Source organism: Primulina eburnea, chromosome 9, assembly GCF_022965805.1.
Source record: "Primulina eburnea isolate SZY01 chromosome 9, ASM2296580v1, whole genome shotgun sequence".
NCBI lineage: Eukaryota > Viridiplantae > Streptophyta > Magnoliopsida > Lamiales > Gesneriaceae > Primulina > Primulina eburnea.
The window spans coordinates 32,480,082-32,595,610 of NC_133109.1; the positions used below are offsets into that span (position 1 = coordinate 32,480,082).

A 115,529-nucleotide genomic window follows, 5' to 3' on the forward strand; every position below is an offset into this window, starting at 1 on the left:
TGTGTGTTTGTGTGTGTAAAAATGTTAACATGACTTGCCATTTAGTTTAGGCTAAGTTTTCCTCTGTTTTTAAAACAAATTTCTAATCTTTAAAATTCAAAATTAAAATAACTTATTTTCTTTTATTTTCGAGAACTAACTTTCACATATTTCGATATTATTTATCTTTTTATTATGTATTTCAATCCCTCCACCAAAAACTTCGATTATAATATAATATTATATTATAATTATAAGACACAAATATTTTATAATATTTAAATAGCCATAGATCATTAAAATAGATCGTCAGATTGAAACTTATATTAATTTGGATACAACTATAAAATTCGATTAATTACAAAAAGAAATTCATACTGTACACTTCACTTCTCAACAAGAAAGAAGGGTTTTTTTTAAAAATATTATAAATTAATAAAATAATTATAAAAATATAGCAAATGGGAAGAGTTTGTAAAAATATAACAATCCGGGATGGATTCATATTTTTTTATATTTTTTTTAAAAAAAAAAGAAAGTGGGGCACGGACCTTTTAAAAAAATATATCAGGGAAATCGGCGACGGTTTATGTAACATCGTCGCTATTAGCGACGGTTTACTTATACCGTCGCTTTTTGCGACAGTGTAAGAAATAACCGTCGCTAAATTAAATCCGTGCATTCCTGCCACGGATTCTGAGAAGACGTGTCACTCCGTGAGTTTTCTTTCTTCAAGTAGAAATACAGATATTCTTTCCATCATCGTCGAAAATATTGTTCTTCATATTTATTCTCGCAATTTATTTTTTTCATTCGATTTATATGTGCAAAATTCATCTTTTCTACTTCGATCATATAATAATATTATTTGTGGAATTTATGGTCCATTTCATTTGAAGAAATACGAAGAGGTAATGTTTAATTTCGTTGTTAATATTGTAATTATATATTATGAAGTAATTTTAATATAAATAATTTAATTTAATATAAGAATGAGTTAATATTAGTGTACTTAATACTAATGAAATTATAAAGTATTTTATTATGTTTTTAAAGTATAATGAGAATAATTTTTAAAATTTCACGTAATTTTAACCTCCGTAATTTATAATGCAATTAATACTATAATTATACATATAGTATACATAAAATGTCACGTAAATATAAAATCCGTAATTTATATACATATTCTAATTCCAATAAAACAATTAATATTATAATTATTGTAATTGTTGTAGATATAATATTATATCACGTAAATTAAATATAATTATGGTAATTATTGTAATTATTGTAAATATAATATTATATTAAGTAAATATAATTATTGTACTTAAAATAAGTATATTAATTAAATTTTTTAATTATTGTAGTTATAATATTATATCACGTAAATTAAATATAATTATTGTAGATATAATATTATATCAAAAAAATTTTAATATCGCGATTAATATTAAAAATATAATATTTAACTAAATTATCTCTAATCATATAATGTTAGTGAATAAAATTATAATTACATTAATATAATATAAATAATACAAACAAAATATTAAAAAATTAATTAAATTATTTTTTCAGACGTAATTATACGGAAATTGTAATAATATCAACGGACGATGCTAATATATGTGATAAATGACAAGTATTATAAAAAAATGACACAAAAAAATTACTTTTTAATATATAATTATAATATTATCAACGAAATTAAAAATAACATCTTCGTATCTCTTCAAATGAAATGGACGATAAAATCAACAAATAATATTAATATATGATCGAAGAAAAAAAAGATTGATTTTGCACATATAAATCGAATGAAAAAAATAAATTGCGAGAATGAATATGAGGAACAATTATTTTTTACGATTATTAAAAGAATACCCGCAGGCACGTGTTCTCAGAATCCGTGGCAGTAATTCACGGATTTACTTTAGCGACGATTATTGATTAAACGGACGCGAATAGCGACGATTATTTTGTAAACCGTCGTCATTAGCGCCGGTTTTTTGAAAACTGTTGCCACTAGCGACGGGTTTAGATAAACCGTCGCCATTTTCTCTTATACTTTTTTAAAAAAATCCGTGCCCCACTTTCTTTTCCTTTTTTTTTTAAAAAAAAATATGAATCCGGGACAACAAGTCCCGGATTGTTATATTTTTACAAACCCTCCCAATTTGTTATATTTTTATAATTATTTTATTAATTTATAATATTTTAAAAAAAACCCCCAAGAAAGAATACCATTAAATTTTTTTTTTCTCAAAACAAGTCTCTTGAAAAGTACCAGAAATCAAATCAAACACGCACCTGGTGTGTGTATATATATATATATATATAGTAAAAATGTGACATTAAAATCAACAAAGGGCCCACTATCTTTGATCCATCCCAAGCCCAAATAGAAGACATGTTCATCAAAGACCCAGGTATTCTCCTATAAATACTATGTTTGAGTGTTCAGTTAAGGTCATTCACTATATTGTTTTTAGCAGCACCCTTAGCTGCTCCTCCCATATATCCCCAGTCTCTGACTTGAGCGTTGGAGGGGCTACGCCAGAACACCCTCCTGGCCCCCTTCTAACGGTCTTATTCGTGATTTCAGGCTCGGGACAATTTTGACACCTGCGCCTGGACTAGTGACACTTGCTGGAATCGGACCCTAAATTTCTCGTGAGTATCACTTGGCGTCGTCTGTGGGAAATCTGAGTTGAGACGTAGATATGGTAGGAAGAGAGGGAGTGAAAGAGCTACCTCAGCATCAACGCGTTCTCGGAGGGGACCCGAACCATCTAATGCTGAGACAATACATGAACAACCACATCTTGAGACGAGACAGGAACAACCTCGTCAAGAGACAAGAACCGAGCAACCCATTCACGAGACGAGAGTCGAGCAAACCCGTCCCAATGAGAATGCGAGGGCTCTAGTGTGCACGCTGGGGCGAGGGCTCGGTTGGGTGGGTGAGCTGCGATGGTGAAGCGTATGTGAGTTGCAAAGGAAATTATGCCGGAGAGAAGTGAAATGGAGTGAAGAAACGACTCTTATTTGCAGAGCCCAAACCAAATCTTGTCATTCAGGACGAGATTGCGATTTGATTTATTTCCGAATTTTCGGAGACTGCCGAGCTGCAGGAAAAAAATGCACAACTCGCACCCGGTAACCCGAGGACAGCACAACTAATCGAACTTCGAACTTGCGATTCAGTTCGACTTGGAAGGGAGAAACTGGTGATACCCCATGGATGAGCCCACTACCCTTGGCTCATCCCAAAGCCCAAATGGAAGACAGACTCATCAAGGGCCCATGTATTGTCCTATTAATATCAGGTTTGAGTGTTCAGTTAAGGTCATTCACTATATTGTTTTTACCACCACCCTTAGCTGCTCCCCCCATATATCCTCAGTCTCTGACTTGAGCGTCGGAGGAGCTATGCCAGGACACCCTCCTGGCCCCTTCTAACGGTCTTATTCGTGATTTCAGGCTTGAGACAATTTTGACACATGCGGCTGGACTAGTGACACTTACTAGAATCGGACCCTAAATTTCCCATGAGTATCAATACACATACATAAGCTATTATTATTATTTTTTTGAAAATAAGAAGTAGAATTATTTTTTAAAAGTTAGTCAAATTTATCAATAATTGCATGATATTAAATTAGATGGGGACATTGAAAATTTAGTCCGTCGACCCTTTAACAGATATTTATATGGGGACATTTGAAATTTAATAGGTGTATGTTTAACGAATATTTATGTATGAGAATTGAGTTAATTATATACATATTTATAATAATAAATAATAATTTTAACATAAAAAATTAAATATTTTTTTTAGAAAAATGAAAAAAATGATCCAGATTAAAAATTTCTCACATAAAAATAACTCATGAAAGTTTTTTGTGTTGAAAATTTTTAGGGGTAGGTTGTACGAAAGTCAGAAGTCAAAATGGCAACAGTGGGTAAATTAAAGAGGCGCATGCCTGGCGTGAGATCTAAGCTGAGTTAATGTGGGACCCAGGTTTTTATTACAATAACGGGGCCCCGGCTTCACAAACGGGGATGTTCTTACAAGCCACGACATTTGTTATAAGAATTATTAATTTTTATAGATCCCTCTCCTAAAAATAATTAGTTTAAGAGTTTTCATGGTTCTAAATGGGATAATTTATGTGTTAGTAAATTTTTTATGATACAATATGTTTTTTTAGGTACCTATATATGAGATTGTGTTCAAGATTTTCAAAAACTCAAAGATATGAAAACAAATTTTTTGAATTAGTAAAAGATGAAAACGCGTTTCATGTGTTATTTTTAATTTTAATTTGATCAAATAATATTAAATAATTAACACGAAATTTTTTATGATTTAGAAGAGCTGTTCGATTTAAAATTAAAGTTTTGTTTAAATTTTTTCTATGTGAAATATGAAGTGACTTGAAGAAGTTTTTAGTAGGATAAGAAGAGTAATTATAGAATTAAATATTTTGGTGTCCTCTAAGTCTAAGGTATTTATTCTTTGAGTGAGTCTCATGTGAGACCGTCATACGGATCATAATCTGTGAGACGGGTCAACCCTACCCATATTCACAATAAAAAGTAATACTCTTAGCATAAAAAGTGATACTTTTTCATGGGTGACCCATATAAGAGATCCGTCTCACAAATAATACCCGTGAGACCGTCTCACACAAGTTTTTGCCTTATTCTAAATATCTCACACTCAATAATATATCATACATATAATAAAAAAATAATTTATGTCTCACATTCATTCTGAATTTTCGATTTTAAACTTCATATAGACATTTTGAAAAAAATTTATATGAATTTAAAGCTAGCACGTTTATTTCTTAAAATTTGGTTTTCGTGTAAGAACGTGACGAAAAAAGAGGATTTTAGCAAGGATATATGGTTTTTGGACAATTTATCAATTTAGTCGTATTGTGACATAAATATCTTTTAAATGAAAAAAACATAAATAAACTTTAGGATGACTATTTTTCCCACAGGTTTGGAGTTCCACGGGAAAAACCCGAAATGGGGATGAGGATCCCTGATTTTTTCAGTTTGGATTCGAGAATTTTTTTAAATCCTCGGTATAGTTCGAGGCGGGTATGAAATTACTATCCACATCCCCGAACCAGCCCCGAAAATAATATCAATAATAAAATAATAGTAATAGTAGTATCAATGATATAATAATATATTAATTTTTAAAATATTAATAATAATATTATTATTGATATTAATATTAACAATAATAATAATATATAATAATAAGTTTTGGTTTGAGAAAATCTCCGAATCCGTCATCGTTTTGTCATATTAATATTTTTAAAATGAGGATATGGACGAGGATGAGAAGTTGATACCCGAAATTTCGAGTTTGAGGATTCTTCGAATCTAAAAAAACGGAGATCAGGATAAGTATAGAGGTAGAATGTAATTCCAAGATGAGGATAGCAAACCCACCCCACCTCACCTCGTTGTCATCTCTGCCCCCCTATGTAGTTTATATGCATAAAAAACCTTGTCTTACCTCTTTTATAAGATAAACACAAACAACTAATTGGTTGAACCATGTATTATATTTAAACAATTAAATATATTATAAAATACATTGACGCCCTATAATGTTTATCGACTGGAACACGATAAAGAAAACATTTTAGGTATTTTTATTAAAAAAAATGTGTTTGTCATTTTTTGTATTTTTATTTCGAGATTTTGTGTCATCCATGACATCATTTATTTTTAATTACGTTCAACACCGATATATATATATATATATATATATATATATATATATATATATATATATATATATATTTTAATTACGTTCCACACCGAATATATATATATATATATATATATATATATATATATATATATAGCACATATTTATAAACACAATAATTCAATATAAATATCGGAAAAGAGGATGACTTAAATGGAAAATTCCAGTTAAATACATCTCCCCATTAATTGGTTCTGCCGTACCTTTCGTCTATGTCTCCATCTTGTTAGGAATTTGATCGAAACTCAAGCTAAATTAAGCTTTGAATATTCTTGATCTCAAGCCAAAATTTATGCTTTGAAGCGTCGAGTTTGAATATTCAAATTGGAAAAATTGTCATTATTTTCAAAATATTAGTGAAATTATTATCTTGTCTTTCATTTTATTACAAATTATATATTTAATATTTTGTGAATTATATATTTAATATTTTGTGGATTAAAAAAATATGAATATAGTTTTAATACACGAATCCGAGAATCCCGAAATCACTAGAGTCGAACTCGAATAGAACAACAGATATGTTCAAATTCCAAAGCAGTCTCTCTTCACTGCATTGTTTTTATTTAAGTGGGGAGGTTCAATATAATAATAATAATAATAGAGCGAGTTTCATGTGAGACCGTATCACAGATCTTAATATGTGAGACGGATCAACCCTACACATATTCACAATAAAAAATAATATTCATAGCATAAAAAGTAATACTTTTTCATGGATAACCAAATAAGAGATCCGTCTTACAGATACGACCCGTGAAACCATCTCACACAAGTTTTTATCATAATAATAATAATAAGAAGGCAGTGTCCAGTGAGATTCAAGTTTGTCCCTTCTTAAGGCACGTATGATTATTTAAGTTAATTACCTTTATCGAGAATCTGTGAATATCAGTCGCAGTTTATTTGGATCGATTTCAATTTTGCAATAATAAATTCGTTCGTTTTTTTAATATTTGATTACAGATTTAAATAGTCAACTTGTTATTTTTTGAAACATTGCACTGGATTTTGAATTAAGGTTGTGAATGAATTGAGTCGATTAGTGAATTTTTTGAGCGAACTTGAAAAATATTTGATTTGTATTCGAACTCAAATCGAACTTGAACATGTTCGAACGTTTCTCGAGTAAATTTTTATTTTGTTCGACTCGCAAACATTAGTTTTTTTTAATGTAATACAATTATATATTAAATATATATGTATTTCGAGATTTTTGGACGTTTCGAGTTTTAGAACTTTCAGTTTTCAAACCTTATTATCTGAACAATATTACTAATAGCTCGCGAATATGTTCGAAGATTTCGAATCGAACATTCTTTCGGGCCAAACTCAAACAAAAAAATTAAAAATTTCGAGTTTCGAATTGAGCTCGAACTCGAATATAAGTAATTCCAGTTGAATTCTCACATTAAATTTTTCTCATGTTCGGCTCGATTTGGTTCGTTACACATCTGTTTAAAAAATTCATTTTAATATGATTTTGTTTTAAATATTTCTTCAAATTCAAATTATCCAATCTAAACATAACATAATTTAGAATGAGTCTCATTCTAGATTGTCTCACGGATCCTAATATGTGAGACAGGTTAACCTTACCAATATTCGCAATAAAAAGTAATACTCTTAGCATAAAAAGTAAATTTTTTCATGAATGACTCCAATAAAGATCCGTCTCACAAAATACGACACGTAAGACCGTTTCACACAATTTTTTGCCCATAATTTAATATACAAACACACATATATACTATCTATATTATTATTATACAAAAACTTTTTTGAGAGTATTTTATAAGTCAATTTTATGATATAGATCTCCTATTTAGGTTAATTATGGAAAAATATTATGTTTTATATTCAAAATATTCTTATTATTGTAACATAGGTATGATTGACATGTCTCACGGACAAACCGTCTCACAATAGACTTAGTAATTATTATATTATTAAATTTGAGGAACTTATAGTAACTAAATTTAGTATCGTGGTATGGTATGCTGTTTGATAAACCAACAATACTTTTCTTATTAAATTACGAAAAATATTTTATTTTAAAAAATCATAAAAGATATTTTAGTAAATTTGTATCTCATCTATATCTAACATATTTTAATGAAATAATTTTTTAATCTTTTTCAATATTTTTTATATTTTGAACGATCATATGTAACATAAAAAAATATTATATAAAACAATATTTATAATTTTTACATAATATGTAATTTTTTTTGAAAAATATATAATGCAAAATTTTTATATTGCGTAAGGACACTGATACACAATTATAAATTAATTTAACTTGACACAAGGTGTATATACATACATATTAATTTTCTTGTTAAATACATTTATCAAAATATCTAAAGATTTTAATAAAATTTTAGAATATCTTTTTTATGATAATTTTTGTGTTATGAGCAATATAATCATTTAAAAATTCAAAAAAATAAAAATAAAAATATTTTACTTAATATGTTAGTCGTAGATTATATACAAACGTACTAAAATTGGTTTTAATGATATGTTTTTTAATACAAATGAATATTTTTTATAATCTGAGAAAAAAATTATTTTAAATTCATAAAAATACAATAATGTCAGTTACTTTAATCCCCTTATATATATATATATATCAGTTGTCCAGTTTTGAACAAATGTTTTCTATGCTATCTATCTATATCATATCAAGAGAGGCCATAGACCGATAATTTTTTCAGTGGCATTTCAACTTAATTTCGAGAAAAACTATACAAACATGCAATGCCCTTTGTCAAACAATACTTAGTAGGTTTTTTGTGAGACGATATCACGAATCTTTATATGTGAGACGAGTCAACCCACCGATATTAAGCATAAAAAGTAATACGATCTTAGCATCAAAAAGTAATATTTTTTAATGTATGACCAAACAAGATATATGTCTCATAGAATACGATCAGTGAGATCGTCTCATACAAATTTTCGGCAACAATATTAGTCTATCATGATATTTCAACTTGTTTTCGAGAAAAACTATACAAGCACATAATGTGTATATGTCTGTCACCATTATTAATAAATAATAAAAAAAGAGCTTATCTTTTTTTTTTTTAAATCTAATGATGGAAAATATGTAGTTTAAATAAATAAATTCCCCAAGTTGCTCCACCAATTGATATATTATTGGCTATTACGAGTTGACTTTCTCGAAAGCGAGTTCTCCCCATTGTGTTTAAATGAACTACAACATAGACTCCCCCAAATACATTTTTTAATACAACCCATGTCTTTAATTTGTCCATCGAAAAATCTCATTCAGACAAAACATTCATTGATCCATAACACGTACTTAAAGTCAAAGCTTTAATTAGTCTTAAAATATAAAAATTAAATTATTTTTTCTACGAGTGTACTAGTGATTTTACTTGTTAATTCTTAAAATACAGTTTAAATCTTAACAGTGTCATTAAAGGGTTGGGACCAATAATTAAATTTTTTAAAGTGTTTATACACGCAATTAGTAGTTGATAATTAACAGAAAATGGCAATTAGATAATTACACAAAGTGAGGCAATTCAATCCTCTGGACGGCACACAGATAATGCCATCATATATATATATATATATATATATATATATATATATATATATATATATATATATATATATATATATATATATACACCACTTTAATTATATATTAAATTCTAATTAAGATGATATTTTCGAGTGGAGATTGTATAAAAAAATAATTATTTACGACATCATCATGATAAAAATAATGATAAATAACGGGTAAAAAGTATCCGGTAATCCGAGAATAAATTGTCGTGCCATTAACAGATTTACGCATTGCAGACTTTTTCAATTAAAAAGTAATAGGTTAAGATTTCTGTTGTTTAGGTTTTGATATATCACTATGAGATTAGAGAATTTAATGTGTCGAGACTCGTAAGTATCCCGTATCATATGATGAAACATTGTTCCATGTTGATATTTCATTCGAGAAAATAATTTTTTTTGTCCATTATTTCGTTCAATTTTGAGTTTTGATCTATTTAATTTTTGAAGTTCGGTTAATTATTTTAATTCAACTATTGACTTGAAATCAGAAAATTCATCATTTTTGATGTCACATTTTTCAGTTTCATATCAACATTTTCTCCCGTCATGTCTGCATAATTCATATATTTGAGGAACTTCATGTGATGGTTTATATATGTCGTGCGGTAGTCGGTTTAAAATCCAAAAAAATTATGTGTTTGTTTACATTTTTCGAATGTTATTTTGATGATACCCCGTAAGAGCCCGGGTCATGGATGACCCGGAATATCAAATGGATTCCCAAATTCGAGTAAGTCTGCAGGTGGATTATTCTGGAGCCGGGCAGGTGGAAGCCCATGCTCTACTCTCCGGGCAGTCATAGGCTCGGGCTCTTGTATAAATCTCTTGTATAAAGCATTCTACCCGGGCACCTCGATTACAGTGTCGCATTCAAGTGGTTCAGAAGATAAGATCTTGTCTCGAGAAGCGCACCCGACATAATCCTATTGATGTGATACGATGGGAAAATAGGACAGCTTGACAGGAAGTCAACATCAAATGCTATGAGTGGTAGGTGTACACACAAATCGAGGTCATTATTACTTCTCCTACTATAAATACCAGGTTCTCTCTTTACATATAGAGATTCATTCATTTACACCAATCACACAGCCATTACTTGGCTACATTGGTTTCTTGCTTGAGTACCCTGCTGACTTAAGCATCGGAGTGGCCACGCCGGACACCCCTCCGGCGCCCATTCACGAGTTCATTTCATTGTGTGCAGGTGACAGCCGAAGCCATCTACTTTGCTCATCTTCCTGAAATAAATTATTGATAGCAGATCCTGTGGAGCTCCCGACCCGACTCGTCCATTTCACCAGGATCGCATCATTGGCGCCGTCTGTGGGAACTTGAGCTCAAGACGTAGATATGGTTTCCATTCGAAGCAAGTCCGACCTTGCTCAGCACCACAGTAAGCCCAACTCTGCTTGGCAAACATAGAAGTCCGACCAGCTCGGCATTCAGATCTTATATGTGAATTTTATATGAGCTCGAAGCTCAGCAGTTGTTCCGGATTGACGAGGAAGAGCAAATAATCCAAATTCTCATATTACACAAGCTTGATCGTGACATTTGGTTGCAAGGTTTCATATATCTCGAAACTGGGTCTTGCTTGCTTGATTCTACATCACGATTTCTCCCATCTTTGCTATCGGGCCTTTTGGCTATCAGGCCTCTACATCTCTGTAAAAGGGGCTAAATGAAAGGAGAGTTTTATGGGTACTCTTGTCAATCGGCAGGTTGGAGCTTCTATACTTCTCAACCTTGGGAATCTATCAAGTTTATCGGAAAAGACTCATTACTACCTTCATCTATGGATGTCGTAGCAGGGAAGATTTAAAACTTTGTTCTTTATATATCTTAATATTACATTTGTTTTTCGCCTTATATTTAACTTATCAATATGCTTAAGGATGTTCAATGCTTGCAAACTTGCTATATTTTTTGAGTTGTTAACATCGGGCTCGGGATGCGCTACATATCTTCCTACATGCCTTGTCTACGGTTATAACTCATGTCCTTTTATTATTGGGCACTTTAGCTCGAGATGAAACTTCGACTTCCAGCTCCGTGCAGCGCCTCAGTGCATTTTGCTATGCTCGGTGATTATTCTATTTAATTGACAGTGGCTTACTCTACTGATCATTATCGATTATTGATAATCTATTAGCAACAACTGCTTGGTTTTCTCGATTTTGAATGCATCGGACCTCTAACTTCGCGGTCCATGATGGGGTCTGGTATGTCAACTGACTTGTGGTAGATTTTAATACAATCAACGGAGGAAATTTCAGCTAGCGCTTCTTTGGGATCCATTAATTGTATCAACAGCCACTCTACATGGCTTCCATAGCTCCCCCCATTGAGTTGCGACACACACAATTGGCATCACCCGAGAAACATGGTTATATCATCTTTATTTCTTGGATATCTCGATATTAGCTCAACATCTTAGGTGCTCCTTCGTTCCCAGTTCGTTACTGCTGAGTTTGGTGCAATTTCACGAAGATAAGTTGCATCCCTTTTATCTAATTAATAAAATCGAGTGTTATGCGTATTTATCAATTATGCTCAGTCATAATTTTTAACTGAAAGTGTTTAAGATATATCATAACTAGCCTTTCTTTATGCTTGGGATTTTATCGGTATGAGAGCTGGAATGTTTGGTGATGGATTTCTTATATCGGGCCATGTGATTACATTGGATTCCTACTCCTTGGTATGTTGGCTTGGATATTTCTACAGCTCGAACATACAATCTAGCAGTAAATCCCACTCTGTTTGGAAAACCTACAAGTCTGACCAGCTCGGCACTCAGATATTATATGTGGATTTTATATGGGGTCAAAGCTCAGCAGCTATTCTGGATTGGCGTGGAAGAGCATTTGCAATGCACTCAGTAGCATACAGCTGTGAGAAGCAGATTATCTTAAGTCCGGGAGATACGAGGCCCCGGCACATTCTCTTAAGTCCGGGAGATACGAGGCCCCGGCACATTCTCTTAAATCCGGGAGATACGAGGCCCTGGCACATTCTCTTAAGTCCGGGAGATACGAGGCCCCGGCATATTCTCTTAATTCTCGGAGGTACGAAGGCCAGGGCTCCGCACCTTGGTTATTGATAAGCCCAGGGCACTACACCCTGGCTCGGGGCTCCGCACCTCGACCATTCCAAGTCCCGGGACCTGCTCCTCGGCCCAAGGCTCCGCACCTTGGTTATTGATAAGCCCAGGGCACTACACCCTGGCTCGGGGCTCCGCACCTCGACCATTCCAAGTCCCGGGACCTGCTCCCCGGCCCAAGGCTCCGCACCTTGGTTGTTGATAAGCCCAGGGCACTACACCCTGGCTCGGGGCTCCGCACCTCGACCATTCCAAGTCCCCGGACCTACTCCCCGACCCAAGGCTCCGCACCTTGGTTATTGATAAGCCCAGGGCACTACACCCTGGCTCGGGGCTCCGCACCTCGACCATTCCAAGTCCCGGGACCTGCTCCCCGGCCCAAGGCTCCGCACCTTGGTTATTGATAAGCCCAGGGCACTACACCCTGGCTCGGGGCTCCGCACCTCGACCATTCCAAGTCCCGGGACCTACTCCCCGGCCCAAGGCTCCGCACCTTGGTTATTGATAAGCCCAGGGCACTACACCCTGGCTCGGGGCTCCGCACCTCGACCATTCCAAGTCCCGGGACCTTCTCCCCGGCCCAAGGCTCCGCACCTTGGTTATTGATAAGCCCAGGGCACTACACCCTGGCTCGGGGCTCCGCACCTCGACCATTCCAAGTCCCGGGACCTGCTCCCCGGCCCAAGGCTCCGCACCTTGGTTGTTGATAAGCCCAGGGCACTACACCCTGGCTCGGGGCTCCGCACCTCGACCATTCCAAGTCCCGGGACCTACTCCCCGGCCCAAGGCTCCGCACCTTGGTTATTGATAAGCCCAGGGCACTACACCCTGGCTCGGGGCTCCGCACCTCGACCATTCCAAGTCCCGGGACCTGCTCCCCGGCCCAAGGCTCCGCACCTTGGTTATTGATAAGCCCAGGGCACTACACCCTGGCTCGGGGCTCCGCACCTCGACCATTCCAAGTCCCGGGACCTGCTCCCCGGCCCAAGGCTCCGCACCTTGGTTATTGAGTAAGTCCGAGAGACAAAAGGCCTCGGCATCTTATCTCAAGTCCATGAGGCACGATACTCCGGCATTTCTTCTCATTTCTAGGAGACATGAAGCCCCCGATGCTTTTATAGAACAAGATTGATTATCTCTTTGGGAATCCAAGCATGACTGATCGGGACAGCGAGTATGACTCTAGCCCGACTATTTAAGGGATGTGTGATGATACCCCCGTAAGAGCCCGGGTCATGGATGACCCGGAATATCAAATGGATTCCCAAATTCGAGTAAGTCTGCAGGTGGATTCTTCTGGAGCCGGGCAGGTGGAAGCCCATGCTCTACTCTTCGGGCAGTCATAGGCTCGGGCTCTTGTATAAATCTCTTGTATAAAGCATTCTACCCGGGCACCTCGATTACAGTGTCGCATTCAAGTGGTTCAGAAGATAAGATCTTGTCTCGAGAAGCGCACCCGACATAATCCTATTGATGTGATACGATGGGAAAATAGGACAGCTTGACAGGAAGTCAACATCAAATGCTATGAGTGGTAGGTGTACACGCAAATCGAGGTCATTATTACTTCTCCTACTATAAATATCAGGTTCTCTCTTTACATATAGAGATTCATTCATTTACACCAATCACACAGCCATTACCACTACAAGAAATTTTACATTTGGCGACGCTGACTAACGTAGCAAAATGTAAGCAAAATACGTCGCAGAACATTTGGCGACGCAAGAACTCGTCGCCGATCTACGTCGCAAATTGTTCGTAGGCAAATGTCAATCGGCCATTTGGCGACGCGGAAAGTAAAGCGTCACTAACGGTGTACGCATTTCGCGACGCTTAACGCACATGTCACCAAAAGGTATTATCATATGGCGACGACTTCCTTGCGTCGCGAAATGCATTTTTGATTCAATTTTTCTATATTATTGTAATTATTTGGCGACGCGAAAACCTCGCCACCAAAGATATTAGATATTTAGCAACGCCCTTAGCATTACCTATTTTTCTATTTTTTATTTATCCTCATTTGCCGTCACTATAAAAGCATTGTCAAAATGTGTCATCGGTGTTATTTTTGTCTATTAAATATGAATATCAAATAAAATAATTATATATAACAAAATTTAATAGAGGAACAATTTACTATTCAATAATCAATTTTTTTTTAAAAAAAATAAACAAACTAATCAAATAATGTTTAAAAACAAAATTCCTCAAACACTAATTACATAATGTTGCAAAATAAATAAAAAAAACTACATAGTCGTTGTCGGAGGCGAGGGAAGCGATGGAGGAGATCAAGTCGAAGAGCCTGTCGGTGGATGCTGGAAAGAGAAACCGAAAATGACATGTTACAAGTGTTGCAATAATGCATCAAATTTTTGTTGTTGTTTACCTATAGTCTGTAGTCTATATATGCTAATTATTTTATGCTTCAGTCTATACTAAAATTCATTAAAATCACATACGAAGAACAATTATAAACATAAACAATAATCATGATCATCACCATTGTTACTAAAAAAATAATGGAAGAAAAGAAAATATGTTCTAATAGAAAACAATAAAGCATTTTGACGTCCGAGATCCAATATTCGACAAAATCAGCAATTATTTGCAACCGGTTTCAATCCATTATTCTCTCTTATCCAAGCAAAGAAGCTTGACCATGCCAAAAAGGAAAAGCATAAAATAAACAAGCTATTCGAAGGAATGACACTCAAAAACACCAATAATAAAACCCAAAAAATATATAAACCAATAAACATAAGAAACCAAGATACATATAAATCGAATTGGAAAAATTCACAAACAAAACAATTAGTATTCATGGCTCCCCTAAAGAAATAGTAAAATATACTTACATATTTTTATGTTGCCCAATCATTCTTCTATTTTCATCCTTTGTGAAACAATTGTTCAAAGGTGTCGATCACGCTCGGAAGCTCTCCCGTCACAGGATTGGGACATATATTCTAGTTCAATATATAATACAAAGGTCACATAGAAATTAAGAAAAAAAATGCCGTAAATTGAAATTCTTCCACAATGAACAATTAGAAAAAACAAATTAAGATTTGAAAGATCAGTCCCAAATATATGACAATTAACAAGTACAAAGAAATGAAGAGTTAAAGAAATACATGGGAAGTAAGTCTGATGAACATGAGCATGGGTGGCAAATGGGGAGACACAAAACTGTGGAGAAATGGAAAACAACCTATCTTGCAGTCAAGATTGAGCTTGATGATCTTATCCAGATAACTCGTGTAAATGTTGTGTAATATGCTTAGTTTGATACAAATTCTTTCTTTTGTCTAAATTTCCATGTTTGCTTGGCTTGAGGAATTTTGCAGCAAATCTAGTGCCCTTAGAAGAGAGCAACCAATCGGCCAGAAGTCAATCATGAAATCTTGACATATGAAAACATATGTGCTATCCTGTTAATCAAAAGTAATTAGCTTAATGTTGACCCAAATCAATAAATTAATAGTTTTTTTAAAACAAAAATATGATTATTTGTCATCTAGCATTGTCAAGTATACACCATACCAGAGAGTTGTAATTTTCTCAAGAATCTAACTGAAGTTACCTCATTTTTAAGAAGAAGAACCAAAGTATGGTATATTAGGTAGCCAATAATATAATATTTAATTGTGCAATAATTAAACATTGTGAGATGTGAAACCTGATTGACTATTTTTAATTTTATAATTACGAGAGAACTAAATATGGATGTTAAGAACTTCACTGATACATACAGAGCAATAACAATTACATAATCAAGAATCAAGAATCAAGAATACACACAGAGCAATAAAAAAAGCATTCTCTCTTAATATATTGTTATATTTTCTTACTAACCAAATCAAACCACTCGAGAAAAACATAATAATTTAGTCAATGGGAAACTTCAACAGAAATTCGTATCCACCATGGATTTGTTTCAATTTATTCATATATTAAAGGTTGTTGTCTTCGAGAAGAAGCCAAAATTTAAAACTGCATAAGTAGACCCGAAAAATGCTATGGTACAATATTTGCATCTACTCAATCAAAATTTTTAAAAATTGACCATCAAAGATTGGGTTACTAGAATTAAGCAGCTTTCTTCACCTCAAAAGACTCGATGTCGATGAACTCTCGCCCTGCCTCTTCCGATTAACAACAGTTTTCTGAAAATCTTTCACTTGAAGCCACTTCCCGATAGGAAAAAAGGAACGATGATGTTGATTTGAGATTCTATGAGGCGGGGGAGATTTTGGGAATTCTACGAGGCGAGGAAAATTGGGGGAGAATGGTGGGAGAATGAAAATACTTAATAAATAATATAAACATAATTAAAAAATTATAATTTCGTATATAATAATATAAAAGCTATTTGGCGACGCACAGAGGACAATGAGTTACGATACGAAAGGATACTCCATGTTTAGCGACGTGGAGTGTACGATGCGTCGCAAAATGTATCAATGAAATATATTTTCCCACCAAAATTTTCGGCGACTCTTGTTACGCGTCGTGGAATGATTTACCAGTTTTGCGACGCTCTAGGATTATCTTTCTGCGACGCTTTAACTGAGTCATGTTGCTAAAGGACCCAGAACGTAGGAGGGAAAATTTCCCGCCACGTGTTAGCGACGTTGAATGTGCTCTACGTCGCCAAATAGTTACATTTCGTGACGTATTAATTTTGTCCAGTCGCCAAATAACTCAAAATAAAGGTGGGAAAATGGGTGCATACGATTCAATATTTCAGCGACGTTGAACACATTATGCGTCGCCAAATGGTACCATATGGCGACGTTGAATGTGCGATGCGTCGCGATAAGTCAGATTTCTTGTAGTGTACTTGGCTACATTGGTTTCTTGCTTGAGTACCCTGCTGACTTAAGCATCGGAGTGGCCACGCCGGACACCCCTCCGACGCCCATTCACGAGTTCATTTCATTATGTGCAGGTGACAGCCGAAGCCATCTACTTTGCTCATCTTCCTGAAATAAATTATTGATAGCAGATCCTGTGGAGCTCCCGACCCGGCTCGTCCATTTCACAAGGATCGCATCAATATATATATGAATGCTATCGTGAATCACCTAATCTTTATGTAAATTAAAATGTTATCCTGAACTTTATGATTCAAGAACCAACCATTATAAACCTTTGCATGAACATTCGACATCTAAGTTTCTCAGCTAAAAATCACATCCGATCAAGAATCACGACATAAAAATAAATGATTAATATATAAACGATCACGAAATTCGAACTTATGTGAAAAAAAACTTGGTGTATGATTTGTTTAAATAAAAGTCCCCACGAATTAAATTGAACAACAAACTAACCAAAAAGATTAGTTAAAAAAATTTAAAAATGACACCAATAAAATAAGAACACCATTATGAAGCACTTGAATTTCTTTAAATTAGTGATATCTGTTCCAAGTCAAAACCACATTGTATTGGTTGACATTCTAAAATAATAACTCAGTGGCCGTTCTATTATAATCTCAAAAGTCAACCTATGTAATATCCCATCTCTAGTACTTTATATTTCATGATGAAAATTATGTCTTTAAAAATTATAAAAATGACTTCAGTGGGCTTTCATTCTCATCCTATCATCTCTAGCTGAATTAAGTAATTTGATCCCCTTACCCAATTTACAAACGCACTTGTCCTACGAAGCGAGGAGGATCGTGCATGGTGATTGTTAGTTATCTCATCGGTTAGATAAAATCTATCCCTGAAAGTTGCATATATGAATATGGACAATCATTCTCTCTTGAGCTAGCTTTTATGGTTGAGTTAGGTCAAGATTTCAATCTCAACATAGCATCAGAGTTTAAGTTTCACTGTTATGTATTGGACTGCTCATAGTTGGGCAACCAGTTCTGCCTATAGTTGGGTCATTTTTAAACTTCACGCTCCAGATGTTCATTTCTGGGCGTGAGAGGGATGTGTTGGTTGTCTGACCGACGATTTCGGTTGGGAATAAATATAGCAAGCTGACTAAGTCAAGTTATAGTAAATGGATGATGAGTTTTAGTATCGTTCCCACAGAGACTAATATTTAATTACTTGAATTTATGTCACTTAACCTTAAGCCACACATAAATAAAAGATTATATGTGGATTATTAATCTAAAATATTATATAAAATAATATCAATTAAAACAACGGATTCAGATATGTAGGAGGGATTCAAATTCAAATAAATAACGAAGACACACAACAGTACCAAACTCTACTATGTTGACACGTGTTAAAATCCAATTAATTATTTAATTCTTGACAATCACGGTGAAGTCCCGAATTTTATTTATTAAACGATTCCCTGAGTTAATAAACATATTTAAATCTGACAGTCCAATTATTTTTAATTGAATTTAATTAGATCTAAATGCATTAAATCTTCGTGGATTTCAGTTTTCACCTAAACCGCAAAGTGAAACCGAATACTATTCTAGTCAGTTTAACCATGTGTTGATGACGTCTTTGTTGCTATATTTAACCAATCATCTTCCTTTCACGTCTTTTTTTCTCTATTTGTGCCCCCCTTTCACGTCTTTGCCTCTTCTCCTTTTATCTCTATTCAATGGGCTTAATCCTCCAATTCCTTGAAGTCCATGTCAAGTTCAAAATTGTAGATATTATTGTAGAGATTTTATTTTTCAAGATCTGCAAAGGTTTTCTTTCAAAATTTCAATATTATCAAGGAATAAAATATAAAATATTTTATTTCATTTCTTTTATTATTTTGTTTCCTTTGAAATTTTGTAAAATCATCATATCTCTCAATTTAGGTATTTTTTCCTCTTCTATGTAAATTTACAATCATTATAAAATTAATTAAGATAAGCACAAAATTAGAGATAATAATTCTAGAAAAGCACAAATATTATAAAATAAAATCCCTAAAATCTCTATAAGATTTGGGTTTATCATTGTCTCACATCGATTAGATAAAAATATATCAGACTTGTATATATGGACCTTGGACAATCCTCCTCTCTTGAGTTAGCTTTTTGGAGTAAAGTTAGGTTCAAGTTCCAATATTAACGGTGATGTAAACTAAAAGACCCCTAGGACATTGACCGACGATTTACGAAAATGAAATTCTTAAAATTCGATAGGATTTGGACCTTTATCAGACATTCTAGACGAGTTATATGTTCGGTTAAAAACTCGATTCAATCTTGATGATAAGATACTTTTTAGCAGTTCGGACGTGATAGAATACCATATATACACACACACAAAAATTAATCTAATTGAGTATTGATGTGCATGCTCATACAAAATGTTAGAACCATTCAGAAAGAGATACCTAACATATATGTCTGGTAGTTAATTTGTAGTAGGGATATCAGAGTATAAAAGTTTTTAGCCTCGTGAATTCAAGTTGTTCATCGAATTTTCGTATGGTTTTAGTTTAAAATCGAAGACAAATTAGACATATGATGTTGTCATATGAAAGATAATTAAGATCGAAACATATCGGAGTATTATCGTCTGCAATATTTAAATTCCATAAAATCTAATTAGCATAATAAATATACACATAAATAAATAGTATATGTTCAAGTGTATACATACAGAATGATAAGGCCGTAGCAAGACAAATCACGGGCTTTCTTAGAAATGAATGGCTGAGGTGATAGTTTGGCTTAATGCGTATAATTCAATTAGGGAATGATTGATAGCGTTAGCCTAATACATGGTGGCATTTTTAGTTCCAAAAGCTAAGATTGTGCTGCTCAATCACTCATATATTTGCGTTGCTTATGTGGAAGACACATTTTTATGAGCCGGTCACATGGATCATTTTTTGTGGGACGATATCACATGTTGTATTTTGTGAGACTGATTTCTTATTTTGGTTATCAATGAAAAAATATTACTTTTTATGCCAAGAGTGTTACTTTTATTGTGAATATTGGTAGAGTTGACTCGTCTTACAGATAAAGATTCGTGAGACTGTCTCACAAGAAATCTACTATATATGGAAAGCCCAAAAAGGAAAATGATAGGTATAATATTGCTGAGTGAATATGCAAGAAAAAATACAAGTTTTGGAGTAGTGATCACTAGGTTAAAATCATGACATTCACCCTAAATGCTTCGCAACTCTGGTACGTGTATGAGTTGTATCAATTTAGGAGTGAGCACGGTTCGGTTATTGGTGTTTATATTTTAATACCCAAACCCGAAAATCGGGTTATTCGATTAGGATCCAAATATGACCTCATTTTTTTTAAAAAATTATTAAATTAAATTTATAGTTTTTAGTTAATTAAAATATACGTAGACTAACAAATGCAAAAATATTAGTGTATTAGCATCATCAAGAAATAACACCATTTTATTTTATTAAATATAAAATATTATCTATAAATAAAAAATGAAATCAGGTATCCGAATTACACGATCAGGTAATTTACTATGTATTAAACCGAACCCGAAAACATCATAACTACCAGATTTTATCTACATGATCAGATCAGGCCCACGGGATCAATGAGTTGGGACTCGTCCTCGATCTGTTCAAGCCTGTTAAGCAACAGCTCCCTTAATATTGCAAGTGCCTGAAGAAGTATCACGCAATTGCAATAAGAAGTATTACGCAATTGCAATATTAATCTCATTAAGCACTTGCTATATAAACTGGCAAAAACTGGTGTGAGACGATCTCACGGGTCATATTTTCCGAAAATAATATCTTATTTGGGTCATTCATGAAAAAATATTACTTTTTATGCTAAGAGTATTACTTTTTATTGAGAATATTGGTAGGATTGACCAATCTCATAGATAAATTCGTGAGATCGTCTCACAAAAGACCTACTCAATAAGTATTACGCAACAGCTCCCTTAATGTCATATACACAAAAACAATAAATAACTGAGGAACCCATTAGATGCCTAAATAAAAAAAAAAGCTTCTACGAATCAAGAAAGAGAGAGAATTATTCGAAACATACCTCGGTAAAAATTTACTGGAGCTTGGACGCCGACAGCGAAGATTGGGCGACGGGGTGGAAGGTGAGTTCCGTGACTAGCGATCGGGGGTGTGGTGCGTAACCATGAAGGGCAGATGGTGCAAGCTTTCGAGAAGAAGATTCATGAGCCTCATTTGATAATATTTGCAAAACTTATAGCACTCAGGGAGCGTCTCAAAAAGGTCCAAAAATGCAGGTTGCAACACCACCAGATATCTACAGACTGTTCTTGGCGTTTCAAGCGATAACCGGCCCCGACGAATATTTAAGTTACTCTGATGCCATAGCTTTGGAAATCAGGACTACATTGAGATTCTTGTTTCTTCCCACTCTCCTATTGTTTGGGAGCAAGGGGATTTTCCTTTTTGTTGGTAGACTTGTATCTAAAGAACACATAATAAGCTTACGTACAAGATTTGCGGTCAAAACAAAAGAAAAACTAGCATTGCGCCCAAAGTCATGCACGTCTATGGCATGATTGGATTTAATTAGAACTTACGCTCCAGCACACGCAACTAACAAAATATACATGTTATCCAAGAACATAAATAAATCGAAAATATGGAGAGTTGCATTGGACTTTGAGGGATGCAAGATGGAAAGTTTGAGTGGTCTGGTACGTTGACAGGGAACAGAGGGGGAGAGTGCAGAAATTAATTTGTATTAGCAACACAATGAATTATCAACTAAAACAATCCAAGAATGGGAGCCCCCAAGAAAGCAACTACTTTTGAACACTCCCATAAATATGGTCCGCTCAAGAACACGACATAATCCTTCCACAAGCAGTTAAACAAATGGAATAACAAAGTGCTAACACAATATATTAAGCAATCAATAGAAAGCATCTAACACAAGCTCAAATTAACTCCTCAGCCTCCTGGTACTTTTTTAGAATCCTGGAGCAGCTAGCCAAGGCCTTTTGCTGAAGGAATCCCATAGGATTGGCAAAACGGGTGTTGGAGCTGATGCCATTGTTGCGCGTAAGAATGACACGTGCACGATCACGTCCTTGGTTTGGCTCACTGCATTCAGGATCTGAACTCTTCACAAGTACTGCGTCACAATAGTCATCTCCACGGTCTGATTCTACCAACATAGTGTAGTTTCCAGACGAATCTGTGACTCCCTCTTTCTGGTAGGTCAGTTTGGAGTTGGCCCTGCTCCTGCACTCAATTCTAACAACAGCACCTGCCAAGTCCGTGCCACTTTACTCATAATATTGTATCCAGCGTATTGCAAGGAAAGAATACAATGTAAGCAAAATCTAAGAGGAAGAAACATGAAATTTCAATTTCATGTCGAGGGTACAAGCATATTTCAGAAAATTGTGGGTCATCTTTAAACTGCAATTAAAGCAAAAAACAGAATCTACGATGATACATTCAGCATGAGATTTTCTTTTTCTATTTTTTTTTTTTAAATTTATTCAGCAATAGATTTGAAGTAACCAACTTGGTGTAAGGAAATTTTGTCACCAATACATTTTGCTAACCTAAGGAACTCATACGCAACATTCGGACTTGTAAAATCCAACCACATCTTGCAATTCACCTGCAAATCCTGATTCATGACAATCAAAGTTAAGCACTTCGAACAGTATCACGTTACTTATGCATCAGGCACATCGATGGCTAATGAAAAAAAAAAGATCGCAAATTTTGGGGAGTAATTACCGATGTCAAACAAAATTCTCTAGAATTCTAAAAACCCTTCACATTCTATAAAATCCAACATCAACAGTACCAGATCCAACACGTTTTGCTTGCTTGCTTGAAGCATAGATCTAGGGAATTTAGTTGCGTACACAAAAAGAAAGACAGAAAGAAGCATGTTTAAGCAGCTACCAGCGAGATACTTAGAAGCATCGGTCTCAAAACCGCAGCGGCATGTATCACAGTACACAGAGCCCTTCACAAGAAGAGGATCCCCCGCGGTGACAACGGCGGGCAGAACACACAGAGCAAACCAAAGAAGCAGGTTCTTCACCATTTTTTTTTACGATAAATTTTCTTCCTGGAATACGAATTACATATGGATGGGCAGAGAACAGTGTGATAAAATGAATGAAGCGGTGTGGGCTGGCGTTGGTCACATGCAATGGATGAGAAAGAAAGCAAAAGCGCCTATCGCGGCGTTAATATTTTTATTTATTATTTCAGTCACTCTGTTTACCACATTGATTTGTGTCGGTCCTCATTCTATAGATTTTTTTTAATACAAGTGTTGTATAGATTTTTGTGATCTTTTCAACTAACTGAATGCTTCTCGAATTTCCCAGTTGATGCTTCCGAGCATATGGGAGATCAATGGAGCCTTGTGAGTCTCTAAATATGAATAAACATTGCATTTCACTTGCTCTTTCAGAGGCTTACTCCAATCAGCTGTGGGGATGGGGGGGACGTGTTCTTCCCGGGGCCCTTACAATTATTGGATCAATCAATATTTCCCGAAAGCAAAATTGAGCCCAGGCTTCTATAATTGATGGACCAGGCCGTTCTTTATTGTTATCAGCCGGGGGAAAAAATTCACTTTTAAAAAATTATATTTCGAAGAAGTAACTTTTTCTTGTAATAAATTGCCAAAAAAAAAAAAAAAAAAAAAGCGGAATATACATACATATATATATATATATAGATATATATATATATATATATATATATATAAATATTGTAAAATATTTTAAATATATGATTTGGTACTAGCTAGTCGAATTATTGAGGGGTAAATGAAAAAAAAATGAAATACATTCTTCTATTTATATTCATCAAATCAAATGTTTTCCCAAATTTTTTTCTTTCTTTCACGTCAACAATTAATATGAGTGTGATTTAACATTGATTGGTTAGGCCTTTAGCAGCTCTAAAGAGGTGACCGTATCTTCATCTTTATTAAGAAAATTGGTCATTTTCTACATATGAAAACATAAATACTGATGTGAGACGGTTTGATAGTTAATTATGTGATACAGATGGATCTCAAATCTGATCTGACCTATGAAACAATAATTTTTTTTATATCAAAAATATTAATTTTCACTCTAAATATAAATTGAGTCAATTCATCTCAACTAAATATATATGTGAAACCACCTCATAAACAACTTACTCATATGAAAATTGGAAATAAGTAGGTTTTACAAATGAGTGAGTCTCATGTGAGACCGTCTCACTGATCTTATTTGTGAGACCGTCTCACTGATCTTATTTGTGAGACCGGTCAACCCTATCGATATTCACAATAAAAAGTAATATTCTAAGCATAAAAAGTAATATTTTTTCATGGATGACTCAAATAAGAGATTCGTCTCACAAATACGACCTGTGAAACCGTCTCACACAAATTTTTACCTTTACAAATATATATCTCCACAAAAAAATGACGAGTGAGAAGTGGTCCGGTCCGAGTGGACCCATTTTAAATGGTGGTATCACAATCACAATTCTGGAGATATCTCTCACAATTAACTTGTTTTTATGCAAATTTAGGGTTTGGTACATGAAATTTATAACGAAAGAAAAATTGTTTTTGTCAAATAAAATTTCTTGTAGTTTCTGACTGAATAATGTTTAAGCTAAGTGGTATTGTTCAGAAAATTTCCAAGAAATTAATTCTTGTCGAATGTGATGTAAACGACCATTCAATAATTTTTGAAACGATACTATCTCAATTAATGATGAATCCATATATATATATATATATATATATATATATATATATATATATTTATATATATTTTAAAATCGAAAAATAATATATTTATGAAATATTGTATTAAAAAAACACCTGCAAGCATATAAAAAAGAGGCGGTCTCTCTTGAGACGGTCTCCGAATCTTTATCTGTGAGACTTGTCAATCCTACCGATATTCACAATAAAAATTAATATTCTTAGCATAAAAATTAATATTTTTTCATGAATGATCCAAATAAGAGATCCGCCTCCCAAAATACGATTCATGGGACTGTCTAACACAAGTTTTTACCTATAAAAAAATATTTGGGAAACATATGCTGAACACAGAAAATTAAAATTACGTACGAGTAAATCATCCCAACTCGAAGTATAAGCAACCTATTCAAACTAAACAATAAAATAAAATATACATGAAACATGTTTTTTTTTTCGTGGATTAAAATATGTAGTTTCGATATATTAAAATGAATGGTCAAACGTACGCGCACCAATTTATTTGAGAGATTTATTATTTACAATTTATCCTTGATTACTTTTGGCGTGTTTATAATAAAAAAATCTACATTTAAAAAAAATTAATTTTGATAAAATGACATTCACCGTACCCGGTCCAAGCATTTGCGAAAAAAATAAGATATAATATAAAATTAAAATTTTAAATCATAATTAATATTCACTAATGATATAATAAATTTCGTAACCAATACCACGTTATCTCTTCATTTTAAATTTGGATAGTCTATTTTTCAGAAGATAATGTATTTCAAAAATAAAATCGAACTTATTTTCCGTACTGTTAAATTTACTAGATATTTTTAAAATACGATGATTTTTTTTTTTGAATATTTATAAAAATATTGTAATATACTCAACAAAAGTAGGAACCAATGATATTAAAAAGAGAAAAGGTGACAAAATGATTAAATTAGAAAGTGATGCCTGACATCAACAACAGGTAATTCACAAATCGAATCCAACGGCCCATATTCTCTCCCACTCTCCTTATACCCAAGTCCATACCTCTCCTCCCAAACAGAGAGACACACACACACCCCTCACATAATCGTAGGTGTGAAGTGTGAACGATGTTGGGCGAGCATGGTCGCCGCCCTTCTTTCCGGCGGACCACGAGTATGTCTATGATAGGCGTCGATACTGCCAGCGTGGATGAGGATGCGGTATTTCCTCAGCCAGGATTTCGTTCTCCGGTGATCGAGTATGAGCGTCGCTCTGCGGCCGTGTTTTATCCCAGAATCGACGCGAAGTGTTCTGGAGATCCCCAAATCCAGATGGCTCACTTCTTGAAGAGGTGCGGCCTCTGCCACCAGAGTCTGGCTCCTGATACTGACGTCTACATGTATAGGTAAATTTAATCGTTAATAAAGTAGCAAAATCAATCAACGTATTGTTTTATTTAAGAATTCACCTCGATGAATAAATATCTGAGATCGATGTTCATTAATTGAAAGTTGAAACTCCTGTCAGCGAGCGAATTCATGGTTATTTACCTTAATTTCTTATCTTCAAATTCATTGGTTGCATAAACAAGCATATGGGAAATTGAATCTTAAACTGGAGTGGATCTTGAATTTTTTGTAGGGGTGATGTGGCATTTTGTAGCGTAGAGTGTAGACAGCAACGAATAAAACAAGACGAAAGAAAAGAGAGGCGTGCTGCGAAGAATATCGGCGGAGGCCACCACCATGAAGTGGTGGCTACCGCCGCCGAGGCCTCCGACAAGGTCGAGACTGCGGTGGCAGCTTGACTATGTAATTTGAAGCATGTATGTATGTATATGCGTGTCAGATCTAAGTCAACATACATATTTGATGGGTTAATGTATTTATATTTTGGTGAATTGGTTCTTATTACCATATCTAAAACATAAACTGCTGATATTGTCTTATTATTGGATTATTTTATTTCAAAATTTTTTTTTTTTTGCAACTTTTCACAATCTAATCATTATATTTAATTAAAATATTTATATTTTCCAAATAAAATTCAAAAGTGGTAATATTATTTTTGAACTTTTGTTCCCAAACCCTGAGACGAAATATACACTTTAATTTTTGATAGTTTCAGAGACTTAGTCGTCAAGCATACTTTCAACTTATTAAAGAAGAAAAAAATTGAAATTATATATTATTATTAATATTTAAAAAATATAAAATAATTTTTGTTACAAAAATAATATCGCGTCTCACTCGGCTCCATGAGTGACTGAACTTTTCCAAAGTTGATGGTAGCGACGTTTGTGGTCTTCTCCATATAATATTATTTATATTATAATTATAATATAAATAAATATAATTGCCAACGTATGGCTTTAACTCCATCGAAAACGACTCTTCACGAAGTCCAATTATTTTTACTAACAATAAATAATTAAAATCATTTATTAAAGGTGAAATCAAAATAATACTCTCACGTTAAAGTTTGAAAATCAAACATAATTCCCATATTAAATAACTTCAAACGAATTCAAACGTTAATTTGAAAATGTATATGTAATTACAATGGAAGAGTATTACATAAGCCCACAAAAAAGAAAAAAAAAGTTCGAATCTTCTCAAAAGCAGGTTCTTCAATTTCGGACCGCAATATTGATTTTTTTAAAAAAAATAAAAATAAAAAAAAGTTTAATTATAATTATAACTCGACCAAATATCATGAAGGAAATTGGGGTTGGATCTTTATGAGACCCATCACTTCAAAAGCACCATAAGGATGTAGACTTTTTAAAATATGTATAGTGGAGGGAAATTGGTGTCAACCTCGCTATCTCATGCATTCATTTTGTATTATTTAGGTTATCTTCAACTACAAAATCTATTTTGGTGTAAATTTTACATTAAAATAGTTTGATTTCTGCATCAAATATAACATCAATCTCCAACCTATTTACTTCAAATCTTACATCAAAAAGAATATCCTCTCCATCTTGAAGTGTTGTTACACCCTGCAGGGCACAAATGCATCAATACCCAACCGAAAAATAAAATAAAAAATTAAAAACGAATATTAAAATAAATAAATAGATTTCAATCCCAAAATAATCGCATATGATTTGGAAAATTAGATTACAATCCTTACTTGAAAAAGTATTGTTTTTCGAAAATGACAATTTTAGTCTTACAACTTGTTTTTTTAAGTTTTAGCTCAAAATATTTTCAAGTTCTAGTTAATTAGTCTTCGTTTTCGCTTTTATTTTTGTTTTATTTTTCATCGGAGTCCTAACACAGCCCAAAAATTTGTAATGTGTGACCTAAAACTATAGACATGACACTCATGAAGATTGTCATTGTCGTCGCAGTTAAATGACCAAATTTATAATTTTTTCATAAATATCTATTAATTGTGGAAGTGGTTTAAATGAAAGACACCTGAGATCAACAGAAGATGCATCGGATCCAGCATTAATATTGTTTAGTTCGGATATCCCATTTCCTAGTTCATGAAAATGGTTCTCCAGGGAACTACCCTGTGTTTGTGCTTCTGTAATATACTGAACCACTGTATTTATTTCCTGTTTTTTCCACCAAGAAAATAAATTAATTTTAATCAGTATTTTTTTTAAAAAAACTACATTGTTTTCCAATAATTTCCATTTACTTGGAATTACTTTACCTGTATAGTGTCGTGATAACTTGACTGTTCCCCGACCTTGCTTAGTAGAAATCTCTGAAATGACATTGATTTTATAATATTGTCGGGCTTGCTATTCTTAAAAATATAGAAGGAAATAATTTTGGACTTACTTTTCTTTGCGTCACTCGGCGCAACGCTTCCACAAGTCGCACCTCGCATGATTGGAATTCGGCCATTGATGCAAACTTCTCCGATTCTGGTTCAAATATACTTTTTTTTTCCCAAATATAAAGAACAAAAATTATATAAAAATCAAATATATATTAACAAATATTATGATCCTCATTTTCCTACTGCTATCTTTTCTCCGAAATACTTCCCATGTAAAACTTGAAATAATATACAGATTAATCTTGTGAAGATTGGAACTTGGACCTAACTCAACCTCAAAAGCTAGCTCAAGGAGTAAGGATTGTCCAAGACCATATATACAACTCTCAGATATTTTATCCATCCGATGTTGGACAACTAACACACCCCCTCATGCTCAGAAATGAAGAGCGTGAAGTTTACAAATGACTCAATTATGAGCAGAACGGGTGACTCAACTAAGGGCAGTTCAACACATAATGGTGAAATCTGAGCTCTGATACCATGTTAAGATTGGAACTTGGACCTTACTCAACCCAAAAGCTAGCTCAAGGAGAGATGATTGTCCAAGACTATATATATAACTCTCATGTTTTTTATCCAATCGATGTGAGGCAACTAACAAATCTCACGAAAAATTTGAAATCAGTAGTATTGCATATTTCGTTCGACGACTTTCAATTCGAGTTCCGTTAACTACCTAAGTTGTTCTTCAGCGCTCTGTAGTTGATTTTTCAAATTATGGATCTTCATTAGGATTTCCTGAGAAAAAAAGCACAAACAAAATCTGATTTAGTAACAATTAACTAATAAGGTTACTTCAAGAAAAAAGTTTAAATTATAAGATTAATTATAATAGTACCTCTGAATCTGAACCCGGAGTTGCAGGACTGATCACAATGTTAGATAATTAGAGATAGAAGAAAGAAAATTAGGAACCCAAAAAATTCAATTCATGAATTCATTTATAATATTAATAAATGTATACGCTATATAATATATTTTACTAAATTTAAATAATTTTTTTTAAAAAAAATTGATGAATATAGGGAACATTGCATACCTTTGCATTGCCATGTCCTTCTGATCAGTTTTGATTTTCATCAAAGTGCTAATTATATGCTGCAACAAATCACAATATAATTCATCCCAATATATATATATATATATATATATATATATATATATATATATATATATATATATATATATATATATATATATATATATATATATATATATATATATATATATATATATCATGTGTGCGTGTGTGTGTGCGCGTGTGTGAAGTTTAATATACCTCTTTGTTATGAATAGTCCTGCAATTATGAAAGAACAGATTATCAAATAAAATAATAAATATGAGTAAACTCAGGCTAAAAAAATTGTGACGAAATATATCCGAGTTCAAGAAAATTACCCTCCTCGATCCGGATCGGAGAGATTTAAATACCGGTAAATCACATCCTCAATCCTACAATAGTAGTTAAGAAAAAATCGTAAAACTTTAGCACAATTCATGTATATATCATAAATATATCCAATTGGGGCATGGAGCTTAATATATCAAGATAATTTCGAATACCTTTTCCTGCCGGAAAAATGGCTGAGACGGCCGGAAGACGAGAACATGATGAGAGCTAAATCAATGTCACATAACACAGCAATTTCATAAGCTTTCTTTATGAGACCATATCTACGTTTAGAGAATGTGACTTGCCTATTTGTGGTGTTCTCTATTTTCTTAATCGGAAGCTTACTTCTACCCATTTTTGTAGAATTTCGAAATTAGAATTTTGAAGTTTTAGTTTAAGAAATCGTATGAATCTATTCTTGGGAAAACTAAGAGGTTTTGCGTGTGGAGATGGAAAGAAAATTTATAATTGTTGTAAGGTAGTTTTTTTTTTCATTAAATTAGTTGTTAAAGAAACTAAAACGTTGGGAGGAATGAGAGGAGATGGTTGGGCAAATTTTGCTCCCAGCACGAAAAGTGGAGGGATAGGTATTTAAATATTATAATTTAACGAAATTTACTCTAATCTTAACAAGTAATCTCCTTAAATTTTGACCATGCACGTGTGCGTAGATATAATAACATCATATAATGTATAGGCCCTTTTTCTTTTTACGAGGATGAAACATGGATTAGATAAAGGTGAAAAGTTCATCTGAAAAAATGTTAGTATACGAAATCGAATTATTGACAATTGGTAAAAAACTTACCTATTTCACAAATTCGAACATTCACTTATGGACATCCCATTTTTTCAATGAGTACAGAAGATCTTTTATTCCGAATGTTCTATGAGGATTAATATTTACGGTTTAAAAAAAATTCTTATTGTCACGCCCCGAGACCGGGGTTAGTCGACACCGGCGTTATTCAACAATCACATAATTGCTAAACAACAAGCCACGTAGTATAGTATAAACCAAAACCAGTTTATATCATTAATACTATAAAAATGGAATCGTCTTTACAACAGTAACTCTGAAAACGATAAAAATCTGCGGAAGCGTTTACAACTTGAATCAAAACTCACAATAACATATTCTTAATTAAATTCTTCATGCGTCTACTATCAGCCCAAAACTGGCGTCTGATTCTTCTTTCTCTATTTCTTCTTCTGATTTATCTGGGAGGGTAGAGTAAGGGGTGAGTATTTTGGGAAATACTCAGCAAGTGGGGGCCGTTCGAGTACAATAAAAACAACATGCAATTTTCGAAATATACATACCATGCAAACATAATTCTTACCACGTGCGCATCATTAACCCGACACTGAGATTCATCTACTTTCAATGGTTTACTGATATCAGTTCCTAATTTTTACTCCTCTAAGGGGACGAGGCCGTATAGCGGTTATCTCCCCCACCGCATAAGGGTACGTATGGTTGGGATTCCCACCCATATCAAGTTGAATTCTCACAGTGTCAAAACATTTACATCATGCCAAAAACATCGTAACCAGAAGGGTGTAGAAGAAGAATTGTACTCGCCCGAATTTTTCAAAAACGAAAATACATGCATAACGAATTTTAATCTTTAAAACAAGCCCACTTACCTTAACTTTCTTGAAGAAAAACGTGAAAACTCCGGTGGCTGGACTGCGGCAGCGCTTCGCTGTGCTCGAAAATCCTAAGGAATTAGGGGAGGGGAACTCGAAAATTTGAGAGTAAAAATGGTGTGATTTTCGAGACACTGAGCCCTCTTATTTATAGGGGTTGACTGCTATCATGATCGTGTATCAAATCGCGTTTGAATTCTGAATCAAATCTTCATCTAAAATCGTGATCAAATCTACTTTTATTCTTTATCCTAAATTTCGAATTGTATGTATATATCCCAAGGATAATTTTCGAAATTATGCCTTGCCTAGTCTGCAAAATTTCGACTTTTGTGTCTAATTCCCAATATTCGGTAGATTTTTGACTTCCTAAAATAATAAAAATTATATTTCTTAAATCCCACAAATTTGTTTACTTAAATCCGAAATTTAGTGGTATTTTTCCACAAATAATATTTGGATTATTTTTCCTAAAATCCTGGTGGCTAAATCTTTTAAATTCTTCCCAGTCTGTATTTATCGCGTAGACTTTCCCTACTATTTTCGAAAATCCTTAACAAAATCTTCCCATATTTTCGAAAATCACATGATATTTTCTTCAAGATTTGTAATCCAAGATTGAGTTATCTTCCTGCTTAAATCTTTATCCCGGTATATCAAATCTTAGGTCTATATCTGGTAAAATTCTGTATATCTCAAAATCTGAAAAATAATATACACGATATTATTTAAATTCTTGAGTAAAATTATTGTACACGGTAGAATTATCCAATCAAAAAAATTACAACTACTATCACGATAAAATCGAGATCTTGGATTTTACATCTATCCTGAAATGAAATTAATTTTTTTTAAGAAGTTATAGAAACCGAGTGATCAAAATTTTTTTATACTTAATTTTTTTTCTAGAAAATTTGTAAATATGGGGATATCTAGTCTTTGCTCCAGCCTCAACAGTGCCGAAGCTAGGGACAACCACCCTTTCTAATAATATAATTTTTTTAACAACAATAATGCATTGTTTTTATATGTAGAACATAAAGTAAAAATGCTATCTTCGATCGATTTTACTATTTTAGCTTCAAGTCTCCACTGTGTGACAGTGACCCAAACTAGTGGGCATCCACATAAATTTCTTGTGCTTCTTTTATCTTCCTCTTCTTTCCTTTGTCAATATTATATTCTTCTTAAAAGTGAAAAGTGACTGACTTTACTTTGCATGTGCCCTTTTCTTTTTCCCTTGGGCTTTTTGGAGCCTCCAAGATTCAAAAAATGGCCATGGGCTTAGCTGCTAAAGTGGCTTCGTTCGAACATTAAAGATATCCAATATATAGATAATATATTAATGATTTATAGTAATTAGTTCATATTTTATCCTACATTTATATCATTCATAAACAGTACATCTGCAATCTGCCAACTTTACCTCCAATGAAAGTCTTTGTCCGTTTCCAACAAAATCTATAATTTTCGCCGACTTTTCTATGCTATAACTTATACTATGTGGAACCTTCATTGTATATAAAATAAGAAATATGTATGTTCAAGATGATGGTATACATGAATAAAATACATTATACAAATATTATTAGATCATTAAATTATAACTTCGGCTAAATGCCGTCGCGAGGATCGAAAAATACAGAAACATATCTTTTTTGTTACATCTTGGGGGAAAAAATACAGAAATATATCTGTCCCTCGATTATTAGATTATTATAATAATTATTACTATTACATAATATGGCATGCATTTGGGTTGTCATCACTGAACATTGTAACGTAGGGGTCCTCAAATCTAGTGCCAATGTTATTGCCTTCTGTTGTTTTTCTGACATAACCAGGCGGTGCCTTCTTGTCATAAGCCTGAGCGGCGTAGGGCTGAGCCACCAGATTGTAAGGCACATACGGCCATACCTCTGCCTTCTTCCCCGTTGATTTTGCCTTCTTCAACACTTTGCTTTGCTCTATGTATCCTGTCACTGTTACTTTTTGTTGTTTCCTGTCTATCTCCACAGTTTTTACTCCTGTGCTCGAGTTCAGTCGCTCATATAATTAAAACCAGAATAAAATTTGAAACTACTGCCTTGTAAGAATTAATTAATTACCAGTTAAAGAAGACATTGCATTCTTGACTTTAAGCTCGCAGCCATCACAGTCCATTCTGACCTTGAGATTTATTGTCTGCAACTGTTTTCTCTTCTTCTTGTGTTTTTGTCCACTGCTCATTATATCAGATATGTACTCCAAAGTTCCTGCAACACCCATTAAAATCTGGTCTCAACAAACAAAAACTAGTTGCTTAATATGTTTGAAGCCAAGAGATTATCTTCAAGCTTGAAGATTAAAAATTTGGAAATCAGAGGGACAATGTAAACAATATGAGTTTTAAAATGATTCTTCAAGTAAGGATTTGCAAGTAAATTTCCCTCGAGTTAACGGGTTCTAACAATCAAATTCAAGGGAAAATGGAAACTAGGGACAGGGAAAAAAATAATTTGAAGAAACATCAAAGCTGCTTTTATAATTTCTAGACTTTGTGTTTGTTTAGATTAGATGCGAGAGGTATTGTTACTCCACCACCTCCTTATATAGACACGATCGCAAGGACTCACGAGTGGAGTGACCATCGTTTATATTAAAAAAATTATTTATAATTATCTAATTATATTTCTGAAGATTGTTGATAGAACTATCGAACGAGTCAACAAGGTACGTATACGTCTATCTGTGACTTGACATTAGCTCGGGCCGACCCACATTTTGGCATGTGAATATTCTCGATCCAATCCGAGCTAACCTAATACATTTTTTGAATACGAATTTTGGTAGTAAACATACAAGTAGGTCAGAATACAATTAAGTTTAAACACAATTAATATTACTATATCAGCATTTTTCTGATGAGGGAGTATTTTAAATGTCTAAGAAGTATGGGAATTTTTTTTTGACAATTAAGATTAGGAGAAATAAAAAAAAAAAAATAGGAAATCAAATTTCTTAATATTTTCTCATAATAAAGAATTACTTAATGTTTGGGTCTCTTCCGCCTCCATGCATCAGTGTAGATAAAGAGCAGTAAATATTTAAAACTCGATGGTCAGGCAACGAATTGATCTGGAGCGACCTTCTAAACAAAAAGCACTCGGACGAAATTAAACTTATAAAATTATTTTAACTACTTACGTGACCAAATCAAAAAGTAGAAAAATTTAGAGGCCTGCTTTTCTTTCTATGACGTGGAATCACAGCCGTTACCTTTCGATGCACATTGGGTAAACTCTCAAACTAACGCAATAGCCCGCAAACCATGTTAGGCAGGTAAAAAACATTTGATAAGTTATGTTGGACAAACTCGTCCGAGAAAGAGTTGTGAAGAAGAACCGAACTCCAAATCACTAGACAAACACTCAACTACTTTACCAAGAGAAGTATAACTTTAGTAAGGTGTGAGATAATTAATTCAAGTCCGTGATTTGTCTTTTATTGTTTGTAGCAAGTAGCGTTTATAATAGGTATCGTCATATCTATCGTGTTGTTTTGATCTATTGGTTAATTTATGTGTTCAAGAGTTTCAAAATTTGATATCGTAATTCGTAAGAATCGAATGTTCGTTATTCAGAACATAAATGACAGATTTAATGTATATCATATTTCATGTATATTATTTGTCATACGCTAAATTGGGTCAAAATAACTGTACGGCCTACTCAGCATTTAATCATTCACTAGCATTAATTCATTTGCCAACCTCTACTGTTTGTACAAATATTATATGAATTCTTGAAATAAAGTGTCCAAAAGTAGGACTCTCTTTTATCCACATACTAAAGAAATGGCTTTTGGAGATGGAGAGGTGCATAGTGCCAAAACTCAAAAGGCTATCATGTATTCTTTTTACTTGAACTTGTAATGACTTTATTTCATTTTTTTGTCATTCACTCACTGTCGATGTTTAGGCCAAAACCCCTCCCACTATCCCACTGATCTTAACTATTACTCTGGTTTAATTAATTAGAGTAAATGTACGTTACTCTTTTGTGGTGTCTAAATCAGATTAACAATCCGGAAATATATATATATATATATATATATATATATATATATATATATATATATATATATATATATATATATATCACTTTTATAATTTGACACCGGAAATCATTGACGTTACATCATAAATTGTTGATTTGTCTAATGTCATATCAGCAGTTGGATCAAAATAACCAATTTAGCATACTAAAACCAAGTTTTTAAAACTTAGTGAACAAAAACCCAAAAGTAATCAACAAGTTAATTGGGAAAAAAAAAATCATTTGACCGTAAGATCAAGAAGTTGCTTTAAAGTAACATTTCAGCTCATGAATTATTCTGTTCGAGTCGTTGTTGAACTATTTTAACTAAGTAGCCGGGCCGCATGTACAGCTAGGTTTATTGCAAACCAAACGTGGAAGTGAAGATATATAACTTAATTTAAGTTCAAGAAATCAAGCATTTTGAAGGAATTGGATCACGTAATAATTATTTGTAGTGGAAATTTATATTTTATATGCATGCATGTGTTCGGTGGTCAAGTCCATCGCTTATCTATCACAAGTAATAGTGTCCATATATATATATATATATATATATATATATATGTGTGTGTGTGTGTGTGTGTGTGTGTGTGTGTGTGTGTGTGTCTTGTCATGTGAAATTTCGATATAGTTTAAAACTTCTCATGACTGTTAACTCTCAAAGTTTTCAAATTTTGAGCATATATATATATCCCACCCTAAAAACAAGTACTAATAAGGGTGCATGTGTTTAATATTAGAAAACTTGAGAATGTGTGTTCAAAATTTGAAAACGCGAGGAGTTTGTATGTCATTTTTTTCATGTAGAGTTTTTAATTATCTCGGGATTTTAAAAGAGAGTCATATACACAATTAACCCATAAAAATATCTAACATGTTAATTAGGAGCAAAAGAAGACGTAGTTAGTGTTGATATGTATTGGATTATGGAGGTCAGATTAATAATATTTGATTTACATTTTTTTTTAGTTAGATAAATGGACATGAATATAGTTTAGTCGCGAGTTAATGCCGTATAGGGAAAATGAACAAAACTAAACAAAAATTGAGGATTAAGACAGAAATTTAACAATATAAAAAATAAAAAAAACCTGAAAGATACGTATTTTCATCCTTGTCTATAATTTTAGTAAAAAAAATTATGTTAAGATGATTGATTTGAGCTTAACTCGACTACAAAAGTTAGTTCAAGTGAAAAAAATTATACAAATTCACATGTAGAAATCAAATTAACTCGATATAAGATAATATGACAAAACCTATCAGTCTAATCCCTTCTGTTATCACCGCAAACCCCCTAGGTTGAATTTATAAACCAATTCATCACACTTGCTAGCCTTTTAACCAAATTAGCTTGAATTTAAATCCCCATATAAGAAATGGGCCGAGCGTATAATCCAAAACCCAGGCTGTAAATTTTTTAAAATGGGCTGCAATAATTATTATAAACATTAGTTAAAGAGTGAAGGTTCAATTTCATAATCTTCGTTTTAATTCAAATTTGTATTTTATTCGTACAATTCAAAATGTGTTATTTTATATAATTAATGATTAAAATTATTAAATATTTGAATAATTATTTAAAAATATTGATATAATATAATGAATATATTTAAATTTTAAATATTGTTATAAAAAAGTTATTATATTAAAATTTTTATGTCATTTGAGATAATACTCCAATGATGATAACAATATTTTGTCAATAAATTTAATTATTTATTTTATTTAAGTGAAAAGGTTATTAATAGAAAAAATAGAACAAAATATTTTAAAAAATCATATATTATATTGTTTATAAAATTCTAAACAATAAATACATATTTTTCAAAATTTTGTCATTTATTAATTTAATAAATTTTGATTAAAAATTAAATTATTTTTTGGGTACTGTAAAAATATTTATATTAAATTTCTATTTAAATACAAATATTTAAGTTCTAATAACAGTTTATGAGCAGTTAATATACTAAAAATTCACTTTTTAAAAGTTGAAAAACCTAATATTATTTTAAAATTTTATATTTATTTAGTATGATATAGAGTAGTAAAAATTAAATATATAAAAGTATCACACAACTCAAAACCAAATGTAAATTAAATTGAATGATACAATCAATGCATATACTTAGATACAATTTATATTTTCAAGTGACAAAAAATTTAAATTTAAATTTTACAAAATAAATTGAAAATAATTCATATTTAATTATGTATGTATTTCTTATTTTGTTTCAAATATTTAATACAATAGATGAATACATGAATAATGATAAATTTTTCTTTATATCGTATTATTTTTGACAAAAACTTTTCAAATATGACAAAAATTCTGTTTATATATATAGATACATATATATGACATTATTTGAGAATGTGTTTCACTCTTTCCGTGACCGGACACCTTGATTATTTCATATATGTGAACTATACAAAATAAAGAAAATATAAATAATACTCCTATATAAAAAAAAAAATTATGGAAAAAATAATGACCTCTTGATGATGGAAAATACATTTTAAACTGAAATCTATGTTGTTTCCATATGCATGTAGATCATATTAACGAACTAATCAGAGTTTAAGCGTCAAATGTATTTTTGAATTATTTGATTCACGAGTGATACTGAGCATTGTATTTATTTTTAATTTTTATTCTGATTGAAAATTTTTTGTCAGAATATGTTGCAGAAATCAGTCTGAATTATTTATACAATTTATAATAACAATTAAATATATAATACTAATACAAAATCATATCCTAAATTAAATGAATTGATATAATCAATATAAAATTTAAAAGTAGTTTATGTTTTCAATGAAGTTTAGTTTCAATTTGAACAAAGAAAATAAAAAATATTTAATTCATAAATTACATATAAATTGATATAAAAATGAATTAATTTCAAATTTGAACTAATAAATAATTGATATATTCAATGTAAGCAGTAATTGAAGTTTATGTTTTTTAAATGTATTTAAATTCATATTTGAATTTTTTTTTAAAAAAAATAGGGAAGTCTTTATAAAAAAAATTATCAATAAAATTGCATAAAATTAAATGTTTTTAATAAATTAACAATACACTTGTTTCGAGACTCATGATATATCTTTTTTTTTTAAAATTGTTATTTTGACGAGAATTTATCATTTTAGACAGAAAATAAGCTTATATATATATATATATATATATATATATATATATATATATCTTCGTTTAATTTTCAAATTTAATAATAATTAATTTTTCAGCAAATATATCATCTTTTGATTTTGAATTATTTCATCGAATCGAGGTTCAGTAATGCAAATTTAATTTTGCAACCAAAGCCTCGCTTATTATTATTATTTTTTAAAAAATTAAACAAAGAAATAATTTAATCTCTAGATGCCACAGTATGGCGATCGCAATTCAATAATTTGATCAGAAATGAAAAGTTCGTGTTGCGAATTAATTTTGCAAATGGTTATGACAGTGTTCTTCCTTTTTTTTTTTTTTTTAACAAATTGACATTATTTTATACAATATATTTATAAATTTCATTAACTGATTTTTTTGAACTATAATTTTGTCCCTTAGTTCTTGACTCCCCAATTATATCAATCTATATATATGTGTGTGTGTAAAATTAAAAATATTATTTGTGTAAGAACTAATAGTTGAAACCCTTACAACTCAATCATCATAACTAAGGAGACATTGCAACACAGAACTTAAATACAAGCAAACAAGCAAGCAAGCTAGCAACTCAACAACTTTATTGAAAATTAACAAAGTACGTACTAATTATTTCCACCTTCATATCTCTATAAATATTCAGATATAAATTTGCATGCCACCCCATTGATGTTTTATTGGATCTTTCGAAGCATAGATCATATATGGAGTTCTATAAGTTTTGATTGACATTATCAGTGGTCGACGGCATGCATGGAGCTTCAGCAGGGTAAATTTTCTTGTTTTTACCACTCTTATTAACGTCATCAACAGCCATCCTTTCACCATTCACATTGTTGCATGGTTCTCCTATTCTTTCTGGTCTTTCCTCATCCATTTTCTTCTTCAACTTGTCCTTCTGCCGCTTCTTCTGCAGCTGAACTTGACCGTAGCTCGCTCCGATGGAAGACATGCTTCTAGAAATGATGTTACAAGAGCTAGCTAGAGTGATTAAAGTTGAAATGTGTTATGGTTTGGCTGTGGCGGGGAGATTTGAATGAATTTATAGTCAGGGTTTGTTGCCTTTTTGCTGTTCAAGCTAGCTAGCAGATTAATATTCTTGTTGGGGGCCATGCATGCGAATGATTTCAGCGGTGATATCTGCGGAAGGTTTCATCTGTTATTAATGTCTGCCGTTTTAACCTTAAACTTTTCCAAGTTCAATTCATCATTGTAAGGGAATCAGTAATTTGAGATCAAATAAGTAATGGAATGTAAGGGTGTGTTTGGTTTGTAGGATGAAGGACCGACTATTTAGTGATCTCATCATCGTTTATTTGTTACCAAAGTTTAATTATCCGGTTGGCCCTCACAGGGCCCGCAACTGTACATGTATTATTGTGATGCTACATAACAACGGGGCCCGTGATAATTAACTCATCTCCATGATGATGGTCTGTTCTTATCATACCCCTCATATATAATAATATATGTATATATATATATATATATATATATATATATATATTTTAAACAATATGTTATTTTTTAAAGAAAGTTAGTCAAAATTTCACAATTCAAATTTTTTTTACACCATTTCAAATAATAATATAATCATTAAAACGTAAAATAATTTATAAGAATAAAAAATTAGTAATCACAAAAAATTCGAAATAAGTAAGAAATAGACTAAAACAACATAATTAAATAATATTTATGATAAGCATGATAACTCTATAAAAAAAATACATAGTAAATAATAAGAAATAAAATTATTATTATCATTACACAAACATAAATAATAATTATTAATAATACTAAAAAAATTGTAGAAACATTAAGAAAATAGTAATAACTAACAGTACTAAGAATTTAAAAATAATATATAAATTGTAAGAATAGTATTAACTTAAAAAAAATATGACAAAATATTAAACTATAATGATAATTATAAAAAAATAAATATAAATATATTAATAGTTTTAATATTAAAATTATTACTCTTATTGTTTATTAGTATTAATAAGTACTATATTAAATAATTGTTGTTACTATTCCTTATTACTATCTATTATTTTATTGCCAATATTATTAATTTTTATTAAATTTATTTTCTCATTTTTACTTTATATATTTATTATAATAGAAATATCACCATTCTTATAATTATTTTTTCAGTATTTATTTCTTATTATTTAATAAGAAATAGATTTCATATTAACTTATTATTATCTTTATTTAATTTTTATTATTTTATTTATTTATATTCAATATTTATACGATTCTTAATGTTATCTAAATAAGTAGTTCATAAGTTCTATTTTATTTTTTTTCAATGACTAAAGTAACCTTTTTCAAATATACCAATCTGATTTATCTAAATTTATTAATTTTATAAAAAAAAACGTTTGTATATATTTAATCAGTTATCTATTTAATTTAAGAATATTGTATTAACTTGGTCTTAATGCCTTTGTAATTATTAATATATGTTGGTGGTATTGTAGTAATTACATTAAAAAGTACAGCATAATTTTAAAATAATACTAAATATTAAATAATATATCACAATATTTTATTCATCCTCGACTTTCACATGATTATTTCACATTATTATCATTTTTATTACACATCCTTGTGTTATCTTATCAGAGCTCGCCTGGCCTGCTTTAAATTATATTCGTTATGCATGATTGGACTTTTTGAACTGACATATGTTAGATGTTGTGGCCAATTACATCCATAATTGTATCGAGTATATGACTCTTTTTCGAGTAAGTGGACTTCTCCCAACCTTGAAGGTATACCTATTCGATTTAGAAGCGTCACAAAGATTTCTCGATCATTTGATAATGGATTTCAAATGACATCTATTTTACGTATTAATGCATTTGTCTAACATATGCGAGATTTAAAATACATAACTTTAGCTACTTTAATTGAAAAACACTCTAATACTAATTCTGTTGATCAAAATGGAACATTGGATTAATCTACAATATTTACAATCAGAAGCTTGCAGCGACGACTCAAGTTCTATAAATGATTAAAGTTATAAATCGTCATGTTGTATATATAGACACACACACAAACCATTCATCATCTTATCTCACGAGTAACATGTATCAGTCCTGTACTCAGACCACGTTCTAGATATATCGAATAAAATAATGATTCTATAATGCATGAATACTCATATTGTACTAATCATCAATGGAACTTCATTAATAGTTGTGGATTCTGGGATATATGTTTTCTTTGGCGCTTTTTGCACCCAGAGGTTAGCGTACTCCCAAAAGACTTGCGCCATTTAGGGTCGAGGTTGTGGCATTGGACACAAAGACATCCAACGTCGCGAACCCAAGCGCATTTTAAACATGTTCTCGGGTCTGCTTGTCATGTTATAATGAAATATTACTCCGATTTCTCTTGGCTCCGTGACATCTCGGTTCCAATACGTGATAAGGACTCGAGTTCGAGAGCCCTAAATATCGAATATATGATAGAAACCATAATGACCAAGGAAATTTCATTAATTATTATTATTGCTCCAAAAGGTGAAATCGCTCACTTTAGGCGCCCCTCACCCCCGGCCCGACAGGATTGTGAGAGGAGGTAAATCATGGTGACTCAGCCAACAAGCAGCAGCTATACCTTATGCTACGCTGCGCACAAGGAGCTCCCCCTCATTGGAGGGAATTTAACTCCCACACTGTCGCTTGCGAGACTCGATCCCTGGTCATTGCTCCAAGATTTACTACTGCTGACCAACTGAGCTAAGCCCATGCGGGCTCATTAATTATTATTAGTAAATATATGAAACTTGATTACACAAGCCAATGTCAATTTCCTTTCATGGTTTAAACACAATGCATGAGAACTATGTTTGTCCTCAGTATGAATTTCCACTTGTTTTCTGTGAGCCCATAGCGTAGTTACTTTCTCTGCGGATCCTTGCCTCTGGATCCAACTCAACTTGTCCACAGAAGTATATAATATTTTTAAAAAATCTGTTAAATATTTATCAAATCATAGAAAATATATTCTATTCTTGTCAAATACACTTTTGATAAGTGAGTAGCACATCCCTCAACTTGTTAAAGACAAGCGCATTTTGGGATCTTTAAATTGCCACAAATTACATGTGCCTTTTTTGTTCTATAAAATGAATCCGACTTAGTCTTAATTTCTTTAAATTCATTGAATACTATTCAATTGTCTTTCAACGTACGTTTTAGTACTCTAATTTATGTATAAAAAATAGTATTTCCTTACACAATTTTTTTAAAAATAAAAATATTAGTATGTGCTGAGAATCTATAGTTAGTTAGATGGAGTCGTTTAGTGGAGGGAAGATGTGGTGATAAAAATAAGAATATGTTCCATTCAGACCAATACCTATAATATTTAATTTCATATGTCTATGTCCCTCTCTTATCAACATATCTAGAATACTTTTTAAAACACTTATCAGATTAAATCCCATGTTAGCTCCTCAGTTACATTAATATGCAAAAGGGTTGCCTCTAATTTACATGTATGATTGATAAAACAATAATTCAACACCCTAATACCTTAGAAGACCAAGTTCGTACTAACGCAAAAATTCTTACGAGACGCTCTCACATGTTAATTTTGTGTGATTGATATTTTATTTTGGTTATCCATGAAAAAATATTATTTTTTATTATAAATATGAGCAGGGTTGACACGTACGTATCACATAAGACACCTACGCTCGTGAAATTATATTAGAGAGATTTTACTGAATATGTCGTGAGGATCGTAACAATCTGATATTAATATATTTATGAAACAACGTTAGCAATCTAATTAGGTTAAAATTGAAATGCAGATGTTATATGTCAAATATCATATATGCTACATGTTTATATTGTGTGTGTATGTATCATCTTTTTTTTATTTAAAATTCCGTCAAACAATTCGCTACGAAAAGATTGAAAAGCCCATTTTATTTCTTTTTCACGTGTAGTCTTGTATTTACAGCTGCCAATCAAGGAACATTGTCAAGAAGAAGACGTTACATTTTGTGCCCAATGAGCCCAAAACGAATATATTCTCCTCAAACAAAGAAAGAAACGGCAAAACTATTGTACGTATTAAAACTTCCCATCCCATAATTCATATATTAAATCATCAAAATCTAATTACTATTTCGACAAATACCATGTAACATCATTGTGTGTGTGTGTGTGTCTATATATATATATATATATATATATTCCATAGGGATGATGAGTGCAATTTACCCTAAGATCGTCCATTCTACTCCAACTTACGAGTAATAAAGAACGATGCGACACACAACAGGCAAGCACGGGATATATTCTTGTCTCCACAAACGGAAATGATCATCTCCAAACCTATTGATTGCGCACATTTTCAACAACTCTCCAATACACATATAAGTTTATACACACACAATGATGCTACAAATAAAAAAAAATATTATCCGATTCGATAAGATGTGGGTAATCAACTACTCGATTTGCGGGTATTGTACGTGTTACAGGACCAAAAATTCTTTGACGCTCGAGTCAATAATAGTCAGATGAAATTTTCAGAGCACTTAAATTAGAAATGAGAACCTATCTTGAATATGGAGTGATTTTCCATGGACCTAGTCGACTTTAGATATCTTAATAAAAATATGTCATTAATATATGTAATTAAGTATTAAAATCGAATCAAAACTCATTGCATGTGTGTCACATGCTCATATTAACTAACATACCTGTTAAAATGCGATTTTTTTCCTCAAAATGTTAAATGATTTTTAAATTACATCCTTTTTAGAATAGACTAAATTCCATTTCACAACGTTATTGTGTAAACACCTGCGTAGATTGGGACATTAACCTATATGTTATAACTTATCCTTAAATTTATAAAATTGTATACGTGGAAATACCTTTCATATATCATTCAATAAGCATCCTGTGCTCTTAAGTAGGCTTTGTTTGGGTATTGTGACCCACCTCCCTTTTGAAGATCCCAAACATCTAATTTTACTTGAAGTTTATTTACAGATAGAAGGCTTTTGGCTCAATGATTATGTACTCACTGTATATTATGACAAAATAATTGCAACTCATTTATCCAGTGCTAAAAAGGGGGTGGGATGACAATTGGACTCACGAGGTTAGGATGAGATCTATTATCAAACGACATCGAGCGTTGTTTACCTGATTAACATAGTTTGTAGATTATTGTGTTAGTCCAATAGTTTATCTGGTACACATCAAAATGTTATAGTTGCGGGTCTTCACGTTATAAAAAAAAAATTTGAATGGGATTATTTCCCACTTTTAATTTTCATGAAGTTTTCCCGAGTTTATAGGATCAGAAGAAATAAATAAACAAAAATAGATTAACTGAAATAAAACTGAATTATCTCAATCCAGCGGTCTTCACTGGGGTGGATTTTGGCGAGTTGAGAAATTGTCAACCCAACCCACCTAATTTATGATGTAAGATGGAGTCCGACGGATCTAACTAATTCATTTTGACATATCTACTCAATGAGAAATAATCTTCGAAATGTAAATGGAAATGGCCAAATGAGTAAGTAAAATTTGAGTTATACTGACCTTCAGACAACCTGTTTCAATGACTGAGTTTAGCACTTTTGAGGAGAACACATCCTTCCCAAAATTTAATTGCACAATATTTATTTGTCTTGTTTTCCTTCTTACATTACCATTATAATTATAATTATAATTATTATTTATCTTGTATTATTTCTAAACTTTAAACTTTTTGAATTATTGAATTTGATGGGTTTTAAAAGTAATGTAAGTAACCCTCGAACAATTTTTCTTTAATCACTTGAACTATAACTTCAAATTGGGCCTTTCGTTTGGGCCGTTGCCTTTTCCTTTCTCCAGCTATATAATTGAGTATTATGAACTAATCGAAGATATATACATTCCAATTCAATTTCTCTTTTATATGTTTTGTCTGGAAATAGACTTCATCTTCCTTCCTACAATCTGTCCATAAAAAAAAAAATAGGTTAGTTCATCTTATTTGTTTTTGGTAATAAGATTATGTAGAGTTTGTATTTTCCGTATAATCGCACTCGTACTGAAAAATGTTAGTTGAGATTCTTTTTTTTTTATTTAACAGTAAACCTACAGCCACTACTCGTATGTGTACACTGCATAAAACAGGCTAAACAAAGTAGTCTGTAATCCATGTCAATCATGTAATTTATAATTTACCTAGATAAATTTTATGTGATCAGAATAACTCAAAAAAATATTGATAGAGAATAGAACCCGTGAATTGATGACAAGTACACCTATTTCACTAATGAGTAGGTCTCTTATGATACGGTCTCACGAATCTTTATCTATGAGATGAGTCAACTCTATCGATATTCACAATAAAAAGTAATACTTTTTCATGGATGACCCAAATAAAAGATCCGTCTCAAACAAGTTTTTGTCATCACTAATTTAGACATCCATGAGGATGTTAGTTGTGATTCTTGGTTTCATCTTGTGATTATATTAAAGCAATATCACCTCCATGAAAATCATTAAAACAATCTCAATTGGCATGACTCATATGTATACACACCAATTGTCCAATTGAAAAATAAAAAAAAAGGGTTTATAACGTCTAAAAAAGTAATTTCCAAAATTTTCTTTTTAAGGACAGCTCTGAACTGTGTTCACTTAATTTATTTAATTGTACAGAAGTAAAGTCAAATAAGATCCTCAAGTTCAAAATATTTACCATAAATACACACTTTACAGCACCAATTGACTTCAAGTCAACTAAATCCTTACAGCACCAATTGACTTGAAGATAACACACCAATTGAAATTTATTCAATTTTATAAACTGATGAATAAATAAATAAAATATTAGTTTAATATTTTCATTGTTGATCTCCCAAAATACAACATCAGATAAATATAAATTTCACATCCAAGAAAAACCATAGCTTATATACAAATATTAACATTAATAATCAAGCGGAAAAGAAGCCATGTGTAACAGCAAGACTCATGGACGATTTGGGTTCTTCAATGGCCAAAATCTTGAATAAATTCTGGTGACCCTTGATCGCCTTGTGATAACTGTCTCTAATTAAAGAATACGAATACCCTTTCAAAGTCTTCCCCAACACTCCCACACAAGACAAGAACTCAATATCTTCCCCACTTCTTCTCGAGATTTTTACCCTCCTTTCATATTCTTCTGCAACCAAAATTGCTATATCTGCCATTATTTCTTCTTCTTCTTCTTGACTATGGAGTACTTTTTATACTTTTGGCTGCTTCATTCCGATGATTTCTTGATATATATATATATATTTATACTGGGTCAGGGAAATTAATGGATAAGGTTGCCAGGTGCACCATGATATGTGGACGATAATTTTTTTTTAAATATTATAAAACTCAAATATTGTCACCTGCCACCGACCGACGCATGTTTTTCTTTTTTTTTTGGTCGCTTACTCTCGAATACCACGGGCCGGAAAGTAGCCATTAATTTTGACTATTAAATTATGCTGACTTTATAATTTATAGTGATTGCAATTATGTAAATTTTAATTTTTTTCAACTATTTTAAATAAACAACTTGATAAATTTCTTTGAAAAATTAATAAACATTCATGCAATTAAAATCGAGACTGATATTAGTTATATAACGGTATCTAATATTTTCAAAAATCAGAATTATATAAGATGGTGTTTTTTGAAAAATCAAAGTATTTTTAAAAATAAGATTCATAATATAAGAAATAAATAAGGGTCTTTCTTCCTCGGTTCCGAAGAATTTATATAGCGACACGTGTTAAAGTGAAATTAAAGTCACTCCTAATTTAATGTTTTGTATCTGTGGTCCATACGCCGCTTGTCATCTAAATCTTTATTGAAAAGGAGAAGGGACAGATGGATGATAACAAGCAAATGTGAACTAAAACGAAATGTTACAACTTAAATAATGTAGCATGTACAAGTACAATCAGCACATTGTAAGTTTTATATAGATTGATCCATTAATTTTTTAAATACTTATTTTAGGAGACCACGTATATTTGTTGAATAGATTTTTTGTGATACAATTTTATGAATCTTTGTTTGGAAAATAACGATTGTGGTTTTAATGTTGATAAAATTTTATTACTATTTATGTATCTTTCAAATCCACAGGTAAATATAATTTTTCGTATTTGTTAAATATAAATATAGAAAAACATTTATCAAAACGCTTGGGAAGTAATATTGAAGAAAATTAAATATCTCTCGAGGTTTAGTTTCCAATTGCAATTTAACCCTAATGAATATTAGGATTCACTTCTCATACACCAGAGTCTACAGCATGCTTGAGACATATTTCAAACGAAAACATAAATCCTAAATTCACCTCGCCAAGGCACAAAGTTGGTCTAGGTTATATTATTATTGTGGTTATATGTTAAATTACTTCTTCCTCTTCTTAGGTGGTTGGAGGTCTTCCTCCTCCTCGTCTTCATCGTCGTCCTCATCCTCTTTATCATCTTCTTCCTCAACGACTCCTTCCTCATCACCACCGTCTTCTGCATCTTCATCGTCATCTTCATCATCATCGCCGTCGTCATCATCATCCTCATCGGGATCGCCTCCATCCTCCGGTTCATCGTCTTCATCTTCACCATTTTCCTGAGCTCCGCTAGGTGGCCCTCCTCCGTGACCCTTTGTGGGGCCACTTTTGTTGCCGTTAGGGTCAGGGATTCTTTCATCATCCTCATCGTCGTCGTCATCACCTTCACCTTCACCATCTTCGTCTTCATCAGTATCCTTGTCCCCAGCATCGACTACCTCATCACCTTCACCATCTCCTCTCAGCTTAGGTTGGTTTTCCAATAGCTTCATGCATTCCTTAAATTTAGAAAAAAATTCCAAATAACAAAAAGTTATCAGAGTATCAACTTTTGCTCAGGAGATATATATTACAACTACGAGTCAATTTTTCAAAAATACAATAATCTTGTAACGATTACATGTGCAGCATGGCTTAATATTTAAACACAAGTATCATAATATGGCAGATGAAAAACATAAGTTACCATGTCATGAATGTGACACTTTTTTTTGAATGGAAATACAATACTTTCGATAGGCTTTACGGGAGTCCCTCTTGCTCCTTTATTCGATAAAATAAAATACTGTATGCTCCACGATAAATGGAAAAAAACTTGTGTGAGACGGTCTCACGGATCGTGTTTTGTGAGACTGATATCTTATTTGGGTAATCCATGAAAATTATTATTTTTTATTGTGAATATCGGTAGAGTTGATCCGTTTCACAGATAAAGATTCGTGAGACCGTCTCACAAGATATCTACTCATGATAAATATAGTTGTGTGTCGAAAACTTGAAATTAAACAAAGCCCAACGAACGACTAAATCACGAGGTTAGTATGCCATAGAATCGAACAAGTTATCAAATATCACGCTCAAGATCAAGATCAAGGTATAAAGAATCAAACCTCCTGGCAAAATTATTAAAATTGAGTTGATTATTATCATATTTGTGTTCGATATTATAAATTGGAGTCGAGCTCGAATACATCTAATTATTCATTCGCGAATTGAAACTAAAATTATTCTGATACATGACTCGTGCTTGATTTAGTTCGTTTGCATCCTACAAAAATAACTGACAAAAAATTGAGTAACAAATCCAATTTCAGTAGGGGCCCCTTCGGGCCTAACATTGAAGATATTTTTAGTTATTTAATTAACCCCAAAAAGTGGGCGATGTGTCCCATACCGAAAAAGTTCTTCTAGGAAAAAACATATTATTCTAATATCAGAATTATAATATAAATTTAGTCTGAAATAATCTTTATTATATTATAATGTTTGGCATATAAGGATCTTGTTTTGGAATATTCGAAATGGCCAGCTATCGTACAAAGGAAAAAAGTAATAAACCGAATAAAAATAAATGTAACCACATCTGCCGTCCATTGAACCGGCTATTTCGAATAACTAAACATAATTGAAGAATATGTTTTGGTCAAGTTCGTGTTAAATATTTTATAAAATAACTTATAAATTCCTACATGATATTTAAATTAAACACTTGGATAATAAATCGGAAAAAAAATGAATTTATAGAATAATATAGATATGAAATTTTGAAAATAATACCATCAAAGGATCTAAATCTCGAAAATCCTCCGTATAGAAAAAAAAAGGGAAGTAAAAATTGTGCTCATTTCTAACAGATTTGACTCAAAAACAATAAATAAACAAGATATTTGGACAATTATAGAAAAGCCATTTCACTGCGAATTATGCTTAAATAAAGGGGTAATCAAAATATGCACAAAAATTAAAAATTTCTTCTTTTGATTTAGCTGCTTCAACACGGTAAAAAAAATAATTTCTTATAGATAAAATTAATAAATAAGACAAAGGTAAAGTGAGATCTGGTACCTGACTAAGGCCTAAAAGCTGAGATTTAACCAGGGCAGAAACCAGCAAAGCCACCAACCACGCTTCACCACACATTAGCACGCTCTGCTTAATCATAGTTATCTCGGCCACTGTACCGCAGTTAATCTTCTCCATGACTAAAACCACAACAAAACCCACCTACGAAATACTGACCGTTAGATCTACCAAGATTACTGACCAGAAATATCTCTATAATAATAATAATAATTAAAAATAGGTAATCGGCGAAGAAGACAGAGCACCACTTTCCAATGATATAATTTTAGCTGATTCGTCGATTTCATGGAACGAGAAAAACCTAGCGTCAGTAAAATTACTGCGAAAACTTGAAATCGAGTAAAATAATTTCACACGAGATTTCTGCTTCGCAGTCGAAAATTTGAGAAATCATGACAAATTATACAAAGATCTGAGTATATCGAGCTGAAATTAAAGCAAAAAACTAAATATTATGAGTTAAATTCAGGGTTTATGGAGAATTCTTACCCGGAGTGCGCAGATCTGAGGTTTGATTGAGGAGATCTAAGGGTTTAGAGAGCTAAAAGTCGGAGTAAGCAGATATCAGAGCCAGCTTTCATTCTGGACCGTCCGATCAAGCAGAGAAAACTACAGAGACAGGAAGATGTAATTATATTATTGTATCTGCAGGAAAAGAAGCTCGGTGTTGTGGTGATTCTGGGTGAGCTGACCGTAATCTTCCCAGAGGAGAATCGGGCAGCGTTAAAAACAAGCGAGATGGGCAAAATATCCTGGAGTAAAAGCTGCCCGTTGATTAGGTATGGGTTACAGGTGCATAAGTTTGTTTTATTTATTAATTATTAATTTCATCAGTTTTCACTTGGACTTTCCTTTTCTTTTAGTAAACACGACTTATAAATTTAACTTGATAGGACGCATATATTTAATTGTAATACAATTATTCAGATATACTCGATAAGTTAAATGTAGATGATATATGATATAGAAACTAGAAATATTTTCTCAAAGAAATTATAATTTCTACATCCAAATTACCATCCAAATGTGGTCGTAAAAAAAATTTGAAGTTTAATTATAATTATATACCAATGATGCAAGATTTTTTTTTATTAAAACATGTATGATACCCTCTCTGATTTTGTTAACAAATTTCCAAATTGTTAAATATTTTACATTAGTTGGATTAAGTTCTTTCGAGTTGAATTTATTGACTTGGTCGATCCTCTCTCTTGAGCTAGTTTTTGGGATGAGGTTATGATCAAGTCTCGATCTTAGCATGATATTAGATACATGTTCCAATTCTGATTAATGTCCGCCGTTATTCATCTGTCATATATGGAACAAACCATGTGTAAAGAGTAGGAAGCAACAACAGTCAACAAAAGATAAAAACTTTTAACACAACTCGGGACTTGTATAATAAACAAGATGACAACTTTAGCTACTTGATTATGATTATCTTATGTGTTAAATATACTTTCGGGAGGGATCCTAATTTCAGGTGCATTTGCATACTTTGACTACTACTAATCATAAATATGTAACATTAGAAAACCAAAAGTTTCCTCCACATTCCATTTAGTCCAGATTGAAAGTAGGAAGACTCCATCTTGATCACAAAAAAATTCTGCCATTGGCCAAATCAAGAAATCATTGAAACCACTGGTTATAATTTATACCAAATTACTAAGATCACAAATCATCATTGAAATAAAATATTAGATCAAATAAACAAAATGGTAAATGAGCTCAGAGCTGAAGCCAGCTCTATCTGTGGATCCAATACACAAGTGAAATGGCCAATCTAAAATCACGAGTAGTAGTCAGCACTCTCAACAGCAGGACCAGAGTACCAGAAAGGAATCAGCCTCGAAGCTGTAGCTTACGAGTAAAGCTGAAGGTAGATTCCTATTTCCATGAAGAACTTGATAAAAACCAGACGTGGGGGTGACAAGAATGTTTACTCCAAGTGGTAGATACCTTGACCCCGGTTTATCGAGAAGTAACACTGGATCTTATGTTACCAAATTCCGGTTCAGTAGACACAAAATTATAATTTACTTTTGCAACACAGAGATACGGGTGCTCTGAAACTCAAACGAATGTCCATTTACCGAAATATAAAATCAATAGCAATTAATCACGAATAACTACTTCTAGCCCAAGAAATTTAGTACCTGAAAGTTATCGCAGTTCAAATGAACTGAAACAGAACTGAGAGTGGAGAATGCAAAAGCACCAAGTTGCTTGGATGGAATGAAATCTTTTTCGACTGTAATTGCGGTGGATTCCAAATACATGCCCCCCATCAACCCAACCGAGAGACCGAGAGAGGATAAAGTAAGAGTGCTCGAAAATGTTGATTTGTATAAATAGACTCCATATTTATATATCACGTAGTTTGCAGCTTTTGTGACAAGGTTCACGTAATCAGAACAAGTATCAAGAACTCATCCAAAGATTTATAACGAAGCAGACAAAAACAAAAGTACCCGGTGGAATCTGGTAGCAAACCTTCGCCACGACGACCAAGCAAAGATTCACTGAAATGTACGCAGTTCCTTTTTTGGCGGAGGAGAAATCAATATCAGGTACACATACAATTGGAGCCAAAAGATCACAGAAATGACTCCAATTTTAGCGAGTTTGAAATGTGTTATATATATTAGTTAGTTAATAATAAATAAAAGAAGTTAAAAATGTAAAATGAGGATTTCAGTCCACATCAGTTTCAGTTTATTTAACTCACATATTATTTATTGCACACTTTTGTTTTATTTTACTTAAATAATTAAATATTCGAATTCAAGTTTTATAATAAATAAAAAGATACTATCAAACCTATTCGCCCCATCTCCGTTCCTGGGCATACCAAAAATAATTTTGGGAGTACACACGGACAAGAAGATCGATGTTTGTTGAATCTGTCAGCAACAATCTTATTGAGTTAGGAAGAAGTTTGGTCCATGTTATTTTTCATTATCTCATCATACAAACCAAACCACGGACGAGCGAATAACAAATTCGATATCTTTTACGCAACATATTATATAAGAGTGTTGTTAAAAGAGAGACGAATTACAGACGTGTATTTCCCATAAAGTCCGCAGTTCGATTCAACACATACTTATTGCACGTTTATGTGAATATAAAGAATAATGAACTAATGCATACAAAATATTACCAATTTGAAGCTCCTAAAACCGCAAATTCTGTTAAATAGTCAATAAATTAGTCTCATCTCCCACACAAAACAAACTATCAACGAAAGGGAAATGAATTGGCAACCAGCTCAATGTATACGCGGTTGAAAGCCACAAAAGCTGTATTCAGTTTCTATACTTTTGAAGGCTCGGAAAGGGGGCCCTTGAAAGCTAACATCAATTCTTTAGCATCATCCTCGAACCTCAAAATATACCTCTCCATAAACTTCTCACCAGACATGCATAACATAGTTGAAACACTAGGTAATCTTTTTACAAGCGTCTTCGATTTCACCACTTGCAAAACTCTATGTCGAGGTAATATTCTCTTCTCCATGCTATACATCAAAATACATGGCGAACCAACAATCACGGATTTGTTGAGCATAAGAGTGTTCAAGAAGAACTCGATTCCACATCTTAATCGTGTTTCTGACGATTTGAAGAGATTGGGTGACTTGATAATCATTTTTGAACATTCCAATTTGGAAAAACTGAAGCTTTGAAACACTTCGTACTTCTTATGGAGAGTCTCAGCGCGATTACCATAACAAGCACGAACACCGTGAACCAACATTCTTGAACCCATAACAAATCCCAGTTCGGTAACTCTTGAAATAAGAGATTTGAGTTTGCTTTCACCACCAAAAAAGAGCCGTGGCTCATTCTTCAAAAGGACGACCAATTGAGATCCGACAATACCACAACTTTCCAAATATTTGACGCTAGATAACAATTTTGATTCAGCCCCAATCACCCAAGAGTACCTCGAAAGGATACGAACCAGGTCATCATTAATGTTACATTTACTGCTCTCCGGTAGGTTAAGCTCAAGAATTTTTTTGATGAGCTCGATGACAGGCTTCAGCCTTTTATTCAAACTGCTACTGAGAAGCATCGGGTTCTTGGAAATGAACATAGCGAGATGAGGTCTAGGGACGCCAAGTTCTTGAAAATATACCAACTTTGGTTTGAGAATCTTTTCAACATCTAATAGAAGAAGCTTAGGATGAATATAAAGCAATGATCTGATTTGAGTGTCTGAAAAGCCATGAGTTTTGAGAAAATCAATAGCCGCTTGAGGTTTGTTATAGGATTTGACATGTGAAAAGCGGCTAGTAATGGTAAGAGCTCTCTGTTTGGGACTCTTCAAAAAGTCAGTCAAAAAATTAAATAAAGCACGGTTTTCTGAATTTGAGCGTGGGGTTGATGAGTAGGTGCGGTTCAAAGAGAAAGAGAATAAAAAATCAATCAATGGGGAAAGTGGGTTGGTGGGGTTCGAGTGGAAATTGCGAAAATAGGAAGAAAAACGTGAGTGACAGCGGAGGGTGAACATGATCTATGGATTTATTTTAAACTTTCAAGGAGCTAGAGTATTTAGATTTAAACAGGTAATGAATTGTTATCGATGCCAGACATGACTATCCTAAACATTTCTAAGCTCGGTATAAAGAAGCTGAATCTAAGTATTTCTTATTTCGAGGACAGGGAAAGCAGACCAGCAGTAAATTAGATAAGAAAATGAAACAGAGAGATCAAGATGGACTCAACTCTCAACAGATGCGCAATACCTGTTGGCCACCTGAACAATCAAAATTACGAAAAAACCAAAATCAGTTTGAACGTCCAAGAATTCACCAAAATCCAAAATATCCAATCTCAGCTGCACTGAATACAAGGACCATATAAACACTGAATCTATTGGATATAGTTTAAACGAAGTTATGAAGATTACAAATCATAACTGGAATAAAATATTAAACTAAATAAACAAATTGGTAAATGAGCTTAGTGTTAGAGTAGGATTTTCTCGCAGAACCAATACATTAGCAGCGAGGCCATTTCTAAAATCCTCAGTTGGTAAGTCAGTATTCTGATCGTAGGACCAGAATACCAGTAAGGAATCAGCCTCAAAGCTGTAGTTTATGAATACAGCGGAAGTGCCCATTCCTACTTCCTTGAAGAACTTAAGGAAAACCATAGACGGTGTTGACAAGGACTAGTACTCCAAGTGGTGGACACCTTGACCCCAGTTCATCAAGAACAGTAGTTTATCCTCGCTTAACAAAATCGGGTTCAGTAGACACAAAATTATAATTAATTTTACCAGACAGAGTTACCAGTACAGAGTGATTTAATCACAATTTTCTTAAAACAGGATCAAAGGTGCTTTGAAACTCAAATTAACGTCCTTTTGCCGACATATAATGGTAAAAATCAAAAGCAACAAATCACAAATAACCACTTTAAGCCGAATTAGTACCTGAAAGTTATCACATTTTAAATGAACTGAAACAGAACTGAGAGCGCAGAACATAAAAACACAGATTATAAAGTAAGAGTGCTAGACGAAGTACAGATTAGATATACTCCATATTTATAGGCTTTGTGAAAGTTCAAGTGATCAGAACAAGTCTCGAAACCACTGCCTAGAATCACCAAAATCCAGAATTTTACCCTAAGAAACCCGGATAAAAAAAAGCCCAAATATTTTTCAATAGAAGGATTAATAGACAAAAATGCAGCAGCTTACTACGCCAAATTCAAGAACTCATCCGAAGAAATTCAGAAACAGCAAATGAAAGTACCTGTAAATGATTAAACAGTAATGGAATTTGGAGGTACACCTTCGCCGCGACGACCGAGCAAAGTTGGCCCTTTTAGAGGAGGATAAATGAATTTGAGGTAAAATTGCAATTGGAGCCCACAAGATCATAGAAATCGTATATTGGCCTCTTCCCTTTGTTGTATTGGGATTACCGACAAAAATATTGAAAGGAAAGAATTCAAATTGCTATATTTTAGGAAATAATCTTTTAATTATATTAATTAATTATAAAAAAAAATATAAAGGTAGGGATTTCAAAACAATTGAGATGAATTTAAATTCTACATTTAAAATACTCGTACAGTTCATATTAACTGATTTATATATTTCTCATTTAAAATAAAAAAATCTAATATCCAATTCATTCAACCACGTTGTTCTTTTCCCCCTCAGCACTTTCCCTATACTTGTTGAGGTAATCTTTCAAGGGTCCAACATAATTCTCAAATCCAAGTGTTGTCATAGCACGCAAGAGATCGTCACCGTTTATGGTCTTTCTCTTTTCCCTTCGACATTTATCCATCCGATGCTTCGCCTATAAAAAAATTCGACAGTGCACCTAGATCAGATCATCAGACCTGTATGATCATACAACAGATAATCAGAGTTCATTGAAAAAGATTGATAAGTGGTTACCCGTGACGAAGTTAATGAATTCGGAGACACATTCTTGCACAGTGTGCATTACTTCTTTGGAAATCTTGGCATTTGCAGTGAGGGATTTCTTCATGATCCGGCTTACATTCGCAATAATGGGGAGGAAGCCGTCTTGTTTCTTGGTACATGCAAGTGCCATTGAGGTATTATTTTGTATTCTTTTACCTGTCATGGTCTCATGGAGGAGGAAGAAATAAAAAACTAAACATAAATAATTGTAATCCAACTTTTGGAAAATTGGAGATGATTTTAGGGTTTATATAAGATATATTCATACATAAACGAGAAGAAGAGCCAAAGATTTAAAATAAAAATTAGTATAAACAAATAAGAAGCTAGCAATACAAAAGAGTGGAAAGGCTGTTTTAATTTGATGATGACTCCTGAAATTTAAAAAAATAAATTGATAATTGGTGGGTTAAAAATAAGATTGACCCACATGTAATAAAGAATAAAAATTTAATCGTTTATTACCGTGAATAAGAAATGGGAAATAAACCACTATATTATTTTCCTGTAAGTTTGAGGTTAGAAGAATTTGATATTGGATTCATGAATGACAAGCCCAAAAATAAGCCCATCGGGTCAAGATAGTGATTCGAGCTAAGCCCAAATGGGATGTAGTGGTGGACCTAATATTCCTTATGCTTCTGATTGGTGCAGTGGAAATACACGGAACAACAAGGCAACAGGTCCTAGCGGGTTGATTCCATCCCAATGATCCAAATTTAACCACACATACATGAGGTCCACTAATTATTTTAAAATCACATATGTGTGTGAATATTATTCATCCAAATCATGTGAAGACAATGTCCCACATGTAGCATCGACTTAACCCAAATGAAAGGGAAAAGATCAAATTCATTTGTAATTTTCCTAGAAAATTAAATTGACATCCTTTGATTTGTCGGCAAAGATTTCTCATTTGATATACATTACATATGAAGGTAACGATATTCGAATCGGTATCCATCATCGCTTAGATTTTTGTTTTTTTCCATTTAAATTTGTACTTGGGTGCATGAAACTTTTTGAAAATTTAATAAACAATTGTAGTATTTAATAAAAATTAAAATAGAATTGGGTCCGCGTCTCAGAAACTTTGATATTCGACAAAATTTCTATAAATTAATAATATTGATCGTAAAATTTTATTAATTTAGAGATGTTTTAATTATCCATAAATGAATAATTTATTATTTTAAATAATATTTTTTATTCAAGTAACATAAATTTAATTACATAAAACTTAGATATTGTTATTTACGCTTCATTTTATAAATAAATTTTATACATTAAAGACGGACACAGGAAGCTGTAACCTAGGTGTTGCTTAGCCGTATCAACCAATAAATCCTATGGCCTGCTTTTACAGCTCTCATTGTTCCTTTCAAAACTAGTTATAGTTTGCCACCCACGAAAAATGAACTATCTCCATGATTTTCACCTAGTGATTCGGTCATGCTGAGTTAAATAAATTTGTATTACTTCTCTACCATAAAATACATGACCAAGTAAAAATAGTAGTTTGTGAAAAAAAGTCTGCAACAATAAGAAAAAGAATGGCTAAAGAAACAGGATAACAGTAAGTTAGCTTCAACTCAAGCATGGCTAAATAGCGACTATTGAGTCGTAGCGGGAACAATAGAATTATAGTGCTCACCAAGCCCAAAAGCATGCCTGTGAAACGACAGTAGAATACTCGACTTTGACGATGAGCCGGTTCCGTTGCTTTGCTTGTATTCCTTCCCCATTTCTACAGCAGGAAAAGATCCTGAATATATCATGATATGTTTCTTTAAACAATGGGTTAGAGCACCGAGCTCTAGTTGTCCTCCCCATGCCGCAGTAGACTCGACGTCCCTGCAATATTTTTCAAACCTCTCAATAATGGAATCTGCAGATTCTCCATCTGCAGCATTCCAAGGTTGTAAATGGCGGGAGGCGGCGGCGGGGCGGTCGGTGACCGCCTACCGCCTCGGCCGCCTAGGCAGTGCCCAGGCGGTGCCTAGGCGGTTGAAATTTTTTAAGTAATTTTTTATAGATAATCATGCAATATAATCATTTTTATGTAAAATGTGCAATTAAATAATGTTTAAGCACAAAATATAATATCATCTAGATAATGTTCCAACTCCGGTTGTTTATCTTTTTCTGCCATTAATCTTCAACAATAAATCAATAATAAAATAATAAATTAATAATAGTAAAAAAATTGATTTTTGAAATCACAAAATCTGAAATCTTATAAAAAAAGTATGATAAATAATAAATATGCAATGCTTAACCTAAAATCTAAATATTCTGACTTCCGGCGGCGGCGGCGAGCGGCGGGAAGTGGCAGATTGTGTGTGGACTGTGGTGGTTGAGAGTTGAGAGTTGAGAGATGAAGTGAAAATAAAAAATAAAATAAAGAAAGAGGTGTGTTAGGGTTTTAATATTTAAAACTAGTTGACTTTGACTTGGTTTTAAAATTGTTGACTAAGTTTTAAAAATTGTTGACTAGGTTTTTTAAAATTGTTAACTACTGCCTCGCCCGCCTGCTGGCCGCCTCGCCCGCCTCGACCGCCTGCTCGCCGCCTCGACCGCCTGATGGCCGCCTCGACCGCCTGATGGCCGCCTCGACCCGCCTACTCGCCGCCTCAACCCGCCTCGACACCCTCGACCCGCCTCGACAGCCGCCTCATGCATAGGCGGTGCGGTCGAGGGCCGCCTACCGCCTAGGCACCGCCTAGGCGGCCGCCTCGACCGCCATTTAGAACACTGCAGCATTCTCGGAGTGAAAAAAGGGTAGAAAATCTGATGCATTTTTCCGCATATAACTAGCCACCATTTCCCGAAGTTCTTGGTAAGTACAAGGAGAGGAGCCTCCAGAACAAAGGGCTAATTGGTCCTCAACAGCTCGGTAGAGACAATGGCCGTCGGCTTTTATTTCATTGACCGTAAATCCAAGGGGTTCGAGTTTCCGTTCTAACTTCTCGTCTTCAATAATTTGATCATTTACAATCAGGCTCTGCTCTTCTTGAATTCTACGTTCCCTGGCTGCCTCCTCTTGGGCTCTTTTTTCACGTCTTTTTGCGTGCTTATTTGGTTTTGGCGACTGCTCGGCTTGATTCGTGACCGAAACCCCGGCAATCGCGTTCACAAGATTGTCGATATCTCCCTTCTGTTTATCTGTATTGCCATTGTAGCCTAACGAAGCCAATTCCTTAGCTTGTGCTTCTTTAAGCTTTGTTGAAAGTCTAGATATCTCTTCATCAACTTGCTTCTTCTTGGCTTTCTGTTCGGCCTTGCTACCTTTTGCCGAGGCCTTTTTTAATGCAACTTCTTTGTTCTGTAGATCATTGGTCTCTTTTCTGCAATTCAACAAATTCCACTTGAGCTCATACCAAATTTCAGTGTCCAAAAAAAACATAATCAAAGAGCTCTTTGATGGTCAACAATTGTAACAATCATCTAATTCAAAGCTTCAGAGATTTAATACACAGCAATAGCAACTAGAGCAAGAAAATATTGCAACCAAATCTACCAGATACCAAACAAATCAGCCTCCAGTTCTGATGGAAATAATTCAATAACTACATCAATTCATTTCACCCATTTATAGAAAGGGTTCGGGGAGAATACTTTCATTTCCAAAGCAAAAAAGTGTCTTTGTTTCTTTTTCTTTCCTATGTTTTCCATTTCTCACTTATTGTTTGTTTAGGCCTGAAACTATGTGACTGGTGGAAAGGCGATCTAGTGATACTTCAACAAAGGATTATCCAAGTAAAACGCAACATGAGTTATAGGAAGAAAACAAGGAAACAAATAGCAAACACAAGGAATTTGGATAAATTGGTTCGAAAATCCAAATTAAATTGGGTGTGGATAAAGGCAACGAGTTGATCCATTACACGAGATTTATTATTCATGACATTGATATCATCCAAAATCATTGAGAGGTAATTAATTCATTAAGTTTATTCATGAAATATTTATCATATCTATGAGATTAAATCTTGGGTCGTTGCAAAGTATAAAAAACCAGTGAGATTATGGAAGTAGATATTCTCGCATTTATTACCACTGAACTATTCGTTCTTTAAAAGAAACAAGTTAGAAAAAACAATTTAAATATGAAGATGCATCCATGAGCGTGTGTGGCTGTGTGTACATGCACCTGTGTCTGGAAAGCATCTCTTCACGAGTTTCTTGCTTCTCTGGAACTGCATTTTCTGAAACCTCCTCGGACATTGTATCTTCCTCTGTAGTTGTATCTGCCATTTATCTATCCTGAAATCCAGGTGTTCAATCAATATTGGGAGAAATTTACATCAATCAAGATTTCAAGGCTAACACAAAAGAGGAGAGTAAAAAAAAAAAGAGAGAATAAGAACATGAAAAAAGAGAGAATAAGAACATGAAATGCCAAAAATTAAATTAGTTTAAGAACACAAATTGGTCTTGGATGTAAAAAGGGTGTGATTGGATCTGAATAATGAGTTTGTAAGTTATGCAACATCTCCAACATAATCGATATCACTTGTTAAAGACATATCAAGATCAACTCCAGATATTCGTCTAGATTAGTATCGGGTGGATACAATCCAATCTTACAGAAAAAACCTTCGTTTAAAAATGAAATTTCATTATTATTTACGGCGTTCTAACCATCCATTTCACATGAACTAAATATTTAGCATCTAACTAACTTCATAGGGCACTCGGAATAACAAACAAAATCAAAGAAACATACCAAAATATAACTCATCAACAAAGGTCCACCCATCGATTTTCAGCAAGCAAGCACAGAACTCTTCGTATGCTTTTACAACTCGACATGCTTACTAATTTTCTACATCTCCAATCTTTTCTCCTTAGCTCACATTCAAACAAGATCATGATAAAGATCTTTTAAGAAATGAAGATGTTTGTACGCATAATTACACTTGAGAAATTACAAAGGAGAGTTACATGTCAGAGAAATTTAGGCAGAAAAATTTTTAGGAGCTTTTCAGTTTACATAGCAATAAACACAATATTGCATCACTTTTCTGGTAACCAGAATGAAACTTCCACTGACAATTTTAGTAAAACATATTAGAACTCGGTTCACATAGTAATGCACCAAAGTAAACAATATGACAACATGAGAAGTCAAAATCGACTATGCAGAACAACGAAAATTAAAAAGGACCAGTGACAAAACAGAAATTTAAACTACCACTCAGTGAACAACAAAGGCCGTAAAGGTTGCCAATTCAAGAACTACAAAATAAGGCCCGCACCGGCGTTAATAAGATAATTCAACAGATACCAACAAAAGATCAAATCTTTTTCTTTTTTCCTGAATTAAGTCGAGCTTAGCCCACATCATAGGATGAGTACAACATTAAAATTTCCACTAAAACCCGATAAAGAAAAGCCATATAGCAACCGAATATCGAGGTGGTTAAGGCCATGTAAACAGCAACAGATGAAAAACAGACCCAGAGAGTAAAGTTTTCAACTCTATTCTTGCAATATATACAGATATGCACGGATAAATACACACACATATACACACAGACAAAGTGTTACAAAGAGAAAGGGAGACGAAGACAAAGTATAACCTGACTTATAAGCAAGACGTCAGCCGCTTTTAGAGAGAAGTAGAATGGGGATGGGAAAAGGGTTTGGTCTTATGAAATCGCCTGATTTCTTTTTTCCTTTCTATTCAATTTTCTATATTTCCTTATTCAGAAAAAACACCTTACAACTCGTTTGGAAAAAATTTCACTCGACACCCTACAAAAAGTTTGCTTCTTGCTAACTCATTTTATACAATTTTCATGCTAAAACCCAATAGTTTGGAATCTAGATTATTTTTCTCAGATTATCCTTCGCTCGTATGATAAATTATAACAATTTTTTAGAATGTTTGCGAGTAACAAAACTTATACCTAAATTTTATCGACTACTTATTTCAAGCTACTGTAATAATCATTTTTTGCAAGGAATAATGATTTTTCGAAAGTTGATATACATATATTAGTATAGATCCTTGTTTAATATTTTTTTTCTGATATTTAAATTTTTTTTAGTTATTAAAAGCTAATTAAAATATTTAAGTAAAGTCAGTAAAAGAATTAATGTTATAAGTTTTTACACAATAAGGATCAACGTTTAATCATTCATTCAAAAATGTGACTTTTTTTGTGGCTGACTTACAATTCAGTAGTTTTTTTATGTGTTTTTATTCATTTTTAACAATTCAATAGTTACATTTTGCATTGTTGTAAAAATAAAAAAAAATATCATCAGCCAGCAATGTAATGTGGGGGCATGCAAAATTAGGCACCGCTGAATGCAGCTTAATTAAAAAATGTGTTTGTGTGTGCGTGTGGGTATGTGTGTGTGTGTGTGTTTGTATATATATAAACAACAATAATAATATAATCAAATCAAGCATTTTATGCTTCCTATTTTTTTTTTTTGGGTTTATTTTCTATCGAAACATAATGAATCTACTCAGTTTTCTCAATTGCTTCAATGCATTCAAGGACTGTTGCCTTCTTTGACATTGCTGACATTAGAGCTTCATGCAGCACCCTGTTATTTTTAATTAGGGAAGCAGAAAATAATACCTGCAAAATAATCCCATTATTGTCATTTAATGAAGTTTTCCATCAACACAAAGTTGACAAACAGTCGGCCATCAGTTAGTTCCTATGACTTAGATCATGGATTTGAATGATACCACATACAACTGATTGTCAAAGAAAAAGCAATAGGCGAGCGAAGACAGAAAGGAGAGAGGCTACTTGAACTGGATGTTTGTCACATGCACGTTCTATTAGAATCATGTGGCAGACATGAGTTAATGTAGGTAATACATGGCACGGGTTGGATTGGTTTAGAGGAAAATCTAGCATCAGGGTGTAATGAAGAATTTGAAATAAACAAACTGGCAAAATTAAAGAACTTACCGCCCATCGAGTAAGGTTTTGCTGCTGATCTTTGCTGAGCTGAGGCTTACTCCTGTTTATAAATCTCTGGAAGGATAGGATACAGTGAACTAGAATTAGATAACCAGTGCCCAGTATGAGTACGTTGAAATTTTTTGGTGGACCGAACTGACCTGAAGAGTGAAAAGATCGGCTGACTGACCAACTACTTTATCGTACTGTAGACCTTCTGCTGCTAGTCCAGCCATTGCTACAACTGCGAGCCTAAGAAATACAACAATAATTATTTTATCGATTCTCGATTGTTTCTACATTTTAGCCAGATTTTAAAACCACAAGACATGTACCAGACCAAGGTATTATAAAATGAAAAACTCGCATAAATTTTGTATCATTAAGACATGAAGTGTTTAAAAACATGATCCTCAAGCATTTCGATTAGTTTAACAAGATTAAACATGCACCCGCAAAATCATGCTCACAAGCCTGTGGAAGTTTGTAATAACTGCTTTGAACTTGATACCTGTCCAATTCCTTAGCATCAAGCTGACCACTATATATAAGCTTTTCTAGCCTTTCATCAATGAGATTTACATGCTCTTTCCCAATGTCCAAAGAATATCCAAGGATAGGGAGGCCAAGCAAGTAGGCAACTACAATAAGAAAGCCGTCATGTCAAGAGGCAGGCTGGGAGAAAATTAGTCAGGAGGCAAGCAACAAGATGGTGTTTCAGAACAGATGACCCACAACTGAGAAAGCCAAAATCCATGTGAGTCAATTCTTAGGGAGTAATTCTTTTAATTATAGATAGAAATATCAAAAAATTAAACGAAAATGAAATATCAAAAAATTAAACGATAAATTATTTTGTTACATTTTAAATTTGACAAAACTTATTTATTGATCTCTTTCAGTCAGGAATATACACATTCAAAAGAATCAGTGTAGTGAAAATTGTGCATGTTGAAGTAACTTTAATTGATCATATAAGTCTCATCAAAATAAGTTTAGAGTGAGATTAAATCTCTACCACCAAGGATAAAAGTTTATGGAGTTTCTTGATTGCACTCCTATATCACCATCAGCTTGTTTTTGACTTAATGAATTGCATGAACATAATACCTAAGAAATGAGCTGCTTCGTGTCTAGTGATCCTCTCTTGGTAATCAGGAAAAAACGAAGAAAAGCCACCAATAGCAGCCTGAAGTAACCTGCGGATAGATAATTTAAACAATTCAACTTATGATTCATATTTAAGATCGGTTTTGTGTCACACTCATCCCCTTCATAGTGTGAGTGTGGGAATCTGCTGAAATATGTTGTCCAACAATTTTGTGACCTTCCCATTACTCTTGTCGCAAAATCCCAGTGGATAAAATTAGTTCATCGTAAATTCAGTTCTGTCCCTAATTTACAGGTGAGAACAAATAGTATAAAACATACCCTGGGGAGATACTCCCTATAGCAAGGACAACCAAAGAGATGCTGCCAATCAAGTATGGCACAAAAAAGCCCCAATCCTATAAAATCAGAAAATAGTGAACCAAGAATGCAAATGGCTTGATATGTTTGGTCAAATAAGTCACTTGACATGCAGCAGCATCACTACCAAATAAGAGCACGATACTGAATGAATGTTTGGCGTGCAGAAGAGAAGTTAAACGACAGCCTACAACCTATCTGATTTAGGATGATGCTATTAAACGACTGAGATATTGCATAAAAAATATATAATGAATTTAGAAAGTTTAGCACAGTACACTAGCCAGATCTGAAACCCAAGCACAGTCACAAGCAAATTCATAGGAATAAGGAAACTAAGTCGTATATTTGTTACTGTCCCTCAAATGCAACACAAAGCTACTTCTTCAGATGAAATTAGAGTTCTATTATTGATTGTTATCATGAGTCTGTAAACGTAAGTAAATAAGTTCAAATAGGAAGGACTTGAATGATACCCCAGGAAGAATCTGACCAGCAATGACACCCAAAAACCCAGTCGTTCCAACCACGGTAAAGAGGAAAGCTGCCTGCGTCACTGAAGAAAATCAACTCAGAAATGGTACAAAATTCCTTTCAAAATCTAAAAACTAATTGCACATACCATCCAACTCTATTCTAGGAATTGTCGATCCTGTTGATCACTATAAAATTAAAAAAACATGAGCATATACAAATGACAATTGCAATCTATTTCCATGTTCCGACAAACGACTAAATGTTCTCTACCCAGTGGAATGGTTCTGCATCAAAATTTCTGACTTAATTCATTGAACAATGGTACACAAAAAACCAACATTGTACGTTAAAGAGCTTTCTATAATCTGAATAACTTCAAGGAATGGAAAAAGAATTAAGGTTTTGAAACTTACATCATTTCTGACACTGGGAATGGCAAGGTTCTCTGCATTCTTTATTCCTAGAGATGTCAACTCCCGAAGGGATGTCTATGACATAGAAATTCAAATTGAAAAAACTATGTTAAATCCTGACGGACAGTAAGTTACATGAAATGAATGCTTATAAACTAGCGGTCAGAACTTCAAGTTGGTACAGAGACTGACCGTACGACGTGATACATATGGTTGAGAGCTCCACCTTTTGGCCCAACCAATTTCAGTCAACTGATCGAGTTCCTTTTTAACTTCATCACTATCTTTCTGAAGCGAACAATTAAGACGATTACAATTAGAAATTATTTCTACATCTTGCGATCATATTCTCCGAGGAAAGAGCAAGTGAACGTTATTTCTGGGTATGAGGAGGCAATTGAGAGTAATCAAACAGCATTCTTCTAGCACTAAAATTCAAAACCCCAACCCTTGAATCCTTCCGTTACAATCCACTAGATATATACCCATCTTCAACGTCATTAATTCAGCATTATCATGATATTAATCACATCAAGTACCTAACAAATTTATCGTATTTTGATAAAGGCAATCAACATTTCACGCATAAGATACAGTACTAAACAGCTTATGTGGGTATGTTTAAGCAATCAAATTAAAATTAGGAAGCAAAATGACAATGAACACCCACCAACCTTGGCTATGGCGGACTCAAGATTGGAGATATCGATCCCCGGAGCAGCTGATGAAGAAGCTTGGACCCAGCATTTGGTAGGTCTTGTCAGAAAAATAGAATTCGATGGCGAAGATTTATGCAGAGGGAAGAAGAGCGATGATACAGAAACTGACATATCTGTTCTGTTGGTGGTTGGCTTAATGTCGTCCACTTCTCCGTTGGGGATTAAGTTCAAAGTTTTGCCTTTTTTTCCCCTGAAAAACATTATAATGTTTATAACTCATTAATTAAGAATGTTACATACAAAAAATTTAAAAATATTATTTTTATTTTTTTCACGCACTTGATCGATCCAAAGTTTTATTCTAAATTTGAGATACTAGCGTTTGATATAGTTAAATAATAAGAAATTTGTCTCACAAAATACGACCCGCGAGACCGTCTTACACAAGTTTTTGCCTATATTTTATTCACTTCTAAATAACTTTACAATTTATTATTCATACAATCAATTTGGCTAATCTTATTCATACGAAGAAAGTAAAATATTTGTATTTATAAAAGAGTAAGTCTTTTGTGAGACGGTCTCACGAATCTTTATCAGTGAGACATGTCAACTCTACCGATATTCACAATAAAAAGTAATACTTTTAGCATAAAAAATAATATTTTTTCATTGATGACCCAAATAAGAGATCTGTCTCACAAAACAGGACCCGTGAGATTGTCTCACATAAGTTTTTGCTTTTATAAAATGGAATGTATATAATAACACACAAAAAAGTGTGAATTACATTTCCAATCAGTTTATACTATTACTATCAACAGAAATTTCAAATTTACCATGCACGTCATTCATATTTTAAGTCGCTAGATAACTTCTTTTTTGTGTGTTTTGGCTTATTTGATTTTCGTGACACATTGCATTCGATTGAACGTTTTTAACATCATTTTCGGATGACAAAAAATGAAGACCTTTTTTCCCGAAGAGCTAGATCTCAATTTTATGAGACGGATCTCCGACCCGACTTATGGAAAATGTTTTTGTTCAATATATCATTTTTTTGTTAGTTATATTACAAAGAAATGTTATACAATATATGTTGTTTTGAGGGAAAATTATTATTTTTTATATCAAAAATATATCGTGTAATATATGATTATTTGAATGAAAAATATATTTATATGTCAAAATTCATTTAATCAACAACTTAGGAGTAATCATTAATTAATTCTTTGTCATAGAATTATTATTAAACATATAGACCCCAACCTGTATTTAATTGGATGCATTAATAATAGATTAACCGTAACACTTGGTATTAACAAACAAAATAATTCTATAAAAAAATTGATAGAGTAAAGAGCTATTCTTTTTGTCTGACATGATACTATTGGAATAATATAATTAATTATTCTTGAACATTATTTGTGTAAAAATATATTTAAAATATTATCATACATATGAAAACTAATTTATCGTTTAAAAATACTAATATTTTTTTTAAAAAAAAATTTCTGCCCGCGAAGAAACACAATTGAATTTTCCAATCATATATCATTTAAGTAACAAACACAAAAATTCTTGATTAGGTCTCTTGCGAGACGGTCTCACGAATCTTTAAATATGAGACATGTCAACCCTACTGATATCCACAATAAAAAGTAATACTCTTAGCATAAAAAGTAATATTTTTTCAAGGATGACCCAAATAAGATATCTATCTCACAAAATACGACTCATGAGACCGTCGCACACAAATTTTTACCATATATCTTTAATTCAGACAAAATATTAACAAAGTTACAATTTTTTATTATTTATTTTCCCAATTTTCTACTCATCTTGTTGAATTGAATTAATTAAGCCCCTACATGCGATCATTCAGTCTTCCCCTGCTAAACGATTATTTTATTTTAATCAACAAATGTTGGACATTTGTATATTTTTTTCAATGACATGAAACTCGCAACCACGATCTTTGTCTTTACTGAGTGAACACTCTAATTTCTTTCACATACAAATGAGGTGCTTGCATGCAGATTAATTATTCAAGAAACTCCTTCAATTACAATCCAAATCAACCCCAATTAGGGAGTGCATGTTGGGGATTAAATAACAACCAAGATTCCTCCACCAGAAACATGATTTTAGTAGTAATCCAGAATATTAATCAGATCAGGAGTTTTTCATGCTTGGCTTTTCTCGCCAGCTGATAAATACCTGTGCAACCCAGGGCAAAATTATTGCTGAAAAGATTCCAATTCTTGGGTGTGATCACCGTGCAGTAACGGGCGCCGATGAACCCCGCGACGACGAATGCCGCCTGCTGCGGGTACGAGATCGAGTCCGGTGGCACCGAGAAGTTGATAATGTTGGTAGCGCTGATGGCCCACTTGAACGTTGGTGCCCAGAAATGGATGGTTCTTGGCCCCGCAGGATGGTTCCATACGCTCCCAACTAGCTTCTTCGCATTCATCGTTTCTCACCAATCACACGAACACACACTGAGTGTGTGTGTGTGTGTCTTTTTGTTTTGATGAGGATTGAGCCCCGTGTATTTGTTTGCCGATTCACAGAGGGATATATATTGAGTTAATTAATATAGGTAGACTGGGCAGAGGGCCGAGTTTCTTTGTTGAACTGTTAATGAAAATAAATCTGCTTTAAATACACGTTATTGTTAAGTATATTAATGTGATACAAACATTCATTAAATGCAATCAATAATTTGCTCAGTACTGAAAACGTAAGGAGAGATTTCATCAAGGGTTGGGGCTATTCGAAATTTCATGTGGTCGAAGAAGGGCTATTCAAAAAACAAAAACGTATCATCGAAATATGAGGTGGATCTTCGCCACCGAACTTATCCCATCAAGGGTCGGGGCTATTCGAAATTTCATGTGGTCGAACAAGGGAAGAAGAGCAGATCGAAAGTGATGAGAACAAATCAATGTTTCAACCAATTTGTGAGTTTCCTAGTCAACAGGCCATCGCAGGGCAAGTAAATTTACTGGCAGCATCTGTAATGTAGGCAATAATGGGTGTATTGATGTACCGGCAATGCATTTATGACATTTAAATCAGTTGGCTCGAAGCTTCATTAAGACACTCGTGTTGTCTTGTTAAATCCATATACCCGATACTGGTCTATTCAATCCATAATTGCAATAAAAATTACTATAAATCACGGCGGACATAAGTTACACTAGCCACCGAGGCACACGCGTTGCGTGTGTCATAAATATATGAGGCTAATATATTAAACATTCATTATATTACAACACCATGACACCAAAACATTTTGTACTTGATCCATGAAAGGTAAGGGATTCCAAAGCTTAAATAAATAAGCCAAACTCAAATTGTTACCTCACATGATATAGGTGTTGATCATAAAAATAATATTATTTTGAAACAGTAATATCATTTCATGTGAAATAATGATAAACTCAGCAAATATTCAAATATTTTAGAGCAGTAAAGATGCAAATTTGGCATATAAAAGTTCAGATTTTGACATTGGAACTCTGTTAGATCTGGAAACATTTACGTTTAAAATATACCAACCCAAATATAAATTTGTCTGTAAAGATTATAATAAAACAATGTCTAAGAAGCCTTTTCATAATGATTTAGTGAATCTGTTGAGAATATGTGAGAGATTAGATAATAAGACCTTGAAGCTCGTAATAAATACATTATCTCATCTGCAAGATCAAAACGAACAAAAGAATTTGATATGATAACTAATATAAAGTAACATAATAAATCATATACCAAACATATTCATTATTAAAAACAAACCAGATGAAGATGTATGTAGGCGAGTAGTCAGTAGATATGATCCATTGAATTGAGTGTGTCATTTCTACATATACTTTGTTTGAAACCAGTATCCTTTAGCTTTTGAGAAAGAAACAAGAAGGCAATTCGTAATCAGAGAAAAATTCAACTTAAACCAACAAACAAAAATTCGTAACTAATATGTTAATCTATTAGGCACACTATTCAAATATTGTTTAAATTTGATTCAATAAATATAGAAATTTTAGTACCCATGCCAAATGTTTATTCGGGAGACGTGATAAAATTGAATATGAGAAGTAGACAATCATGGGCAGAGATAAATACATGGACATAATACATGATGCCACATATAGCTGACAATTGTTGAACTGAGATAACATAATTTATCAGCATTCCCAAATTCTAACGTTGAAACATGTAGAATATATTTTACGATTATCTTTTACATAAACTTAGCTAGCTATTCACAAAGAATCCCAGTACATAATAAAACAAATCATACAATTAAACATGCACACAGCTGTCACGTAAATCTTTTTGAATAACATCTCGGCTCCACCTTATCGATCTCGGAAACCAATATGTTTTTTGAAATAATTTTTTCCTTTCATATGATGCATCGACAGCAACATGAAAATTGGAATAATAGAAGTTTAAAATTAAAAGAAGTTTAATTTTCCACAAATTCTGTTCGTCTTGACTGCAAGGGCCGAGGGGAAAGCTAAAGATTTAATTGATCGAATCCCATGGAATAGATAGCAAGGAACAACTTACATCACATAGTTTTTTTTTATGACAATCCTGAATCTCCTATTTGATGAAACCCGCAAAAATTAGGAGCCATTCATTTGAATCCACTCTCTTTGATTCATCGGCTTTATATTCACACAAAATATAATTTTTAGTTGGGGCCTTAGATCTCGTAACGTAATTTGGTACAACGATATGGATGTTTTTTTAAAAAAAAATTACAAAAACAAATTCGACATTTTAAATCTTCAATTTGTGTTATTTTGGATTCAACTTGGTTCTTGAGATGACACACATGCTACAAAGCGAGGTGTTATATTTTTTTGTGTAAAGTAAACAAATTGCACAATTTTTAAGAAGAAATTACCATGTGGTGAGACTGGCCAATGAACCGTTGTTTATTCGGCTTCAATCCTCCATGTACGATGAAAATAAAGAATTCGAAAAACACGAAAAATGAAAAAAAAAAAAAAAACGGATTGCAGTCAAGCAGAGGAAGAAAAAAATGAACAAAGAGTAAATCTGATTTGTGAAGAAGAAAAGCAAAAAAATTATTTACCATTAAGAAATTAACTTATTATGCACTTTCTCGGGATAAGTAGATTTTGATTAATTTTCCAAGAACATATAGTAGAACACCAATACAGAGAAATGAATAAAAACCTACACACCTAAAAGAAATAAATTGACAGTGTTGGGGTGAAATCACATTTTATAATAACTTAAATACGGGAAGCAGACAGAAACATCAGTTGTGCAAAGACCTGAGCATCAATTCTTTTCTCTCTATCGCGACATAAAAAAATATCATGCATCATCATGTTTTTTTTTTAAAAAATTCATTTTATTATTTAAAAATGATCGATATTAATAAAAAGTGTAGAATTAAAGTTTTTCATTTAAATAATTAAACTTCATATATTTAAAAGAGGAAGAAAAAGAAACCAATGAAAATCAATAGTTGCAACATCAACCAAAAATCTATACCCTCCAAATACTTTTCACACAGTTAACCAAGAAGTCATCGAGAAAAAAATCATTTCAAGTCCAAAAATCTGTACGTGTGTTATAGCATGCTTTAATTTGAGCAAAGGTCGTTCAATGTGTAAAGAATGAATCTTAATTGTGATTTCAACCGCAATAGAAAGCTTGTTATTGTAGGCAAAAAATATTCCAGAGATATATAAAATCCTTAGTTTCACAATTGTTTTAAAAAATGAACAACTTGACTTTGTATTCTTGTTTTCCGTGTGTTAAACTCATAAATGAAATGATTCAATTTCAGCAATGCAAACACAAAATACATTGGTCTGTGCACTTAGTTAGCCACTCAATCACATACACCTCTCCATATCTGTAACTCTTTCAACAATACACTCAAAAATTGCTTTCAGAAAGTTTAGGAAATAAATTTACTGACCGAGATACTGCAATCCAATGGAGATGAGAAAATAGAGCATTAAAGCATGTAAGAACTGAAATGGAAAAAAACCCATCAACTGTAAAGCAATGGTCTTGGAGAAATAGGCTATTACAGTATATATCAAATAAATCTTGTACATAATTACCTGAATTCTTAAAAAAACAATCCACCAGCTACTTAAGTAATAATTTGGTGTTTGAAACCCAAAACAATTGAACAAACTGGTACCATGCAACAACATTTCTGACAGAGGAAAAATTTCATGCCCACATGTGAACACAAAAATTGAAGTGATTTCATTAAAATTATAAACCATCACATTCGCCTTTTGGACCTACCAAACCACCCACTGCCACGGTACTTATAGTTTGTTGTATGATCATCTCATTTTGATAACTATTTGGCTTAAAAAGAATATAAAATTTTATTTTAAATCAATAGTACGCCTATAATTCCCTGTCATTCAAATTATCATAAATCACATGAATATTTTTGTCTAACTTCAAACGCCTAAACTCCAGCAATTCATAGAGTTGTCCAACATGAGACATTGAGACAAACGAAAAATGTAGGATATATAACAGAAACATTGAGACACACGAAAAATAATAAGTTCCAACATGATATTTATTGTGAAGAAAAAAGAGGCATTTGGGGAAGTGGTACATCAAGACTCAGGAGAAACGGCGAGAAATGATGTGAAATATCAAATCAGCTTAAACCCTTTGTTTTGGCCCATTAAAAAGCAATTTGCCCCCAAAATCCAGTAATTAAAAAAGCATTTAAAAAATCAAATGGCGTCTAGGTTGAGCAGCTAAACTAACCACGACTGACATAGAAACAAAAAATACAAACCTGGAAGATAGCTGATTGTTTGTGGAAGTCGTCCTGTTCTACGGCGCTTTAAGTAGTGGGAGAAAAATAAACAAAGCATGGGGTTGTTTTGTTGTGGAAGTGGAAGAGGAAGCAACAACCATGATAGATTTGCGGTGTTCTGTTTCAGAAAATCGATTTTTCTGTTTTTGAGAGAATATTTTCAGTTTTCAAATGGAAGAAGATAAGAACGTGGAGAGAAGTTAAAAAGAGATGCAGGGGCATTTTTGGTTATTCAAAAAACAGACCAAGACACCAATACGGTTTTTATATGGACTTTAACTTTAATAAATAGTAAAAGATGATGTCTCAGCCGATCGGTAATCTTCAATCGGAGTCTCCAGTTGAGACGGATTACAAGATTACACACAGGTTTCTGTCATTGAAATGAAGAAAAGGAAATGAGATTAAAAATGACACCTATTACAAGATAGATTTTGGCCTTAAATGATAATTTCACTCTTATTTTGCCAAAAATTTTCAAAATGTAATCTGATTATTTCCTTCTGTTTCCTCCTTTTAAAATGGAGTTTTTGATAGATAAATAAATAAAATGTTTCATGGTCAGACTCAATACATTGGAGTGAAACTTCAATTTTAAATAAAAATTAAAATGATTCCAAATACATAAGAACATACGTGCCAAAATAAAAAACTAAATTAAAGTTACACAGTTGACATCCAATTTTTTCCACATATTCTACAAGGGGTGCAAACAATAGAGACACTTCACTCATACTAAACAAAACGGCGTTTTCTCTTCTGACAAGAGTCGACAGGAAACACAGCAGCATCCAACATGTTATTCTGTATAGTATCTATATAGTACAACATCCTTAAAACACAATCAAAAGAAGCTCCACCGTTTGAACTGGCAAAACCGAAATGCGCCGCTGACCTCTTCAATTTATGAAGGAACGAAAGAATCAGATACCGTTTTCCCTTTTCTTCAAGAAGGTTTCGACTTGTGAAAGCAACTGTTAACGCGTAAAATCCAGTTTAGTCGATAAGAGAAACTACTTCGTTGAAAAAGAATGGAGTGGGTGGGAGAAGGAGACAGACCTCAATCGCAATTACGTTTGGTGTGAGCTTGCATACGTCAGTTAATCCGAGTTTGGCAGCAATAACTAAATATAAAGATTAAAATTGATCCATCAATACAAGTTACGTGGGCAAATGGAATTATACCATGCATTCACGGGGGTGGGAGGGATCACAAGGACAAAAAATTAAAGAGCAAAAGAGTACAAATTTAACAAAAATGAGACAAGATACTGCAATCTTACTTTCTAGGCAGACACGGACATCGGCATTGGCGTATGCTTCACCCCTCTCTTTGAAAAGGGTAGATAATCGCTTCATAGTCTACATAACCACGTCAAATAAGAAAAGAACAGAAGCCCCCCAATAAAATATCAAAGAATGAAAATTTGCCTGACTTTTTATACAGCGTCTGGATCATATGTATGTATACAACCGGTCAATTGGACAAGTGCGCCAAGATAGTATGCTAAAACTAAGCCAATTTTTTAAAATGAATACCTTTGGCCCAAGCTAAGTCCAATATGGCTCACACATATGCAGCCATAAATCCATTATCTCGGTGTCAATACATAAAATTTATAACGAATAATAAAGTTCGGTATAGGTTCCAACTTTTCGATAATTGACAAACAGCAACCTCATCCATCGTTTATTAGTCTCACTAAGAAAAGGACATATGTACATATTTCTTGGACTTCGAAGGAGGTTGTATACTTAAACCACTTTCACGAGTCTTATTTGAAAGAAAATCTTTAAATATGTCTACTTATGAGCGAAGGCAGCATAAATTTTTCTCTGCCACCAATGTTCATTCTTCAATGAGCGGAACCTATGGAAACCCAAACCCATCCCATATTTTAATCGGAATAAACATTCACGCCCAAGCGTAACTCAACTCACAATTGCAGCACAATTTTCTAGGTTGACAGTCCTCTTACAACCAGAATCATTCTTGGAGAATTCCGATATTATTAAAAATGCAGAGACCTACCATGGAATAAGGATCACCAGACTCTTGGTTCAATAGGGGTCGAGAATTGGTACCTACAGCAGTAATTCTACGTGCTAAGGCATCCAAAGGCACGTCTAGCCAAACACTGATGCCCTTTTGCATGTATCTCCTATTAAAGTATTAACAGTGACCGGTTAAACACTGTTGAAATAGCAAGTCGACCACTTAAAAATGCCATCAAAACTTCAACTTTATTACCAATTGATTGGTCGAACCACTGCACCCCCACCAGTAGAAACAACTAACTGATGCATCGAAGACAGTTTCTGCAATGCCTCCGTCTGAAGAACAGAAAAAAGAAGAATTGTAGTCGAGACAGATAAATTGTCACATTCTCCAATAATTACCACAACTGAGCGCAATGTTTAAGTAAGAAGTTAAGTACGGTTCCTCCCATGAGATATAGATGGATTAACTTGTCAATTTTTTGATAAGCAAAACCAGTTGGGTGGAAAACCACTCAACTTCAATAAAATATGGAGCATGATGATGATGCTATTATGTCGATTAAATTACGCAAATACAACCACGTTAATAGTTGGTGATTTCACATTAAAAGAATAAACAAAATAACAAGAAATAATTCTCTTGACCAAATTGGTTAACTCGTTTTGGAATCCTAGTAAATGCAAGCCAAATGGTGAAATTGGTTTTGTATTACTATCCCGTATTGGATAGATATTAAAGTTTCTTTCAAAGCATTCAAGCTGCAGTAGACATGTGAAATCGGCATGACAATGTAGCTATTTGAGAAATTTGGCCAGCCATGGTATCCTAGTACTCGCTATCATTGAAGCACAATATATTTTAGTACTTACAAGCATAAACCCTATGTGTTGTTAAAGCAGATAAATCAAGCAATAACTAATCCAAATAACTCCCTGGGAGGATAAATATGAATCAACTTTCATCTAACTCATCATGAAACATAATGATAGTTGAATACCAACAGGCATATAAACATCCAATAAGCTTAGGCCTAACAAAAAAAAGGCTCTGATAAAAACTCAATGGTCGCCATCTTTCCTTTGGTGTCAAAACATGAAAATGCTTTTAAAGGAGGGATATTTCCAGCTATCTGGTGCCAAGTGAATAGGAAAGAAGTTTTTTCTTACCTCACTATCTCTAAAGAAGCTCTCACCATATATCTTGAATATTTCAGCCACTGTGCTTCCACCAGTAGCTTGCTCTATTAACGTGTCACTGGAGCATTCACAAGTAAAAAATTATTGATATGTATTGCAAGAATTAGCCATAGTTATTAAAACCCAAAAGGCATGCAACAAGCTCAAGGCACATCCCTTCAGTGATGCACACATTGTGGCCGTGAAACACGAGCCTCGGTGCATTCTAAAGGCTCGAGACACCTTCTAAATGCAACTTCAATATAGATCCGGTGAATCTAAAGTAAAATGAAAAGTACTAGCATTTGATTCACTAATAGATTAATTGATAGGTTTTTAAAATGTCTTTCTTATTGGACTTCGTATATAAATATATTTTCTATATGTATGAAGATACACTAGTACACTAACTTTTACAGCACCTCAGTTTGATAAGGCGCGTGCCTTAATTTACGCCCTGTAATTAGGCTCTACAATATCCGTAAACCTTAGCATGTCTCTAATAACTATGAGTTTAGAGGAAGGTATAATTATAAATAGCTAGTGGTTGATAGAACAGTTAAGTCTCAATCATACTTGATGAAATCAACAATTTTCAATTACTAATCAAAGGATCCAAGAAATCCATTTTCAAATAGCTCTTTCTTAATTTTAAATGGCTCCTCGTTTATCAGAAAGAAGAATGAAGTTTTGGTGCCAACCAGTCACAAAAAGAGTATCCAAGACCTTCTGACAAAACCTTGCCCACTGTTGATTTCCCAGATCCCATCATTCCTGTATAAGAATTAAAAAATACCAAAAACAAAGAAAATGTTAAAGCGCAACGACCCAAAGTAATACACACGGATTCAGAAAAACTGACGGTGCATTTACCAACAAGATATATACAACGCCCATTCAGATATGGTTCAATTCCTTCAGATATATTCTGCAACATGCATTTACATAAAGTCAAAAGCAGACTCCAATCACTCAAATGCCCAAGAACATGCCCAATTGTTCTATTATTGTCCAAGGGGAAAGGCAGCTTCTTGCACTCTAAAAAGCTTTGCACATCTTTAGGACATCATTATTTTAGATGCCATAGCACTAGGTATGGTAAGCTAATTTTTAGGATATTAATCTAAAACAAGAAAAACCTAATGAACTTACCTGTAAAATCATAGATTCATCAAACGATGAAGGAACACTTCCAGATTCTAGTAGTGAAGCTGGACGAAAGAAAAATACAATGATTTTAGTGACTCGTACAACGCTAGAAACTCAGTCTATCAGTTTGTTCTCTTTGTTTGTGACCAATGGCAAATTCAAACAACCACCTCGACAGAAAAGATTTAAGACTGAGAGAAAATAGATACATGAACAATTTAAAAGAAGCTAAAATTACGTATTTACTCGGCATTGACGATGAGCTGAATTAATGACATAAGAGAAGGAAAGAACTGATCGTGGAAGGGAAAAAAAACTCAGAAAAATTTAAACGCATAAGCAAATACTGATTAGTCCCAAATATATAATATATGAAGCTCACAGTCTTGAACTTTCAATTGCCATGATATTCTTGTGATGCAGTTTACATGCATGGAATGTTCAAAGTTATACAGTGAGCGTAGATGGAAAAAAACTCAGGAAAATTTCGATGCATAAGCAAATATTGATTATTCCCAAATATCAATTATATGAAGCTCTCAGTCTTGAATTTTTTATTAGCCATGATATTGTTATGATGCAGTTTACGTAAATGGAAATATAATGTTAATAGTTATATAGTCTATACTGGTAGCATCGCATTGCACTATATTTGTATTTTTTTTTTCAAATGCTTGAAGTAAACTAATGTTAACAGTTATATCGTCTGTACCAGCCATGATATTCTTATGATGCATTTCATATGCTTCAAGTAAACTAACATTATAGTTGTATAGTCTATACCGCATGGCAGTGTCCTTTTTCTCATAAAATATAAAAATATATATTGACCAGTAAATCAAGATCGCATATTCAAGATTTAAACTGGAAAACCATGAACTTAGGAGAAGAAATTGTGTCGCTAGAGACTGATAGCAAACAAGTAAAGGGAAAAAACTGTTTCGCTAGCCCAACAATGAGTTACTGTCCCCCAAAAATGGTACGTGCATTCAATAATTTGAAGGACGGTTTATATCTTTTGAGGGGAGATAGGGGACAAAAATTGGTTCGCAGATATGGCAAATCTGGTACTTGTTTACTTCAGTTCTCAAACCGACAACACTGAAATGTGATTCATCTCATCATCTCTGTCAACCATTCACGTAATGTTTGATAAAAACATAATGAAGCAATTTTAATAAATCACTTAACAATCATTTGACAAACCATCTTCTGTAAACTGGTTTACAGAACCACAAGGATCCATCTGAAATCGGCACCAAATTTTGAAAAATACAATATTGATGTTTTACCGGAAAGAAAACAAGTTTGTCATATCAGTGGTCCATACAAATTCAAAACCAAACGATACCTTATCTATTTACTAATAACCTGGATAACTTCCAGAGGAGCACAAAACCTTCAACAGCACTGATCTACGAGCTCTATCTTTTCTAGTCTGCAAATTATTCGAAGCAGGGGGCCGATACATCTTCCGCTCCCCGTTGGTCCACAAAAACTGCAAAGAACTACTTGATTTTCTGGCAATCTTCTCAGAGCTTATCCATGCCGGAAATTGAAAGCTTTGGGAAACTCTCGCCTCCATATATCTCTCTTCTTTCTTCAAATAACACGATTATGCTTCAAACAAAAGGGAATTTTCAAAATACGAATCACCATTCGCCGTAAAACTCGTCAACCCCACCGACGTTTGAGCCAATTTTTATTTCAGTCCAGAGATTAATTCAAATTTTCACTTTTTAGCATATAACCCGGGAAAAATAATCACCAGAAAAATTCAAAGACCCCATCTTTTTCACTCCAGTTACCACCTTTTTCATCAATATATAAAGACACTCACAATCATCCTTCAAACATTGAAAAACAAAACCAAAGTAGAACAGTTCGATAAACCCATATCAAAAAACAGTAAAACCGATGATAAAAAAAATCGATGACTCGAGAAGACAAATGAAAACTCGATTTTCCTCAAATCAGGCCAAAACATTACAACAATTCTCCTCTGTTACAAGAAAAAGATGCTCGTACGAAAGCTCCGCGCACATACACAAACACATAAACAAACAAGAGATTCACGGGTGGAAAAACGACAGCATATATGTAGCATGAAATTGAAGCATGCAGAAGAGCGTTTACTTACCCCAAATTTGAAGAAACGGTCCGGCTGATGGCGAATTTCCTCCTATTGAGTTGTCAGCGTGCTTATATTATAATAAGTTTTTGGAAAAAATTGTGTTACGGATTGTATTTTGTAAGACGGATATCTTATTTGGGTAATCCATGAAAAATATTACTTTTTATATTAAGAGTATTAATTTTTATTGTGAATATCGGTAAAATTGACCATTTTAGAATAAAAATTCATAAGACCGTCTCACAAAAACCTAATCATAATTTTTGTATTTGAAATTCGTGGTAGGTGGCTAAAGTATTTATGCAGGACCAGACATTTATATTTTTGAAAAAATAGAAATAATATTAATTATTAATACCTCATACAATAATAAAATAATGAATTAAAAAATTAAAGACAAAAACATCATGCCTTTTGTAAAACTTAATAATATAATAATGAAAGACAATCACGTGAACATCCCTCGTTTATCACATGCGTTTGGTAGCACCAATATTTTTATTTCAATTTTTCGTCACAAAAAATTTACAGGAATTTATTTTTACAAAATGAAATTAAAAAATTTGAACTCCGAAATTTATATTATTATTATTTTTTTATTATTTAAGTATAAGTTATTCTTCTAAAAAACTTAAAACCAAGTAGAAGTTGCAAGTCAAAGATCGACCTAATGTTTTTAGAGTGACGTGAGACCGTCTCACGGATCATAATCTGTGAGACGGGTCAACCCTACCCATATTTACAATAAAAAGTAATATTTTTAGCATAAAAAATAATATTTTTTCATGGGTGACCCAAATAAAAAATCTGTCTCACGAAATAAATCTATAAAATCTTCTCACAAAAATATATACTCATAATTATAACCAAAATTACACACTCAATGATTTATGATTATTCACCTGACTTCCTTCCAAATATTACAACTTTTGATGTGGAGTTTTCACCAAACCTTGTCAACTGGAACAATTTTTTTTTTAATCTTATAATATATAGTTGTGATATTTTCACATGTCCAACCTCAACAATATCATCCCATTTCACGCGTTAGGTGGCCGCGGACAAATTGTCAAATTTGCCAGTGCCACAAACATATTTATTTATTATTATAGTCTGTTTCATATATAATACTATATTACCAATTTTTAAATAATATATATATTAGCATGTGACAGTCCTATCAGATAATTTCTTGGGCATCTATGGTCAACAATATTTCATCAAAATTATTTTTCATAATATTTATCGAAGGACCCAAAATATTAATCCAAACTAAATAAAATTTTCCTACTACATGGCAATTTAAATTGTGAAATTTTATATACAATTAGAATGTTTTTAATATTTATTAATGAGGAAAATTAAAAGGCATTCACTTGAAAAAGCAGAGCATAGGCCCATTAAGAATAGCTCAATAAGTAACTGGGCCTAGGAGCCCTGCTCACCCCAATAGGAGAAGAATTTGGGCGGGTTTATTTTGCTTACCCGAACTCCGGCTAGACCAGAGTATTAGGCCATCTCCAATCCACCGCACTACATTCTGCACTACATTGGTGTTACACTAAAATCATCTCCAACCACATTGCACTACATTTTACACTACAATAGAATATTCCAAGAATATTCTTTTTTTTTTTCAATATTAATATTTCTGTTTTATGTTAATCATTTATACTTTGATAATATAATGATATTTAAATATTATAATTTATATATTTAAATATTTTAAATTATATTGAAATTTGAATTAATTATTTCATATTAACAAAAATAATTATTTAATTTACGTACAATTATTTAATACAAATTATATTTTAATAAAATCAAAATATCATTGAAAAAAACTCGTTCATTTGATATTAAATTAACAATACAACAAAAATACAATATTAAATATTCGAATTACTATACTGTTTCATAAATTTATGATTTGTTAGTTGTCGTAGTTTGTTTATTGTTCGTAATTTTTGTTGTTTTTTGTTCGTAATTTGTACCATTTTAACGCATTATTAATTTAATCTATTTTTTTTATTTTTTTATTTTTACACTTAATTAATTTCTAATCAGAATATTAAAAATTTTATAATTAAAATTTCAAAAAAAATTAATTAATTAAATATTAAACATTTATATTAAATTAATCAAATTAAAAACTAAAAAAAACAAAAAAAAAAATAAAAAGAAAATTGTGGCGCAGCAAAATTGCTGCGCCACATGTGGAGCATTTTCTAGTGCTGCTCCAATCCAGCGCCAGTTTTGGTGCTGGATTGGAGTGAAAAATCATGGCACCACAATGGTGCCACACCATTGTGGTGCCATGATTGGAGATGGTCTTAGATCCGACCTGAAGGCTTATTCCCACTGCCTGAACCCTGTACGTCGTCGTCCATAGCTCCTCGTTTCCAATCGTCGCGCAAACAACGGCGAATGTCATGCAGAAGATTAGAGACATCGAAGATGAGGTGATCGAAAAATGTCCTTGTATTTATTGAGAAGCAAATGATCAAGATTTTGATCGTTTTTTTTTCAGTCGATGTTTGCTTCTTTTAACTTCAGGAAGTGCTTTCGTTCGTTTCTTGGTTTTTAGCTGATTTTATTGGCCAAAGAATTGCGTAGAACTGTGTTCGACGAGATGTGATGAGGAAATTGATAGGTTTTTGTGTTATTAGCGAAGTGAGGCTGAAAAACTGTTAGATAAGTGGCGAGTACTTACCGAAAGAAAGTGGGAGTTAGTCTCACGTTGAGACATGAAGCCAAGTATAATTTTCTTTATTAACTTCAAGCAGGAGTTTAGTTTTTTGGAAGGGAAACACACATATAAGTTAAATCTCGATAAAACACATGTGCGCGGCTGCCTGGCCTGGATCGATCTGGTCCGATGTTGTCTCTTCACCATATTAATTTAATTTATTTGGACAAAATTTATTGGAAAATAATTTTTATTTTCGAAAAAACAAAGTTTGCACCCTCCGGTCCAAACCAGTGGGACCAAAAGTTTGCACACCCTCCCGTCCGAACCAATGCATCCGTCTGATTGTCTTTTGGTGCTGATCCGCGCGTCCCATGACTTATCACATAAAAGTGTGTACTGGGTCACCTGATTTATCACAACCGATGACTCGCCTTATATCTGCAATGATTCATCAGAAGATAAGATATCCTTTCTCTCGTGTGGTGGAGCGGAAACTGTCTTTTATATTCGCTCCAAATACGTCATATTTTTAGAACGCCATTTACTATTGAATTGAAGTAACTCAGATTTTTCTATGGTTACGAATGATGGGAAGGGATCAATTAGTGAATGTTTTGTTTTTTATAATATTTGTGGCACTATATAAAATACTAAAATTATTTGAATAGGTATCTTGTGAGACAGTCTCGCGAAGCTTTATCTGTGAGACGTGTCAATCATACCAATATTTACAATAAATTAATACTCTTAGCATAAAAAGTAATATTTTTTCATGGATGACTCAAATAAAAGATCCGTCTCACGAGATACGACCCGTGAGACTGTCTCACACAAGGTTTTGTCAAATTATTTTAATGTAACGTATCTGTTGCCAAAAAAGTAATAAATAACAAATTTTTTAAAAAAAATCCTTAAACTCGAGAATAACGATAGTAATCAAAGGGCACAAAAGATTGAAAGTGCAGCAAGCATTTCATCGACGTTATCAGGCCTTGAAGACGCAACATTTGAAATAGCTGAAAACGTTACTCCTTGCCTGCAGCAGAAATAATACAAAATCTTATTGAATGGGATCAGGTTGGCATTGGATATAAAAATCGCCATCTTTATAAAGATACCATTTCTTTCTAAAATAATACAAAAAAAAGATATCATTTCTTTCTAGTTAACATCAACTTGCAAATTTATTTAAAGAATCGCGATTCAAATAAACAATGAAACTGAAATAATTATCATGTGAGACGATAATACGCCTCGTGAAAATAAAGAGAGTCCAAAATGAGCTTCATTCTACTTCAATATTATATGTACCTGATAACATACATTCCATGTGAAACCACATGTGCTTTAAGGTGGTCCAGATGTAACAGGATACTTTTCAACTTTAGCAAGTTCGTACCCAAGGTTGCTTTCTTCATCAAGGACACACCCATCTCTTGCATGTTATTTGAATATTTTGTGTCCTATGGTACATGATCTAGGATCACATGCACTAAAATCATGACAATTGAATGCTTCATGACAACAACAAGAGCATCTCAATTCAAAAGTATAGCTATCTTTTAAACAAATTGAGCCAACGCAAAAAAGCACGTTTCCACCAAGATTAAGAAGCCATTCTAGATAGCTGATAGATTGAGTCCTAACGAACATAAATCATCAAGCAATTCTAAGTTTTAATTCTATACGGCTGGTTGGTTGATCTAAAGTTTGATACGGAGCAAGAATCAAACTCTCATCTATTTCATATCATTTTAATGCTAGTAAGCATTCATCCTGCGCAAGAATCGAATCAAACTCTCTATAATGGCTTATTTACATAAACGCTAAGGAAAACAATTATTATCTCTAAGATCATCTACTGTCATTCCATCATTTACCTTCTTTTACGTTCTATCAGCGTCTGTAAAGAACTTGTCTAGAGTTGGCCAATCAATACCAGATTAGATATTGAATGATCCTAAGTAGCAACTACTTGTCACGAAACTCAAAAGATACACATTTTCGACGCTGCAAAATGTAATCATACTTAAAGATGGGGAAAGGATCATACGTACTGTTGGAGAATTATTCTGATGATTATGGAGATGATCATCGTCGTGGGGTTTGTTCAAATCTCTTGTGTTTAAAGAAAACTTTTCCTCATTTCCAAGACTGGCTCTTGATGGATCCCTCTTGTTCTGTTTCCTCGTTTCTCTGATTTTCGAGAAATCCATCGAGTAGTCAGGTAACTGTCCCTTTTGATCCCAGTCGCCAAATTGTGGCACAGAGAGCCATGGTGAATTCTTCTGTGGAAAATAGAGAACTTTCAGCTAATGACACTTAAAAATCAAACGAGTGAACCTTGTAATTCTAATTACAAGCAAAAAAGGCTCTCTTGAAATTCCAGTAAGATCTTGATTAAAGCATAGAAATGATAAAGTTAAGATTTTTCCATGAAGTTGGCACTTCTCAGTACATGAGATAAGTTTAAAGAATTTTTCTTCTTCAGAAAGAAAGAAAAGTAAGCACGTACAAATATCCCATTGATTTTCGAATATTGCCTAAGCAACAAAAAAAAAGCAATAACAACAGGGATTCGAATATAATCCCAAAACAAAAACTCGACGCTAAACTGTGCACACACCAAGACACAGGGCCAAAGCACAAAACTTGAACTACTTATTTAGAGCTTCCTTCATGAAGGTTGCAATGACACGAAATATTCGAAAAATGCGTCGAACCCTTCTGAGATTTGAATTATCATCCATTAACAGAAACAGAGTCCTCCAAAACAAATAAAGACCCTTTTTAGTTTTACCTCCTTGCGGTCGTCCTCCATCTGATAGCAGCAAAATGTTTTCAATTTCTTGCTAAAAAGACTGCACTTTCTATTCTTTTTTAAGAAAATGAACAGGATCCACAGTTTCAACTTTCAAAATGCATGTGCTCCCTGCTGTGAAAGAAAGAAAAGACAGAAGAAACACGGATGAATATGCTCATGTGTTGATATTTTTTACATAACAACTTATGTGATCAATCAATTTTGTGACATTAATTTTTTATTTAAATTATTTATGAAAATTATTAATTTTTATGTCAAAACTCACAAAAGATGTAATATATTTTTTATATCTCATTTTTCAATTGGTCTTAACTTATATATTTTTTATTTATGAAATATGTTGTTATTAACAGTGAAAAATATAATATTTTTGACATAAAATTTAAAATTAATAATTTTAATTGACATAAATATATAATACTTGATATTTTTTCTAACATGACTAACAAAAAATAATACTTTCACAATAAAAAAATATTACTTTAAACATAAAAAAAAATAATATTTTTTATGAGTTAATCGGACCGAAGATCTCTTACAAGTTAACTCATTGGATCTCGTAGGAGTTTTTATGCTTGTACTAAAGATATATGGTGGGAAGGGCAAATTTTTTAAGAATAAATTTGTGTGCATATTGTATGTACGTAAAAAAATTGTTATTATAAGTTCATAACGAGCTAAATAATAATAATAAAGCTATTATAAAATAATTTATCTAATAATATTAAATTTACGGGCACAGTGTGGATAGAATATGTATTGCGTGCATACATACCCAAAGGCCGTTTACTCTGCTAAGTATTATTAAGTAGTTTTTGAAGAAACAAAAATCAAATCTCAACACAGAATATTTAATACATTTGTGAAAATGTCTGAAAATAAATTAATTATGTTTTTTCATTACAGTCTCAAAAAATAGTCAAATAAAGCTTGTCAGCATTTGAAATTAATTGGGTGTCACGTTGATGGGCAATTGGACCAGGCCTCATGGACTACCGAGTAAGGACTTAAATGGGCCTGAAATTGTTGTTTGGCCCGGTAGTTTGTCCACCTCTACAGGTATGTGGCCCAGTCCTTTATTTGTACACAGCCAGTTTCATTTACCTCTCAACAACCTAATGATTCTCATGCATGCATTCAGTCCTACAATAAAATTTATTTATGTTTTTTTCTAATAAATAAATTATTGGAGATCAATACTCTCCATATAGAGAGAGCGATCAAAACGAGATATTTCAGTTACACTGTTTATGTCGAGCATAAGTTTTTTTATATATAAATAACAGTAAATAATGATTATATGCATTTCATCCCACATTTTAAAAGAAAACTGAACAATGTAAGAAATAAAGATTATATTTGATATTGATTGAGAAGGGAGGAGCGATAACAGTGTCATTATCTTTAAGTCGTGTTTGTTAGTGGAGGACTGTCCCTTCATATCCATAAAGTGGGCCGGGTTTAGTAAATAAGGGCCCACGTCTGGCAATCTCACGTGGGCAGCTCCAGCTTCTTAGCCCAACTCAAAGTTACAATGATTTCAGCTGCCCCACCCGCTGCCCGATTTATGTCTGCTGCCCGTGAACCACGGCTTATTGGCCTCGCATATGACACGTGTCCCTGTCGAGTATAATTGTAATCACCCTCTTAATTTTTTGGGGTTCTTGCATTTCGCCCCGGTAAAATATTGGTTTCCCCAACTCGAATTTGCCCCTTGAGTTAGATGTATCGTTGTTCCTGTACGACTCCGAAATTATACTATAATTAATATTACCGCAAAGAAATTTTGATTCTTACGTATTTTTTTTTTTGATAGGAAACATAGATTCTTATGTGTTTTATATGTATGTGTAAATGTTATAGACAAAAACTTGTGTAAGACGGTCTCATGGGTCGTATTTGTGAGACGGATCTCTTAATTTGTTAAGAGTATTACTTTTTATTGTGAATATCGGTAGAATTGACCCGTCTTATAGATTAAGATCCGTGAGACGGTCTCAGATGACATCCACTCAATGTTATAAGCTACCTAGATATAAATTTATATAATGATAGTGGATATAATAGGATAGCTTAATTTTAATAATAAGTTCAAGTCTCCGGGGGAAAAAATGGCTCGAGAGTCGAGACCTAAATCGCTTGTCTTTCTAGGGGGGGCACAACGATTTCTTATCCTTCTTATTTGTATATTTCGTATCTTTTGCAGACGTGGCATAAATCTAAGTCACTCGGATTACTTGTTAAATTTGTAGACATGCGGGCTCCACCCGGACCCACCAAAATAGACGTTTTTTGAAAATGGAAAAATGGATGTAATTATAATTTTTTCAATTCTTGATTGGTGATTGTAACGAGTAACGACCATGGTGCAAGTTGTTCTAACATAAAGACTAGGTTCATATCATTATTGATCATGGGTGATAGATTGGTTCAGCATAGGCTGTAGCTCATGTCCAGTCACTCATAAAATATCTCAGAAAAAGTGATTTTTAGCCTACTAAACACTTGAACCAAGATCTCCAGACTCAAGTACTTAGATTCTCACAGTGTAGGTACGAATCGAGCTAGTTGTAACGATCATGGACTGTAGATTAGCTCAACATAAGACTCAACTCATGCTCATGCACCACTACTAGTGGGGAGATGAAAGTAATCATTTTCTAAAAGTGAGATATTTTATAAGTATCAATCCATGGTCATGGACTACGACCCATAATGGACTAACATACAACTCATTATCAGTAGTAGTATATGAATATAAGCTGAGTTGAGCAAGCCTACGGTCCATCTTTGTTACATTATATAACTTCTTTTTAAAAAAAAAACAACCGCTATTTTTAGAGTAAAAACAGTGAGAAAAAATTAAAAATACATTAGAAATTTCGCATGTAAATATCTACGCGACACACACGATATATATGATGTGGCCTCTAAAAATAAAACAATAATCTTTTGGTAGGGTGAGAATATGTGGAAGAGGGAAGGAGACAAGGTTGGCTATCAAAGATTTTTTTGAGGCTTACAGTAAATTGGGAGGGGACAAACCTATAATGCTTCTAAAAGTATATCTAATCCATGAACCCCAAATTTTGTCTAAATTTTTGCAAAACACGGGGCCACATGTTCGCGAGAACTTGCAAATTTTACTTGGATTATTAACTATACTAAAATAATCATGGATCTTTATGCTCCGTTTGTTACGTGTGATGAGATAAGCAAATGATTAGTAACTAGAGTGATTGAAAAATGAGAGATATGAATTAATAGTATGGTGTGATAAATAACATGGTGTTTGGTATGATTTTAAAATGATGATTTGTAAATTTTATTGTAATGACCAAAATACCCCAATTGTTAATTAAATATATATTTTAAAATAATTAGATAGATAATTAAATATTTATAATTATAATTTATATTTATTAAAATTAATTGAAATATATTTATTAGAAATATATTTGAAAATATTATGGTAATCATTAAACAAAATAAATTTGAATTTAATAAATATTTATTTTCATAAAAGAATTAATTAACAAGATTATAAATTAAAAAAAAATTAATTTAAGATAGATTTATATTACAATTATTTTCTTTAAAGTGATTGAAAATAATAAAAATATATGAAATTAATTTATAAAAAATATAATAAAATTTAAATATTAAATTAATTATTAAATTTTCACTAATTTAATTTTCATATTATATTGAAGAAGATAATTCAAGGGTATTATGGTCAATATAAAATTTTATCATGATCAATATTCAATAATTATAAATTATCACAATTTTTTAGAGAGATATTTAATCACACCAATAACAGTGAGAGCTTTCAAGCATAATCAAGGACCTATAAATTAAATAAAAAAAAGAAAAAAACGTAAGATAAGGAATGATTATTTAATAATCATTCCCTTATAATGACTACCAATCATATAACCTTATTGCCTCGGAATCATCAACTATATGCCTTTGTTGCAAAGTCTTTAAAACCAACTAAAAACACACGTATGTGACCAATTGTGGTTGCATCTAATGAATGAGTACTCTTGGCTGTACCTTAAACTCTGAAAATTGTTAAGTCGTTAAGGATCTCTTATTTTAATGACAAAAACGATGATGTCCATCTGTGTGTGTGTGTCGTCGTTCGCTTTAGCTCTAGCCTTAATAATCAATCGGGCATTTCCTTATCTCTTTGGGTTCGTAACGGATTATTTTATGTTATATCTTGAACATTTTTCTCTATGTTGTCAAATATTAATTATTGGATTATATATATATCAACATTTATATTATTCGATTTTATTAGACAAATATATAAATTCGATAATTTGAATCCAAATGATTAGTAAGTTTTACGATGACAAAATTATGAGTAAATATTACTATCATGCTAAAATCATATTTTTATAGTGTGATATAAATTTATAAAAATAAAATAAAAAAATATTGACCATACTTTTATAATTTTATTTTTTAAAAAAAAAAACTTTTTTAACTTCTAAAGTAAGATGTGACCACTTTTAGCGAACTTGCTTTGAGCATGGTGCCGAATACACGTGCACGTGCACGTGCACACGCCCACATAAAACCAATAGACCTTAAGGACCACTTAGTGATTCATAAATATCACATCTATTAGATTATATTTTAAACTTTTTATATATATGTGTGTGTGAAGAATTAAAAATATTCATGTTACCAACCTTATTTAAACATAATTATATCTCCAATTACATATTTACTTGTTTATATATATACACACACAAAGGCGGAGCCATGTGTTGCTCCGCCCAGACGGTAGTCCGGGTAGCTTGTTTTTTCTTGATATTTTTCATACATAATATTTTGTCTTATTTTCTAGTAGCCGGTTGTCAATATTAGCTCAACAATGGTTTAAATTTTTTAACCCAGGTAGAAATAAAAACCTGACTCTGTCTCAGTATATATATATAACTTTCCTTAGAACACAAAATTGTTTTTCTTGACATCACAATAAGCAGATCCAATCATCCAATACATAAATAACTAACCTCAGTCAAATAAAATAATAATATACTACAATCTCCTTTGCAATAATTGAGTGATAATACAAGTACTTAGAATAGATACAGGGAGGAACAAAACAAAAAGGGGGTGGAACATAAAAGTTGTCAAAAGCATGAATAATGAAGGGGGTGGCCTACAAACATAATTAAATCCCAAAGCATAATTAGAGCTAGAGACATTGTTTTGACAATTAACTGATTTTATATAAATTATAAATTTGGAATTAATTAATGGAAGAAAATGAGATGATAAGAGAGAATTTCAGCCAAGTAGCTAAAAAGGGACTTGAGGCCAACTAGCTACGACATGACAATTTTTATTAAGAGTGAGTCACATGTGAGATCGTCTCACGAATCATAATCTGTGAGACGGGTCAACCATATCATTATTTATAATAGAAAGTAATACTGTTAGCATAAAAAGTAATACTTTTTCATCGGTGGCCCAAATAAGAGACCCGTCTCACAAATACGATCTGTGAGACCGTCTTACACAAATTTTTGCCTTTTATTAATTGTGTGACGGATTGAGTGGTAGGATAAATTTATGTAAAGTATATGTACTCTTGTTTTTGGAGTAGAAAGAAATAAGAATACACACATATGTATATAAGAAAATAATCTAATTTGTCACTGTCATAGTGAGGTCAGAAAATCTAACAGGCCTTATTCTCATATATATTTGCTAAGTTTCTAAAAAAGCCTTCAAAACTAAAAGGATGGGCATCTCTTTGACCGTATATGCTTACTAAACTCAACTGAATAGTCATGATCACACAAATGAGTTATGCTACTTCAATTATATTTGAGATTTTTAACAAATAGATTTCAAACTCAATATGTATATGTACAATAAAGTGTTACAAAAGTTGAATATAATAACAAGATTTTTCTCTTTTCAAGAAACTAGTACTATGTCGCAAGCGCAAGAATTTTTCCCAAGTAGAAATTCAAGTGCATCCCATGCTTCTTGACATTCATCGAAGAATCCTCACTAACTTTGTTCCGGTTTCACAATGGCTTACTCAATGCATTTCCTTCTCGTATGCTCATTTCTACACCTTCAACTTCAGTAAAAGTACCATCACCTACTGTAACTAACGATGATGAATCGACGGCGGATCCGGCATGAATTTCCTTGAACATAGCCATAACTTGGATCATTGTGGGACGTTTCCATGCCCGATCATCCTAAGCATGAGCACGCCACTTTCAAGTATTGTAAAAGTTCTAGTTCTAAACTCGGGTCTTCTTTCAACAACCTGGGATCAAGAACATCGTGTATCTTCACTTTAGCCTGCTGTTTCATCCATCCCACAATATTGTTGTCCCCAAAGTCGACTGAATCCGTCGGCTTCCTACCGGTAAGCAGCTCGAGTAGAACCACGCCGTAGCTATAGACATCCCCTTTGGTCGAGCATCTAAAGCTTTGGTAGTACTCGGGAGGTACATATCCTGGCGTTCCAGCCAATGTGCTGACACTTAAGTGAGTGTCCATTACACTCACATGCCTTGCCATTCCGAAATCTGACACCCTGGCCTCAAAATTCTCATCGACTAGGACATTGCTTGATTTCATATCTCTATGAATGATGTGTGGAATACAGCTGTGATGGAGGAAAGCCAATCCCCTAGCTGATCCAATGACGAGTTTTCGCCTTGCAGCCCAATTTAGCTTGATCCCGATCTTTTTTCTGTCGTGTAAAACGTCCTCTAGGCTTCCGTATTTCATGTACTCGTAGACCAAGAGGCGTTCTTCTCCAACCTTGCAGTAGCCAAGGAGGGAAACAAGGTTCCTGTGCTTGATCTTCCCGATTGTTTCCATTTCGGCAGTGAATTCCCGATCACCTTGGCCGCTGATATGTATCAGTTTCTTGATAGCCACGATAGTTCCATCCTTTAGCTGGGCTCGGTACACTTCTCCAAATCCACCTGAGCCTATAAGACAGTCATCATGGAAGCCATTTGTGGCTTCAAGAAGATCCGCCAAAGTGAGATTCTTGAGAGGCTTTTCGAAGGTTGAGAGGGTGATGCTTAATGCATCACGAGCACTGATTTTCCATATGCTGTTGGCTGTGGCTGAATTTGAGTGGTTCTCCATGTAAGCCTCGATCGCTGCCTCCTGCTTCCTTGTCCTCTTCTTCGTTTCTATAGCAGCAAGCGTCAATCCAAGCACGCAGAAGAGGGAAAATAACAATCCTATTGCAACACTTCCTGCAATGGACGCGCGCTTATGGTGAGATTTTTCATGCTGGCCATTTCCTGAACCCAATCCCGCCCCACAACGGGGAAGAGGGTATCCACAAAGTCCTGAATTATTTGCAAACCGGGAATCAGGGAATGTGTCGAATGGAGCTGAATCCGGTATCATTCCCGATAGATTGTTATTCGACAGATCGATTTCACCCAAGCGGAGGCTGTTCAGTGACTGAGGAATGGAACCATTCAGCCTATTGTAGGAGAAGTCAAGAATAGCAACAGTCTTTAAGCCGGAGAGTTCCTGAGGAATTGGACCAGAAAGATCATTGTGTCCTAGGTTAAGTACAAACAAGTAGTACATGGAACCCAGCTCTTTCGGAATATTTCCCTCCAGTTCATTGTAAGACAGGTCAAGAAATATCATCGAGCCATTGCGATTGAAATTTGGCTGAAGGGTGCCACTATAAACTCTGTTGTAACTGCAGGGATATCTGGCCGAAATCCTGCTCAACTGTTTCTGCCTAATGCCTCCAAACTCGAGCAGATTCCCGGCTCCATGGCATTGTTTGCTCCCATCATTCTTGATATACGCAAACTGCTTCCCGGTGAGCAATCCTGCTGCAATTTTACCAGATTGCTTGGCCAACTCTGGAGGGATCGTCCCGTTCAAGAAATTAGTGTTAAGGTCCAACCAAATCAAGCTGCGACAATCCCCTAACTCAGCTGGAATATTTCCACTTAGCGAATTGTTTCCAAGTTTCAGAATCGCTAGATTGCCTAAAAGGCCTAAAGAAGCTGGTATTTCCCCGCTCAACTGATTATTAGACAACGAAATCCAATACAACCTAGTACAGTTGCTAAGACTGTCTGGTATGGATCCAGACAAGTCATTGAAATCAAGAATCAAGTTCTCTAAATTCTGCAAGTACATGAAATCTTGTGGGATTTCACCATTGAGTTGATTCAACCACAAGATCACGTCTTTGAGATCCGACAACGTCCCCAAGCTCGGTGGGATGGTTCCATTCAAATAGTTTAAACTAAGATCAAGAGAAACCAGCTGTGAGCAATTACTTAAACTCTGAGGTATCGAGCCAGTGAGCAGATTATTTTGCAAATAAAACCATTTCAAACTGGTCCTACGATCTTGGCAAAGCCCAGAAGGAATCAAGCCAGAGATATTATTTGAACTCACATCTAAAGTCTCCAATTTCACCATCTTCGAAAAAGACTCGGGTAAAGGTCCCGTAAAGTAATTGAAAGACATCCTCAAAGTCCTCAAATTGCTCAATTCCAAGAGCGTGTCAATGGGTATCTCACCAAAGAAATCATTTCTGGAGATATCAAGAAGCTCCAAGGTAGCAGAGCAGGCACCAAGGCTCTCAGGTACGTTACCTGTAAAATTATTAAAAGATAGATCCAACTCCACAAGTGTTGTGCACAAATCGGATAAATTCGGAGGAAAAGTACCCAGGAAATCATTTTCCCCGAGATACAGATACTGTATGCTCCCCATAGGCAGCTGTGGAACCGAGCCTGTGAGGTGGTTACTGCTGAGGTTAAGAAAACTCAGCTTCCCACATTTTAAAAGCGAATTCTCAACATCACCATGGAATTTATTGGAAGACAAGTCCAGGTGTTGCAAGTTGGAGCAGTCAATAAATGAGGGGAAATAGGTGGAAAGATTGTTCGTGGAAAGATCCAAATAGACCAAATTCTTGGAGTTCAACACAGGTAAATCTCCTGCCAATTTGTTACCCTTCAAAGACAGGCAGCTGCAGCTCAGAAAAACCACTCGATAAAAGCCAAGGCACCACATTTTGCCCAGAAATATTATTGTAAGAAACATCAAGAACTTGTAACGAGGAAAGCCCCGGAAAGGGAGTGTCTTTTTGAGTAACATCCTTCACAAAAGGGGGGTCCAAAGAATTCTTGGAAAGATTAAGAAAAACCAATCCACCGCAAGTCCCAATAATTGAAATATCAGTTAAACTCCCGGAAATAGCATTCTCAGCTAGATCCAGCGAACTCAAGAAGCTCCCACACGAAAAACTCGAAACAGAAGAGATTGAACCGTAAATACCAGCATTCTTCAGAACCAGGGACTCCAAATTCTGAAGACTTAACAAAAAACTCGCAACCGAGGAGAAATCAGCACTGAGGTGAGAATTAGAAAGGTCTACGGATGAAACCCTTGAATCTTTACAAGAAACACCAATGAAACTGCAGGGAGAAATGGTAGGCTGCCAAGATTGAAGTTGGGTGGGGTCAATGAGTGAATTCTTGAAGGAAATTAGCTGGCTAGAGTCCCTGTAAAGTTCATTTGAAGCTGAAAAAACCTGCGAAGATGGGAGAAGAAACATAAAGAAAAAGAACACACACATCAAGATTTTCTGCCGCAGACTCTGGTGATGACACAAAAAGATGAAGAAAAAACATTTGGAGCTGACGAGGTGGTCGTGGTCTTTCATGTTCAAAATTTAACGTAGAAATTATATCGTTTGCATGTGCTTCTTGAGGAGCCGCGGCTCTTTTGCTTCCATTTTAGAGAGGAGATACTGTAGACACGAAGTAGAGGGAGAGGGAGGGATCGATCCAAAGCTAAATGGGATTGGCAGTGAGGAGATGGAGTAAATAAATTACAAACAAATAAAATAAATACTGTATATACATATATAAAATCGTATATATATGTGTGTGTATTCTCTTGTTGAATTATTTGGGAAGGAGTTGGCAGCAGGGGGTGTTGAATGCGGGGTGAACACAGCTGTTTCGTCACATGCCCATGTGACAAATTTTTATCTCTGCACAAAATATAGATGTGAATCCTCTGCTGTGTTAAAAAAAAAAAAACACAGCATCAATTGCAGTGTATCACCAATTGATGTGTATTATGTGATCATATCGTTTAATCTGACAATTTTTTAAATTTAACTCAAATGGTGTGATGTCCACGAGATCATCTCGTGTAAAAAATGTATTAGAAGATCCAAATCCAATATGGAATATCTCATATCTTATTTTAAATTTCATATTACTCACACCCGTAATCAAATTTCCCAAATGAAAACGTAATTAATGAATATGTATTAAATATATCGACAATATTACATGTATGTCCTTAAGTATCTTCTATGCTGAGGAAATAATCATCGGTGAATTGAGGATGTACATCGTAGTCAAGCTCGAGTGAGATAAAACAAATGTTTGCAAAAAAATATATTTTTTGTTATAAAATTGATTAGATTTAGAGATTATTAAAAAAACTGGAAAAATGAGGAATGTGTGATGTTTTGATAAAAGTAAAAAGCTGAATTATTTTCAAGGTTGAATGTTTATAAATAAGTTATTTAGTTATTATTTTTTAACAAAATAACAAAAATATTCTTATCAGATAACAAATCTTTTTCTTCATTTAAATAGTAATTTTGGATTAAATAAAATATTGATGCTAAATGTGTAAAGAAGAGTTTTCATTTATTTATCAAAATATCATAATCACTTTTGAATAAGAATAATCATACTTAGTATGAGACTAGCTTTGAGATTTTAATTAAATTTAATAAAAAACAAAAACTTGTGTGAGACGATATCACGGGTCGTATTTGTGAGACGAATATCTTATTTAGATCATCCATGAAAAAGTATTACTTTTTATGTTAAGAGTATTACTTTTTATTGTGAATATGGGTAGGGTTGACCCGACTCACAGATTAAGATCCGTGAGACGATCTCACATGAGATCCACTCTTAATAAAAACACAAGCAAAATCAAGGTTGAGAAACACTAACAATTGCTTTTTTAAGTGAAAATTTAATATTCGTTTTTTAATGATTTAGAATTTTGATGGACTAAAAATTTTGTACCTCAACTTAAAAGTAAATATTTATGTTGAGCTAATATATTAGCGCGAGTAATACTGTGAAAAGCGACTTCCTGTGAAATTTTCATGCATCGAGTTGTTGACGTTATGCTGCTTAATCTTGTTGTCTATGTAGATCGTAAAAAAGTGACGTCGGATCATAACAGATAATACTGTCTTTACTGGGTACATAACCGCCAGTAGAGAAATGACAAGACATATATTTATGAGATATAAGAAAACATCAAACAGACATGCACCTCCCCGAATTCAAGGACCTAACAGTCTGACCCATTATTACCCAAGTAGGTGCACTTTGTGCTACTATGAGTATAAGAAAATAAAGTTGCGTCTTAAGTAACACTTATAGTTTTTTGCCTAGTGATAAATTATTGATCCTAACAATTGGTTTGAAATCTAAGTTATGTATTCAAGTTTCAAATAAGCATTTTTGTACTTCTTAGGAATGTTGGATTAAGCATCTTGGAATGCGGAAACTCATGGGATCTCCAAATGCTATGCTAGCGGCATTTCGAGGTGTGTACAGAGGAAGTTCGGCCCTCAACAAGATGCGCTGTGTTGCTCTTGCATCAACGGTGTACCAAATATGGACTATCAGAAATAGGAAAATTTTCGAGAATGAGGAACCGGAGATCGAAGGAGTGATAGTGAAGATCAAGATTCATGTCCTAAGAAGTGTGCCAAATGCTATTCATATGATTTAATTTCGGTAGTGGTATTTGAGTTGTTCAAATTGTAATACTGATTGTCTTTTTCTTAGATTGTCCCTGGGGATGCCCAGTGTATTTGTATCCGTATAAACTTTTACCTACTTTTTAATGAATTTATCATTAAAAAATAATAATAATAATGAGATGAGAACTCTTGGGAAGTTCTCGTCAAGCTGTTGACGCTGCGTTGTTTGATCTGGTTGATTAGGTAGATCGTAAAAGAGTGACGTCGGTCTTAACAATTAATATTGTCTCTTGTGGGATATGAATTCGCACCAACAAATACACACACACCTCATCGAACTCGTCAAGATTCATTATGCCAATCTTAACGATTATTATTAACGTTGTTGGGAACAAAGCCGATGATAAAGAAATAATAAGATTGGTCTACACGGGATATCAAAATCGTATCAACAGATGGACATACACATCCCTCGCAGGCAATTCATTAGTTCTCAAACAAGTACACTCTACGTTGTTAGAAATAAAATTGTGTTTTGACTAATAATTATATATATTTTTTAATATAGTGACAAAAGCTTGATCCTAGGAATTTATATTATTATATGATATTTCTTCTGAAATTTCATTTCATTAATATGGAAAATGGAATAAAGTACAAAGATAAGCAAATGGCTTTAGTAATAACTAATTAGTGTAGTAGCAAAGGGATCAAAGTACGGAGATGCATGGATGGCACGATCACTATCTACTTTTAATGAATGTCAAGATTTCATTGAATGATTATTTGATTGTCTTCACACGATCATGCACATAATTTAATGCCCATAACATTTTTTTATTTACCATTATTATTACAATCTGGCTCATCTACATTTTACAATATTTAAGTCCCAAATTCTCAATTTATTGATATCTTTAATGTTTCATGTGGAGTAGGGTTGTTGAGGATGACAAGCACTGCAAAAATTTATATTCAAATAAATATATATTATTTCGATAATTTATTGATTTAAACGGCGAAAATACGTCTGAGATTGATATTTTTCGAGGATGTAAATTTTTGTTTTACGGTCTCGGAAAAATGTAATTCGAGGACAACTTGTTGATGTTCATTTTTGTGGAGCATCCATTTATTCTACTTTTAGCTTTTAATGCTTCATTTAGTTAAATTTAATATAATTAAAGAATGATTAATTAAAATTTTAAATTTTATAGCAAGTCATTACACAAATGCTTTTAATTTAAGAAAAGGTCTTTTGTGAGATGGTCTTATGAATCTTTATCTGTGAGACGGGTCAGTCACGTTGATATTCACAATAAAAAGCAACACTCTTAGCATAAAATGTAATATTTTTCATGGATGACTCGAATAAGATACACGTCTAACAAAATACGACTTGTGAGACCGTCTCACACAAGTTTTTGCCTGTTTTTAAAAGCTTTTGTTTTTGAGTAAGTCTCTCGTGAAGATGGTCTCACGAATCTTTATCTGTGAGACAGGTCAACACTACCGATATTTACAATAAAAAGTAATAATCTTAGCATGAAAAATAATATTTTTTCATGGATGACCCAAATAAGAGATCTGTCTTACAAAATACGACTCTGAAACCGTCTCACGCGATTTTTTAACTTCGTTTTTTCATTCGCGCAATTAATGGAAAGAGATGTTCAACCAAAATAATGTAGTTTTTGACCAATAATTGAAAAGATATTAAATTTCAGCTTGTATGATTTGCGGATTATATAATGAATACAAGGATTTCTTCAATAGAAAAAAAAAATCTTATCTTGCCATTGTCATGTTTTCCAATATTATAGAAAATTGTGAATACGTGTCCATCTATGTTATACCGCGTGGTGCACAATCGAATCTCATCTGTCTGGTTTTTTGGGAAAATCAAGCGATCAAGTAGGTCAAAGATTGAAGGATTTTTCGGAGGAGTTTCAAGAAAGTATTTTTTAGATTTTAGTTTGGTGGAAGAATTTTGATATGATTGTGAACGTTCATTTCTATTATAACTTCTATAATTTTTAAAAAAGTTAGAAGTATGATTCACATGTTTTTTTGTTTTTGCTTTTAATGATTTAAAGTTATAATTTGACATTTAATCATTAAAAAACTTATCACATTCTACGATTTCTCTTAGTTTTTATAAATATTTTTGAAGGATTTGGAAAACGCTAAAATTTATTTATATACCGGTTTTTAAGGGTTTCTAATGAAATTTATAAAATTCCAATCATATTTTATTACAATATTTTTTTAAAAAAAATGTTTTGCATTTTTTTATAATTTATATTTTTGTGCATTTATACAAATTTTTTCATGTAGTTTTTCAAATCTTATTTAAAATGTCATACATTCATGTTATACAAAATTAAATTAAATTTGATACAAAATATTCAAAATTAATAATAATTATCTAATACATTTGTAGGACTGAGTGCTTACCGCTTTACCAAAAATTATAGCTGGTGGTAATGGTGCAACTCAAATTTTTAAATCGCACAACAGCACAAATACAACGGTTCGATTACTCTACCAAGCAGGAACAATTATTGCACCCAACCAACTACCTCTCAATAATTACACTCCTTGCAATCAATGTGAATAGAACCAGTGACCTTGGCTATGATACCAATTGTAGGACCGAGCGCTTGCCGCTTTACCAAAAGCTATAGCTGGTGGTAATAGTGCAATTCAAATCTTTTAAACCACACAACAGCACAAACACCACGGTTCAATCATTCTATCAAGCAAGAACAATTATTACACCTAATAACATTATCAATTATGTGAGTACCAAAATTGTAATAAATATATATTAATGATATTATTGTCATTTGTAAAAATTATGCATATAAACAATTTTTCCCCGAACACTCAAATTTTAACTTATGTTACTTTAGATTTTTATTTTCTAATACTTGTTACTTTTGCTTATCATCCACATTAAAATAATCTTTAGAAAAATCATTTTAAAGTAAACAAAAAATCTTCTAAACACTCTCTAAATATTGGTAATAATCTCACTGGGGTGTGGGACTTTATAACATTTTAAAATAACATTTAAAGTTCAATAATAATAATAATGATAATAAATTGTTAGAACAATTTGGTACCAAGATGCGATCGAGGCCCAAGGGCGATGTCCAAAATTACTGAAACCATTCGATCTATCGTTGCTCAAATAAAAGGTAAGCCAAACATCTAAAGAAAAAAACAGAAATAACGACGCTCCATAATAGTAATTATATGAGATAATTAATCTGAATGGGATAGATTAATACATGGATTTGCTATCTATATAAAGAGTACGTCTGTTATGAGACGGTCTCACGAATCTTTATCTGTGAGACGAGTCAAATCTACCGATATTCACAATAAAAAGTAATATTTTTTCATGGAAGACCCAAATAATAGATCCGTCTCACAAAATACAACCCGTGAGACCGTCTCATACAAATTTTTGCTCTATATGCACCTAAAGTTCTATAGACAAATCTTCATGAAACATATTCTACGTAAATTCCAGCAAAAAAAAGCTCAGTTTTTCACGTCGCACTTCCGGTTTTCATTCTTCCATTAAGATGACATTTTTGGCCATGAATTATAATAAATGGACTTCTGATTTATGTTGGTTTTCAAAGTTGTGTTTCTGTTAAAAATTGGAATGAATAAGTGAAAATGTTTTGAAAGCATAAAATTGTGGAATTTTCAAGGCTTTTTTGTATTCACCTCTCGTATGTAAGTATCTGATACTTTATTTTCTTGCATATTATACTTTTTGCACTTAATAAGATAGTAAGAGTCAAATATTTGACTAAATGTATGGGAGGTAATTGCAAAAAAACTCAATGTGAAGATTTATCACTATATAATTTTGAAATAAATAGTTGAAGTGTGTGTATAGAGTAACACAAAAGACCATTGGTCAATGTTATTTAACTGCCTCCAACTAATTAATTAATCAGTGGATAAATTTGGTAATTAATACGTACTGGAGTTCAAATATTCTAAGGCCTCTTAAATTTTAACGGGCTCTGACTAGCTTCTATTGAGCATGATAAGAAAACTAATTGCTTGCTACAGATATTATTTGCCCACCCTGTGAATAGATTATGATGGCACGGTTAAAAGTGACTTCCCGGATTGACTGTGAAGTTGAAATTTGTTTTCTGGATGGCTCGTCTAGATCTCTAGGACGGCAAGTTCATCCACCAGAAAATCATATTTATCATATCCTTCTAGGGAAGATCAAGGTATCATCATGATTAAAAGATTAAGAAGCTAAAATCTACAACTGCAACAACTTGGACGCTCAATAGCAATTTTACGCTGAACTCGTGCTGTAACTAGATAATTATGAGTTGCAATTTATGGAACCTGTAGATGTGCAACAGGCATCATGAAATTGTATTGCGTTCAGCATTAATAACCGACTCGGTCGTTGAACAAGCTAGGCTCATCATTCATCCATCTTCCAGTGTTCACCTGAGGACCACAACTCTTTTGCAAACGTTAACTAGAGTATTGGAGTCAGAAGCTAAGATGTCTGGGAGCCAAGGAAAAATAAATGCGTCCATAGAAATTTAGGGGAAAAGGGGACCCTAGCAGTCAGCCCGTCACCCCTCTCCTTGTGCCCTTCATTACTCATTAGAATAATATTACCAAAAAAGAAATCCAGTCGATAAGTGAGGCACGGTGCAAATGTGAAGTTGGTAAAGTAAATAATGTGATAGCTAAAATTAACTAAAAAAATTTACAAAGAGGGGGAGATCCAGGCCTGCTTTGATAAGAGCATAAGCACCAAAAGTTTTACCTGCCAAATGGCTGAAATGATCTATGCAACTATATCGATAGGCAAATTCTAGAGGTAATTGCAATTGTTGTATGTGGTCTTATGAAACACCAATATTGTGGTGCTGTAAGTAAAATGAAACACTTTTGTACTAAGAGATTTCACCCAACAGCTTAAACACCACCTGGCATTATTTTTGGGATTGTCACTAGATCTTCTCATCAACCCCACCAGATTTTACGAGTCCGATTTCTTCTTCCAATGTATCAACAGGAGGAGATTGGTTCCATTCTTTGCCTCCAGGTTGAGAGGAAGTACGACCATACCAAATCATTCCCACGACAGCAACCATCATCCCCACAACCACGTGTAGATTAAGTCCCTCTTTTCCAAAGAAAACAAATCCTAAGATCAGTACGAGAATGGTCTTCATATGGCCCAACACTTGAAATGTCACAGCTGTGAATCTTCCTATGCAGATGAATTGACTCAGATTGGTTCCTATTGCTATGGCACAGGACAATGTTATAAACATCTGCAAAGACGTCAACCCAAAGGTCTCGGTAAAAAAGCTACATACAAAATAAATGCATTATTGCCAGCATAATCATTGATCATATTCTCCTTGTAATAGTTACCGTTGATGTTAAGGTATAGTGATAGGCATCAATCCTCAGGTTTGTCAACCAGTAATCCATCAAGGGCCCTACTAAAAGCAATGATGCTGCTTGAGGTGGAGCAGTATGCCCTAATAAATCGAAAGAACCAATTTCATACTTCCTTTGTAGAAAATGGACATACTGCAGATGCATGAAAAAAGAAAGAACCGAATCAGCACCACAGTCAATTACAGAAAGACTAGAAGTGAGTGCAACAGTAAAGCAACTAATTTATCCTACAATGAGCTATCAAAGACTATTCAAAATTCATGTTTAAAAGCAGTGATTAACATAAACAAGCCCGTAATACACTAGTATTTAATTATTACTCCCAAACCATCCTTACAGTTTGGATATAAGCAGGAGGACTGAAACCAAGAAAGTCACTCCCGGACAGAATTATAAAAGTTAAAATTTTCTCTGCGGACTGACTATGTCTATGCCCACCCACCCGAACTCAAAACACAATTAATTCGCAGATCGCCCCAATAGCGTTGAGCCACAAGGTTTCGTGATCAATATCATTTGATGGAGCCATAGATGGAGAGAAGACTTACATACTGCTGCAACGAAGTGCTCCAAACCGCAATAAATGCAGCAATAAACCCCTTGGCATTCACACTAACATCAGTAACAGTGCATATGGAAACACCCAATAGAACAACTAAAATGCTAAGCTTGGTGTCCCTTGAGTAGTGCACATTGTCCAATACAACTTCAAGAAAACATGATACAGGGATCATGCTGAGTTTTGCAATCTGGCACATCAAAAATTAGGGCAGAACATCTGGTAGTCAAGGACATTTGCATTGGCAGAAAACTCTGAATGAACTGCAGAACTAACCTGATAGAATCCGACTGAATTCCACATCAAACTCACATTCATTCCAACAATAGAGAAATTTGCACATACAACAAATTTCAGGAGATCAGACACCGGAAGAGCAGAACTCCCAATATAGCCAAGCCTCTTAAGTATAAGAGTCATCAAGGTAGTAGCAGCAAAATGTAGGCCAGTTAAAGTTGTAGCTGATAAACAAAAAATTAATCATACTTAGAAACTATATCAATCATTACGCTTTAGTGGTGGGCTGCAAGCTTATCCGTGCCTGAAGTCATATGAAATATAACATGTAATGCGATATAAGTTCTGGATGGGTGGGTAAAGGATTGACTAATCAACAAAAGTAATAACATAATTGACGATTGGGGATCTATCCATGGATAGGCATTACTAACATACCAAAAGTAAAACCATATGTAGCCATCAAAGCTTTATTGACCATTATAATTCCAACAGAAGTAACTATGTTGAACATCCAAGCAGATGCATCAAGAGCCACTTTGCGGTCATCCTTGCTTCCGGAAGACATTTTCTTGAACTGCTTCAAAAGGTCCATATATTTCTAAATATGTCAGCTCCAGGGAAGGGAACACTTTTTGATCATATCAAAACTTTACATGCACGTCACTGCAAAACAAGCCTCAAGGTGTTATCGGAGTTTAAGAAACAAATAATAACAGAAGGTCAGGAATAAACCAAGAAAATGAGTAGATGTTAAATATAAAGTGAATGAAATTGACCAGCAAATATGGAAAGTATAATGTGAAATACATCTTGATTTTTGAAGAAGGATATGAAGTTAAAAACGTATCAAGACACGAGTCCGCTTTGTCATGTTCAAACTTGATAATCTTGAGCAGTAACAATTCAATTGCCACACAGACACACCCTCTGGGCACAGAGATTTATAATCAAGAAAACAAATTCGGCTCAATCGATTCTTTTTCAAAACAAGATCTGTCATCCGACCGGAACCATCCAATTAGTAAACTCAAATTTTCACATTATTCAAGCACACTGCCCAAAGATATTTAATCAAATACGACCAATTCAACTCTAGAAGTAACAACTATAACTGTTACTGCAAGAATCCCACAGGACTCTTCAAGTTAGTAAAAAACAGAAGTTACCATCAAGAAATATCTTCACGAGCTCACTCCAATAATTACCGCCACTTGAACTGAAACGGAATAATTTTCTCAAATAAACATACAAACCAAACAACCAACTCAAACATCGCCGCATTTGAAAATCATCGAGTTTCATAAACAAATATCCAAGAGCCAAATCAAACAGCAAATCAGCGAAATCACAATCGATTCTAAAAATTCAGCAAAAAAAAAAACAGCAAATTCAGAACGGTTATCACTTGATCTGCAGCTTAGCCGCGAGTGTTGTACTCTCTGCAACTAAAAGTGCGAGAGGAGACTGAATTGAGAGGAAAGAGAGAACGATTACTTTGTTGCAACTGCAAGCCTCTGGATTTGACGGATTGATTATGTGTTGTTCGAGGACAAATCTGGAGGAATGTGACCTTTGAGTGCTGCACAAAACAAAACAAATGTTGAAAAGTCTCAATGAAACGCGCTGCTTCCCAGTTTCGGTTTTTGAAAACGTGTTGCCGTTTGGAAGTCAGAGTACCTTGCTTTGATGCAAGGCGACTTCCCATCTTTTATATGAATTAATGCATCGGCACAGTTGTTAAGTGTTTATATAATATTTTTTTATAATTTATTTAATTTATATTTAAATGAGAATCAAAATATAATTATAAGAAATAGTGAGAGACTATCCTGTAATTTTGATATATAAATTAAAAATAAATTGAAAAAATAAAAGAATAAAAAAATGATGAGAATTGAACATATAACCTAAATTCCAAAAAACAATTACTCTATCTGCTAAACTACATATAACTTGTATTTAAATTTTAACATTTTATTAATATATATAATTATTAAAATAAATCATGACACCAAAGTTAGTTATTCTAAATGTCTCAAACTTAATAAAATAATATAGATAGTATAGATAAACCGCGGCTTGTGCATATTGTCATTTTATAAAAAAATATTTTAATATGTTTTCTATATGATTAATAAATAAATAATAATAACTATAAGTAATAATCTTATGAAAGCTATAAAAATTTATAGAATGTCAACATGTGGAACTATAAAAATCAAACTCAAATAGTTATTTTTCAAGTTATTGTGATAAATTTCAAATATATCGTAACATTTAGTTTATACAAATTTAAAAATAATATTTTGCTATTAGTGGTGTGAAATGAACTAAAAATAGGCAAAGATAGACTCAAAGGAGAATGGACACTCACTTTACACTTTTAGGTGTCCATTGTTCCTGTCAAGAAAGATTCATTTCTCTGGCGAACCATTTCAATAGTACGGGTGCTGTCGTGCCACGAGGCAATACCATGGAAGGAATTAAGAAGGAAAAAAATATGTAGTTGGACCACTCATTTGCAATGGTTGTATATCAAACTTATTTATTCAATATTTTGAAGCTGAAATTTATTTATTAGAGTAGAGAGACCGTCTCACGGATCTTAATCTGTAAGACGGATCAACTTTATCCATATTTACAATAAAAAAGTAATACTCTTAGCATAAAAATAATACTTTTTCATGGATGACTCAAATAAGAGATCCGTCTCACAAATACTACCCGTGAGACCGTCCAAATTTAACCTCAACCTCGAATCTCTACGCCTCGGATTTATCTTCAATCTACATCACAAAGGATATTATGACATCAAATCGTATGTATATATATATAACTCAAACAAATAATAATGGAAAACATTTACCCATGGCTTTCACGTTGCCAAGACTAGGTGAATATATAGATTCAGCACACAAAACCAGACATGTGGGTGGCTTTGATCATGCGGCATATGCACTGTCCTTAACCTTCAATTCCACATAGTACTTTTTCATGCATAATGTGCGCGCAGACGCAAAGATAATACAGTAACCCCACTATACAGTACACGCACGCACCAAACAAAAATTATTAACAAGAAACATTCAACTCTGAACCAACTCCAATTCCACTCCACTATAAGATCTGCAAAATGGCTCTCACTTGAAGTTGTATTTGGCTGCCTATAAATAAGACGTTGTATATAAACTTAGATGTGTATACGAAACTTGAGTGCCACAGATTCTTGAGATGGCTGTTTTGCCAACCAAAAGCCTTTTTCTTGTAACCCTTTTGATATTGCTAATTTGCTTCTTCTTAACAACTACTCAACGTATGGTATTGATTTTTACTGTAAATTAATGTTAATTGAATTTAAAGTCTTTATTATTTATGAGGGACATAAAAACACAAGGGGAAGGGGCAAAGCAGAGTGTGTTATCGTGCAGTTCCGAGTTTCATCAATTCTCGACAGGGAAAAAAATGCATTTCTGATTTTATATAATTGTCTCTTTGCAATTTTAATTTTTTATTGTTAAATTTAATCTTATTCTATATATATATATTCCTATTATTAAAAATCTCTATAATATAGACAAAAAATGTGTCTTGTTCGGTTTTTTTATCTTTCAATTTTGCCATGTTACTTTTGTTTTATTTTTATTTTTAATTTCAACAAACACTTTTGTTTTTATTTTTTTAAAATACAACAATTCAAATAACACTTTAGTCACTTGATAATTTGTCAAATTTCACTTTAATCTCTCGATAATTATAAAAAAAAACTACAAACATGTACCGCGTGTGCAAAGTAACTAGTATATACATATATATTGATGTGATACTAATGTGGTGTCAATGAAGCACTAACATGGTATTGACACGACGTTAACCTGTGTAACGTTATATCAACACTATCTATTTTAAAAAATAGAATTGCGAAAAATTTAAAATATAAGACCAAGACGGAAATATGACAATATAATTAAACAAAATTACAAATAAGTAAACATATATAAACAAAATTATTATATAAAGAATCCAGAGATCAAACGAGTTTAAATATTATAAATCCTCATGATTAGACATTCATATTTGATGTTACCAACAAATAATTTGTGTTTGGTTCGGTAAGCTTAATCTTCCAATCTTCGGTGAACGGGTTCGCAAAGAGAAACCGATGTAGGTCTGCACACATGAACAAAAGTTTAAGGGATGTCGCCGATGTTTAAGTCCAAACGTAGATTAAAGTAATAAAGTTGAGTTAGAATATTGTGTGCATCTATCGAACCATAGAACATAAAGGGAGGACAGGCTAGACTCGTGTCCGACCAGGCCCAAATTTGGAGGCATCGCACGTGTTCCCATTTTACATGGATTTGAGTCAAGTAGAGTGAGCTTCTCATTGGAGAAGTCTCGAGTCATTTGGTCAGTTTAAATTTAATTTTATCCGATAATGTATTATGTAAGAATCGTATATCTGAGTCGAGCCAAAGAAATGATAAATCGGTTCAACTAGTTTATGACCTTGTTTTGCCGTAGTTGGAAGGTGAAATCCGAAACTTGTGTAATGTATAAACATTGGACTGTGTAGCCTTGTTCCGTAGATGATCAAAACATGTTCCCCCCAGTAATGCCACGTGGAAGTCTAAAAGCGCAACCCTAACTATCCACCTCTATTCCCATATCAGTTTTGTTCTCTCCCATTGGATAAATCCTCGTTTGCTTTTCCCCAGCTCTGAAGAATTTAATCAAGGGGGGGAAGAGAATAATTAGGGTTGCCTTGCCCAGTTTTTATTATTTATTAATATTAATTTCCAAATGGCAAAGAAGAGGAAATCCGATGCGACGAGGCTAGATGAAGTGGATCGAAGCATGTATTCCACCTTTTGTAGCTCAGCTAGCTTTCTTTCGCAGCTGTATACCCAGGCTATGCACCAGCAGAGACTGTCGTTTCAGGCCGGTGAGCGTCACGCGTTGGTATGTTGATGTTTGCCTCTTCTGTTCATTTTTTAAAGTTTAATAGCTATCGATTGTTGATCGGTTTCCGTTTATCTGGAGGGGATTTTCGTTGATTGAGTTTTTTGTTTTTTTTTTTTTTTTGGTTTTTGATAATCGGCTTGTAAATTGCTCATTATCTTTGTCTTTCTCGATTGGGTACGGATAGAGATGAGTAAGCAATAGCTTGGTATTAAATTGATTATTTGTGTTTTGAATTACCTAAATTTGTCTTCGTTTGCTCATGATGATGATGAATGCCTGTGGTTGTAAAGATTGTAAATTTTTAATGATCACATGATAGGGTTAATCATGTAATACTTCAATGCACCTGATGTTCAAAAGATTGAACTTCAGACAACTATTTCAATGCATTCCTTCGTTGAAACTTTGAAGTATTTCGTGTATGTTGCATAATATGGGAAGAATGCCTTGAAGCTGATGAATCTTTTTGTTTAAAGATTTTTTAAAACAAATAAATGATTGTTGACTTGTTGCTACTCATCATATTCTTTTGACCGTAGGGAAAACTTTATGATTGGATTTTGAGACAGCAACAAGATGGGGTGAGGGTGATGACTGGTGACATACTTGCATATATGCAGGTATTTTTCTTTTTGCAGCTTTCTTGTACTTTGCATCTAATATGTTGGTTTTTGGTGGGGGTTTTAAAAAGTTATTGCGTGTTTCTGTTTGTGTTAATCAAAACTGCAGGAGACATCAACTGCTCTATTTGTTCTCTTTTTGGTTCATTGATATGATACATAATGTGATTGGGAAACTTTTTCCTAGACTGCCTGCAGTTTTAAGTTGATTTATTTATGCTCCAATTAGATGCCTGAGGACTTTGTTCTGCCTGAGGGCTATTCATATCATGCTATTTCCTTCATGAAGTCATTTTTAACTGTGACCATCTTTGCACCAACTAAGCCATTTGATGTGATTACCATTTAATATATATAAGTTATAGGAGTAGTTTAATCGGAGAAAATTTGTTGTTCCTTGGGATTTAGGAGCACATCCTAAAGCAAAGTTTGAAGTCTGATTTCACTTTCACTGATGTCGATGTTAATATCTGTAATTTCAACTTTCATATTTGATTTGTCAAACCTAGAAAGACTAGCTGTTATTGTTTTAAGTTTTTGCCAACTGTTCAAAACTTCCCACGATTGAGTGTAGAAGTTGTAGAATATTTCAGCTATATATCGTTGGTTAATTTGGAGTGAAGAATTCATGTGGAGGGGTAGGGTCTTGTTCGGCAGTGGTTCATTGTCTGGGCCTCAACATGCAATTAGTTAAAAGAAAATTATAGACGATGCGGTTAAATCTTATAATCTACAATGCTATGGAGTATGGAGCATATTATTTGATCAGCTTTATCCTCTCACCGTCAACCTTAATAAGTCCTACTGTGGGATGCAATATTGAATGAGTTCTCTATGCCTTTGGCTCTATATCAAGTTTTTTCTATGTAAAACATATCCAAACTTGTGATGAGATAGTCTGCTTGATGGTCGATGATGATGTTCCAGCTGCTGTAGTTTCCCATACTTGTTAAATCTTGTGAAACCAAAATTCTTAATGATGAAAATTAGCATGACTCATCAACGTCTATAACAATTGAAATGTAAAACATGTATGAGATATGAAAGACATTCCACAAGAGAGTTCTGCATTGGTGCTTTTGTGTTTCTATGTTTATTCCGGTTTTCAGTCGGCTTGGTTCAATTTCTCTCGATGTTGTGAGGTCTGTGGCTTATTTGGATTTGGATCTTTACAAGACCTACTCTGGGGCACTAGAGGTTTTTGAATATTTTTGTAACTTGTTAGGAAAAAAAGTTGCTGTGGGTTTGTGGGAATTGTTTTCGTGGGAATTAATGAAGATTTCTGCTCGAACTGTAGTAATGCGGAGCATCTGATTTTTTAAGCTGTGATTTAACTAAGCAGATTACCTTTATGTATGCTTGTTTGTTTCACTTGATACGTTGACGGACTTTGTCTAACAATAACAGTAAACCCATGTGAGGAACCCAGGTCGTATACATTCTTGGCAGTATGTGACTTCTTCACTCGACATCTTTGAGTGTAGTGACTGTATATTCTTGTTCTTTTTCTTTCCTGCTCGAACCATTTTGTTCTTCTCCCATTTCTTGTACTCCTCACATTTTTTGTTCAAACACCAGTAGTTAGGGGTGATCGTGCGGTTAGGGCGTTTTTTTCGCCGAATTGTCATGTGCGGTTCAGTTAATAATTTGTTGTTAGTTGTGGTTTTTTGTGTAAAACTTGAGGGGGCGCGGTTCGAAAGATTTCTGCCGTTTTTGGGCGTTTTGTGGTTTTTAACAAAAGGAAATAGCGACTTAGTAGGAACTTAAAATACAAATACTAATATATTATATCAAAATATTTAATTAATAAATTTTTTTAATACACAATAATAATAAGTGTCTTCAAAAACAAAAAGTATAGTCCGAATTATATAAAGTAAAATTATATTAAAATGATAATCAAAATTTAAGATAAAAGATTTATAAACAAAACAAACCTTTTATTATTGCATAAGAATTTTATTATTAAAATCCTATTTTTCTATTTAATCTTTTATTATTGCATAAGAATTTGATCAATCTTATTCTAAGACATGAATAATACAATCATTACACTAGAAATTATGAATCAATAAAAGATAAATATCTAATCACATCATATTTTTTTAGTTTATCAAATTGTTCAACATCCTCAGTTAACTGAAAATGGTATAATATTTATATTATTTAATAATTTATTTGGAATGTAACATGAGACTAATATAATGAACTTCTCTAATATTTTGTGTGTGTGTGTGTGTGAAGTACATTCAAGAAAAACTTCTCGTCTCCTGTTCCTGAATATGATTTTCTTCTGTAAAATTAAATTGTCGATATGTTGAAAGAGATGAATGCATGTGATTTGCTTATACGCTGTTTATGGAGATGGGGAAAGCATTCTTTTTTTTTCTTTTTGATCTACTCCATGTCATGGAAGTATACTTATTTTATGTAGTAAACACCTTTCTGGAAAGGAAATATTGGATACAGTTGAGTGTTTTAAAGTGTATTCATACTAACATTAATTCTATTCATCCCGTGTCTTGGCATTTTCAACTCCCCTCGTCTTTTTCTTTATGAATTTCATAAATTTGCAGAACGAGTTGGATTATGGGACAGAGGAACCTCCGCCATCCCCGAGGCTGACGTTGCAGAACCAACAACCATCCCAAACTGCTGCAATTCACGCAGCTCACCATGGATTTCCTGTATCTTCCAATGCATTTGCGGCTGCAACAGTTGGGCAAGGCACGCGTTTAGGGAACTCCGACCAAAGCAAGAACAGTATCTTCTCAAATGCACTATCTAGTCCTGCTCGGAGGAATCTGCAGCAATATCACTTTACACATGGTGGTCATAATGCGAATAATGCTGCTATACGGAATAATGAAATCGGCTGTAACCAATCCAGAGAGCCAAATCCCCATCCCCAGAGTTCCAACGACTCTTTAATGGACATGCATGCTGATAGCCCTGGCCATGATTCTTCTTACTGAAATGACGAAATCCCATCTCCATTATCAGGTGAGAGAATCACTGGTCCAAATCTTTAAAAAGTAAAGATTGGCTTGCAGGTTTTGGCCCTGAATTAATTGTGGAATATAATTGGTATTTGTGTTCCTTTTTCTTTTTAATATCAATATTAATCGTCTGTCGTCCTATTAAGTTTATTGTTTCTCATTAGTCAGTATTATTCTCCATGTAAGAAACTTCACTCTGTATCTTGCTTGATCGATATGTATTTCTTGATGTTTATGTATAATGGTGTGTTTCGTTTCGTTTCGTATCGTTTTTCCTTTTTCCCAATTAAACAGGTGCATGCATGTACTTGTGACTAAGCTGCAGCATCCACTTCAAGTTCCGTAGGACCGGTGGTCCTTGAGATATTAATTGCGAAAGACGATTTGGTAAATATTATGTGGTGGATATGCCACCGCCCGAAATTGTTCAAAATTATGTCAGATCGTGCCTCAGATCCTGAGGCATCATCGATCTAAGACCGTGCTTGTTACTTATGCTCCCATCTTATATTTCCTACATAAGACGAACTCGAGAAATTGCTAACATAAATAAAAATTTGTGAGAGCAAATTAAAGAACATAAAGATACATCTTTAGCAGCCAATTCATTCTACTTGAGCATTAACGATGGAAAATAAAAGACGAAAACATTACATTTGGTATTAGGCGTAAATACATCAATGATCATAGTACTTGTCCTTAAATTTATTCTTGATCCACTTAAAACTACTCTTCAACGATGATTTGAGTTTACCTTCTACACCATACATGTTGTATTCCGCCACTCTCCTCCTCCTCTTGACCTCAGGACTGTCCACCGGACCGTTGAAGCTATACGATTTAACATGATCTTCATAGACGAACGAGGCTGAGTAGTAAGGAAACGATTTACTCTTTTCCATGCTCAAATCTAGCTTGCTCTACGAGAAGAAGAAGCGCAATTCAATGCATTTTATACAACGAAGATGCTATATGGACCATATGTATTTAACTACACATAATGCAGAATTGCACGGGGCATGAGTGTGACTTTGATTAGAAGACTAAAGATTTTTTGTCAAGATACGGCTGCCCCGTAATGGGAATTAATGTAGATCGCAATTTGTATTAAATGTATAAAATTGCATGATATAATGGGGTGTGAGTGATGAAGAAAATGATGATTCAGATGACAAGCTACTCTGTCTTATATCGAGTTGAGCAACCTACAATGACATTTGGATAATAGGTTCGCTCGTAACGATAAACTACTTGAAACTTTGATATCAGATATGATATAATGTCCAAAAATGTATAAATTTATATGAATCTATACTACATTAAGAGTGTGATACTTCATATGTTTTAACATAAGACGATCAATAGATTCTCTGATTAACTCCACAATATTTTTATTTGAATTTCGATCTTAATCGACCCTCTTGTATTAAAACATGATAAAAACTTGTGTGAGACGATTTCACGGGTCGTATTTTGTGAGATAGATATCTTATTTGGGTCATACATAAGAAAATATTACTTTTTATGCTAATAATATTACTTTTTATTGTGAATATCGATAGAATTGACCTGTCTCACAGATAAAGATTCGTGAGACCGTCTCACAAGAGACATACTATTAAAACATACCGGAAGTACCACTTTTGGTGTAGCTTATAATGAAGGGCACTTAGTTAGACATAGTGGTTAGATATGACTATATTTTCACCTGGTTATGCCCCGTGCATTGGAACTTACTTTGATTTATGGTATGTAATTTCTAAAAAAAATTAAAATTAAATTTTTAACACAATAAAAAGTATTTATATGTGCTACTTGCTAACTATAATATGATATATACAAAAATATATAGAGAAGAAAAGTGGTTTGTAAAATTTGCTTAAAGTAATAGAGTACATTATAAAAATAACAAATAATGATATAAACATATATTATCTCGTGCTTCCATGTCATTAATATGATAATACGATTGTTACATATATAAAAAAAATCGTAACAGATGCTACAAATTATATCTTGTAGAACTTGAAAATATTTCCTGTTCTTAATTATAATTACAATTAGCATTAGTATTATCATAGTCTACGTAATCTATACTATAGATGAAAAAAATTGTCAAATAAAGGCAAAATAATCCACAATAAAAAACAAGAATATTTTCTGTCTGAAATTTCCCTTATATCGAGAATTTTTCTCAAAATTGTCATTGTAATTTATTTTCACTATTACTCATCTCAAATTGCAATATAGCACTTCACTAATTAATACAATTAGTATATAAATTTTATAATATAAATCAAATTAATTAGAAAAAAACCTCTACACCAGCACCAATGTGCGTGGGTTGGGTGCACTAATAATAATAATAATAATAATAAGGATGTTGAATGTGAAAGTGAGTGGGTGAGCCACCAAGGTAGGTCTAGTCCACTACTAGTGTTAAATGTGGATATATGCTGTGGGTCCAATGAAGATTAGGTCACAAATATTTATGGGCCTACAAGGGTCCAATGGGCTTTCAGCGCACAGAATTATAGTGGACTACAATGCACCGTTTTTAAAGCAGGCAAATCGGGTTATTTTCTCCATTAATTTTGTGGTCCATTCGGTTTTGGAATTTTTTAGAAACCCCAAAAAAAAAATTATTCATCAAATACTCGACTTCGGGTCGATAAAACTTTAGTTGAAGTGAACTTTCTAAGTGGTTCTCATGTTTGGGTCCAAAATGCAGCAACAAAAACTCCCATTCATGTGTATTGTTTAGACGTTCAAAGTTGCAAAGTGCTGCAGAAATGTGATGTATATTATTGCTTATTTCAATCCATATTAATTTCCCATTTGTGTGATATATTTTTTCTTGTCTAGTTTTGATTTCGTTATTATTAATTAAT

At 33.2% G+C, this 115,529-nt stretch overlaps 13 protein-coding genes, 3 long non-coding RNA genes and 1 pseudogene across 22 annotated transcripts; 3 read left to right on the forward strand and 14 right to left on the reverse strand.

The window, feature by feature from the left end:
* Positions 1-15,311: 15,311 nt before the first annotated feature.
* On the reverse strand, positions 15,312-16,773 carry LOC140840586 (uncharacterized). The gene is made up of 3 exons (XR_012120023.1): positions 16,617-16,773; positions 15,721-15,940; positions 15,312-15,475 (listed from the first exon to the last, which is right to left on the reverse strand). It is a non-coding gene; the product is annotated as an uncharacterized lncRNA (long non-coding RNA).
* A 5,370-nt stretch (positions 16,774-22,143) lies between these two features.
* LOC140841774 (pollen-specific protein C13-like) lies at positions 22,144-23,660 on the reverse strand. The gene is made up of 2 exons (XM_073209436.1): positions 23,349-23,660; positions 22,144-22,692 (listed from the first exon to the last, which is right to left on the reverse strand). Exons 1-2 carry the CDS (start codon positions 23,491-23,493, stop codon positions 22,361-22,363), a joined length of 477 nt encoding a protein of 158 aa, XP_073065537.1. The 5' UTR covers positions 23,494-23,660; the 3' UTR covers positions 22,144-22,360.
* A 2,561-nt stretch (positions 23,661-26,221) lies between these two features.
* On the forward strand, positions 26,222-27,103 carry LOC140840587 (protein INCREASED RESISTANCE TO MYZUS PERSICAE 1-like). Its single transcript, XM_073207768.1, has 2 exons — positions 26,222-26,560; positions 26,797-27,103. Exons 1-2 carry the CDS (start codon positions 26,283-26,285, stop codon positions 26,960-26,962), a joined length of 444 nt encoding a protein of 147 aa, XP_073063869.1. The 5' UTR covers positions 26,222-26,282; the 3' UTR covers positions 26,963-27,103.
* Positions 27,104-28,101: 998 nt separating this feature from the next.
* On the reverse strand, positions 28,102-30,812 carry LOC140840588 (agamous-like MADS-box protein AGL66). The gene is made up of 10 exons (XM_073207769.1): positions 30,527-30,812; positions 30,362-30,415; positions 30,242-30,260; positions 30,002-30,060; positions 29,801-29,828; positions 29,639-29,700; positions 28,959-29,058; positions 28,828-28,881; positions 28,584-28,726; positions 28,102-28,159 (listed from the first exon to the last, which is right to left on the reverse strand). The coding sequence occupies exons 1-10, from the start codon at positions 30,709-30,711 to the stop codon at positions 28,153-28,155; spliced, it is 711 nt and encodes a 236-aa protein (XP_073063870.1). The 5' UTR covers positions 30,712-30,812; the 3' UTR covers positions 28,102-28,152.
* A 2,767-nt stretch (positions 30,813-33,579) lies between these two features.
* On the reverse strand, positions 33,580-34,585 carry LOC140840589 (heavy metal-associated isoprenylated plant protein 23-like). Its single transcript, XM_073207770.1, has 2 exons — positions 34,118-34,585; positions 33,580-34,036 (listed from the first exon to the last, which is right to left on the reverse strand). The coding sequence occupies exons 1-2, from the start codon at positions 34,275-34,277 to the stop codon at positions 33,744-33,746; spliced, it is 453 nt and encodes a 150-aa protein (XP_073063871.1). The 5' UTR covers positions 34,278-34,585; the 3' UTR covers positions 33,580-33,743.
* A 13,921-nt stretch (positions 34,586-48,506) lies between these two features.
* Positions 48,507-51,458, reverse strand: LOC140841775 (uncharacterized). The gene is made up of 3 exons (XM_073209437.1): positions 51,222-51,458; positions 50,715-50,873; positions 48,507-49,147 (listed from the first exon to the last, which is right to left on the reverse strand). The coding sequence occupies exons 2-3, from the start codon at positions 50,847-50,849 to the stop codon at positions 48,710-48,712; spliced, it is 573 nt and encodes a 190-aa protein (XP_073065538.1). The 5' UTR covers positions 50,850-50,873; positions 51,222-51,458; the 3' UTR covers positions 48,507-48,709.
* On the forward strand, positions 51,371-53,316 carry LOC140841776 (uncharacterized). Of its 2 annotated transcripts, XR_012120270.1 has the most exons (4): positions 51,371-51,511; positions 52,927-53,072; positions 53,115-53,153; positions 53,191-53,316. It is a non-coding gene; the product is annotated as an uncharacterized lncRNA (long non-coding RNA). The 2 variants fall into 2 exon arrangements; XR_012120269.1 differs by having other exon boundaries at positions 53,115-53,212.
* A 3,570-nt stretch (positions 53,317-56,886) lies between these two features.
* Positions 56,887-57,321, reverse strand: LOC140840906 (nuclear transcription factor Y subunit B-3-like). Its single transcript, XM_073208059.1, has 2 exons — positions 57,214-57,321; positions 56,887-57,060 (listed from the first exon to the last, which is right to left on the reverse strand). The coding sequence occupies exons 1-2, from the start codon at positions 57,319-57,321 to the stop codon at positions 56,887-56,889; spliced, it is 282 nt and encodes a 93-aa protein (XP_073064160.1).
* A 1,329-nt stretch (positions 57,322-58,650) lies between these two features.
* On the reverse strand, positions 58,651-62,715 carry LOC140841777 (OVARIAN TUMOR DOMAIN-containing deubiquitinating enzyme 5-like). The gene is made up of 5 exons (XM_073209439.1): positions 61,924-62,715; positions 61,348-61,460; positions 59,950-60,541; position 59,845; positions 58,651-59,097 (listed from the first exon to the last, which is right to left on the reverse strand). The coding sequence occupies exons 2-5, from the start codon at positions 61,449-61,451 to the stop codon at positions 58,808-58,810; spliced, it is 987 nt and encodes a 328-aa protein (XP_073065540.1). The 5' UTR covers positions 61,452-61,460; positions 61,924-62,715; the 3' UTR covers positions 58,651-58,807.
* An 854-nt stretch (positions 62,716-63,569) lies between these two features.
* On the reverse strand, positions 63,570-67,359 carry LOC140840590 (uncharacterized). The gene is made up of 10 exons (XM_073207771.1): positions 67,161-67,359; positions 66,679-66,774; positions 66,487-66,561; positions 66,073-66,144; positions 65,558-65,634; positions 65,237-65,325; positions 64,638-64,767; positions 64,288-64,378; positions 64,136-64,201; positions 63,570-63,793 (listed from the first exon to the last, which is right to left on the reverse strand). The coding sequence occupies exons 1-10, from the start codon at positions 67,314-67,316 to the stop codon at positions 63,674-63,676; spliced, it is 972 nt and encodes a 323-aa protein (XP_073063872.1). The 5' UTR covers positions 67,317-67,359; the 3' UTR covers positions 63,570-63,673.
* Positions 67,360-68,444: 1,085 nt separating this feature from the next.
* LOC140840907 (mitochondrial pyruvate carrier 3-like) lies at positions 68,445-69,752 on the reverse strand (annotated as a pseudogene).
* A 510-nt stretch (positions 69,753-70,262) lies between these two features.
* LOC140841778 (uncharacterized) lies at positions 70,263-74,155 on the reverse strand. The gene is made up of 3 exons (XR_012120271.1): positions 72,070-74,155; positions 70,950-71,048; positions 70,263-70,852 (listed from the first exon to the last, which is right to left on the reverse strand). It is a non-coding gene; the product is annotated as an uncharacterized lncRNA (long non-coding RNA).
* A 483-nt stretch (positions 74,156-74,638) lies between these two features.
* LOC140841779 (shikimate kinase, chloroplastic) lies at positions 74,639-80,564 on the reverse strand. 4 transcript variants are annotated; one of them, XM_073209441.1, is made up of 11 exons: positions 80,468-80,564; positions 79,699-79,947; positions 78,331-78,389; positions 78,052-78,106; positions 77,880-77,952; positions 77,170-77,257; positions 76,253-76,335; positions 76,034-76,163; positions 75,285-75,363; positions 75,061-75,125; positions 74,639-74,975 (listed from the first exon to the last, which is right to left on the reverse strand). In XM_073209441.1, exons 2-11 carry the CDS (start codon positions 79,910-79,912, stop codon positions 74,925-74,927), a joined length of 897 nt encoding a protein of 298 aa, XP_073065542.1. In that variant the 5' UTR covers positions 79,913-79,947; positions 80,468-80,564; the 3' UTR covers positions 74,639-74,924. The 4 variants fall into 4 exon arrangements, with proteins under 4 accessions (XP_073065542.1, XP_073065543.1, XP_073065541.1 ...); XM_073209442.1 differs by having other exon boundaries at positions 79,699-79,927; positions 80,468-80,545; XM_073209440.1 differs by lacking the exon at positions 80,468-80,564 and having other exon boundaries at positions 79,699-80,080.
* A 3,336-nt stretch (positions 80,565-83,900) lies between these two features.
* Positions 83,901-86,143, reverse strand: LOC140840591 (uncharacterized). 2 transcript variants are annotated; one of them, XM_073207773.1, is made up of 4 exons: positions 85,954-86,143; positions 85,211-85,441; positions 84,477-84,616; positions 83,901-84,189 (listed from the first exon to the last, which is right to left on the reverse strand). In XM_073207773.1, the coding sequence occupies exons 1-4, from the start codon at positions 85,972-85,974 to the stop codon at positions 84,090-84,092; spliced, it is 492 nt and encodes a 163-aa protein (XP_073063874.1). In that variant the 5' UTR covers positions 85,975-86,143; the 3' UTR covers positions 83,901-84,089. The 2 variants fall into 2 exon arrangements, with proteins under 2 accessions (XP_073063874.1, XP_073063873.1); XM_073207772.1 differs by having other exon boundaries at positions 84,465-84,616.
* Positions 86,144-91,830: 5,687 nt separating this feature from the next.
* Positions 91,831-95,905, reverse strand: LOC140841781 (brassinosteroid LRR receptor kinase-like). Its single transcript, XM_073209444.1, is given in 3 exon segments — positions 91,831-92,216; positions 92,218-94,998; positions 95,000-95,905. Coding segments are annotated over 3 exon segments (3,657 nt in total). The 5' UTR covers positions 95,696-95,905; the 3' UTR covers positions 91,831-92,036.
* A 6,606-nt stretch (positions 95,906-102,511) lies between these two features.
* On the reverse strand, positions 102,512-105,760 carry LOC140841782 (UDP-rhamnose/UDP-galactose transporter 6-like). Of its 2 annotated transcripts, none has more exons than XM_073209446.1 (6): positions 105,552-105,760; positions 104,493-104,720; positions 104,094-104,278; positions 103,807-104,007; positions 103,229-103,390; positions 102,512-103,125 (listed from the first exon to the last, which is right to left on the reverse strand). In XM_073209446.1, exons 2-6 carry the CDS (start codon positions 104,647-104,649, stop codon positions 102,799-102,801), a joined length of 1,032 nt encoding a protein of 343 aa, XP_073065547.1. In that variant the 5' UTR covers positions 104,650-104,720; positions 105,552-105,760; the 3' UTR covers positions 102,512-102,798. The 2 variants fall into 2 exon arrangements, with proteins under 2 accessions (XP_073065547.1, XP_073065546.1); XM_073209445.1 differs by having other exon boundaries at positions 105,463-105,736.
* Positions 105,761-108,611: 2,851 nt separating this feature from the next.
* On the forward strand, positions 108,612-112,895 carry LOC140841784 (uncharacterized). Its single transcript, XM_073209447.1, has 3 exons — positions 108,612-109,016; positions 109,559-109,639; positions 112,216-112,895. The coding sequence occupies exons 1-3, from the start codon at positions 108,858-108,860 to the stop codon at positions 112,612-112,614; spliced, it is 639 nt and encodes a 212-aa protein (XP_073065548.1). The 5' UTR covers positions 108,612-108,857; the 3' UTR covers positions 112,615-112,895.
* The last annotated feature ends 2,634 nt before the right edge of the window (positions 112,896-115,529 follow it).

Coding starts and splice junctions, on each gene's coding strand:
- LOC140840587 (XM_073207768.1), top strand. CDS start 26,283: ATGTTGGGCGAGCATGGTCGCCGCCCTTCTTTCCGGCGGACCACGAGT. Junction 26,561..26,796: donor ACTGACGTCTACATGTATAG/GTAAATTTAATC, acceptor AATTTTTTGTAG/GGGTGATGTGGCATTTTGTA.
- LOC140841784 (XM_073209447.1), top strand. CDS start 108,858: ATGGCAAAGAAGAGGAAATCCGATGCGACGAGGCTAGATGAAGTGGAT. Junction 109,017..109,558: donor CCGGTGAGCGTCACGCGTTG/GTATGTTGATGT, acceptor TTTTGACCGTAG/GGAAAACTTTATGATTGGAT. Junction 109,640..112,215: donor ACATACTTGCATATATGCAG/GTATTTTTCTTT, acceptor ATAAATTTGCAG/AACGAGTTGGATTATGGGAC.
- LOC140840591 (XM_073207772.1), bottom strand. CDS start 85,974: ATGGAGGACGACCGCAAGGAG. Junction 85,442..85,953: donor TGGAGGACGACCGCAAGGAG/GTAAAACTAAAA, acceptor TATTTTCCACAG/AAGAATTCACCATGGCTCTC. Junction 84,617..85,210: donor ATCAGAATAATTCTCCAACA/GTACGTATGATC, acceptor CATGTACCATAG/GACACAAAATATTCAAATAA.
- LOC140840589 (XM_073207770.1), bottom strand. CDS start 34,277: ATGGGTGTTGCAGGAACTTTGGAGTACATATCTGATATAATGAGCAGT. Junction 34,037..34,117: donor TGCAATGTCTTCTTTAACTG/GTAATTAATTAA, acceptor ACTCGAGCACAG/GAGTAAAAACTGTGGAGATA.
- LOC140841774 (XM_073209436.1), bottom strand. CDS start 23,493: ATGGTGAAGAACCTGCTTCTTTGGTTTGCTCTGTGTGTTCTGCCCGCC. Junction 22,693..23,348: donor TGCTTCTAAGTATCTCGCTG/GTAGCTGCTTAA, acceptor CGGACTTGGCAG/GTGCTGTTGTTAGAATTGAG.
- LOC140841779 (XM_073209441.1), bottom strand. CDS start 79,912: ATGGAGGCGAGAGTTTCCCAAAGCTTTCAATTTCCGGCATGGATAAGC. Junction 77,258..77,879: donor GGATACTCTTTTTGTGACTG/GTTGGCACCAAA, acceptor TGAATGCTCCAG/TGACACGTTAATAGAGCAAG. Junction 75,126..75,284: donor TGTCCGTGTCTGCCTAGAAA/GTAAGATTGCAG, acceptor CTTTATATTTAG/TTATTGCTGCCAAACTCGGA.
- LOC140841782 (XM_073209446.1), bottom strand. CDS start 104,649: ATGGACCTTTTGAAGCAGTTCAAGAAAATGTCTTCCGGAAGCAAGGAT. Junction 104,279..104,492: donor TACATATGGTTTTACTTTTG/GTATGTTAGTAA, acceptor TTTGTTTATCAG/CTACAACTTTAACTGGCCTA. Junction 104,008..104,093: donor ATTCAGTCGGATTCTATCAG/GTTAGTTCTGCA, acceptor TTGATGTGCCAG/ATTGCAAAACTCAGCATGAT.
- LOC140840590 (XM_073207771.1), bottom strand. CDS start 67,316: ATGTCAGTTTCTGTATCATCGCTCTTCTTCCCTCTGCATAAATCTTCG. Junction 65,635..66,072: donor CTGGTCAGATTCTTCCTGGG/GTATCATTCAAG, acceptor CTGATTTTATAG/GATTGGGGCTTTTTTGTGCC. Junction 64,379..64,637: donor GATGCTAAGGAATTGGACAG/GTATCAAGTTCA, acceptor TGTATTTCTTAG/GCTCGCAGTTGTAGCAATGG.
- LOC140840906 (XM_073208059.1), bottom strand. CDS start 57,321: ATGGCACTTGCATGTACCAAGAAACAAGACGGCTTCCTCCCCATTATT. Junction 57,061..57,213: donor ATGCCAAGATTTCCAAAGAA/GTAATGCACACT, acceptor ATTTTTTTATAG/GCGAAGCATCGGATGGATAA.
- LOC140841777 (XM_073209439.1), bottom strand. CDS start 61,451: ATGGCAGATACAACTACAGAGGAAGATACAATGTCCGAGGAGGTTTCA. Junction 60,542..61,347: donor GAGATGCTTTCCAGACACAG/GTGCATGTACAC, acceptor GTTGAATTGCAG/AAAAGAGACCAATGATCTAC.
- LOC140841775 (XM_073209437.1), bottom strand. CDS start 50,849: ATGGAGAAGATTAACTGCGGTACAGTGGCCGAGATAACTATGATTAAG. Junction 49,148..50,714: donor AGCTTTTAGGCCTTAGTCAG/GTACCAGATCTC, acceptor TCTAAATTTAAG/GAATGCATGAAGCTATTGGA.
- LOC140840588 (XM_073207769.1), bottom strand. CDS start 30,711: ATGGGTAGAAGTAAGCTTCCGATTAAGAAAATAGAGAACACCACAAAT. Junction 30,416..30,526: donor CATTTTTCCGGCAGGAAAAG/GTATTCGAAATT, acceptor CTACTATTGTAG/GATTGAGGATGTGATTTACC. Junction 29,701..29,800: donor CTCCGGGTTCAGATTCAGAG/GTACTATTATAA, acceptor TTTTTTTCTCAG/GAAATCCTAATGAAGATCCA.